The 144,179-nt window shown below is 40.7% G+C and overlaps 1 protein-coding gene, 1 long non-coding RNA gene and 2 pseudogenes across 3 annotated transcripts; 2 read left to right on the forward strand and 2 right to left on the reverse strand.

The window, feature by feature from the left end:
• Positions 1-35,657: 35,657 nt before the first annotated feature.
• ZC4H2 (zinc finger C4H2-type containing) lies at positions 35,658-101,888 on the reverse strand. 2 transcript variants are annotated; one of them, XM_025987644.2, is made up of 5 exons: positions 101,635-101,888; positions 41,208-41,379; positions 39,469-39,641; positions 38,484-38,646; positions 35,658-37,121 (listed from the first exon to the last, which is right to left on the reverse strand). In XM_025987644.2, exons 1-5 carry the CDS (start codon positions 101,775-101,777, stop codon positions 37,008-37,010), a joined length of 765 nt encoding a protein of 254 aa, XP_025843429.1. In that variant the 5' UTR covers positions 101,778-101,888; the 3' UTR covers positions 35,658-37,007. The 2 variants fall into 2 exon arrangements, with proteins under 2 accessions (XP_025843429.1, XP_025843430.1); XM_025987645.2 differs by lacking the exon at positions 38,484-38,646 and having other exon boundaries at positions 36,543-37,121; positions 101,635-101,841.
• Positions 63,319-63,853, forward strand: LOC112911214 (ubiquitin-conjugating enzyme E2 C-like; annotated as a pseudogene).
• A 55-nt stretch (positions 101,889-101,943) lies between the features above and the next one.
• LOC140596261 (uncharacterized) lies at positions 101,944-116,686 on the forward strand. Its single transcript, XR_011998293.1, has 2 exons — positions 101,944-102,092; positions 115,781-116,686. It is a non-coding gene; the product is annotated as an uncharacterized lncRNA (long non-coding RNA).
• A 436-nt stretch (positions 116,687-117,122) lies between these two features.
• Positions 117,123-119,837, reverse strand: LOC112911202 (cyclin-J-like; annotated as a pseudogene).
• Between the last annotated feature and the right edge of the window lie 24,342 nt (positions 119,838-144,179).

The following is a 144,179-nucleotide window of genomic DNA, read 5'->3' on the forward strand; positions in this document are numbered from 1 at the left end:
CCCACAAGGGATTTGGGCCCATTTCACACCACTGGGCTTTGAGGTCCGATGATTGTCCTGATTCTCCTGAGATTTCATCCTAGCATTCCTGTGACATAAGCAGAGAATTGGTGAGATGTGCCTTTAGCCTACATGATATCCCCCTAAGAACAAGTTGGTGTATTTTGGGTTTGGGGGTCTGGGAGGTGAACAAACAAATTAGTCTTATTGCTTTGTGACACAGAGAAAGCCCCACGGAGTGGAGCCTGCCTGCATGTTCCTGCGTCCTGCTCTGTGGCACAGGAACTATTCATTCTCCACATCACCTCCAGTTTCTATCCCCTCTAGTCTCCTTGGGAGAAGAGCCATGGGGGCCAGTTAGTCCTGCAGTCAGTGCTCCCTTGTTATGCTCACTTCACCCAGGAGGGCTGACACAGATTGTGTTCTCAATGAGACACCTATGTGCCTTGCTGCATGTCATTTTGGGGAGCATTTTTCAAATTGGAAATGCTAGTGTTCAGGCCTACTGTGGCATGTGCCAACCCTCCAAGCTTCAGGAGCACCCATCAGGCTCTGTTTGAGATTGTCAGTTTCTCCAAGGGGCTAGGGAAATGTCACCAAGGTGAGGAGTTTTTAGGGCTGAGATGTTACTGGCAAGGCTTGAGATCACAGGAGACATGGAGGATATTTCATGAGATAGGGCCTGGTAACTTGAAGGTTAGCTCATCCAATGGGACTGAGATCACGTGAGATTTAATGGAGATTTCCCAAGATTTGGTGTGAGATCACGCAATACTAGATGTAGATCTAACAAGATTTGGATAGAAGGGACTTGATGTGGAGGCGATTTCACCAGTCATGGACCAAGATCATGTGAAATTTCCTGGCAATCTCATGAGTTTTGGAAGGAAATCTCATGATATTGCCATAGAAATCACATGAGACCTGGATGGAAATCACTCGAGATTTGGTGGAGATCACTCCAGGTTTGAACACTATCACACTAGATCCCCTGAGGGCAGAGGATGGGGTGTTTCTGTGGGGGGTGGCTCTCACAGACTGTGGTCTTATGTCCCAAGCCTAGGAAGCCCTGGGGAGACTTCATGAGCGTTCGTCCAAGCCAGCTCTCTGGACACTTGACTATTGATCTATCCAATGTCCTCCTGGATTGCTTCTCCTGCGATGAGCATAAGAAGTGTGGGGAGGCCTCCTTCTGCATTTCAGGGCTTCCATGGAGCCCCATCACCACAATGGCTTAGTCAGGCTGAATGCTATGCCAAGTGACCCCAGGCCCAGGCTCCCCTAGAGAGCATCCTCAGAGAGATAGCACTTAGGACTCACAGGCACCAAGGCTAGGGGAGGGCCCAGCCCTGATGAGGTTACAAGAGTTTTTTCACTAGCTCTCTAGGGATTTTTTTCTAGATCTGGCTTGATTTGACCCACCTCTCAGGGACTTGGGCCCAGTTTCCTCTAGTGGGGTTTGGGGCCCAAGGATTGTTCAGATTTCCTAAGTTTTCATCAGAGCATTCCTGCGAGGTGGGCAGAGAATTGGCATAATGCCCCCCAATTGGACACAAGATCCTGCTGAAGAACAAGTTGGTGTCTTTTTGGGCTTTGGAGTCTGCAAGGCAAACACATCAGCCTTAATGTTTTGCAACACTGGGAAAACCCCCAGGGTGAGCACCTTCCTGTGTGCTCCTGTGTCCTCCAAGGCACTAGACCTGTTCTTTCTCCACCTGCCCTACCATTTCTTCCCTTCCAGTCTCCTTGGGAGAAGAGTTATAGGACCCATTGGTCCTGCAGTCATGCTCCCTTGTTAAGCTCACTTCACCCAGGAGGTGACACACAAGTGGTTTGGGATGAGATGCCTTGCCTGCCTTGCTTCATGTCATTTTGGGAAGCATGTATGAAAGCAGAAATGCTTTCAGTCATGCCCTATCATGGCATGTACCATTCATCCAAGCTTCAATAGCACCCATAAGACTCTGTTCGGTATTGCCAACTCCTCCTAGGGGCTTGGGAAGTGTCACGAGTGATGGGAGGATTTTTGGTCATGAGATCTCACTGGCAATGGCCGAGATTTCATGAGACCTGGAGGAGTTCTCATGAAATAGGGCTTGAGATCATGTGAGACTTGGAGGTAATGTCACACGATGTGGACTGTGATCACTTGAGATTTGTTAGAGATCTCCCAAAATTTGGTGTGGGATCATGAAAGACTTGCTGGAGATCCCATGAGATTTGTACTGTGATCATGAGATTTGGCGGATATCTCACGAGATTTGGTTGGAAAGCACATGAGACTTGGATAGAAATTATGCAAGATTTGGTAGCTGTCTTTTGAGATTTTGTCTGTGATCACGTGGGATTTGCTGGAGATCTCAAGAGTTTTGGACCAAGATCTTGTGGGACTGGAGGTAATCGCACAAGATGTGGACAGAGATCATGTGAGATTTGTTGGAAATCTCAACATGATTTGGATGGAAATCTAACAGTTCCCTCCAGTGGGTTTGAGGTCCAAGGATATTCCAGATGCTCCTGAGATTTCTTCTGAGCATTCCTGCCTTGTAGGCAGAGAATTGGCGACATGCACCCCCAAGAGGACACGAGATCCAGCTAATGATGGAGGTTGTGTCTCTTTGAGTTCCAGTGGCCTTTTAGGCCAACACACACAGCCTCAATGCATTGCTACAGCTGGAATTCCCCCAGGGTGATTCCCGCCTGTGTGCACCTTTGTCCTGTTCTGGAGCACAGGTCATCTATTCTTTTTTTCTTTTGTCCTCCCATTTCTATATCCTCTGGTTTTCTGGAGAGAAGAGCCACTAGACCCATTGGTTCTGTAGTCAGTGCTCCCATGTCACAAACTTCACCCAAGAGGCTGACCCACCAAGGAATTCATGGTGAGATCCCTTGTTACCATGCTTCAGGTCATTTTGGGGAACATTTGTGAAAGTGGAAATGCTGGTGGTTGTGGCCATTCCTGGCATGTGCCATCCCTCCAAATTTCAGGACTTCAAATCAGGCTCTACAAATCAAGATTATTAGCTCCTCCTGAGAGCCAATGACCAGGAGTGTGGGTCATTTAGGCCTGAGATCTTGCTTGCAAGGCCCATGATCCCGTGAGACATGGAGGAGATCTCAAGAGATGGGACCTGTGAGACTTGGAGGCAAGCTCAGGCAATGTAGACTGTCACACGAGTTTTTGTGGAAATCTCATGAGGTTTGGATGTAAATCACTGGACAATTGCTGGAGTTCTTCCCATATTTGATCCATATCATACAATACTCGCTATAGACCTCATGAGATTTGGACCAAGATCTTGCGAGAATTAGAGGTGATCTCATGAGATATGGACCAACATCACACAAGATTTGGTGGAAATATCACAAGATTTGGATGGAAAGCACGCAAGAGTTGGATGGAAATCACTTGAGATTTGGTGGAGCTCCTCTGAGATTTATACTGAAATCTTGCCAGATTTGCCCCAATATCAAGATAGATATGCTGATGGCAGAGGCTGGCTCATTCCTGTGGTAGGCAATGCCCAGTCAATCATCTTGTAATGTCCCAACGCCTAGGACATTCCCCAGGGAGATCTCATGAGTGTTCACCTGAGCCAGCTCCATGGCTTCTTGACTATTCCTCTACCTAATACCCTCCTGGGAGAATCGCCTTTCCCAAAATGAGCATGAGACATGGGCCACCTCTTCCCCTATTTCAGGGCTCCAATTGACTCCATCACTACCATGGCTTCTGTTGGCAGAGTGCCATGCAAGAGAACCATGGGGTCCCCCAAAAAGGAACGTCACAGTGCTAGCACTTAGACCTCACAGGCATCCAGGCTAGGGGAGGGCCCTTCCCTGCTGAGGTTCTATGAGCTTTTTCCATACCTAACCTCCCTAGAGATTTTTTTCTAGGTATAGCACTATTTGACCCCACATCACAGGGGACTTGTGCCCAGTTACCGCTAGTGGGCTTTGAGGTCACAGGATTGTCCAGATTGCCCTGAGATTTCACCTGAACATTCCTGCAAGGTAGGCAGAGTATTGGCAAGATGTGCCAAAAGAAGAGATCCGGCTAAGAATGGAGGTGGTGTTTGTTCAGGTTCGGAGGGCCTGTGTAAGCCACAGACAGCCTTAATGTCTTGTGACACTGGGAAAGCCCCCAGGGGATCACCTACCTGTGTGCTTCTTTGGCTTGCTCTGGGGCACAGGACCTGTACTTTCTCCACCTGTCCTCCTGTTTCTATTCCCTCTGCAGAGCAGAGACTTGCGGGCCATTGGTCCTGCAGTCAGTGCTCCCTTGTTAGACCCAATTCACCCAGGAGCCTGACACACAAGGGCTTTCAGGATGAGACCTTTTGTGTGCCTTGGCGCAAGTCATTTGGGGAGCATTTGTGAAAGCAGAAATGCTGTCAGTCATGGCCTATTGTGACATGTTTCATCTCTCCAAGATTGTCAGCTGTCAAGTTTGTCAGCTTCTCCCAGGGGCTGTGGAAGTGTCACCTGGTATGTGGGGATTTAGGCCCACATTCTTGCTGGCAAGGGCCAATTTCACATGAGACTTAGGAGGATACCTCACAGGATGAGGCCTAAGATCAAGTGAGGCTTGGAGGTAAGCTCATATGATATGCCTGATAACATGCAAGAGTTGGTGGAGATCACCCAAGATTTGGTCTGAGATTTGCTGGAGTTCTCACAAGATTTGGACCAATATCTAACAAGTCATGAAGGCGATCTCACAAGTTGTGGACTGAGATCACATGAGATTTGTTGGAAATCTCACAAGTTTTAGACTGAAATCACGTGGGACTCAGTGGAAATCTCATGACATGTGGATGGAAATCACAGGAAATCTATATGGAAATCACTCGAAATTTGGTGATCTCCCAAGATTTGTTTGGAGATCACACAAAATTTGCTGGAGATCTCACAAGATTTGGACCAAGATCTCGCAAATAGGCAATTTCACGTCACATGGACCAACATTATGCAATATTTTGTGGAAATATCACGAGATTTGGACAGTGATATCATGAAATTTGGAGGCGGCCTCATGAAACATGGTCTGTGATCACACGAGATTTGGTGGAATACTCAAGATTTGATTAGAAATCTCGCAAGACTTGGATGGAAATCACTTGAGATTTGGTGGAGATGTCTGGAGATTTGGACTGAGATCTTGCCAGATTTCCCCCAATATCACCGTAGATATGCTGAGGGCAGAGGCTGGCTCATTCCTGTGGTAGGCAATGCTCAGATCATCCTGTAATGTCCAAGGCCTAGGAAAGTCCCCAGGGAGATTTCATGAACATTCACCCAAGCCAGCTCCCTGGCTCCTTGATTATTCCTCTATCTAATGCCCTCCTGGGTGGATTGTCTCTCTGCAATAATCATAAGAGATGTGGGGTCCCACCTTCCCCATTTTAGGGCCTTGATTTGACCCCATCACCATGTCTTCTGTGGGCTGAGTACCATTCTAGGTGACACCATGCTCCCCCAAAGTGGAATGTCAGAGCGTTAGCACTTAGGCCTCACAGGCAACAAGTTTAGGGAAGGGCCCAGCTGGACTGTGGGACCATGAGCTTTCTTCCTATCTAAGTTTTCTCTAGGTGTGGCATTTTGACCTCACCTCTCAGGGGACTTGTGCCAATTTCCTGCCAGTGGGCTTTGAGGTCAGTGGATTGTCAAGATGCTCCTGAGATTTCTTCTGAGCATTCCTGTGAGGTAGGCAGAGAATTGGCGAGATGCACTCCAAGCAGACATGAGATCCCTTTATGCACTTGATCATGACTTTTTGGGTTTGGGGGATCTTCAAAGCGAACACATCAGCCTTAATGCTTTGCCATACTGGGAAAGCTCCCATGGGAGGAGGTTGCCTGTGCGCTCCTATGTTCTACTCTAGGGCACAGGCTTCACAGGCACCAAGGGTAGGAGATATCCCAGCCCTGCTAACGTCCCATGAGCTTTCTCCCTAGCTCCCTAGAGATTTTTTTTCTATTCTAGGTCTGCTGTGATTTGGCCCCGCCTCTCAGGGGACTAGGACCAAGTTATCACCAGTGGGATTTGAGGTCTGAGGATTGAACAGATTCTCCTGAGATTTGTTCTCAGGAGAGGATATGAGATCCAGCTAAAGATGGAGGTAGTGTCTCTTTGGGTTGCAGGGGCCCTCTGAAGTCAACACAGATAGCCTTAACACATTGGGACACTGGGAAGGCACTCACGGGGTAGCTTGCCTGTGTGCTCCTGTGTCCTGCTCTGGGTTACAGAGTACTTGTTCTTTCTCACCTGTCCTCCCGTTTCTAACACCTCTGATTTGCTGGGGAGAAGAGCCACTGGACGCATTGTTCCTCCATTCAGTGTTCCTTAGTCATGCCCACTTCACCTAGGAGGCTTACATACCAGAGCGTTTTGGGTGAGACCCCTTGTTTTCCATACTTCAGGTTGTTTTGGGTGGCTTTTATCAAAGTGGTAATGCTGGCAGTGGTAGCCACTCCAGCCATGTGACATCACTCCAAATTTCAGGGGTTCAAATCAGGCTCTGTGATGGATTGTTAGCTTCTTCTGAGAGCCAAGGAACTGTGAACAGGGATGCGGGGCATTCAGGCCTGAGATTTTGCTGGCAAGGCTTGACTTCCCGTGAGACTTGGAGATCTCAAGAGATGGAGCCTGAGATCATGCAAGACTTGGAGGTGAGCTCACGTGATGTGTACAAGGTTCACACAGGATTTGGTGATCACCTAAGATCTTTTTTTCTGAGATCATGAGAGTCTTGCTTGAGATCTCACCAGATGTGGACTGAGAACTTGCGAAATTTGGTGGAAATCTCATGAGATTTGGATGGATATCATATGAGACTTGGAGTCAGTCTCCCGAGATGTTGCTTGAAATCACACAAGATTTTGTGGAGCTCTCTCGATATTTGTAGCAAGACACAGAAGATTTGCCACAATAGCATGTGACATCTGTCGAAGGCAAAGGCTGGAATGTTTCACTGTTTGGCAACACTGTCTCAGAGTGTTGTGAAATGTATAAAGTCTAGGAAAGCCCCCAGAGAGATTTCCTATGTGTTAGGCTGAGCCAGATTCTGGGCTCTACCTAATGCCCGTCAGGGTGGATTCCCTCTCCTGCAATGATCATAAGGGTCGTGGGGGCCCTCCTTCCCCATTTCAGGTGTCTGATTGGACTCCAACACCACAATGGAATCTGTGGGCTGAGTGCCATGCCAGGTGGTTCCAAGTTCCCTCAACAGGAATGTTGGAATGCTAGCACTTGGGTCTCACCGGCATCAGGTCTAGGGGTGGTTTCTGCCCTGCTGAGGGCCCACGAGTTTTCTCCCCAGGTCTCTAGAGAGTATTTCTAGATCTGTCGTGATTTGGCTCCACCTCTCAGGGGACTTGGGCCCAGTTCTCACCAGTGGGATTTGAAGTTTGAAGATTGTCCAGATACTCCTGAGATTTTGTCTGAGCATTCCTGCAAGGTAGGTAGAAAATTGTTAAGAAGTGCCTCAAGGGGACACGAGATCCAGCTAGGAATGAGTTGGTGTCTTTTTGTGCTTTTGTGGGCTGAAAGGCAAACACAGACAGCCTTAATGATGACATTGGGAAGAACCCCTGGGGGGGGGAACTTGTAGGAGTGTTCCTATGTCCTGTTCTGGGGGACAGGGTCTGTCCTTTCTCCTTTTTTCCTCCTGCTTCTATCCCCTCCTATGTTCTGGAGAGAAGAGTCATGGGGGCTGTTGGTCCTGCAGTCATGCTACCTTGCTACACCCACTTCACCAAGGATGCTGACTCTCCAGGGTGCTTGAGATGAGACCCCTTGTGTGCCTTGCTGCATGCCATTTCAGGAGCATTTTTTAAAAATAAATTAATTTTTATTGGTGTTCAATTTACCAACATACAGAAAAACACCCAGTGCTCATCCCGTCAAGTGTCCCCCTCAGTGCCTGTCACCCATTCCCCCCCACCCTCTGACCTCCTCCCCTTCCACCACCCCTAGTTCGTTTCCCAGAGTTAGGAGTCTTTATGTTCTGTCTCCCTTCCTGATATTTCCCACACATTTCTTCTCCCTTCCCTTCTATTCCCTTTCACTATTATTTATATTCCCCAAATGAATGAGAACATACACTGTTTGTCTTCTCCGATTGACTTACTGCACTCAGCATAATACCCTCCAGTTCCATCCACGTCAAAGCAAATGGTGGGTATTTGTCGTTTCTAATGGCTGAGTAATATTCCATTGTATACATAAACCATAAACCACATCTTCTTTATCCATTCATCTTTCGATGGACACCGAGGCTCCTTCCACAGTTTGGCTATTGTGGACATTGCTGCTAGAAACATCGGGGTGCAGGTGTCCCGGCGTTTCATTGCATCTGAATCTTTGGGGTAAATCCCCAACAGTGCAATTGCTGGGTCATAGGGCAGGTCTATTTTTAACTCTTTGAGGAACCTCCACACAGTTTTCCAGAGTGGCTGCACCAGTTCACATTCCCACCAACAGTGTAAGAGGGTTCCCTTTTCTTCAGGAGCATTTTTGAAAGTGGAAATGCTGACAGTTGTGGCCAAACATGGCATGCGCCATCCCTCCAAGCTTCAGGAGCACAAATCAGGCTCTGCTAGGGACTGTCAGCTCCTCCCAAGAGCCGGGGAAATCTGATCATGGATGCTGGGCTTTTAGGCCCGAGGTCTTGCTTGTGAGGCTGGAAATTGTAAAAGATTTGGTGATCTAATGAGATGGGGCCTGAGATAACTCGAGAGTTGGAGGCATGCTCATGTGATGTGGACTGAGGTCACACGAGATTTGGTGGAGATCTCCCGATATTTTGGCTGAGATCACTTGAGACTTGCTGGAGATCTCACGAGATTTGGACTGAGATCTCACAAGGCTTGGAGGGGATCTCAGGAGACAGGGACCAAGATCACACAATATTTGGTGGAGATTTCCAATAATTTGGACTGAGATCACGTGAGATTTGCCCCAATATCACACAAGATTTTTTAGGGCAGAAGCCAGTGTGTTCCCCTGGGGATGGACTCTCATCAGACTGTTCTGAAAATGTCCAAAGCCTAGGAATGCCTCTGGGGATATTTTCTGTGTGTTTTGCAGAGCCAGATCCCTAGTTCCTTGACTATTCCTTTATGTAATGCCCTCCTGGTTGGATCACCTCTCCTGCAATGACCATAGGAGATGTGGGGCACCCTCCTTCCCCATCTCACAGCTCTGATTGGTCCGTAACACCACCATGGCCTCTGTAGGCTGAGTATCATGCCCAGTGACCCCAGGATCCCCCAAAGAGGAAGGTCAGAGTGTTTGCACTTAGTCCTCGGAGGTAACAAGCCTAGAGGAGGGCCCAACCCTGCTGAGGTCCCGTGAGCTTTCTCCCTAGCTCTCCAGAGATTTTTTCTAGAGTTGGTGTGATTTGGCTTCACCTCTCAGGGGACTTGGAGTTAGTTACCGCCAGTGGGCTTTGAGGTATGAATATTGTCTAGATTATCTTTAGTTTTGGTCCCAGAAATCTTGCAAGTTAGCCATATATTTGGTGAGATGGGTCCCAAGAGGACACGAGATCTGTGTTAGGATTGAGGTGTCATCTCTTTGTTTTTCAGGGGTATTGGGAGACAAACAGTCTTTAAGGGTGGAGAGACTCAGAAAACCACCAGGAAGATCCTACCTCAGTGCTCACATGTCATGGTCTGGGCCACAAGACCTCTTCTTTCTTCTTCTGCCATCCTGTCTCTATCACCTCCAGTTTCCTGGGAAGAGGAGCCCTGGGGACCACTGGTCCTGCTTTCAGTGCTCCTTTGTCCACCCACTTCCCCTAGGAGGGTGAATCCCCAGGGTGCTTGGGGTGAAACCCCTTGGGTCTTTCTGCATGGCACGTTGGGGAGCATTTCTGAAAGCTGAAATGCTGAAGGTTGTACCCAGTCATGGTATGTACCATCCCTACCTCCTTAAGGAGCCCAACATAGGCTCTGCCAGGGAGAGCCAGCTCCTGCCAAGGGCCTGGATCCATGGTCAGAGATGCACGGGGTTCAGTACCTCAGTACCCAGATTTCAATAGCTTGGCTTGAGTTCTCGTGAGACTTGTGCTTCTTACAAGATCTGGAGTGAGATCAGGCAAGACTTTGAGGATATCTCAAGATATTTGGTCTGAGATCTCAGATATTTGTAGCGAGATGGTAAGGCTTGGAGGAGAACTCATGAGACTTGGCGTAAGATTCTGGGAGATCTGGACTCTGATCATGGGAGTTTTGGAGGAGATCTCATGAGATTTGGGATGAAACCTGGTGAGATTTGGACTGATATCTTGTTAGCCCTGGAGGAAGTCTCACAGGGCTTGTGGCTGAGAAGTCAGGGGATTGGGACCAAGATCACCCCAGATTTGCCCCTTTGCTGATCTAGTGGGATTTGCTGATCCCTTTAGATCAGAAAAGGCAGGAACTGGCTTGTTCCTGCAGGTGGTGACCCTCACCCAGACTGTCCTGAAATGTCCAAAGCCTGGGAAAGCCCCAAGGCATGTTCCTGTGTTTCCCTAGGAGTCAGCTCCCAAGCCCCTTGCCTCTTCCTGTACCTAATGCCCTCCGTGGGTGGATTTCCTCCCATGTACTGACAGGAAGGGCCCAGGAGGCCTATTCCTGTTTCAGGGCTCCAATTGGGCCTCCACTTCAGAATGACATCTGTGGTTTCAGTGGCATGCCAGGTGTTCCTAGGCTTCCCAAACGGGAATGTTGGGGTGCTATCTCTTAGGCCTCGCATGTATCCAACATCAGGATGTCCCAGCCCAGCTGAGGTCCCCTGACATTTCACCACAGCTCTAGGGAGATTTCAATCTAGATCTGGTGAAGTTTGCTCCTACCTCTCAGGGGACTGGGGTCAAGTTCCCAGGGTGGGCTTTGCCCTAGTGAGATTTGTGCAGATCCTCAGGAGATTTGGTCCAAAATTCCTGTGAGGGAGCTATAGCATTTGCGAGACTTGCCCTGAGATTACAGTAGATCATGCTGAGGAAATAGGAGTCATATATTTATTTTTTTCTGGGGTGTTGTGAGACAAACAGAGCCACCCTTCATATGTTGACAGACTGGGAAAGCCCCCAGGGAGCTTACCTGGGTGCTGACATGTCCAGCTCTGGGACACATAACTTTTTCCTTCTCCTCCTGCCCTCCTGTTTCTGTCCTCTCCAGTTTCATGTGAATAAGAGTCCACAGGAAGCATTCATCCTGAATTCAGTGCTTCCTTGTTATGCCAACTTCACACAGGATACTTGTAACAGCAGGGATTGGCATGTAAGACAAAATGTCTTCCTGCAGGTTGTCAGGGAATCTTTCTGAATCTGGAAGTCTTGGAAGTTGAGCCCAATCATGAAATATGCCATATCCATCTACTTAAGGAGCACAAAGCTGGATCTGCTAGGAAATGCCAGCTCCTCCTCAGGGCCAAGCAGCTTTGGTCAGCAAGCTCAAGAGGTATGGCACTATATCTCACTGGCTGTGCCAGACATCTCTTGAAGTTGAGGTGAGAGTCACAAGATTTGGACTGAGATCACATGAGATTTACCCCCATATTACTCAAGATCTGGCAAAGACAGGAGATGACTTCTTCCTGCAGGTGCCAAGTCTCACAGAGAAGCTCCTAAACTGTCAAAAGCCTAGGAAAGTTCATTTTTTGCTTTTGTTTCCTTTGCCTTCATAGATGAATCTTGCAAGAAGTTGCTGTGGCCAAGTTCAAAAAGGATGTTGCCTGTGTTCTCCTCTAGGATTTGGATGGATTCTTATCTCACATTTAGATCTTTCATCCATTTTGTGTTTATCTTTCTGTGTGGTGTAAGCAAATGGTCTAGTTTGTTTCTTCTGCACGTGGCTGTCCATTTTTCCCAGCACCATTTATTGAAGAGACTGTACATTTTCCAGTGAATAGTCTTTCCTGCTTTGTTAAATATTAGTTGACGATAGAGTTGAGGGCCCTTTTCTGGGTTCTCTATTCTGTTCCATTGATATATGTGTCTGTTTTTCTGCCAGTACCACACTGTCTTAATGATCACAACTTTGTAGTACAACTTGAAATCCTGCATTCTGATGTCCCCAGCTCTGGTTTTCTTTTACAATATTCCGCTGGCTAATCCAGGTCTTTTCTGATTCCACACAAATCTTAAGATGGTTTTTGCCAACCATAAGACCTGATTTGTGACCCATTATGTGGTCTCTTCTGGAGAAGAGTTCCATGTGCACTTGAGAAGAATGTGTATTCAGTTGCGTTCAGCTGGAAAGTTCTTTAAAAAAATTTTTTTTAAATTTGTTTATGATAGTCACACACACACACACACACACACACACACACACACACACATAGAGAGGCAGAGACATAGGCAGAGGGAGAAGCAGGCTCCATGCACCGGGAGCCCGACATGGGATTTGATCCTGGGTCTCCAAGATCACGCCCTGGGCCAAAGGCCGGTGCTAAACCAGCCGGCGCCACCCAGGGATCCCTGGAAAGTTCTGTATATATCTGTGAAATCCATCTGGTGCAGTGTATCATTTAAAGCTCTTGTTTCATTGGAGATGTTGTGCTTAGAAGAGCTTTCATTTGCAGAAAGTGCCGTGTTGAAGTCTCCCCGTTTTAGTGTATTATTATCTAAGTATGTCTTAACTTTGGTTATTAATTGATTGATATAATTGGCAGCTCCCACATTAGGGGCATAAATATTCATGATTGTTAGGTCTTCTTGTTGGATAGACCCTTTAAGTATGATGATATAGTGTCCCTTTTCATCTTTTACCACAGTCATTGGGATAAACTTTACTTTTTCTGATATGAGGATTGCTACTCCAGCTTTCTTTTGAGGTCCATTTGAATAGCAAATTATTCTCCAACCTTTCATTTTCAGGCTGGAGGTTTCCTTATGTCTAAAATGAGTCTCTTATAGACAGAAAATAGATGGGTCTTGTTTTTTTATCCAGTCTGGAAACCTCTGTCTTTTGATGGTATCACTTAGCCCATTCACATTCAAAGTAACTATTGAAAGATATGAATTTAGTGTCATCATAATACCTATTCAGTCCCTGTTTTTGTAGATTATTTCTTTAGGCTTTCCCTTTCTTTTACAGAGTCCCCCTTAATATTTCTTGCTGAGCAGGTTTGGTGGTCACATAGTCTTTCAGTTTCTGCCTATCTTGGAAGCTCTTTATCTTTTCTTCTATTCTGAATGAGGGCCTTGCTGGACAAAGTATTGGCTGCATGTTCTTCTCATTTAGGACCCTGAATATATCCTGCCAGCCCTTTCTGGCCTGCCAGGTTTCTGTGGAGAGGTCTGCTGTTAATCTAGTATTTCTCCCCATACAAGTTGTCTCTCACTCCTTTAAGGATTTTCTATTTATCTTTGGAACTTTCAAGCTTCAATCTTAAATGTCAAGGCATTGAATGTTTTTTATTGATTTGGGGGGGCCGTAGCCCGGGTGGCTCAACGGTTTAGCGCTGTCTTCAGCCTGGTGCGTGATCCTGGAGACCTAGGATCGAGTCCCACATCAGGCTCCCTGCATGGAGCCTGCTTCTCCTTTAGCCTTTGTCTCTACCTCTCTCTCTCTCTCTCTCTCCCCCCCCCGTGTGTGTGTCTCTCATGAATAAATAAATAAAATCTTTCAAAAAAAGATTTTTTGGGGGAACCTCTTTATCTCTTGGATCTGAATGCCTGTTTCCCTCCCCACGTTAGGGAATTTCTCAACTATGATTTGTTTGAATATGCTTTCTGGCCCTCTTTGTCCCTGTCAGCATTTTCTGGAACTCCAATTTTATGTAGATTCTTCTTTCTGAGGCTATCATTTATTCCCCTTAACCTTCTTAGAATTAGTTATATGATACATTTTCTATGCTTCCACACATTTGAAAACTATTCTATCATTATGAAATAGATTTTAGTTGAAAGATGCTTTCTACACAGATTTTTTTTCTCATAGTTATGTTTTTGACACATTCCCTCTGTGTTCACACATACATTGGAAAATGCTTCAGTCTTCATTGTTAAAGTAGATATTAGTTGAATGACTGTTTCTATGCAGGTTTCATTCTTAGAGCTAAGTGTATGACATTATTTATGCTTCCACACATACATTAGAAACCTTCTATGTTCATCAAAAAGATGTTACTTGAAAGAAAGTTTCTTTTTATTTTAATTATTCATAATAGACACACAGAGAGAGGCAGAGACACAGGCAAAGGGAGAAGCAAACTTCATGTGGGGAGCCCAATGTGGGACTGGATCCCAGGACTCCAGGGCCACACCCTGAGCTGAAGGCAGACACTCAACCACTGAGCCAGCCAGGGATCCCAAAAGAGTTTTTATGCACACTGTTCTTTCTTAGAGTTCAGTATATTCTATATTATTTACACTTCATCACATACATTTTTTTGTATATTTTTTATTGGAGTTCGATTTGCCAACATATAGCATAGCACCCAGTGCTCATTCCGTCAAGTGCCCTCCTCAGTGTCTCTCACCCATTCACCCCATCCCTCTGCCCACCTCCCCTTCCACTACCTCTTGTTAGTTTAAGAAAACTTTTGAGTTAGGAGTCTCAAAACTTTTTTTTTTTTTTTTTTTTTTATTGGCCGGATGATCCAAAGGCCCTAGATGCTGCTCCCCACCTGAGCCCCCCCCCCCCAAGCGGAGCAGGGCTGGCCCATTGTCCTGCCACCACCTCCTGGAAGCACAAGGCCCCCATCACGTGGATGCCCAAGCACCCAGCGCCCACTAGGGGTGTTGGAGTTCAGGGGGACGTGCTTCCTTCGCGATGTCACCGTGCACGACCCTTTCCAAGTCCGGAGTGGCCGCCCCCCCCCACCCTGAGCTCTTGAGCCCTGCGGGGGGGTGGGGGGAGGCCTCTCGGTGCGGCCCCCACGGCGCCCGGGACCCGAGGATGGGGCGGTGCAGGGGGGCGCGATTCAGAAGCAGGCGGGGGGGGGGGGCGGGGGGCCCCGGGGCGCGGGGGGACGTGCGCTCTGCTGTGCCCGACCGCGGGGTGCGCGTCCGGCGGGCTGCGGGGCTGCGGGGCGGCGGGGCTGCGGGGCTGCGGGGCTGCGGGGCTGCGGGGCTGCGGGGCGGCTGCGGGGCTGCGGGGCTGCGGGGCTGCGGGGCGGCTGCGGGGCTGCGGGGCTGTGGGGCGGCTGCGGGGCTGCGGGGCTGCGGGGCGGCTGCGGGGCGGTTGCGATTCAAGTCGGGACTGCATAACTAAAGCAGTTGCAGTTTTATTTTTTTTACAGCTTTTTTCCCAAAAATGATTTGTAGTTGTGTGTGCAGCACTTTGCCCTGATATGTGTGCTCTACAATAAAAACCAAATCTAATATATTTTGAAAAAAAAAAAAATGGGAGAGGATATTTGCAAACGACATATCAGATAAAGGGCTAGTTTCCAAAATCTATAAAGAACTTATTAAACTCAACACCAAAGAAACAAACAATCCAATCATGAAATGGGCAAAAGACATGAAGAGAAATCTCACAGAGGAAGACATGGACATGGCCAACATGCACATGAGAAAATGCTCTGCATCACTTGCCATCAGGGAAATACAAATCAAAACCACAATGAGATACCACCTCACACCAGTGAGAATGGGGAAAATTAACAAGGCAGGAAACAACAAATGTTGGAGAGGATGCGGAGAAAAGGGAACCCTCTTACACTGTTGGTGGGAATATGAACTGGTGCAGCCACTCTGGAAAACTGTGTGGAGGTTCCTCAAAGAGTTAAAAATAGACCTGCCCTACGACCCAGCAATTGCACTGTTGGGGATTTACCCCAAAGATTCAGATGCAACGAAACGTCGGGACACCTGCACCCCGATGTTTCTATCAGCAATGGCCACAATAGCCAAACTGTGGAAGGAGCCTCGGTGTCCATCGAAAGATGAATGGATAAAGAAGATGTGGTTTATGTATACAATGGAATATTACTCAGCGATTAGAAACGACAAATACCCACCATTTGCTTCAACGTGGATGGAACTGGAGGGTATTATGCTGAGTGAAATAAGTCAATCGGAGAAGGACAAGCAGTGTATGTTCTCATTCATTTGGGGAATATAAATAATAGTGAAAGGGAATATAAAGGAAGGGAGAAGAAATGTTGGGAAATATCAGGAAGGGAGACAGAACATAAAGACTCCTAACTCGGGGAAAGGAACTAGGGGTGGTGGAAGGGGGGAGGAGGGCGGGTGTTGGAGGGGAATGGGTGACGGGCACTGAGGTGGACACTTGACGGGATGAGCACTGGGTGTTTTTCTGTATGTTGGTAAATTGAACACCAATAAAAATTAATTAAAAAAAAAAAAGAAAAAGTTTAAGAAAACTTTTGAGTTAGGAGTCTCTCATGTTCTGTCACCCTCTCTGATATTTCCCACTCATTTACTCTACTTTCCTCTATAATCCATCACATACATTTTGAAAATGCTTCTACATTTATGAAAGAAGGTATTAGATGAAAGATGCTTTCTACTTTTAATGTTTGGTAGAATTTGCCTGGTAAGCCAACATACCTTGGACTCTTATATTTTGGGGGAGGTTTTTGATCAATGATCCAGTTCCATTGCTGGTTAATGTTCATGTTTTCTATTTCTTCCTTTTTCTGTTTGGTAGTTTATACATTTCCAGGAATGCACAAATTTCTTCTAGATTGCCTAATTTGTTGGCATATGGTTGCTCATAATATTTCAAGGATACCTGTCCTACTGAAGCTATGCCAAAAAATAAAAATGGAAGAAAAACTTCTAAACTTCTTCTGTGAGGCCAAGATTACTTTGATCCCAAGATGAGAAAAACACCCCATGAAAAAATTAGAGATATGTATCCCTGATGAACATCAATGTCAACATACTCAGGTTAATATCCAACAAACATTAAAAAGGATTATTAGTCACCATCAGATGGGATTTATTCCTGGGAAGCAAGGGTGGTTCATCATTTGAAAATCAATCAACTTGATAGATCACATTAATAAAAGAAAGGACAAGAGCCATATGTTTCTCTCAATTAATGTAGAAAAAGCATTTGACAATATACGTATCTCTTTTTTGAAACTCTTCAAAGTGTAGTAATAGAGGAAATATACCTCAATATCACAAAAACCATCTATAAAAAACCCTCATTGAATATCCATCTACATGGTGAAAAACTTTCCCCCTAAAGTCAGGAACAGGATAGGGAGGGGTGCCCACTATCACCAATGTTGTTCAACATAGTACTAGAAGTCTTAGCCTCAGCAATCAGACAACAAAAATAAATGAAAGGCATTCAGATTGACAAAGAAGCCAAATTCTCACTCTTGACAGACTACATGATACTTTATGTGGAAAACCTAATAGACTCCACTCCAAAATTGCTAGAACTCATATAGAGACTTAGCAACATGGAAGGTTACAAAATCAATGCATAAAAATCAGTTTCATTTCTATACACCAATGAGAGACAAGAATGAGAAATTAGGGAATTTATCTATCCTATTTATAGTTGCACTAAACATCATAAGATAACTAGGACTAAGCCTATCTGAAGAGGTAAAGGATCTATATTCTAAAAACTACAGAACCCCTATGAAAGAAATTGAGGAAGACACAGAGATGTAAAAGCACTCCATACTCATATATTGGAAGTGTAAATATTGCGAAAGTGTCTATACTATCCAGAGCAGTCTACACATTCAGTGAAATCTCTGTAAAAATACCCTGGACATTTTTCACAGAACTGGAACAAATAACTCTAAAATTTGTATGAAACCACAAAAGATCCCAAAAGCCAGAAGAACTTTGAAAAGAAAACCAAAGCTGGGGGCATCATAATGCCAGACTTCAAGCTATTAAAAAAAGCTATAATCATTAAGACATTATTGTGCTGGAATAAAAACAAATAGATAAAAGGAACAGAAAGAGAACTCAGAAATGGACCCTCAAATTTATGGTCAACTAATCTTTGACAAAGCAGGAAAAACTATCCACTGGAAAAAGGAAGTCTCTTCAATAAATGGTGCTGGGAAAATTGGACAGCTACATGTAGAAGAATGAAACTAGATCACTTTCTTACACTGTACACAAGGTTAACTGAAAATGGATAAAAGAGCTAAATGTGAGACAAGAATCAATCAAACTCCTAGAGGAGAACACAGGCAGCAATTTGACCTTGGCCCCAGCAACTTCTTGCAAGCAAGTCACCAAAAGCAAAAATTGAGACTTTTTGAAGATAAAAATATTCTGCACAGCAAAAGAAACAGTTGACAAAACTAAAAGGCAACCTACAGAATAAGAGAAGATATTTGTAAGTGTCTTATCAGATATAGGCTTAGTATCTAAGATATATAAAGAATTTACCAAACTCAACATCCAAAAAGCAATTAATCCCTCAAAAAATGGGCAGAGGACATGAACAGACATTTCTCCAAAGAAGACATACAAATGTCCAACAGACAGATGAAAAAATGCTCCACATCACTTGGCATCAGAGAAATACAAATCAAAATCACAATGAGACACCACCTCACATCAGTCAAAATGGCTAAAACTAACAAGAGAAGAAACAACATATGTTGGCAAGGATGCAGAGGAAGGGGAACCCTCTTGTACTGTTGGTGGGAATGCAAGCAGGTACAGCTATTCTGGAAAAAGTTACGGAGTCTCCTCAAGAACTTAAAAATAGAGCTACCTGACAACCCATCAATTGCACTATTAGGTGTTTACACCTAAGATACAAATACAGTGATCTGAAGGGACCTGCACCTCAATGTTTTTAGCAGCAATGTCCAAAATAGCCAAAATATAGAAAGACCTGAGATGTCCATACTCAGATGAATGGGTAAAGAAGATGTGATATATATGTATGTGTGTGTATACACACACACAATGGAATATTACTCAGGCATCAGAAAGGATGAATACTTGACTTTACATCAACATGGCTGGAACTGGAGGGTATTGTACAGAGTAAAATAAGTCAGAGAAAGACAATTATCATATGGTTTCACTCATATGTGTAATATAAGAAAAAACACAGAGTATCATAGGAGAAGGGGAAGAAACCTGAATGGGAAGTCATCAGAGAGGGAGCAAAATCATGAGAGACTCTTAATTATAGGAAACAAACTGATGGTTCCTGGAGAAGAGGTATCCATCGATGGGATAATTGGTGATGGGCATTAAGGGCATGTGATGTATTGAGCACTGGATAATTTTTTAAGGATTTATTTATTTATTCATGAGACACACACACACACACAGACACACACACAGAGGGGTAGATATATAGGCAGAGGGAGAACCAGGCCTCCCACAGGGAGCCCAATGGGGCACTTGATCTCGGATTCCAGGATCATGCCCTGAGTCGAAGGCAGACGCTCAATTGCTAAGCCACCCAGGCATCCCAGCACTGGATATTATACTCACCTGATAAATTATTGAACACTAAACTTATTGATTAACATATGTTGGCAAATTGAATTTAATAGAAATTTTATATTATTTTATTTAAATTCAATTTGACAACATATAGTATAACACCCAGTGCTCATCCCATTAAGTTCCCTCCACAGTGCCCATTACTGAGCAATCCCATCATCACACCCACCATTATATATATATATATATATATATATGTATATATATGAATATATTTATATATAATGGAATATTACATATATAATTATATTTATATATATATATGTATATATATGAATATATTTATATATAATGGAATATTACATATATAATTATATTTATATATATATAAAATACCAATATCAATATATAATACCAATACCAATATATAAATGCAATGTATACCCCTCTTAGAACTGCTTTTGATTTTTATGGATTCTTATTTCACAGTTAGATCTTTCATCCATTTGAGCTTACCTTTGAGATATATATATATATATATATATATATATATATATATATCTCCCAACTCTTTATCCATTCAACTGTCAAAGGACATCATGGCTCCTTCCACAGTTTCGCTATTCTGGACATTGCTGTGATGAACATTGGGGCACAGGTGCCCAGCATTTCATTACATCAATATCTTTGGAGTAAATACCCAGTAGCACAATTGCTGGGTCGTAGGGTAGTTCTATTTTTAACTTTTTTTGGAACCTTCAACTGTTCTCCAGAGGGGCTGTAACAGTTTGCATTCCCATCAACACTGCAACGGGGATCTCCCTTTTCCACATTCTCTACAGCATTTGTTGTTTCCTGTCTTGTTAAATTTAGCCATTCTAACTGCTGTGTATTTCATTGTGGTTTTGATTTGTATTTCCCTGATAGCAATTGATGTGGAGCATTTTTTCATGTTTGTCCAAGTGTATGTCTTCTTTGGATAAATGTCTATTTAGGTCTTCTACCCATTTAATGACTGGATTGTTTGTTTCTTGGATGTTGAGTTTGATAAGTTCTTTATAGATCTTGGATACTAGCCCTTTATCTGATATGACCTTTGCAAATACTTTCCAATTCTGTAGGTTGTCTTTTAGTTTGGTTGACTGCTGCTTTTGCTGTGCAGAAGCCTTTTATCTTCATTAAGTCCCAATAGTTCATTTTTGCTTTTGTTTCCCTTGTCTTCATAGATGGATCTTGCAAGAAGTTGCTGTGGCCAAGTTCAAAAAGGGTTGCGGCCTGTGATCTCTTCTAGGAATTTGATGGATTCTTGTCTCACAATTAGATCTTTCATCCATTTTGAGTTTATCTTTCTGTGTGGGGTATGAGAATGGTCTAGGTTCATTCTTCTGCATGTGGTTGTCCAATTTTCCCAGCACCATTTATTGAAGAGACTGTCCTTTTTCCAGGAGATAGTCTTTCCTGCTTTGTCGAATATTAGTTGACCATAAAGTTGAGGGTCCACTTCTGGATTCTCTATTCTGTTCCATTGATCTATGTGTCTGTTTTTGTGCCAGCAACACACTGTCTTGATGATCACAGCTTTGTAGTACAACTTGAAATCCTGCAATGTGATGCCCCCAGCTCTGGTTATCTTTTTCAATATTCCCCAGGCTATTCAGGGTCTTTCTGATTCCACACAAATATTAAGATGATTTGTTCCAATTCTCTGAAGTAGGTCCATGGTATTTTGATAAGGATTACATTAAATGTGTAAATTTCCCTGTGTAGCATTGACATTTTCATGATATTAACTCTTCCAATCCATGAGCATGGAATATTTTTCCATCTCTTTGTGTATTCCTTAATTTCTTTCAGAAGTGTTCTGCAGTTTTTAGTGTATAGATCCTTTACCTCTTTGGTGAGGTTTATTCCTAGGTATCTTAGGCTCTTGGGTGCAATTGTAAATGGGATTGACTCCTTCATTTCCCTTTCTTCAGTCTCATTCTTAGTGTATAGAAATGCCACTGACTTCTGGGCTTTGATTTTGCATCCTGCCACACTGCCAAATTGCCGTATGAGTTCTAGCAATCTTGCGCTGAAGTCTTTGGGTTTTATATGTAGAGTATCATGTCATCTGTGAAGAGGGAGAGTTGGACTTCTTTGCCAGTTTGAATGCCTTTTATTTCTTTGTTGCCTGATTGCTGAGGCTAGGACTTCTAATACTATGTTGAATAGCAGTGGTCAGAATGGATCTCGCTGCCCTCTTCCTGATCTTAGGGGAAAGGCTCCCAGTGTTTTCCCATTGAGCATGATATTTGCTGTGGGCTTTTCGTAGATGGCTTTTAAGATGCTGAGGAATGTTCCCTCTATCCCTACACTCTGAAGAGTTTTGATCAGGAATGGATGCTGTATTTTGTCAAATGCTTTCTCTGCATCTATTAAGAGGATCATATGGTTCTTGTTTTTCCTCTTGGTGATATGATCTATCATGTTGATTGCTTTACGAGTGTTGAACCAGCCTTGCATCCGGGGATAAATCACACTTGGTCATGGTGAATAATCTTCTTAATGTATTGTTGGATCGTATTGGCTAGTTTCTAGCTGAGAATTTTTACATCCTTGTTCATCAGGGATATTGGTCTGTAATTCTCCTTTTGGTGGGGTCTTTGTCTGATTTTGGAATTAAGGTGATACTGGCCTCATAAAACAAATTTGGAAATATTCTATCCCTTTCTATCTTTCAGAACAACTTTATTAGAATAAATCTTGTTTCTTCTTTAAACGTTTGATAGAATTCCCCTGGGAAGCCATCTGGCCATGGACTTTTCTATCTTGGGAAGTTTTTGAGGACTGCTTCAATTTCCTCCCTGGTTATTGGTCTGTTCAGGTTTTCTATTTCTTCCTGTTCCAGTATCGGTAGTTTGTGGTTTTCCAGAAATGCATCCATTTCTTCTAAATTGCCTAATTTATTGCCGTATAGCTGCTCATGATAATGTTTTTAAACTCGTTTTTACTTCCTTGGTATTGGTTGTGGTCTCTCATTTTTCATTCATGATTTTATTAATTTGAGTCTTTTCTCTCTTCTTTTTAATAAGGCTGGCTAATGGTTTATCTATCTTATTTATTCTTTCAAAGAACCAACTCCAGATTTTGTTGATCCTCTATTTCTTTGAGTGCTGCTCAAGTCTTTACTGACTCTCTTCTTCTGCTTGGTTTATGTTTTATTTGCTGTTCTTTCTCCAGTTCTTTAAATGCAAGGTTAGCTTGTGTATTTGAGTTTTTTTTACAATTTTTTGAGAGATGCTTGTATTGGTATGTATTTCCCACTCAAGACTGATTTTGTTGTATCCCAAAGATTTGGAATGCTTGTATCACTTCATTTTGATTAGTTTCCAGGAATCTTTTTAATTTTTCTCTGTTTTCCTTGTTGACCCATTCATCTTTTAGCAGGATGGTCTTTAACCTCCACGTTTTTGGCTTCTTCCAAATTTCTTCTTGTGATTGAGTTCTAGTTTCAAAGCATTATGGTCTGAAAATATGCAGAGGACAATCCCAGTCTTTTGGTATTGGTTGAGACATGATTTGTGACCCAGTGTGTGGTCTATTCTGGAGAAAGTTCCATGTGCAATTGAGAAGAATGTGTATTCAGTTGTGTTCAGATGTAAATTTCTGTAAATATCTGTGAAATCCATCTGGTCCAGTGTATCATTTTATGCTCTTGTTCCTTTGGAGATGTTGTGCTTAGAAAATCTGTCATTTGCAGAAAGTGCCATGTTGAAATCTCCCTGTTTTGGTGTATTATAATCTAAGTATATCTTTACTTCATTTATTAATTGATATACTTGGCAGCTCCCACATTAGGGGCATAAATATTCATGATTCTTAGGTCCTCTTGTTGGATAGATCCTTTAAGTATGATATAGTCATCCCTTACTACAGTCATCCCTTACTACAGTCTTTGGGATAAACTTTAGTTTTTCTTATATGAGGATTGTTACCCCTGCTTTCTTTCTTTTGAGGAACATTTGAATGGTACTCCAACATTTCATTTTCAGGCTGGAGGTGTCCTTAGGTCTAAAATAAGTCTCTTGTAGAGAGCAAATAGATGGGTCTTGCTTTTTCATTCCATCTGTAACCCTGCATCTTCCTATGGGATCATTTAGCCCATTTCTGTTCAGAGTTACTATTGAAAGATATGAATTTAGTGTCATCATAAAACCTATTCAGTTTCTGTTATTGTGGATTATTTCTTTGGGCTTCCTCTTTCTTTTAGTGGGTCCCCCTTAATATTTATTGCAGAGTTGGTTTGGTGGTCATCTATTCTTTCAGTTTCTGTCTATCTTGGAAGCTCTTTATCTCTCCTTTTGTGGATGCGAGCCTTGCTAGATAAAGTATTCTTGGCTGCATGTTCTTCCCATTTAGGACCCTGAATATATCCTGCCAGCCCTTTCTGGCCTGCCAGGTCTCTGTGAAGAGGTCTGCTGTTAATCTGGTATTTATCCCCATATAAATTAGGGATCTCTTGTCTCTTGCTGCTTTAAGGATCTTCTCTTTATCTTTGGAATTTGCAAGTTTGACTATTAAATGTCGAGGTGTTGAACAGTTTTTATTGATTTTAGGGGGGGACCTCTCTGTCTTCTGGATCTGAATGCCTGTTTCCCTCCCCAAATGAGGGAAGTTCTCAGCTCTGATTTGTTCAAATATGCTTTCTAGCCCTCTGTCCCTCTTGGCACCCTCTGGAACCCCAATTATACATAGATTTTTCTTTCTGAGGCTGTCAATTATTTCCCTTAACTTTTCCTCATGGTCTTTTAATTGTTTTTCTCTTTTTTCCTCAGCTTCCTTCTTTGGCATCCACTTGTCTTCTACCCTTCTACTCACCCTTTCTTCTACCTCATTAACCCTCATCGTTAGGACCTCCAGTTTCGATTGCATCTCATTTAATTGATTCTTAATTTCGGCCTGAGTAGATCTAAATTCTGCAGTCATGAAATCTCTTGAATTCTTTATGCTTTTTTCCATAGTCACCAGGACCTTTATAATTGTGCTTCTGAATTGGCTTTCTGACATTGAATTTTAATCCAAATTCTGTAACTCTGTAGCAGAGAGTACTGTTTTTGATTCTTTCTTTTGTGATGAGTTCTTCTTTTAGTCATTTTGCTCAGTGCAGAGTGGCTGTACGAGTGTGATGTGTTAAGAATATCAACCACGACCTAAGCAAATTTCACCCTTGATGACTACTCCGAGGTCAAACTCCAGAACGAAGTAAAACAAAAGGACCTCTAAGGTGAAAAACAAATTTTAAAACAAAGTAGTACAAAATAAAAAGTCCTTGAATCATAAAGAAGAAGAGAACAAATGAAAAAAAAAAGAAGAAGTAAAAAAGGAGAAGTAAAGAAAACGGGGGGACTGGGAGATGGTGTTTGTGCAGAAGTTGTAGGGGAGGGAGAATGTAGTCTACCTGAGAGGGTTCTAGAGGTTGATGCTCTTGTTTCTGAGTATATTAAGTTCTGTATATTAGAAGATGCTCAGTCCAAATTTATATAAACCAGAAATATTTGTAGAGGGCCCCAACATTGACCACCAAAATATAAATGAGATAAAAGATGGAGGAATAGGAAGGAGGAATCTCACAGAATGAACCAGCATGGTATACTTCTTGGTTCTGGGTGCATACTGGTCATGTTTTAGAAGGTATTACCTTTCACCATTGTATAACAAAATGAGGCAGAGGAAATAAAAAACACAAAACAAAACAAAACAAACATATCTTGTATATCTCCCAAAATTAAGTTGAGTATGTTGAAGGGAATCTAGAAGTGGAAAATATATCTAGGACCTGTAATTGTAGAAATATGAAAGTCAATGGAAGAATCTTAAAACTGAAGAGGTGGTAAAAGATTGTAGTTAAGGTAGGTAAAGAAAAAAAGTAGAAATTTACAGTCTGATATAAAAACGAGTTGCGCTGGGAAAAGGGGGAAAAAAAGAAAAAAGGAGGATTATCCTCTGGTTGTATATACTGTAAATCCTTCAACTTCCCTGGAGCTTTAAAGTGATTCTCAGTCAGGAGCTTGCTTTTCTCCCGTTCTTCCAGATGGTCTTCTGGGGGAGGGGTCTGATGTGCTGTTTCTTAGGTGTGTGCACCTGGGGGAGCTGCCCCGTCCCCTGCCAGGTGCTCGGCTCCGTGGGAGCTATTTATCCTGTGGGGCCCTTGTTCCCTATGGGCCCCACTCTGTCCCAGGGACAGGGTGACACAAGGAGGAACAACAACACTGGCGGCAGCCAGCTCTCCACCTCTGGAGTCAGCTCCCGCGGTAACTACCGCAGCTCCCAGTCCACACTGGCCTAGGTACTCCGGGGGCGGGGCGCTGATCTGCACAGCTTGGGGCCTCTGCGGCAGGAGAGTCCTCGCTGTCCTGTGCCCTCCTCACTTCCGCCTGTCCCGGGGGGGAGTGCAGGATCCTGGGCTGTGTCCGCTTGGCACCGATCCGGGGCCTGTGCTGCTGGAATCGTGCTCCTGGTGCTGCCATGTGCAGCCCCCTCCATCTGGAGCTGCCACCTGAGCTTCTTCCGAAGACCTGCAGGGCAGTCTTCAGCCCTTTACTGACCTCAGCCCACAGTCTGTGGCGAGCTCTCCCCTGGAGAGCACTTCCTCTATTAGTGACTCCAGGAGACTGGATGCTTTACAGCCCCTCTTGCGATTCTGCCTGAGTTCCCTGCTAAGTGCCTTTCCGTCCGGGAAGAATCTGGTGTGGATTTTTAAAGTTCTTGCTTCTCCGGGACTGGGCTTTCCTGCCTGGGAGGCCTTTGCTCAGGGCCTTAGCCCGGCTCCTTGTGGGGCCCCTACTCCACTTGATTCTTTTTTTTTTTATGCCTTCCTAACTTGTTAGAAGCAAAAACCCTTCTCTCTGTAGCATTCCAGATGTTCTCTCTTAAAATCTCAGGTCGATTCAGTATGATTTGAAAAGTATCTAGGTAAGTTGGTGGGGACAGGTGACTTGGGGACCCTACTCCTCCGCCATCTTGTTTTTTTTTTTTTAAGATTTTATTTATTCATGGTAGACACACAGAGAAAGATAGAGAAGCAGGCTCCTTGTAGGGAGCCAGATGCAGGACTCAGTCCCAGGACTCCAGAATCATGCCCTGGGCCAAAGGCAGGTGCTAAACCACTGAGCCAACCAGGGATCCCAAATTTTTGGTTTCTTTTCATTGTATTTTTTTGTATTTTTTCTTTCTTTCTTACTTGGGATCTAGTTTCTTTTAACAAACAGATCAAAATACACCTAGAATCTAATTTGTTGTTTTGTTCTGTGTTACTTGTTTGATTTTTGAAATTTTTGTTTTCTTGTGATTTATTTTGTTTCTATTTTTCTGGTGTTGTTGTTCCTTTTCTCTCTCCTTTATCTATTCCTTTCTGAACATAATGATGATATCGAGAAACTCACCCCAAAAGAAAGAACAGGAGGTAGTACTCATTGCCAGGGATTTAATCAACATGGATAGAAGTAAGATGTCTGAATTAGAATTTTTAAAAATGATGAGAAAAATACTAGCTGGGCTTGGAAAAGTGTAGAAGACACTAGAGAATCCCATGCTGTGGAAATAAAAGAACTAAAATCAAATCCGGCCAAAATTAAAAATGCTATTACTGAAATGCAGTCACAAATGGAGGCTCTAATAGCAAGGATAAACAAGGCAGACAAGAGAGTCAGTGATATAGAAGACAATATAATGGAAAAAAAGGAATCTGAAAAGAAAACACAACTACTGGACCACAAGAGTTTGCAAACTTATACTGCCACTCTGGAAAACAGTATGGATGTTCCTCATATAGTTAAAAAAAGAGCTACACTATGACCCAGCAATTACACTACTAGGTATTTATCCAAAGGACACAAACATAGTAATTTGAAGGGGCACCTGCACCCCAACATTTATAGCAGAAATGTCCACAATAGCTAAGATATAAAAAAAGCCCATATCTATTGACAAATGAATGGATAAAGAAGATGGCAGATATATATTTTTTGTATATATATGAATGGATAAAAATGTCATATATATTTTTAACTTCATAAAAATGAAATCTTGTCAATTGTAAGGACATTCATTGAACTAGACAGTATTATGTTTTTTTTTTTTATAAATTTTTTTATTATTTTTTTTTATTATTTATGATAGTCACAGAGAGAGAGAGAGAGGCAGAGACACAGGCAGAGGGAGAAGCAGGCTCCATGCACAGGGAGCCCGATGTGGGATTCGATCCCGGGTCTCCAGGATCGCGCCCTGGGCCAAAGGCAGGCGCTAAACCGCTGCGCCACCCAGGGATCCCCTAGACAGTATTATGTTAAGTGAAATAAGTCAAAGAAAGACAAATACCATATGATTTCACTCATATGTGGAATTTAAGAAACAACAGATCAACATAGGGGCAAGGAAAGAAAAATAAAATAAGATAAAATTAGAGATATAGGCAAATCATAAGAGACTCAAGTATAGGGAAATACTCAGGGCTGCTAGAGGAGTGGTGGCTGGTGGGATGTGTTAAATGGGTGATAGGTATTAAGAAGGGCACTTATAATGAGCACTGGGTGCTATATGCAAGTGATGAATCACCAAATTCTACCCCTGAAACTAATACTGTGCTATATGTTAACTAACTTGAATTTAAGTCATGAAATAAAGGGAATATGGAAGGAAAACATAAAATTTCAAATTAAAAAAATCTCATCCCCTTGTGTCAAAAATGTAAAGAAGTCCCCAGACTGGGTTATTCCAAGACTGGAAGACCTGAGTTCTAGTTGTGGCCCTAGTTGTTCTTGCTTTGTGACTTTGGGGAAGTCAGTTCCCCTCTCTGGGTCTCATCAGTAAAATGTGCATAATAGTAATATATGCAATACTCACAGTACAAGGTATTAACATAAGCATCAAATGAGAATGTTGAAAAAGGTACTTTAACTGTAAATGATATACCAATGCAACTAACTTCCTTTACTCTCCTCCTCCTCACCTTTTTCTCTCTTGTCCATCCCTTTTGTTTTCTTCTTTCATTCTATTTTTATTCCTTCTCTTCCCTTTTTTATTCTCCTTTAAGCAGGCTTCAGAATTTCCTGCCAGCACTGCACTTAGGCAATAGGAACACAGCTTAGAGGAAGAGGGACCTGGGTCTGACTCCTGGCTCTGCCTTTTTCTTAGTTGTTAGGCAATTACTTTACCTCTTTAAGCCACAGTTTTATCATTTATAAAATAGGCACAAATAACACCTTCCTTAAAAGGTTGTTGGAAGATGTAGTAGATTGTCTGCAAATATGTCCAACAATCCCTCCCATCTCTGACATGCATGTAGTCCTTCCCATCAGGATATTCCCCACTTTGGGTGCCTGGGTGACTCAGTCCATTGAGCATCTGCCTTTGGCTTGGGTCATGATCCCAGGGTCCTGGGATCGAGCCCCTCATGGGGCTCCCTGCTCAGCCGGGAGCCTGCTACTCCCTCTCGCTCTGCCTGGTGCTCTCCCTGCTTATATTCTCTCTCTCTCTCTTTCTGTCCAATCAATCAATCAATCAATCAATCTTTAAGAAAAAGGATATACCCAAATTTTAGATCTGGGCTTGGGCTAGCTGTGTTACTTGTTTAGACCAATAGGGTACAGCAGCAGTGCTAGTATATCATTTCTGGTCTTATGCCTCAAAGGCTTTGTTTTTTTACCCTTTGGAAGCCTGCCACCATGTGAAAAATGTCTGACTACACTACTTAAAAGAAAGGTCAAATGGAGGACGAGAGGCCGTGGAGGATAAAATACTAACAAATGAGGTAGGAAGCACAGGAAGCCCATAGCTCAGCCACCCCAGCTGAAGTATCAGATATGAGTGCAGACATCTTGGATCCTCCAGACCTAGCCAAGGTGTCTGAGGTAACACTACATAGAATGTAAATAAGCAATTCTCAGCAAGTCTTGCACAAATTGCAGATCATGAGCAAAGAAATTGTTTTAAGCCACTAAGTTTTGAGGTGGTTTCACAATAGATAAATGAACCAAGAAAACTAAATGAGGTAGCACCCTACCCAGTGGGTAGAAGGTATAGGTGCTCAACACATGGTTGTTCCCTTCCCATTCAGAAGTGTCTCTAGGAGATGGCTGATCTAGTTAGTGGTGCTACAACTGACTTTTAGAACTGACAAACCTGATCTTCAGTGTGCAAGGATGCGGAGCAATAACAACTCTTCATATGCTTACAGGGACCTATGAGGCCTATACAGGTTAAGATATACCCCAAGTTACACAGCTGAGTGTGCTCCTTTTGCCCACAGTGAGCCTGGGCCACCTCAAAAGCAAGCTTGTAGATGAACAAAATCTGCGGTGAGGAAGTAATGTCAGGTAAGACAAATAGTATTTATTTTACCAGTCATTCAATCTACCTGAAGGAAATTAACACTTATTGAGTGCTTACCTAGCATTGATTACAATAGCCCGTAAGTGGGTACTGTTATTTCTCCCACTTTTTGGATGAGGACACTGAGGCACAGAGACATTTTTGTCATCTATTGGGTTACTGGGAAGCACTGGGACTATTTAATGTATAGGATGTTAATTAGGGACACCTTTGGATTAATACTTGTAGAAAGGAAGCATTAGAGGAGGCAGGGTTTAACAGAGGATGCTGTTAAACTACAATGCAGTCTTAATAGAAACCTCAGTCTACCCAATGGAGAGCTCTGAAACTAGGATAGTCTCTCAGTATTGTTCCCTATTGTATCTTTATAGGGAACCAGGCCTTTGTATTCCTGCATCAATTACTGGATTCTGAGTCCCTAGTATCTAGTTTAGAGTTATTTCAAACACTCCTATCATCAAAGTATTCCATAAAGGAGAAAGCCTTAAAGAAATAAAAGTGATCATAGAGAAAAAGAAAAAAATGGGCTCTAGAACTAAATCTGGATTGAAATATGAACGTATCTCTTACTGTTTAACTCTGGGCAAGTTATTTAAATTCTCTGAGCTTTGGTTTACCTTTTGGAAATTGGCAATAAAAATACTTAGCATGAGAAGATTAGAGGGAGGATGGCAGGAGAATAGGGGACCCATGTTTCATCTCATCCCTTGAATTCAGCTAGTTATTTAGAATCATTCTGAAACCTGTGAATTTAACCTGAGATCTAATAAAATAAGTGCTGCAATTCTACAAATAGAAAAGCAACCACTATTTGCAATGTAGGAGGTGCAGAGATATGAATCTGAGGGGACATATCAGAATATAAACCATGGGGTGGGGGAGCCTCCATAAGCCAGCTACCAGAAAGTGATACAGCAGTGCATTGCAAAATCAAAGCTTTTATAAGTCTGCTCTTGTGAGGGAAGTCCCTGCTTGAAAGCTGATCAGGTGGTGAAGTGGGGCAGAATCCTAGGTGGGATAGTGTTGTTTCAGGATTCCCAGAGTCACAGAAAGAATGACGGTGCCTGAGTGCAGCAGAGTTCCCAAACATTGGAGAGAGGAAGACCAGCTACAATTAATGAGTCCTGAAGTGGCCTCTCAACTAGGTGTTACCATATAGCTCTAACCACAGCACAGATGTGGTGACCACTCTCCAAGCAGGGGCCCAGGAAACAGCAAAAACTGCTACAAGACCCTGCTCTTTCCCCTGGGATGAGTGACTGCTCCCCAAGCAGGAGTCTAGTGAGCAACAGGGAGTTGTGAGATCCTCTCAAATCTCCCCTCCCGCAAGATTGGTATGGGTATGCACTGCAGGAATCTGTGGAATTTGGCACACACAAAAGGGATTGAATGCTTTTCTCTGAAGGTGCACTGAAGAGTGGGGGCAGAAATCTTTCAGCTCCAGGACTGGAGATCGAGGTGCCACCATTTTTACCTTTTTTTTTTTAACCATACTCTAAAGCAGCCCAAAAAAGCATTCAGGGAACAAAAGCCACATAGAGCAACCCTAAGTAGCTTACACTGAGTCAGGTCCCCTAACAATGGGGGATTCAACACAGCCCTGGCAAAGACACCTGAGAATCAGCGCAACAGACACCTCCCCTAGAAGAGCAGGAGGAATACTCAAAACTGAAAAACTCCTGTGCTAGGGGAGTTTTTCACAACAAAACTCGAGGTTATTTCCTCATGAATCTTTTGGTATACAGTTTTCTTTTTTTCCCTTTTCAACTAGGTTCTTATTTTAACAATTTTATTTTTAAGTCTTTTTTATTTTCATTTTTAAGTTAAATTATATGTATATGCTCTTCATATTTAGCTTTTCACTGCATTGAATTTTATTTTAATAAATATATAAGTTTTGCTCTCTTTATAAATTTGTGATTTAGGGTCTTCTAACAGACAAAAATACACTCAGGACCAAGAGAACCACCCTGTTTTGACTGGCTGCGAAATTATATTCTCTTTTTCCCTTTTTTCTTTTTCTTTACTTTTTTGGTTTCTGACATCTTCAGACTTGACTAATTTGTATTTTGCTAGGGTTGCGGTTGGTATTTTGATTTTGTTCTCTTGTTCATCCATTCTTCTCTGGACAAAATGATTAGAAGGAGGAATCCATAACAAAAAGACAAGAGGTAATACTGTGTGCCACAGACCTAACCCATATGGATATAAGTAAGATATCAGAGCTGGAATTTAGGGAAATGATTATAAAGCTATTAGCTGGGCTTAAAAAGCATAAAAGACACAAGAGAAACTCTTAGTACAGAAATAAAAATCTAATCAGACTGAAATTAAAAATGCTTTAACTGAGATGGAGCGTAAGATGGATACTCTAGGTAGAGAACTCCTCTCAAAATCGATAAAAATAGATCAAGACCCCAACATAGGGGCTTGTAAATTCCAGATATAAAGAGAAAATCCTGAAAGCAGTTAGAGACAAGAGGTTCTTAACCAACAAAGGTAGAAACATTAGGCTGGTAGGAGACCTCTCCACAGAAACCTGGCAGGCCAGAAAGGGTTGGCATGATATATTCAGGGTACTAAATGAGGAAAACATGCAGCCAAGAACACTTTATCCAGCAAGGCTGTTAATCAGAATGAAAAATACGAAAAAGACCTTCCAGAACAAACATAACTAAAAGAACTTGTAATCGTTACACCGGTCCTGCAAGAAATATTAAAGGGTATCCTGTAATGAAGACAGAGCACAAAAGTAACATAGAACAGAAAGAAATCTACAAAGACAATCTACAGAAACAGAGACTTACAGGAAATAAAATGGTACTTAATTCATATATTTTGATACTTATTCTGAATGTAAATGAGATAAATGCTTTAATCAAAAGACACAGAGTATTAGAATGAATAAAAAAGAGTAATATCCATCCAAATACTGTTTGCAAGAGACTCTATTTATTTGTATGTTTTTTTTGGACTTAGATTTGCCAACGTATAACACCCAGTGCTCACCCTGGGAAGTTCCACCCTCAGTGCTCGTAACACAGTCACCCCATTGCCCGGTCCACCTCCCCTTCCAAAACCCCCTGTTCATTTCCAGAGTTAGGAGTCTCTCATGGTGTGTCACCCTCTCTGATTATTCCCACTCATTTTCTCTCCTTTCCCCTATAATCCCTTTCACTCAATTTTATATTCCCTATAAGAGTGATACATATAATGATTGTCCTTCTCCAATTGATGTACTTCACCCAGCATAAAACCCTCCAGTTCCATACACGTTGAAGCAAATGGTGGGTACTCAATGTTTCTAGTGGCTGAGTAATATTCCATTGAATATATATACTACATTTTCTTTACCCATTCAGCTTTTGATGGACATTGAGGCTCCTTCCACAGTTTGGTAATTCTGGACATTGTTGCTATGAACATTGGAGTGCTGGTGTATAGTATTTTCAATGTATCTGTATCTTTGGGGTAAATGCCCAGTAGTGCCATTGCTGGGCCATAGCTCTATTTTTAACTATGTGAGGAACCTCCACCCACTTTTCCAGATTGGCTGTACCAGTTCACATTCCCACCAACAGTGCAAGAGGGCTCCCCTTTCTCAACATCCTCTCCAGCATTTGTTGTTTTCTGTCTTGTTAATTTTCACCATTCTCACTGGTGTGAGGTAGTATTCCATTGTGGTTTTGATTTGTATTTCCCTGATAGCCAGTGCTGTGGAGCATTGTCTCATGTGCTTGTTGGCCATGTCTATGTCTTCCTCTGTGAAATTTCTGTTCATGTCTTTTGCCCATTTCATGATTGGATTGTTTGATTCTTTGCTGTTGAGTTGAATAAGTTCTTTAGAGATCTTGGATACTAGCCCTTTATTTGATATGTCATATGCAAACATCTTTTCCCATTTTGTAGGTTGTCTTTTAGTTTTGTTGACTGTTTCTTTGGCTGTGTAGAAGTTTTTTATCTTGATGAAGTCCCAAAAGTTCATTTTTGCTTTTATTTTCCTTGCCTTCATACATGTATCTTGGAAGAAGTTGCTGTGGCCAAGTTCAAAAAGGGTGTTGCATTTGATCTCCTCTAGGATTTTGATGGAATCTTGTCTCCCATTTAGATCTTTCATCCTAAGATTTGCATGAAATCAGTAAAGGCCTCGAATAGCCAGAGGAATATTGAAGAAGAAAACCAAGCCCAGAGGCATTACAATGCCTGACTTCAGGCTGTATTATAAAGCCGTGATTTTCAAGACACATGGTGTTAGCACAAAAACATACACAAAGATCAATGGAACAGAAGGAGAACCCAGAAATGGACTTTAAACTCTATGGTCAACTAATCTTCGACATAGCAGGAAAGACTATCCAATGGTAAATGGACATTCAATATATGGTGTTGGGAAAATTGGACAGCCACATGCAGAAGAATGAAATTAGACCATTCTCTTACATCATATACAAAGATAAACTCAAAATGGAGGAAAGAAATAAATGTGAGAAAAATCCATCAAAATCCTATGGGAGAACACAGGCAGCAACCTCTTTGACCTTGGCCTCAGGAACTTCTGGCTAGACATGTCTCCAAGGGCAAGGGAAACAAAAGCAAAAATGAACTATTGGGACCTCATCAAGAGAAAAAGCTTTTGCACAGCAAAGGAAACAGTCAACAAAACTCAAAGTCTATCTAGCAATCTATAGAATGGGAGAAGATATTTACAAGTTTCTTATCAGATAAAAGGCTATTTTCCAAAATCTATAATGAACTTATCAAACTCAACACCCATAAAACCAAATAATCTAGGCAAGTAATAGGCAGGGGACATGAATAGATATTTCTTCAAAGATGATATACAAATGACTGACAGACATGAAAAAATGCTTCACATCACTTGTCATTAGGGATGTAGAAACCAAAACCACAATGAAATGCCATTTTACATTGGTGGGAATGGCTAAAGTTAACAAGACAGAAACAGCCTATGTGGGCAAGGATGTAGAGAAAGGGGAACCCTATTACACTATTGGTGGGAATACAAGCTGATACAGCCACTCTGGAAAACAGTATGGAGGTTCCTCAAGAAGTTAAAAAAGAGCTACCTGACAACTCAGCAATTGCAATCTTTTTATCCCAAAGATACAAATATAGTGATCTGAAGGGGCATCTGCACTTCAATGTTCATAAGCAGCAATGTCCACGATAGCCAAATTTTGGACAGAGCCAAGATGTCAGATCCACTGACAGATGAATGGGTAAAAAATATGTATATATACAAAATGGAATATTACTCAGCCTTTAGAAAAGATGAATACTTATCCTTTACATTGATTTGTATGAAACTGTAGGGTATTTTGCTGAGTGAAATAAGTCAGTCGGTGGAAGATAATTTTATTATTTAACTCCTATGTGGAATATAAGAAACAGTGCAGAGGATCATATGGGGAGAGAGGGAACACTGAAGGGGAAGTCATCATAGAGGGAGACAAACCATGAGAGAGTCTTAAATGCAGGAAAGAAACAGAGGGTTGCTAGAGGGGAAGTGTATGGGGGCTGGGGTAATTGGGTGATGAGTGTTAAGGAGGGCATGTGATACGATGAGCACTGGGTGTTATTTGCAACTAATGAATTACTGAACTCTACATCCCAAACTAATGATGTACTACTATATGTTGGGTAATTGAATTTAAATTAAAAAATACTTAGCTTGAAAGATTGTTTTGAAAATCAGATACAGTCATGTACATTAAGTGTATTACAGAGGCTTGACACCGAGTAAATATTTAATAAATGGAATTATAATAATAATAGGGTAAATCATTGTGCAGTGGTGTGTTTTCTCTCATCATTTGTAGGGTGGAGAAATAAAAGTGAAGAAGAGCTACCCAGAAGGGGAAACGGCACCACATTTTTTCTGTTACTTGATACTTATAGAAACTCCTCAGCATTCACTCAAATGAACAAATGTTTATTTAAAAGAATTTGTACACATATAACACTCTCACTTTCAAAAAGCAGAGTAACTTTTTATATTATGAATAAACAAACACTGGCAACTTAAAACTATGGTTAAGGAAGGTAGGAAAAATATCCCCTTTCCCCAGCCAGGGACTGAGACTTGGAGCTAAAGCCAACCTCCATCTCTGTCCTTTAAGTCTGAGAGTGACTTGACTAGAGATCTGATTTTGGTAGAGAGGAGAACTGTAGAGCTTGGGGAGCCTAGTACCTTTTCTTTTGTAAGGGAAGGCCACCAAAACAATCTATAGGAAAGGGAGTAGCCAGCAGCTGACTTGAGCTGAGGCTGCTTTACAAGAGAGCAGACCCAAGAGAGGGAGGGATAAATGGAGGGGAAATTCCACCCTCCTACCTATGTGAAATGGTTGGCACTCACTTGAATCTCAACTCATGCCTTTAACCCCTAAGATATATCATTGAGAAACTGCCAGAATAATGGTTTTGAATAAAAATGATTTTGAACATTTGGCAACAGAGATGTCAGCCTGGGGCCCCTCTCATTCTAAGGCAGCCTGTACAGTAGAGCCCGATAATTTAGGCAGCAAGTTACATAGGACTTGTGGATAGCTGCAGCTCACTGATTTCACTGTGAGGAAATTCTGTCATTGATTTGAAAAACAAGGGTTATGGGAAAGGCCTGCTGGTCTCAGGATCTCTAGACACACAAGCTATACCTGAGAACTTTACCCTATCTGGGAGACTGGCATGGGAGTGAACTCCATAATAGCAGCCAGGCTTCCCAAATGAATAATAAAAGGAGGTCTTGTCCAACTGACCTCTGGGCCTTCCTTAGATGACATGAGATGAGGAGGGGTTTGTGGGGAAGATATATACACCAAGTCTACTGGAAAGTTCAGCAAGAAGACTGTTGACCCTTCAGAGCCTAATGTAAAAGTACAAGGAGGGGGCACACTGGAGCCTTCACCTGAAACAAGGGCCTCCTCCAGCCCTCAGCCCTTAGGTCCCAGGCCTCAGACACAAGAGGCAGAGAATCACATCTTGGCCTCTGCCCTTCCCTCAGCATCAAATAAGGGCAGGAGTTGAAATGTGGGTGGGAGAAAAGGGATCATCAGACACACTATCATTAGCACCTGAACCATATCTCTTCTTAAATCAGAAACCCCAAGAGAAGAAAGAAGAGCAAAGGAGAGAGGTTGTGCTTCCATCACACTAAATAGGAAACTTGGTAGAGGTGGGGCAGGGTGGTTTCAAATCCAGAAATTAATCACTCTAGCCATGGAAGGAATTATGAGCAGCAGAGCTCTATGTGTTCTCCATCTCTTCATTCATCTTGCTTCCGTTTTGGCTTTTTGGGGTTCCGGGACCGACTCTTGGCCTTGCACAGAGGACATATAGGTGCATTCCGATGAATTTGCTGATGGCATGACAAGCAGGCCTGGTGGGAGGACACAGGACAAAGAAAGTTAGTGATCAGATTCTTCTAGCCTATGGTTCAGCCTTCTCATCCCCAAGGGTCAAGAAAGCAATTGTGATTTCCCAATAGGAAGATGTTATTATCACTTCTCAAAGAGTGTGACCCAAGTAGAGAGATCAGTGCTAGATGTAAGAATGTAAAGGCTATAAAGGGATGAGGGTCCAAGATGGTTATTGAGGAAAAATATCCAGAATTTGGAAATAAGGCAAAATGAGAATTATATATCATTTTAGCATTATATTGGAGTATGGTCCAACAGGCCCTATTAAGGATTATTTAATACTCTAGGACAGATAGCAGTTAACTTTCTCTATGAATATTTTAGACTTTTCAGGTCACGTGGTCTTAACCACACCTACTCAACTATACCTGTTCTTTATGAAAGAAGCTACAGACAATACATAAACAAACAGGCAGATGTGTGTGTGTCAGTAAAACTTTATTTACAAAAACTGAGAACCAATCAGACTTGGTCTGTGGGTTCTAGTTTGCTGACCCCTGCTCTAGGAGAATGTCCCTTTCTTGACTATTTACTATTGATCAGGGTCCAAACTGTGATTTATGCTAATGAACTACAAATGATTTTTTTCCCAGTAGAGATGCAGATTATTTCTGTTCCAAAGAAAAGATAATCATAAAAGTTACATTTATTTATTTTACTGGACATCAACCAGTTCTGTATTTAATTTTGCAAACTCATTTCAGCATTCTTTTCCTTTTCTTACTACATAATTAACTGTTTTTCAAATGCTTTTGGAACCACCTTTGTAATCCTGCTGACTCCCTCATTAAGAACAAATGTTCAGGGATCCCTGGGTGGCGCAGCGGTTTGGCGCCTGTCTTTGGCCCAGGGCGCGATCCTGGAGACCCGGGATCGAATCCCACATCGGGCTCCCGGTGCATGGAGCCTGCTTCTCTCTCTGCCTCTCTCTCTCTCTCTCTCTCTCTGTGACTATCATAAATAAAATAAAAAAATTAAAAAAAAAAAAGAAAAAAAAAAGGAAAGCCTTCCTTCAATTTAAAAAAAAAAAAAAAAAGAACAAATGTTCACTCTATATTTGCACAAGTCTTTCTAACTTAAAAAAAAATTATCCTTTGGTAGAGCCTGCCAACCTTCCTGCATTGTAGCCCCATTGGGAATGTGAAGCAGTGAAACCAGCTCGTCTGCTACAGCACATATATACTAACTTTTCCTCTGTGTCCCAAGCAAAGGCTGTTTTAGGAAGGCACCAAATATGTAACTACAAAGCCCGAGTCCTAGCCTTCCGTGGGGCTGCTTGAAGATACCTTGCTTCCTCCACAACCCCTACTTAGCTCACTTACCTTCATAGGTGGGGGCTGTTGCCTGAAGGTGGCTGTCTGCCGAGTGTCCTGCTTTCTAGCCACTTGGAGTTGTTGGGCAGCAGCAGCTGCAGCGGCCAGAGACTCAGGGATGGGGGGCTCCTGAGGCTCCGTCTGCCACTCCGCTTTCTGCTTCTCAAAGTAACTTTGGAAATGAAAGACATTAGTTAGATCATTCTGAAAGCAAGGAGAACCTTGCCCCTCTTAAAGACTCCATGTCACAGAACCAAAGGGGTTGGGCTGTGGCTCACTATAGAAAGTTCCTGTATCCTCCCCAGCACAAGGTTCTTCTCCTTCACTACCTGGCCCATTGTCTGCTGGGAAGGGTAATCCTCCTCTTTGCTGGCTCTGACAGATCCAGAAAATCAAGACTCCCAGGGCTAACAAAGTCCTTAAAGGGCACTGGCTTACTGTTGATCCCATTTACCCTTGCAATATTCTCATTAAGTGTCCCAGACCTTTGCTCACATACCTCTAGGAAGAAGCTCAACACTTCCACAGGCAGCCCGCTCTACTTTAAGAAGTGTGCCTCCTTCTACTAAACTGAACTCTCTCTGTAAGGTGAGTATCTAGGTCTCTAGATAAAGTTCCAGGCTAGCACCTGGAGACCATGAAAGCCCAGCCTTCAACATTTTCAAAGGTTTCTAGACACCCCTTCTAGACTTTGACTTGGGAAGTCACCTCTTAAGAGTCACACACACACACACACACACACACACACAGAGTCATAGACACAGTCTTGTGTTATCAAAATTGCACAAAGAATTTTAAAACCTTCCCAGTAATACTAGTCTAATCGTCCTTATTTTGGTACACAGAGACTTGTCCAAGGTCATACTGACAGGCCTGAAGCTAGGACTGAGAACCATGACTTTAGACCAGGTTTTATGTATGTATATGCGCCTCTACGTGTGTATGTGTGTGTGTGTTGTATGTGTGTTACAGGGACAGGGAGTAGGCATCTTACTCCAAGGAGAGCTTCTCTTCCTCTTCACATAGGTCAGGGAGCCTCTGTAGGCCTAGAGTCATGCGTAGGGCATCCACATGTTCCTTCAGTGGCTTATACTCATCATGTAGGCGCCGGGTAGACTCTAGCAGCTTGTTTAGGTCATTCTCAGACTGTTTGATGGTGTTTTCCATCTAGAACACACAGTGAGGTAGGTACAGAGAAAAGACACCAACAATGTCAACAATGCAACAATGCAAGGCTCTACAGCTAGATGGATAAAATAGCTCAGGGTCCGGAGCCAGACCAATCTATGGTCAAGTCCTTCATTCACCATGTATTCTATGTGACTCATCATGCCTGTTTTTTTCATCTTTATAATGGTGATACTAATAGTTCTTACTTCATATAATCTTATGAAGATTCAGTGATTTAATTTATATAAAGCTCTCAGTACAGGGGCTACCAAAGAGTAAAGGTTCAATAAATGGTAGTTATTACACAAATATAGCACCTTAAAGCTAGAATGGCCCTTAGAGCTGATTTAGTCCATCTCACCACCATTTTACAGATCAGAGAATTGAGACTCAGAAAGAAGAAGAAACTTCCTCAGAGAAATACTTCTTAGGGGCAAAACATAGACAAAGAATAAGGTCTTCTTCCCAAGCCAGTGGCTTTTATCTTAGATCAGTAGTTTTCAAAATGTGGTCACCAGATCAACAGCATTAGCATCACCTGGAAATTCATTAGGAATGCAAATTCTCAGGCACAACCCCAGGCATATAAAAATCAGAAATTCTAGGGTTGAGTTCAATAATCTATGTTCTAATAGCTTCTTCCAGGTGACTTTGATTCATGTTTAAATTTGAAATCCACTAACTTAGATTCTTAGCCTCTATGTGGCTAATATTTGTAATTTGCATTGGCTTTGTATCCTTTGTTAGTTGGCAACAGTCCATGAGACCCTGGAATCCTGTGATCTTGTGACATAGGAAATACCAAGTACCTACTGTCCAAATCACATTCATATTTCCTTTAAAATCCTAGGCTTGGCAATATCAGGAAATAAGTATTGCCATAGAAATGAGTTTCCTAAGAATAGAAACTTAACTCCTTCAAATGTAATTTTTAAAAACTGCTTCTCATTGTCATAGGCTCAAAGGATTGAAAAGGATCTCCTAAGTCAGCACCTCTAAATTTCCTCCTGGTGCATCAATTTTGCAGCCCAGAGGTGATCATTCAGACTGTGCTTGAATAACTCCAAAAAGTGGGAAACTTATCAACTTAGCAGACAGTTCATTCCCCATGTTCCAAGTATCTCAAAAAGAGACTCTAATGAGGGAGCTACACTTTAGTAAGGTGGCAGAGATTATTTGTTTAGCCTACTTGGAAGCTTTGGAGCCCGTTGAGCTAGGCCCCAGAAGCAGCTGTCTGCTCTGATTTACTCCAAGGCTAACTCTCAACTCCCAGACTCCCAGAATGACAGCACATAAGTGCTGAAAGAGACCTTAAAGGTGACTGAATCCCTGTAACAGTAAAGAGAGAAAATGAGACCTAAGAGAAAAAGGGACTTGTCCAGTGATATTCAGTGACGGAGCCAGAGCTAGATCTCAGAACTCCTGGATTCTTCCATTCTACCACAACCTGATGCTTACTCCCCTAAGTTGGCCACAGCCACATCTCAAGGAGAGGCCACAGTACTCATTACTGTCTATTCAACTAAGGGCCCAGAGGTAGGCTTCAGGCGGCAAGCCATGTACCACATTGATATCAGCATGGATCAGTCGGAGTTCCTCCACATGGGCCATCTTCTCCTGTAGCAGCAAGTCCATCTCCTGCTTATATTCCTTCAGGTGCCTCTCCTCTGATTCAAGAGCCTCAAACTCAGCCTTCAAACGTGCCTTGATCTTCTCCATCTGAAGGGTCTTGTTCCTGCAATTACCAAAAAGCAAGAAACAGATCAGCAGGAAAAGGGAGGAAAATGGGAATAGAATATAGATTTAGGGGATCCCTGGGTGGCGCAGCGGTTTGGCGCCTGCCTTTGGCCCGGGGCGTGATCCTGGAGACCCGGGATCGAATCCCACGTCGGGCTCCCGGTGCATGGAGCCTGCTTCTCCCTCTGCCTATGTCTCTGCTTCTCTCTCTCTCACTGTGTGCCTATCATAAATAAAAAAAAAAAAAAAAAAAAAAGAATATAGATTTAGCCCTGAGCCAGGGCTATTTTCCTAAGCTTTTCATTCTCCAGGCAGACCCAACTTGAAGCCATCCCCCAAAAGTTAGAAGATCCTTTATTTATTTTTTTATTATTGTTTCATGTTTTTTTAATAATAAATTTATTTTTTGTTGGTGTTCAATTTGCCAACATACAGAACAACACCCAAGTGCTCATCCCGTAAAGTGCCCCCCTCAGTGCCCGCCACCCAGTCACCCCCACCCCTGCCCTCCTCCCCTTCACCACCCTAGTTCGTTTCCCAGAGTTAGGAGTCTTCCATGTTCTGTCTCCCTTTCTGATATTTCCTACCCAATTCTTAGAAGATCCTTTATTCTAAGATTGAAGCTCAGTGGGTCTCAAAAGGGGATAATTGTATTCCTTTATGGAACATTTGCAAACATGGAGGTTTTTGCTGTTAGAATGATTCATGATAAAACCCTACAGGCATGTAGTGGCCATAGGCCAGAGACACTAAATAGCCTCTTAATGCACAGGAAAGTCCTACATCACAAAAAACTCCAACCCAAGATGCCAACCATGACCTTTGAGAAACTCCTACAGGAGCACCGTCCATTAAACTTTCTACAATGATGGAAATTTTCTATATCTATACTTTCTCATACAGTTGCCAAAACATACATGTAGCTACTGGGTACTTGAAATATGGCTAGTGCAGTTGAAGAACTGAATTTTGAATTTTATTTAATTTTAATTAATTTAATGTTATACTATCACACATGGTTAACAGGACTGCACAACTCTACAGAGTCCACTCTTCAGTTCCAGAAGAGGAAGTGGAATGTAAGAACTATAGCTCATTTCTTTTCCTAAAAAATAAAACTTGTATCTGGTTGTTAAATCCCAATTGTATACATTCTGGTTCAGTAATCGCACATCTGTGAATTTATTCTAAGGAAATAATTAAGGGAAACAAAACATTAGTACACAGGAATGTTCATTCTGGACTATGGGAAAGACTGCAATATTTGGAAACCATTAAAAGTAATCACTATGAAGACTTATGACATGGAAAATATTGAAGATATGATACTTAATGGAAAAGTGTATATACTTGGATTGCATTTTTCAAAATATACATGCACAAAATATACTGGCACAGTTTCAAGGACCTTTAAGACCATTTGAAGCATGCCTAAATAAAAAGGACACAAAAATTTGGAAGGAGGCCCCTCTAGGGCACATTGTTATCCTCCCAATGGCTCTCTACTTTCTGGTTTTCAGGTACTACCTAGCTGTTATCCATCACTCAGATGGATAACAGCTTTCTTCTGCATCAGTAGCTGGCTTTCACCCTTGCTCCAGGCCATTCCATGGGTGCTCTTGCTCTATACCCTAGACTCTGGCTTCTGGCTTTAGCCTGCTTCTGTCTTTAGTCTCTCTCTCATGGCTCCTGCCTTAAGAGGTGACTCTCAATGGCACAGACCCACAAACAGACTTGTGTTAGGTGGATAAGATAATGGGAGAAATTTTTCTTTATTCAAAAATTCTTTTCATGTTATTGTATTTTGTTACCTAGAAAGGGTAAAAACAAAAGATGAGTGTTATTATCCCATTTGTAAAATAGGAAATTGAGGTTCAGGGTAGCAACTTGCCCAAGATCACAGAACTAGTAAATGGGATATTGAGATTTGAACACAGGGCCCTCTAACACCACCCACTATGCCACACTGAGTGGGGTTGCCCTGACTAAAGAGCATAAACATAATAAGAGTTCTTGGTATACCTGTTCAACTGCCTTGAAGAGGGTGAAACTGACTTGTATTGGCCAATTAACTAACTATATAGAGCCCCTCCTATCTAGATTTCCATTTTCCTCCTCTATATTACATGTAGAGCAATCTGAATTTTGCCTATCCCTATCCCAATTTACAGATGAGAAAATTAAGATTTAGAGTGAGATATAGTATATCATCCTAAGGCAATCTGTGACAGTGCTCAGCCTACAATCCATTTCTGCAAGCAGAACCATATTATAAAAGGAACATGAGCTGTAGATTCAGACCTGGGTATAAATCTGGGTTCTACCATTCCCTAGCTATCTGGTTTTAGGCAATAATAATAACAGCTATATTTATAGTTTATATTTATTGAACACCTATTATGTACCAATTATATAGGATTTTAATATCAACTCTAACAAATATTTATGGGACATTTATCATGAGGTATGCACTATACCAGTTGCAAGGAATAGAACAAAAAACAGAATAGTCTGTGGACAGGAAAATTCATCTAATGACTAAAATGGACCCTGAACACATTGCTACACGAAAAACTATGTGATGAGTAGTAAAGATGAGATGCAGAATGCAATAGAAAGACACAATAAAGGGATATAACAGTCTAAGGGACATTGTAAAGTCAAAGGGACATTCACCAGAAGCTATCCTAATAATCTGTGGATGTGAAAATTGGAGCAAAACCTGGAAAATGAGTAGGAGGTAGCTGGAAAAGTGCACGTAGACACAGAGGAAAGCAGTCCAGGCAGAAAGAATAGCATGAGCAATTGCCTTGGCACAGAAAAGAAAATGGCACATTAGATGAAACAAACAAAGGTCAGTGTGGCTGGAGCATTTACTATATGAGGGAGGAGGCCTGAGATGAAATTAGAGAGGATGCCAGAATATGGTCTGGGGATTGAGATGAGGAGTTAGGACTTTTATCCTTAGGAGAAGGGGGAATCATTGTAGTATTTCAAGCATCAGGAGAGGGACATAATCTGATTATCTCACTTTACTTCTCTCAGTCTTGGGGAGATTTTTGCTTCTAACAAGGTATGAAAGTGAAAAAAAAATGTGGGGGAGGGGAACAACAACTAGCTGGGCAAAAGCAGTGAGGCAAAAGCCTCCAGGGCAGGAGAGCCCAACCCTGGAGAAGCTGGAACTTTAAAAATCTTCATTGGATTTTGCAGGACAGAAAAGTACTTAACAGAGTAATCTGACAGAATCACAGGAGGAGCAGTGAAGCTGCAAGATTCCTGGAGTCACTATAAAAGGAGGGGCAGGGAGGCGGGGCAAGATGGCAGAAGAGTAGGGTCCCCAAGTCACCTGTCCCCACCAAATTACCTAGATAACTTCCAAATCATCCTGAAAATCTACGAATTCGGCCTGAGATTTATTTATTTATTTATTTATTTTTAAAGAAAACATTTTTTTTTTTAAATTTTTATTTATTTACGATAGTCACACAGAGAGAGAAGGAGAGGCAGAGACATAGGCAGAGGGAGAAGCAGGCTCCATGCACTGGGAGCCCGATGTGGGATTCGATCCCGGGTCTCCAGGATCACGCCCTGGGCCAAAGGCAGGCGCTAAACCGCTGCGCCACCCAGGGATCCCTCGGCCTGAGATTTAAAGAGAGAACAGCTGGAATGCTACAGTGAGAAGAGTTCACGCTTCTATCAAGGTACGAAGACCAGGGATAAAGAAATAAAGAAACAAAAGGCATCCACGGGGGAGGGGCCCCGCGAGGAGCCGGGCTAAGGCCGGGACGAGTGTCCCCAAGGACAGGAGAGCTCCATCCCGGAGAAGCAGGAGCTGCACCAACCTTCCCGGGAGGAAAGGCGCCCGCAGGGAGTTAGAGTAGGACCCAGGAGGGCGGGGATGCCCTCGGGCTCCCTGGGACAGTAACAGACACCAGCGCCCCAGGGAGAGCTCGCCACACCCTGCAGCCGAGCTCCCGAAAGGGCTGCAGCTCTCACACGGCTGGACCCGGGAACAGCTCGGAGGCGCCTCCGGCAGAGGCTCCGCGCAGGAGGAGGCTGCGCGGCCCCAGGAGTAGCTCGGGGGCTGCTCCAGCAGAGGAAGAGGCTCCGCGCGGCGGGGGCTACCCCAGGAGCAGCCTGGAGGGGCTCAGGCGGCGGCTCCGTGGACAGGGGGCGGCACGGCCCCGGGAGCGCGAAATCAACAGCGCAGGCCTGGGAGCACAGGGCAACGGGGACACAGCCCAGGATCCAGCCTCCCACACGGAACAGGCAGAGGCCAGGAGGGCACAGGACAGCAAGGACGCTCCTACCCCAAGCTGAGCAGATCAGCGGCCCCGCCCTGGGAGCATCCAGGCCCCTGCAGACAGAGAACTCTGTAGTTATTGCGGGAGCTGAATCCAGGAATCCAGAGCTAGCTGCCGCCACTGTGGTTGTTCCTCCTGGGGCCTCACAGGGTAAACAACCCCCGCTGAGCCTCACAGTGGCCTCACGGGATAAGCAACTTAAACATCACTCACTGAGCCCTGCATCAGGCAGGGGGCTGAGCAGCTCCCGCAAGTGCTAACACCTGACAATCAGCACAACAGGCCTCTCCCCCAGAAGACCAGCTAGACAGGCGAAAAACAAATTATTGACCGAGCAGCACTGGAAAGTTCCAGGGGAAGTCAAGGAACTTACAGTACACAGAATCAGAGGATACTCCCCCTTGTTTTTTTTTTTTTTTCCTTTTTGATTTCTGTTTGCTTCCCCCCCTTTTTTCTTTTTTTCTCTTTTTCTTCTCTCTTTTTTTATTTTTTTCCACTTTTTTCTTTTTTCATTTCCTTTTCTCCTTTCTTTTCTCTCTTTTTCCCAATACATTTTCTTTTTGGCCACTCTGTACTGAGCAAAATGACTAGAAGGAAAACCTCACCTCAAAAGAAAGAATCAGAAACAGTCTTCCCTCCAGAGTTACAAAATTTGGATTACAATTCAATGTCAGAAAGCCAATTCAGAAGCACTATTATAAAGCTACTGGTGGCTCTCGAAAAAAGCATAAAGGACTCAAAAGACTGCAGAATTTAGATCTAATCAGGCAGAAATTAAAAATCAATTGAATGAGATGCAATCCAAACTAGAAGTCCTAACCATGAGGGTTAACGAGGTGGAAGAATGAGTGAGACACATAGAAGACAAGTTGATGGCAAAGAGGGAAACTGAGGACAAAAGAGACAAACAACTAAAAGACCATGAGGATACATTAAGGGAAATAATGACAGCCTAAGGAAGAAAAACCTACATTTAATTGGGGTTCCTGAGGGCACCGAAAGGGCCAGAGGGCCAGAATATGTATTTGAACAAATCATAGCTGAAAACTTTCCTAATCTGGGAAGAGAAACAGGCATTCAGATCCAGGAAACAGAGACATCCCCCCCCCCCCCAAAATCAATAAAAACCATTCAACACTTTGAATGGTTGCAAATTCCAAAGATAAAGAGAAGATCCTTAAAGCAGCAAGAGACAAGAAAACCCAAACTTATATGGGGAGAAGTATTAGGGTAACAGCAGACCTCTCCACAGAGACCTGGCAGGCCAGAAAGGGCTGGCAGGACATATTCAGGGTCCTAATGAGAAGAACATGCAACCAAGAATAGTTTTTCCAGCAAGGCTCTCATTCAAAATGGAAGGAGAGATAAAGAGCTTCCAAGACAGGCAGAAACTGAAAGAATGTGTGACCTCCAAACAAGCTCTGCAAGAAATTTTAAGGGGGACTCTAAAAATTCCCCTTTAAGAAGAAGTCCAATGGAACAATCCACAAAAACAGGGACTGAATAGGTATCATGATGACACTAAACTCATATCTTTCAATAGTAACTCTGAACGTGAATGGGCTTAATAACCCCACCAAAAGGGGCAGGGTGTCAGACTGGATAAAAAAGCAGGACCCATCTATTTGCTGTCTACAAGAGACTCATTTTAGACAAAAGGACACCTACAACCTGAAAATAAAAGGTTGGAGAACCATTTACCATTCAAATGGTCCTCAAAAGAAAGCAGGGGTAGCCATCCTTATATCAGATAAACTAAAATTTACTCCCAAGACTGTAGTGAGAGATGAAGAGGGACACTATATCATACTTAAAGGATCTATCCAACAAGAGGACTTAACAATCATCAATATATATGCCCCGAATGTGGGAGCTGCCAAATATATCAATCAATTAATAACCAAAATTAAGACATACTTAGATAATAATACACTTACACTTGGTGACTTCAATCTAGCGCTTTCTATACTCGATAGGTCTTCTAAGCACAACATCTCCAAAGAAATGAGAGCTTTAAATTAAACACTGGACCAGATGGATTTCACAGATATCTACAGAACTTTACATCCAAACTCAACTGAATACACATTCTTCTCAAGTGCACATGGAAGTTTTTCAAGAATAGACCACATACTGGGTCACAAATCGGGTCTGAACCGATACCAAAAGATTGGGATTGTGCCCTGCATATTCTCAGACCATAATGCCTTGAAATTAGAACTAAATCACAACAAGAAGTTTGGAAACACTTCAAACACGTGGAAGTTAAGGACCATCCTGCTAAAAGATAAAAGGGTCAACCAGGAAATTAAGGAAGAATTAAAAAGATTCATGGAAACTAATGAGAATGAAGATACAACCGTTCAAAATCTTTGGGATACAGCAAAAGCAGTCCTGAGGGGGAAATACATCGCAATACAAGCATCTATTCAAAAACTGGAAAGAACTCAAATATAAAAGCTAACCTTACACCTAAAGGAGCTAGAAAAAAAACAGCAAGTAGATCCTACACCAAGCAGAAGAAGAGAGTTAATAAAGATTCGAACAGACAACGAAATCGAGATCAGAAGAATTGTGGAACAGATCAAGAAAACCAGGAGTTGGTTCTTTGAACGAATTAATAAGATAGATAAACCATTAGCCAACCTTATTAAAAAGAAGAGAGAAGGCTCCAATTAATAAAATCATGAATGAGAAACGAGAGATCACTACCAACACCAAGGAAATACAAACGATTTTAAAAACATATTATGAACAGCTATACGCCAATAAATTAGGCAATCTAGAAGAAATGGTCGCATTTCTGGAAAGGCACAAATTACCAAAACTGGAACAGGAAGAAACATAAAACCTGAACAGGCCAATAAACAGGGAGGAAATTGAAGCAGTCATCAAAAACCTTGCAAGACACAAAAGTCCAGGGCCAGATGGCTTCCCAGGGGAATTCTATCAAACGTTTAAAGAAGAAAACATACCTATTCTACTAAAGCTGTTTGGAAAGATATAAAGAGACGGAGTACTTCCAAAATCGTTCTATGAGGCCAGCATCACCTTAATTCCAAAACCAGACAAAGACCCCACCAAAAAGGAGAAATATAGACCAAAATCCCTGATGAACATGCATGCAAAAATTCTCAACAAGATACTAGCCAATAGGATCCAACAGTACATTAAGAAAATTATTCACCATGACGAAGTAGGATTTATTCCTGGGACACAAAGCTGCTTGAACACTCGTAAAACAATCAATGTGACTCATCATATCAGCATGAGAAAAACGAAGAAGCATATGATCCTCTCAATAGATACAGAGAAAGCATTTGACAAAATACAGCATTCATTCCTGATCAAAACTCTTCAGAGTGTAGGCATAGAGGAAATATTCCTCAACATCTTAAAAGCCATCCACAAGAAGCCCACAGCAAATATCGTTCTCTTTTTTTTTTTTTTTTAATTTTTTATTTATTTATGATAGTCACAGAGAGAGAGAGAGAGGCAGAGACACAGGCGGAGGGAGAAGCAGGCTCCATGCACCGGGAGCCTGATGTGGGATTCGATCCCGGGTCTCCAGGATCGCGCCCTGGGCCAAAGGCAGGCGCCAAACCGCTGCGCCACCCAGGGATCCCGCAAATATCGTTCTCAATGGGGAAATGCTTGGAGTTTTCCCCTAAGATCAGGAACAAGACAGGGATGTCCACTCTCACCACTGCTATTCAACATAGTACTAGAAATCCTAGCCTCAGCAATCAGACAAAAGAAAGACATTAAAGGCATTCAAATTGGCAAAGAAGAAGTCATACTCTCCCTCTTCGCCAATGGCATGATACTCTACATAGAAAACCCAGAAGACTCTACCCCAAGATTGCTAGAACTCATACAGCAAATGGCAGTGTGGCAGGATACAAAATCAATGCCTAGAAGTCTGTGGCATTTCTATACACTAACAATGAGACTGAAGAAAGAGAAATTAAGGAGTCAATCCCATTTACAATTGCACCCAAAAGCATAAGATACCTAGGAATAAACCTAACCAAAGAGGTAAAGGATCTATACCCTAAAAACTATAGAACACTTGTGAAAGAAATTGAGGAAGACACAAAGAGATGGAAAAATATTCCATGCTCATGGATTGCAAGAATTAATATTGTGAAAATGTCAGTGTTACCCAGGGCAATTTACACTTTTAATGCAATCCCTATCAAAATACCATGGACTTTCTTCAGAGAGTTAGAACAAATTATTTTAAGATTTGTGTGATATTAAAAAAGACCCCGAATACCCAGGGGAATTTTATAAAAGAAAACCATACCTGGGGGCATCACAATGCCAGATTTCAGGTTGTACTACACAGCTGTGGTCAGCAAGACAGTGTGGTACTGGCACGAAAACAGACACATAGATCAATGGAACAGAATAGAGAACCCAGAAGTGGACCCTCAACTTTAGGGTCAACTAATATTCGACAAAGGAGGAAAGACTATCCACTGGAAGAAAGACAGTCTCTTCAATAAATGGTGCTGGGGAAATTGGACATCCACATGCAGAAGAATGAAACTAGACCACTCTATTTCACCATACACAAAGAGAAACTCAAAATGGATGAAAGATCTAAATGTGAGAAAAGATTCCGTCAAAATCCTAGAAGAGAACACAGGCAACACCCTTTTTGAACTCGGCCACAGTAACTTCTTGCAAGATACATCCGCGAAGGCAAAGGAAAGAAAAGCAAAAATGAACTATTGGGACTTCATCAAGATAAGAAGCTTTTGCACAGCAAAGGATAGAGTCAACAAAACTACAAGACAACCTACAGAATGGGAGAAGATATTTGCAAATGACCTATCAGATAAAGGGCTAGTTTCCAAGATCTATAAAGAACTTATTAAACTCAACAGCAAAGAAACAACCCAATCATGAAATGGGCAAAAGACATGAGCAGAAATCTCAGAGGAAGACATACACATGGCCAACAAGCACATGAGGAAATGCTCTGCATCACTTGCCATCAGGGAAATACAAATCAAAACCACAATGAGATCCCACCCCATGGCAATTAGAATGGGGAAAATTAACAAGGCAGGAAACCACAAATTTTGGAGGGGATGCGGAGAAAAGGGAACCCTCTTGCACTGTTGGTGGGAATGTGAAATGATCAGCCTCTCTGAAAAACTGTGTGGAGGTTCCTCAGAGTTAAAAATAGATCTGCCCTACGAGCCAACATTGCCCTGCTGGGGATTTACCCCAAAGGTACAGATGCAATGAAACGCTGGGACACCTGCACCCCGATGTTTCTAGCAGCAATGTCCACAATAGCCAAACTGTGGAAGGAGCCTCGGTGTCTATCGAAAGATGAATGGATAAAGATGATGTGGTTTATGTATACAATGGAATATTACTCAGCCATTAGAAATGACAAATACCCCCCATTTGCTTTTACATGGATGGAACTGGAGGGTATTATGCTGAGTGAAATAAGTCAATTGGAGAAGGACAGACATTTATATGGTCTCATTTATTTCGGGAATGTAAATAATAGTGAAAGGGAATAGAGGGGAAGGGAGAAGAAATGGGTAGGAAATATCAGAAAGGGAGACAGAACATGGAAGACTCCTAACTCTGGGAAACGAACTAGGGGTGGTGGAAGGGTAGGAGGGCGGAGGTGGTGGTGACTGGGTGGCAGGCACTGAGGGGGGGCACTTGATGGGATGATCACTGGGTGTTATTCTGTATGGTGTCAAATTGAACACCAATAAAAAATAAATTTGTTATTACAAAATAAAATAAAATAAAAGGAGGGGCACCCAGAGGAAATCTCACCCCAAACCACAGTCCAATATTGGTAAAGGGCTGGAGTGCCACAGCCCTCTGGGGCATTTGGGAGAAGTTAGTTGGTTAGGCGGGCCAGCTCCGGATGGAGGTAGCTGTGGCCCATTACCTTCAGGAGAGGCAGTCCCTGGGAGTGCAGGTGCAGCCTCACAGGGCCCTTGATCCCAGGATACCCAAGTGGATAAATCTGGTGGTCCTGCATTCCCCCTGGGACAGGAGGAAGCAAGGAGGGCACAGTAAAGCAAGAAATCTCCGGCCACTATGTGCCCCGCATATTTTGCAGTTCAGTGTACCTGTGCCTAACCCCAGGAGCATCCAGGCTAGTGCAGACTGGGAGACTGTGGTTAGTTATTTACGGGGAGCTCAATTCCAGAGGTGGAGATCTGGCGGCTGCATTTGTTGTTTTCCCTCTTTGTATCACCTCATGACTGGGAGAGGTGGGATCTCTAGGGAACAAAGGCCTCACAGATAAACAGCTCATATCGAGCCCAGGACCTGGAACGGGGTAGGGAATCTCTGACCAGGCAAAAACACCTGAGAATCAGCGCAGTAGACCCCTTCCCCATAAGAACTGCTGGAAGAACAAGGGAAGAGTAAGTTTATTGATAAAGCAGCACTGGAAAGCTCCAAGACTGAGGTAAAATACTATATAGAAGGGTCTGGGTAGCCCCAGTGGCCCGGCGGTTTAGCACTGCGTTCAGTCTGGGGTGTGATCCTGGAGACCTGGGATCGAGTCCCACATCAGGCTCCCTGCATGGAGTTGCTTCTTCCTCTGCCCATGTCTCTGCCTCTCTCTCTGTGTCTGTCATGAGTAAATAAAATCTTAAAAAAAAGAACTAAAGGGTCCTACTTTTTCTTTTTCCATTATGACTCGTTTTTATAACAGACTAAAAATTTCCAATATTTTTTCTCTTTTGCCACGTGAACTACAATATTTACCAGCTCTACATTTTTAAGTTTTCTCCTTTTTGACTTTCATATTTCTACAATTACATGTCTTAGATATATTTTTCACTTCTGGATTCCCTTCAACGTATTCAATTTAATTTGGGTAGATATACGAGTTATGAGTATTTTTGTGTGTGTGTGTATGCATTTTACCTTGTTTTGTTTTACAACGGTGGAAGTTAGTACCTTCTAAAACACGACCAACATTCACCTAGAACCAAGTGGAAGACTATGTTGGTTCATTCTGTGAGATTATATTCTCTCTTCCTTCCCATTCTGCCACCCTCTTTTATCTTGTTTATGTTTTTGTGGTCAAGGTTGGGGCTTCATATAAGTATTACTGTCTTATATAAATTTGGGATGGAGCATTTTCTAACATACAGAACAAAGTATGTTAGGATCACCCTCTAGGACCCCTCAAGTAGACTACATTCTCTCTCCACTACCACTTCCTCATCACCATGATTCTTCCCAATTTTGTCTTTTTCTTTTTCTTTGTTTTTGTTTTTTGGCTGTTGATTTTTACTACTTTGTTTTCAAATTTATTTTTCACTTTAGTGGTCCTTTTGTTTTATTTTCTCTGTTCCTATTTTCTTTACTTTCTGCTCTCTAACCTCTTCGGAATCCTCTAGGGTGTATTTTACTTAGGCTGTGGTTGATATTTTTGACACAGGCCACTCATAGTCATTCTAACCGGACAAAATGACTACAAGGAAGAATTCACCACAAAAGAAAGAAACAGAAACCGTGCTCTCTGCCACAGAATTACAGAATTTGGATTTCAATACAATGTCAGAAATTCAATTCAGAAGTACAATTATAAAGCTACTGGTGACTCTAGGAAAAACTGTAAAGGACTCTACAGAATTTGTTACTGCAGAGTTGAGGTCTAATCAGGCTGAAATTAAAAATAGATTAAATGAGATCCAACTCAAATGGGATGTTCTAACAGCTAGGGTTAATGAGGTGGAAAAGAGAGTGAGTTACATAGAAGACAAGTTGATGGTAAAGAAGGAAGCTGAGGAAAAAAGAGAAAAACAATTAAAAGCCCAGAGGAAAGGTTTAGGGAAATAAATCATATCGTGAGAAGGAAGAATATAGGTTTTATTGAGATTCCAGAAGAGGCTGAGAGAGAGAGAGTCAGACAGACAGACAGAGGACCACAAGGTATATTTCAACAAATCATATCTGAGAACTTCGCTAATCTGGGGAAGGAAGCAGGCAGGCATTCAGATATAAGATATAGAGAGGGACCCCCAAAAATCGATAAAAACCATTCAACACCTAGACATTTAAGAGTGAAACTTGCAAATTTCAGAGATAAAGAGAAAAGTCATAAAGCAGCTTGAAACAACAGCTTCTTAACTTATATGGGGAGAAATATCAGATTAACAGCAGACCTCTCCACAGAGATCTGGCAAGCGAGAAAGGGCTGGCATGATATATTCAGAGTACTAAATGAGAAGAACATGTAGCCAAGAATACTTTATGCAGCAGGGCTGTCATTCAGAATAGAAGGAGAGATAAAGAGCTTCCAAGGTAGGCAGAAACTAAAAGAATATGTGAACACCAAACTAGCTCTGCAAGAAATAATAAGGGGGACCCAGTAAAAAAAGTGGAAGCCCAAAGAAATAATCCACAAAAACAGGGACTGAATAGGTATTATGATGACACTAAATTCATATCTTTCAATAGTAACTCTGATCGTGAATGGGTTAAATGATCCCAGCAAAAGGTGCAGGGTTTCAGACTCAATAAAAAAGACTTCTCATCTATTTGCTGTCTACAAGAGACTCTTTTTAGACCTAAGGACACCTATAGGCTGAAAATGAAGATGTGGAGAACCATTTACCATTCAACTGGTCCTCAAGAAAAAGCTGGGGTAGCAATCCTCATTTCAGATGAATTAGTTTATACCAAAGACTAGTAAGAGATGAAGAGGGATAGTATATCATACTAAAAGGTCTATCCAACAAGAAGACCTAACACTTATGAATGTACATGCCCCTAATGTGGGAGCTGCCAAGTATGTCAATCAATTAATAATCAAATAAATACATACTTAGATAATAAGACACTAACAATAAGAGAATTCAACACGGCACTTTCTGCAAATGACAGATTTTCTAAGCACAACACCAAAAAAGAACAATGGCCTTAAATCATATACTGGAAAAAAAGATTTCACTAATATATACAGAACTTTCCATTTCAAATTCAAATGAATACACATTCGTCTCAACTGCACATGGAACTTTCTCCAGAATAGACTGCACACTGGGTCACAAGTCAGGTCTCAACCAATACCAAAAGATTGGGATTCTCCCCTGCATATTTTCAGACCATAATGCTTTGAAACTAGAACTCAATCACAAGAAGAAATTTGGAAGAATCTCAAACACATGGAGGTTAAAGAGCATCCTAGTAAAAGATGAATGGGTCAACCAGGAAATTAGAGAAGAATTAAAAAGATTAAGGGAAACTAATGAAGATACAACCATTCAAAAACTTTGGGAAAAGTCATCCTAAGAGGGAAATGCATTGCAAAACAAGCATCCCTCAAAAAATTGGAAAAAAATGCAAATACAAAAGCTAACCTCCCACCTAAAGGAACTGGAGAAAGAACAACAAATAAAACCGACACCAAGCAGAAGAAGAGAGATAATAAATATTAGAGCAGAATTCAATGAAATAGAGACCAGCAGAACTGTAGAACAGATCAACAAAACCAGGAGTTGCTTCTTTGAGAGAATTAATAAGATAGATAAACCCCTAGCCAGCCTAATTAATAAGTTTAAAGACTCAATAAAATCATGAATGAAAGAGAGAGATCACAGCCAATACCAAGGAAATACAAACGATTTTTAAAAAGCATTATGAGTAGCTATATGCCAATAAATTATGCAATCTAGAAGAAATGGACGAATTTCTGGAAAACCACAAACTACCAAAAATGGAACAGGAAGAAATAGAAAACCTGAACAGGCCAATAACCAGAGATGAACCTGAAGCAGTTATCAAAAACCTCCCAAGACACAAGAGTCCAGGGCCAGATGGATTCCCAAGGGGAATTCTATCAAATGTTTTTTTTTAAAATAATAAATTTATTTTTTATTGGTGTTCAATTTGCCAACATACAGAATAACACCCAGTGCTCATCCGGTCAAGTGTCCCCCTCAGTGCCCATCACCCATTCATCCCCACTCCCCGCCCTCCTCCCCTTCCACCACCCCTAGTTCGTTTCCCAGAGTTAGGAGTCTTTATGTTCTGTCTCCCCTAAAAAATGTTTAAAGAAAAAATAACACCTATTCTACTAAAGCTATTTCAAAGGATAGAAAGGGACAGAATACATAGAAACTCTTTTTATGAGGCCTCTATTACCTTGAATCCAAAACCAGGCAAAGACCCCACCAAAAAGGAGAATTATAGACCAATATCCCTGATGAACATAAATGGAAAAAATTCTCAGCAAGATACTACTCAATAGGATACAACAGTACTTTAAGAGGATTATTCACCATGTCTAAGTGGGATTTATCCTCAGGATGCAAGGTTGGTTCAACACTCATAAAATAATCAATGTGATAGATCACATCAACAAGTGAAATAACAAGAACCACATGATTCTCTCAATAGATGCAGAGAAAGCATTTGACAAAATATACCATGCATTCCTGATTAAAACTCTTCAAAGTGTAGGGATACAGGGAACATTCCTCAATATCTTAAAAGCCATTTATGAAAAGCCCACAGCAAATATCATTCTCAATGGGGAAACCCTGAGAACCTTTCCCCTAAGTTCAGGAACACAACAGGGATGACCACTCTCACCATTGTTATTCAACATAGTGCTAGAAGTCCTAGCCTCAACCATCAAAAAACCAAAAGATTGACTTATTTCACTCAGCATAATACCCTCCAGTTAATCCTAACTCGGGGAAACGAACTAGGGGTGGTGGAAGGGGGGAGGAGGGCGGGTGTTGGAGGGGAATGGGTGACGGGCACTGAGGTGGACACTTGACGGGATGAGCACTGGGTGTTTTTCTGTATGTTGGTAAATTGAACACCAATAAAAATTAATTAAAAAAAAACAAAAGAAATAAAAGGCATTCAAATTGGTAAAGAAGAAGTCAAACCCTCTCTCTTCACAGATGACATGATACTGTACATAGAAAACCCAAAAATCTCCACGCCAAGATTGTTAGAACTCATACAGCAATTCAGCACTGTAGCTGGATACAAAATCAATGCACAGAACTTAGTTGCATTTCTGTACAGTAACAATGAGATTGAAAAGACAAATTAAGGAATCAATATCATTTAAAATTGCACCCAATAGCATATGATACCTGGGAATAAACCTAACCAAAGTGTTAAAGGATATATTCCCTAAAACATACAGAACACTTCTGAAAGAAATTTAGGAATATAGAAAGAGATGGAAAAGTATTCCATGCTCATGGATTGGAACAATTAATATTGTGAAAATGTCTATGCTACTCTGGGCAACTTACACGTTCAATGCAATCCCTATCAAAATACCATGGACTTTCTTCAGAGAGTTGGAACAAATAATCGTTAAGATTTGTATGTAATCAGAAAAGACCTGAATAGCCAGAGTAACATTGAAAAAGAAAACCAATGCCAGGGGCATTAGAATGGCAGATTTCAAGCTCTATTACACAGCTGTGATCATCAATACAGTATGGTAGTAGCACAAAAACAGACACATAGATTAATGGAAAAGAATAGAGAACCCAGAATTGGGCACCAACTCTATGGTCAACTAATATTTGACAAAGCAGGAAAGAATACCTATTGGAAAAAGGACAGTCTCTTCAATAAACGGTATTGCAAAAATTGGACAGCCACGTGCAGAAGAAACAAACTAGACCATTCTCTTACACCATACCCAAAGGCAAACTCAAAATGGATGAAAGATCTAAATGTGAGACAAGAATACATCAAAATCTTAGAGGAGAACACAGGCAACACCCTTTTAAACTTGGCCACAGCAACGTCTTGCAAGATACATCTATGAAGACAAGGGAAATGAGAAAAATAAGCATTGGGACTTAAACAGGATAAAAAGCTTCTGTACAGTAAAAGAAATAGTCAACAAAAATAAAAGACAACCTACAGAATGGGAGAAAATATTTGCAAATGACATATCAGATAAAGGGCTAGTATCCAAGATCTATAAAGAACTTGCTAAACTCAACACCCAAGAAGCAAAAAATCCAATCATGAAATGGGCAGAAGACATGAACAGAAATTTCATCAAGGAAGACATACACATGGCCAATAAACACATAAGACAATGCTCTGCATCACTTGCTCTCAGTGAAATGCAAATCAAAACCACAATGAGATACCACCTCACACCAGTGAGAATGGCAAAGTTTAACAAGACGGGAAAACAAATGTTGGAAAGGATGTGGAGAAGGGGGAACCCTCTTGCACTGTTTGTGGGACTGGAAACTGATGCAGCCACTCTGGAAAATAGTGTGGAGGCTCCTCAAAGAGTTAAAAATAGAGCTACCCTTTGACTCAGCAATTGCACTACTGGATATTTATCCCAAACATATGGATGTAATGAAACACCAGGACACCTGCACCCCAATGTTCATAGCAGCAATGTCCACAATAGCCAAACTTTGGAAGGAGCCACGATGTCCTTTGACAGATGAATGGATAAAGAAGATGTAATATATGTATACATACACACACACACACACACACACGCACACACACACAATGGAATATTAATCAGCCTTCAGAAAGGACGAATACCTACCATTGCCTCAACGTGCATGAAACTGGAGGATAGTATGCTGAGTGAAGTAAAAGTCAGATGGATAAGAACAATCATCTTATGGTTTCAGTCCTATGGGGAATTGAAGAAACAGTTAAAGGGATTATAAGAGAAAGGAGGGGAACTGAGTGGGGAAAATTAGAGAGGGAGACAAACCATGAGAGGCTTCTACCTCTGGGAAAAGGGGTAAAACAAAGGGTTGTGGAAGGGGTGGTGGTCAGGGATTTGGGGTAACTTCATGATGGGCACTGAGGAGGGCAGTTGATGGGATGAGCACTGGGTGTTACACTATACATTGGCAAACTGAATTTCAATAAAAACAAATAAAAAAGTAACAAAATGGCTGGGTATGTCTTTGGATCATTTTTAATTGAATATTTTTTCCTAACAGTTGAGTTTTGAGAATCTATATATCCTGTCAGTTATGTTGTTTGCAAATATGTTCTCCCAGTCAGTATTTTGTCTTTCATCATTTTTTAAAAGATTTTATTATTGATTCATGAGAGACACAGAGAAAGGCAGAGATATAGGCAGAGGGAAAAGTAGGCTCCTCGCAGGGCCTGATGCAGGACTTGATCCTGGACCCAGGATCACGCCCTGAGCTGAAGGCAGATGCTCAACTGCTGAGCCACCCAGGTATCCCTGTCTTTCATCATCTTAATCATGTTTTTAGCAGAACATGTTTTTATTTTAGCATAAAAAAATTATGAAATTCAATCCATCAATTTTATCTTTTATGGATCGTGCCTTAGTGTCAGGTCTAAGACTTCACCAAGCTCTAGGTTCTGCAGGTTTTTCCGTATTATCTTTTAAAATTTTTATGGTTACATTTATATCTATAATCTACTCTGAGTTAAGTTTTATATAAAGTGTGAGGTTTAGGCTGTGATTATCTTTTTTTTTTCCTTACTTATGTATATACAATTGTTCCAGCACTACTTGTTGTAAAGACTGTCCTAATGTTGGATTACTTTTGCAACTCTGTCAAAAATCAGTTGGCCATACTTGTGTGGGTCTCACGTGATTTCTCACGGTTTTTTAATAAGATGTATTTATTTACTCATGAGAGTCTGAGAAAGAGAGAGGCAGAGACATAGGCAGAGGGAAAAGCCAATGCATGACTCAATTCTGGAGTCTGGGATCACGCCCTGAGCCAAAGGCTCAATCCTGTGCCACCTAGGCATCCCAATTTGTTCTTTTTTTAAAGATTTTATTTATTTACTCATCAGAGATGAGAGAGAGAGAGAGGCAAAGACACAGGCAGAGGGAGAAGCAGGCTCCATGCAAGGAGCCCGACATGGGACTTGATCCCAGGACCCCAAGATCACGCCCTGGGCCAAAGGCACAGGCGCTAAACCGCTGAGCCACCCAGGGATCCCCCCCCCCAATTTGTCTGTTCTTAATGTTGTTCCATTTATGTGTCTGTCCCTTAGCCAATACCACATAGCCTTGATAAGTTAATTAGATCCTGGACTTTTTGGGAGGTTTTGTTGTTTTCAATTTATCGGGATTTCTTACATGACAATTATGCTATCTGCAAACAAAGACAGTTTTATTTCTTCCTTTTCATTTATATGATTTTTACTTATTTTTTGACTAATTTTTCTGTCTAGAGCCTCCAGTGCTAATACTGACTAGCAGTGCTGAGAATGGGCATCCCTCCCTTGTCCCTGATCTTGAAAGGATAGCATTTATTCTTTCACAACAAAGTATGTTAGCTACCTGGAAAGTTTTTATGGGTGCACTTTATCATGTTGAGAAAATTCTCCCTTATTCCCAGTTTCCTAAGAGATCTCATAAATGTACTGAATTTTTCCAAATGCTTTATCTGTATCAATTGACATGATTATGTGATTTTTGTCTGTTAATATGACAAACAAAATTGACTTTTTTAGTAGCAAACCAGCCTTGCATCTCTGGAATAAATCCCACTTAATTATGGTGTATAATTCTTTTTATATATTGTTGAAATCTATTTGCTAATATTTTTATAAAGAGTTCTATGTTATATTCTTTCTTAACTTAAAAAAATTTTTTTATTGGAGTTCAATTTGCCAACATATAGCATAACACCCAGTGCTCATCCCGCCAAGTGTCCCCCTCAGTGCCCATCACCCAGTCACCCCAACCCCCTGCCCACTTCCCCATCCACTACCCCTTGTTCATTTCCCAGAGTTAGGTGTCTCTCATGTTTTGTCACCCTCACTGATATTTTCACTCATTTTCTCTCCTTTCCTTTTATTCCCTTTCACTAATTTTTATATTCCTCAAATGAATGAGACCATATAATGTCTGTCTTTTCCAGTTGCTATGTCTATATTCTTGAGTTTGATTTTATTAATGTCAGAGACCACACTCCATTTTACATTCTTTTAAATTGGTTGGGGATTATCTTATATCCCAAGATATGGCCTATTTGTCTCAGTATGTGTTTAATGGGCACTTGAATATATAACTTGTCTTTGGGTTAAGTGTTCTATAAATATTAAGGAAATCCTGTTGCTGATGGTGTTGTCAAGTTCTATACCTTTGCTGATTTTCTGTCTAATGATAGAGGAATGTTAAAGGCTCCAACTATAATTGGATTTATCCATCTTTGCCTTTGGTCCTATCAGATTTGCTTCACATATTTGGCATTTCTTTCATCTGGTGTATACCCTCTTAGGATTACTATGTCTTCTTGGTGGATTTACACCTTTGTCATTATGTTATGTATTTCTATGTACCTAGTAATTTTCTTTGCTCTGAAGTCTACTTTATCTGATATTAATATTTCCATTCCTATTTTTCTGATTAATGCTTTCATTATATATCTTCTTCCATTCATGGCACTTTTAACATACATATATCTATATATTTGAAGTGAGTTTTTTGTAGATAACATATAAATGGATCAAATTTTTAAAATTCTCTTGGCTAATCAGTTTTTAATTACTGTACTTAGGCCAATTATATTTAGTGTACTTATTGATAAGTTAGAGCTTAAATGTACCAATTCATTTTTGTTTACCATTTGATCTTTTATTCTGTTTTCTTTTAGCTGCTGTCCTGTGCTTAATTCATCATATCCCAGAATTATATTTTGTCTATACTGTTTTTAAGTGTATCTTTTTCTATAGTTTTTTAGTGGTTGCTCTAAGTATTACATTTCATAATTTTGTAGTCTATTGTGTCATCACTTTATTGGTATGATAGTAGAATCATTACCTACCTTTATGCCCCTTCACCTTCTACCATTTATAACTATCTGAAATATTTCTTCTACATGCATTGAAAACCATATTAGCACTACATTATTGCTTCCACCATCAGAAATAATTTAGAAAACTAAACAGGATAAGGAAAATGTACTGTATTTTATTATTATTTTTATTTATAAAAATATTATTATATTTTTCCTCTTTCTCGTATTTTTTCTCCTTCCTGTTATTTCATGTTTTCCTCTTTTATTTCCTATTTAAAAAGGAAATTCCTTTATTTTAGGGTAGATATGCTACTCACAAATTTTCTTACGTTTTCTTCATCTGAGAATATCTTAATTTTTTCCCTCATTCTTAATGGATATTTTTAATACATATAAAATTTAGGGTTTAGTTATAGACTGAATTGTCTCTCAAAAGTTCCCATGTTGAAGCCCTAATTCGCAGTGTGAATGCACTTAGTTTGTGGTCCTTTGGGGAAGAAATTAAAGTTAATGAGATCATAAATATGGTACCCTAATCCAATTGGATTGGTGTGCTCATAAGAAAGAGACACCAGAGATTGCTCTCTCTCTCTCTCTCTCTCTCTCTCTTTCTGAATGCACAGAGGAAAGGCCATGTGAAAATATAGCATCAAGGTGGCCAACTGCAAATCAGAAAGAGAGCCCTCACCAGAAAGCTAGTTTGCTGCATGTTGACCATAACTGCCTTTATAAGTGAGAAAATAAATGTCTGCTGTTTAAGCCATCCAGTCTATGATATTTTGTTGTAGAAGACTGAACAGCTTTTTGTACTGTAAAGTGGGGGTGTTACTTTAATAAATACCTAAAAATATGCAAGTGGCTTTGGAAATGGGTGCTGAGTAGAGGCTGGACATGTTTAGGGTATGTGCTTAAAAAGCCTATATTGCATTGAAAGAACTGCCGATAGAAATATGGTCATTAAAGGTGTTTCTGATGAGTTCTTATAGAGAAAAGAGGAACATGCTATTGGAAACTGGAGGAAAGGTAATCTATGTTATAAAGTGGCAAAGAATTTGGCTGAATTTTGTTCTAGTGTTTTACGAGGTAGTAAATGTGAGCAATGACATTGAATACTTAGCTGAAGAGATTTTTAAGAAAAATGTTGAAGGTGAGAATGGTTTCTCCTTGTTGTTTATAGTTAAATGCAAGAGGAGAGAAAGAAACAGAAAGAATCATTAAGCAAAAAGGAACCAGAACTTGAAGATTTAGAAAACTCTAATTCCATCTATATTGCAAAATATATATAACATAAACATGTTATGGAAAGAACATGAACGATGTGGCTGGAAACCACTCTGAGATTACTTATTATTTTAATCAGGTATCTCAGCAGACATCAGGAATACAAATGTGATTATACAAGCATAGACACTGTCAGTATGCACAAAGGAAAGCAGAAATATAAAGTTTTTCAAACTCTGGGATTTTGCAGGAAAGGACAATAGAATTATTTAGTTCAAACATGTTTTTTTCTTTCAAGTAAAGGCAAGAATGATGCTGAACATGATTCAGAGATCATTAGGGCTGCCACTCCCACCATAAGCCCACAACTAATAGACCCAGGGGGCAAGGCTGTTTTCTCCTCATTTTCAAAGAATGGGTTCCCCTACTTAGTTCCAATAGGCCAGGATACCTGACTAGTGCCTCAAGGAGAAAGGTGACTGCATAGAGCTGTCAGGATGTGGCTGCCACAAGGAGTTGTAGGGGTGATGCTGCTCAAATTACCTAGCCAAAGAAACTGATTCTTGAGCCTTAAAAATGTAATACAGACAGTTGCAGTTGTGCTCTCCGAGTTCCTGCCTCCCTCCCTGCACCGCCAGGATGGCCTCCCAGAACTGAGACCCAGCTGCCGCCAGTGTCACCACTACCTGGAAAGGAGCCAACTCCAGCGGGGGCACCGCCCAGGGCCCCATGGGCAAGAGGCTGCAGCAGGAGCTGATTACCCTCATGATGTCTGGTGATAAAGGAATTTCTGCCTTTCCTGAATCAGACAACCTTTTCAAATGGGTGGGGACCATCTACGGAGTAGCACAGTATATGAAGACCTGAGGTATAAGCTCTCCCTGGAGTTCCCCAGTAGCTACCCTTACAACGCACCCACAGTGAAGTTCCTCACACCCTGCTACCACCCCAACATGGACGCCCAGGGTAAAATCTGCTTGGACATCCTGAAGGACAAATGGTCTGCCCTTGTGACGTCAGGACCATCCTGCTGTTCATCCAGAGCTTGCTAGGAGAACCCAACATTGATAGTTGTTTGAACACACATGCTGCTGAGCTCCGGAAAAACTCCACAGCCTTTAAGAAGTAACTGCAAGAAACCTACTCAAAGCAGGTCACCAGCTAAGATCCCTGACTGCCCAGCCTCTTTCCTTGTGTTGTCTTTTTGTTTTCTCCCTACATGGTCTGTCCTCTTCATTTCTGTCTAGGACTCTGTATCTGAAGCTGTGGTATCATTTTTGTTTTGTTTCTGTTTTTTAAATTACTAATTTAAATTAAGTCTCTGTTTGAACCCTTGTGATGAATATATTAAATACATTGGGTTTAAAAAAAATGTAATGGAACTTAACATGCTAGGTTTAGCACTTCATTGGGAACTGCCAATCTAATCTTTCTGATTTCTCCTTTTAAAAAAGAGAATGTTTTTCCTATACCTGTTATACTACTATACTTGGGAAATATAACTTGTCTGCTTTCACAGATGGAGAGAAATTTTGACTCTGGATGAATCATACCACAAGTTTCACCCAAACCTACTTGAGATGATATTTAGATGAAACTTTGGGCTGGGCATATATGCTGCAATGGCTTAAGACATTTGGGGTTATGGGAAGGAATGAATGACTTTTGCACATGAGAAGGATGTGCCGGGGTGGGGGGGGGGCATAGAGTAGAAAGTACAGAATGCATTGTGTCCTTCTAAAATACATGTATTCAAACCCTAACCCCTAAAGTGACAATATTTGGAAAGAAGATTTTTAGGGAGGCACAAGTTAAATAAAGTCTTAACACTGGGACACAAATCCAATAGTATTGGTGGACTTATACATAGAGGCACGAAAATGTGAGCTCTTTCTATGCCCAAAAAAGAACAGAGGATAAACTTAAAATCAATTAAAGATCTAAATGTGAGATCTGAAACCATAAAACTAAAAGAAAACACAGGGAAAAAAAAAAAAAAGAAAACACAGGTAATAATCTCTTGGATATCAGCCTTTGCAACATATTTGTAGATATGTCTCCTCAGGCAAGGAAAACAAAAGCAAAAATAATCTATTGGGACAATACCAAAATAAAAAGCAAAAGAAACCATCAATGAAATGAAAAAGCAAACTACTAAGTGAAAGAAGATATTTGAAAATTATATGTCTGATAAAAGATTAATATTCAAAAGATATAAAGAGCATATGAAACTCAAGATATATATTAAAAGCAAATAGTCTGATTAAAAATGGCAGAGAATCTGAATAGACATTTTTACAAAGACATATCATTGTAAAGCCCACATATGAAAAGAAGCTCAATAACAATAATCATCAGGGAAATGCAAATCAAAACCAAAATGACATACTACCTTATACCTGTTACAATGGCTAGAATAAAAAAGACAAGAGATAAGCGTTGGTGAGAATGTAGAGAAAAAGGAACCCATCATGCACTGTTGTTGGTAATATAAATTGGTACACCTACTGTGAAAAAGTTTGTAGTTTCCTGAAAAAAATTAATTGAAATATCATAGGATCCAATAATTCCACTACTGGGTATTTACACAAAGAACAAAATCACTAATTCAAAAAGATATATGCACCCCCTGTATTTATTGAGTTTTATTTACAATAGAAATGGCAGCAATGCAAATGTCTACCAATAGATGGATGCATAAAGAAAATGTGGTATATAAATATATAATGGAACATTGCTTGTCATAAAAAGAATGAGATCTTGCCATTTGTGACAACATGGATGAACCTAGAAGGCATTCAGCTAAGTGGAATAATTCAGTCAGAGACAAATTCCATATGATTCTACTCATATGTGGGATCAAAAAATAAAACAAATAAAAAACCAGAAATGGATTATTAAAAATAGAGAACTGGTGGGTACCACTGAAATGTGGAGGAGGGAAGCTGATGAAATAGATAAAAAGTATTAAAAAGTACAAAATCTACTTATAAAATAAATAAGTTGTGATGAAAAATACAGCACAACAAATATAGTCAATAATATTGTAATAATATAGTAGGTGACAGATGGTGACAACACTTACAGTGGTGAACAATTAACAATGTACAAAATGGTTGGATTACTCTGTTATATACCTGAGGCTAATATAACATTATATGTCCATTATTCTTCAATAATAAATTTAAAAAGCAACATTGACATACTGTCATAAAGATGGACAAATGGAACTATGAAGTAAAAAAGAAAGTCCAGAAATAAACCTACAAACATAAGAACAACTGGTTTCTGAGAAAGGTGTAGAAACAATGCTATGGAGAACATGTCCTTTTCAACAACTGGTCCTGATACAACTGTATATTCACATGCAAAATATAAACAAATAAATAATTTTGACATAATCTGAATCATATACAGCAATTAAGTGAAAATGAATCATAGGCTTATGTGTAAAACCTAAGAAATAAACTTTCTGGAGGAAAACTCAGAAGAAAATATTTGTGACATAAACATAGAAGAAAATTTTTGTGAATTTCTCTTAGGCAAAGATTTCTTTTACAGAAATGCAATCCATAAAAGAAAGTATTAATGATTTAGACTTCTTCATCACTATTGAGAAGTTCTGCAATTCAAAAGACAGTTAAGAGAATGTAAAGACAAATCACAGATTGGGAAACCATCTTTGTGATGCCTGTATCTAAAGGTTTTGTATCCAGAATACATAAAAAATCCACAGTAAGTTAACAAACAATTGAAAAATGGGCCAAAGATCTGAATAGGTATTTCAGCAAAGATATATTGGTGGCAAATAACCCATGAAGAAGATGCTCAAAAGAATTACTCATTAGGAAAATGCAAGTTAACTACAGTAAACTACAAAGAATTACTACTTTACACACCACTTTGATGGCAATAATGTCCTTTTATACACACTTGATTACCAAGTGTCACGGATATAGAGCAAGTGAAATCTTCATACACTACTTCTGGTGATGGAAAGTGCCACAATACTTTGGAAAACAGTTTCCAATATCATAAAAAATTATATGTATGCTTATCATATGATGCAGAAATTCCTGGTTAGGAATCTAACCAGGAGAAATTAAAATCTATTTCCATGTAAATAATCAACAAAATTAAAAGGCAACCTATTGAATGGGAGAAGATATTTACAAATGATGTATCTAATAAGGGACAGTATCCAAGATATATAAAGAACTTATAAATCTCAATACCCAGAGGGGGGAGGGGCAAGATGGCGGCGGAGTAGGGTCTCCAGGTCACCTGTCCTCAACAAATTACCTAGAAAACCATCCAATCATCCTGAAAATCTATGAATTCGGCCTGAGATTTAAAGAGAGACCAGCTGGAACGCTACAGAGAGAAGAGTTCGCGCTTCTATCAAGGTAGGAAGACGGGGAAGAAGAAATAAAGGAACAAAAGGCCTCCGAGGGGGAGGGGCCCCGCGAGGAGCCGGGCTGAGGCCGGGGCGAGTGTCCCCAGGACAGGAGAGCCCCGTCCCGGAGGAGCAGGAGCTGCACCGACCTTCCCCGCGGAAAGGGGCTCCCGGGGAATTGGAGCAGGATCCCCAGAAAGGCGGGGATGCCCTCGGGCTCCCGGGGACAGTAACAGAGGAACTGCGCCCCGGAGAGTGCGCCGAGCTCCCTAAGGGCTGCAGCGCTCGGCGGGACCCGGAGCAGCTCGGAGGGGCTCGGGCGGCGGCTCCGCGGAGGGGGCTGCGCGGCTCCGGGAACAGCTCAGAGGCGGCGGCTCGGGCGGAGGAAGAAGCTCCGCGGAGGGGGCGGCGCGGCTCCGGGAACAGCTCGGAGGGGCTCGGGCCGCGGCTCCGCGGAGGGGGCTGCGGGGCGGGAGCGCGAATCCAACAGCGCAGCCCCGGAGCACAGGGCGCCGGGACACAGCCCAGGATCCGGCCTCCCCCCGGGACAGGCAGAGGCCGGGAGGGCCCAGGACAGCAAGGACGCTCCTGCCTGGAACTGAGCAGATCAGCGGCCCCGCCCGGGAGCTCCCAGGCCCTGCAGACGGAGAGCCCGGAGCTACTGCGGGAGCTGACCCCAGGGTCCCAGAGCTGCCCCCGCCACTGTGGCTTCCTACCGGGGCCTCACGGGGTAAACACCCCCCCACTGAGCCCTGCACCAGGCAGGGGCAGAGCAGCTCCCCCAAGTGCTAACACCTGAGAATCAGCACAGCAGGCCCCTCCCCCAGAAGACCAGCGAGACGGACCAGTTCCAAGGGAAGTCAAGGGACTTAAAGTACACAGAATCGGAAGATACTCCCCGTGGTTTTTGCTTTTGGTTTTTTTTGTTTTTGTTTTTGTTTTTTTTTGTGTTTTTTGTTTGTTTGTTTGTTTTGTTTTGTGCTTTTTTTTTCTTTCTTTCTTCTTGATTTCTGATTGCTTACCCCGCCCCACCCCCCCCTTTTTTTTTCTTTTATCTCCTTTCTTTCTTTTTCTTTCTTTTTCTTCTCTTTTCCCCCCTTTTTTTTCTTCTTTCTCTTTTTTCTTTTTCTCTTTTTTTTCCTTCTCTCTCTTTTTCTCCTTTTCCCAATACAACTTGTTTTTGGCCACTCTGCACTGAGCAAAATGACTAGAAGGAAAACCTCACCTCAAAAAAAAGAATCAGAAACTGCCCACTCTCCCACAGAGTTACAAAATATGGATTACAATTCAATGTCAGAAAGCCAATTCAGAAACACTATTTTACAGCTACTGGTGGCTCTAGAAAAAACCATAAAGGACTCAAGAGACTTCATGACTGCAGAATTTAGATCCAACCAGGCAGAAATTAAAAATCAATTAAATGAGATGCAATCCAAGCTAGAAGTCCTAACGACGAGGGTTAACGAGGTGGAAGAACGAGTGAGTGACATAGAAGACAAGTTGATGGCAAAGAGGGAAACTGAGGAAAAAAGAGACAAGCAATTAAAAGACCATGAGGATAGATTAAGGGAAATAAATGACAGCCTGAGGAAGAAAAACCTACGTTTAATTGGGGTTCCTGAGGGCGCCGAAAGGGACAGAGGGCCAGAATATGTATTTGAACAAATCATAGCTGAAAACTTTCCGAATCTGGGAAGGGAAACAGGCATTCAGATCCAGGAAATAGAGAGATCCCCCCCTAAAATCAACAAAAACCGTTCAACACCTCGACATTTAATAGTGAAGCTTGCAAATTCCAAAGATAAGGAGAAAATCCTTAAAGCAGCAAGAGAAAAAAAGTCCCTGACTTTTATGGGGAGGAATATTAGGGTAACAGCAGACCTCTCCACAGAGACCTGGCAGGCCAGAAAGGGCTGGCAGGATATATTCAGGGTCCTAAATGAAAAGAACATGCAACCAAGAATACTTTATCCAGCAAGGCTTTCATTCAAAATGGAAGGAGAGATAAAGAGCTTCCAAGACAGGCAGCAACTGAAAGAATATGTAACCTCCAAACCAGCTCTGCAAGAAATTTTAAGGGGGACTCTTAAAATTCCCCTTTAAGAAGAAGTTCAGGGGAACAATCCACAAAAACAAGGACTGAATAGATATGATGACACTAAACTCATATCTATCAATAGTAACTCTGAACGTGAACGGGCTTAATGACCCCATCAAAAGGCGCAGGGTTTCAGACTGGATAAAAAAGCAGGACCCATCTATTTGCTGTCTACAAGACACTCATTTTAGACAGAAGGACACCTACAACCTGAAAATAAGAGGTTGGAGAACCATTTACCATTCAAATGGTCCTCAAAAGAAAGCAGGGGTAGCCATCCTTATATCAGATAAATTAAAATTTACCCCAAAGACTATAGTGAGAGATGAAGAGGGACACTATCTCATACTCAAAGGATCTATCCAACAAGAGGACTTAACAATCCTCAATATATATGCCCCGAATGTGGGAGCTGCCAAATATTTAAACCAATTAATAACCAAACTGAAGAAATACCTTGATAATAATACACTTATACTTGGTGACTTCAATCTAGCTCTTTCTACCCTGGATAGGTCTTCTAAGCACAACATATCCAAAGAAACGAGAGCTTTAAATGATACACTGGACCAGATGGATTTCACAGATATCTACAGAACTTTACATCCAAACTCAACTGAATACACATTCTTCTCAAGTGCACATGGAACTTTCTCCAGAATAGACCACATACTGGGTCACAAATCGGGTCTGAACCGATACCAAAAGATCGGGATAGTCCCCTGTATATTCTCAGACCATAATGCCTTGAAATTAGAACTTAATCACAACAAGAAGTATGGAAGGACCACAAACACGTGGAGGTTAAGGACCATCCTGCTAAAAGATGAAAAGGTCAACCAGGAAATTAAGGAAGAATTAAAAAGATTCATGGAAACTAATGAGAATGAAGATACAACCGTTCAAAATCTTTGGGATGCAGCAAAAGCAGTCCTGAGGGGGAAATACATCGCAATACAAGCATCCATTCAAAAACTGGAAAGATCTCAAATTCAAAAGCTCACCTTACACATAAAGGAACTAGAGAAAAAGCAACAAATAGACCCCACCCCCAGCAGAAGAAGACAGTTAATTAAAATTCGAGCAGAACTCAATGATATCGAGACCAAAAGAACTGTGGAACAGATCAACAGAACCAGGAGTTGGTTCTTTGAAAGAATTAATAAGATAGGTAAACCATTAGCCAACCTTATTAAAAAGAAGAGAGAGAAGACTCAAATTAATAAAATCATGAATGAGAAAGGAGAGATCACTACCAACACCAAGGAAATACAAACGATTTTAAAAACATATTATGAACAGCTGTACGCCAATAAATTAGGAAATCTAGAAGAAATGGACGCATTCCTGGAAAGCCACAAACTACCAAAACTGGAGCAGGAAGAAATAGAAAACCTGAACAGGCCAATAACCAGGGAGGAAATTGAAGCAGTCATCAAAAACCTCCCGAGACACAAGAGTCCAGGGCCAGATGGCTTCCCAGGGGAATTCTATCAAACGTTTAAAGAAGAAATCATACCTATTCTACTAAAGCTGTTTGGAAAGATAGAAAGACATGGAGTACTTCCAAATTCGTTCTACGAGGCCAGCATCACCTTAATTCCGAAACCAGACAAAGACCCCACCAAAAAGGAGAATTACAGACCAATATCCCTGATGAACATGGATGCAAAAATTCTCAACAAGATACTAGCCAATAGGATCCAACAACACATTAAGAAAATTATTCACCATGACCAAGTAGGATTTATCCCTGGGACACAAGGCTGGTTCAACACTCGTAAAACCATCAATGTGATTCATCATATCAGCAAGAGAAAAACCAAGAACCATATGATACTCTCATTAGATGCAGAGAAAGCATTTGACAAAATACAGCATCCATTCCTGATCAAAACCCTTCAGAGTGTTGGGATAGAGGGAACTTTCCTCGACATCTTAAAAGCCATCTACGAAAAGCCCACAGCAAATATCATTCTCAATGGGGAAGCACTGGGAGCCTTTCCCCTAAGATCAGGAACAAGACAGGGATGTCCACTCTCACCACTGCTGTTCAACATAGTTCTGGAAGTCCTCGCCTCAGCAATCAGACAACAAAAAGACATTAAAGGCATTCAAATTGGCAAAGAAGAAGTCAAACTCTCCCTCTTCGCCGATGACATGATACTCTACATAGAAAACCCAAAAGCCTCCACCCCAAGATTGCTAGAACTCATACAGAAATTTGGTAGCGTGGCAGGATACAAAATCAATGCCCAGAAATCAATGGCATTTCTATACACTAACAATGAGACTGAAGAAAGAGAAATTAAGGAGTCAATCCCATTTACAATTGCACCCAAAAGCATAAGATACCTAGGAATAAACCTAACCAAAGAGGTAAAAGATCTATACCCTAAAAACTATAGAACACTTCTGAAAGAAATTGAGGAAGACACAAAGAGATGGAAAAATATTCCATGCTCATGGATTGGCAGAATTAATATTGTAAAAATGTCAATGTTACCCAGGGCAATTTATACGTTTAATGCAATCCCTATCAAAATACCATGGACTTTCTTCAGAGAGTTAGAACAAATTATTTTAAGATTTGTGTGGAATCAGAAAAGACCCCGAATAGCCAGGGGAATTTTAAAAAAGAAAACCATAGCTGGGGGCATCACAATGCCAGATTTCAGGTTGTACTACAAAGCTGTGGTCATCAAGACAGTGTGGTACTGGCACAAAAACAGACACCTAGATCAATGGAACAGAATAGAGAACCCAGAAGTGGACCCTGAAATGTACGGTCATCTAATATTCGATAAAGGAGGAAAGACTATCCATTGGAAGAAAGACAGTCTCTTCAATAAATGGTGCTGGGAAAATTGGACATCCACATGCAGAAGAATGAAACTGGACCACTCTCTTTCACCATACACAAAGATAAACTCAAAATGGATGAGAGATCTAAATGTGAGACAAGATTCCATCAAAATCCTAGAGGAGAACACAGGCAACACCCTTTTTGAACTTGGCCAAAGTAATTTCTTACAAGATACATCCACAAAGGCAAAAGAAACAAAAGCAAAAATGAACTATTGGGACTTCATCAAGATAAGAAGCTTTTGCACAGCAAAGGATACAGTCAACAAAACTAAAAGACAACCTACAGAATGGGAGAAGATATTTGCAAATGACATATCAGATAAAGGGCTAGTTTCCAAAATCTATAAAGAACTTATTAAACTCAACAGCAAAGAAACAAACAATCCAATCATGAAATGGGCAAAAGACATGAAGAGAAATCTCACAGAGGAAGACATGGACATGGCCAACAAGCACGTGAGAAAATGCTCTGCATCACTTGCCATCAGGGAAATACAAATCAAAACCACAATGAGATACCACCTCACACCAGTGAGAATGGGGAAAATTAACAAGGCAGGAAACAACAAATGTTGGAGAGGATGCGGAGAAAAGGGAACCCTCTTTCACTGTTGGTGGGAATGTGAACTGGTGCAGCCACTCTGGAAAACTGTGTGGAGGTTCCTCAAAGAGTTAAAAATAGACCTGCCCTACGACCCAGCAATTGCACTGTTGGGGATTTACCCCAAAGATTCAGATGCAATGAAACGTCGGGACACCTGCACCCCGATGTTTCTATCAGCAATGGCCACAATAGCCAAACTGTGGAAGGAGCCTCGGTGTCCATCGAAAGATGAATGGATAAAGAAGATGTGGTTTATGTATACAATGGAATATTACTCAGCCATTAGAAACGACAAATACCCACCATTTGCTTCAACGTGGATGGAACTGGAGGGTATTATGCTGAGTGAAATAAGTCAATCGGAGAAGGACAAACAGTGTATGTTCTCATTCATTTGGGGAATATGAATAATAGTGAAAGGGAATATAAAGGAAGGGAGAAGAAATGTTGGGAAATATCAGGAAGGGAGACAGAACATAAAGACTCCTAACTCGGGGAAACGAACTAGGGGTGGTGGAGGGGGAGGAGGGCGGGTGTTGGAGGGGAATGGGTGACGGGCACTGAGGTGGACACTTGACGGGATGAGCACTGGGTGTTTTTTTGTATGTTGGTAAATTGAACACCAATAAAAATTAATTAAATAAAATAAAATAAAATAAAATAACTATGAATTAAAAAAAATAAAAATAAAAATAAAAACAGGATTTATCTCTAAAAAAAAAAAAAAAATCTCAATACCCAAAACGACTGAACAAACCAATTAAAAAGTGGACAGAAGACATGAATAGATATTTTTTACAAAGATATTTTTTCTAATGTCCTAGAAGACAATGAATGGCCAAAGACACATTAAAAGATGCACAATATCACCCATCATCAGGAAAATAAAAATCAAAACTACAATAAGATATCACCTCACACCTGTGATGATGGCTAAAGCCATCAACACAAGAAAGAATAGGTGTTGGTGAGAATGTGGAGAATGGGGAACCCCTTTGCACTGTTGCTGGGAATACAAACTGGTGGAGCCACTCTGAAAAATTGTATGTAGGTTCCCCAAAAAGTGAAAAATGGAACTATGCCATGATCCAGCAATTGCACTAGTAGGTATTTACCCAAAGAATAGAATAATACTAATTCAAAGGAATAATGCACCCTAGTGTTTATAGAAGCATTATCTACCATGGCCAAATTGTAGAAAGAGCCCAAAAGTTCATTGACTGATGAATGGATAAAGAATTATAATACATATATAATTAATATAATATATAATTACATAAAATTTATAATAGAATATTACCCAGCCATCAAAAAGAATTAAATCTTGCCATCTGCAATGAAATGGATGGAGCTAGAGTGTATTATGCTAACAAAATAAGTCAGAGAAAGACAAATACCATGATTTCACTCATATGTGAGTGAAACAAACAAAACAAAAACAGGCAAAGGGGAAAAAAGAGAGAGAGAGAGGCAAATCAAGAAACAGAATCTGTGGAGCTAGGAGAGAGAAAAGAGAAAAGCACACAGGGGACACACAAGGAAAACACTTCTCCAAAGCTACTGACTGGGAAAATAAGAGGGGCTGATTTCTGTGAGTTTTTTCAACCAGCAGAGCTCAAAGACTTGAGTTTTAGAGGTCGGTATTGTGGCTGGTATACAGCACTGAGGACATTGCAGTGCTCCCGTAGAGAAGGCAGTCAGGTTGTAGCCCGGGGGGCAGACAGCACCATCTGAAGATCTCCTGAGACACACTGGGAGAGATGGTTTCCCCTTCTTGGAGTACATCTGAGAGAGGTGGCATTGCCTCTCTGGGGACAAAGGAGCTGGTGAGAGATATTACCCTCCCCTGCCACTCATCATAGGCATAGAGCCACCTGATGAGGGTGGCTAACCCAGACACTACCCATTTAGCAAAGCTGCTTGCTTTGTTCCAAATTCCACATGCCTGACGTCTGGTGCAACTGCCCTTCTGGGTCAAATCTGCATCAATCCCAGCACAGTGAAATATCCCCCCACCCCACACAGAAAATTTGTGTGGGCCCCTGTCATTCCAGGTCTCTAAAGTTTTAGAGTTCTGAAACTCAACTGGCCTGTATGGAATAACCCCAAAGTGCACTGCACTTCTCCAGACAGGCAAGTGACCTGGACACAGACAGTGTGTAAGCAGTGATCTGAAAAACACCTAGGATGCAGGAGGGAAATATATTCATTTTTCTAGGAAAGCTTCCCTGACAGTAACAAACATGAATTCCCCTCTCTGAAGACAAGGGAGCTGGCTGGCACCATTTCCCTCCCTTGTCCCTTAGCATAATCTAACTTCAATAAATAGCACAGGGCCAAAATTGTTTATATCAAACCCTGCTTCCCCTGTACTTTGCTGGTACTGCTTTTCTCAAGCAAGTGTGTCTGAGAACCACTGCACTGGGCTCCTCCCCCATAAGACCAGGACAAACCCCAGCATACACCACATCTATTGACCATAAAGTTCTGCAAAGCTTCAGCACTGCTGGAAATAGCATCGCGTCTTTTATAACAAGCAGACCATCTAAATTAAAACTCACCACACTCTGGCCAAGGTCCAAACACGCCCCACTGAAGGTTAATAAAAAACTCTACAGAGGACTGACCTGAGGGATAGAGCAGCCATAACACAAAAGCAGAGTACACACGCCATACAAAAGAGACAATTCCTGAAGCACCAGGCTCAGGACATTATATATGACCTCTTCTTCATAAAGACATTACTCTCAGGAGCAGGGAAATACAACAGGCTTTCCTAGCACAAAGAGGATGATCAAGACTTAGACAAAATGCCACATGGAGAAATTCATCCTAAAAGAAGGAACAAGAAAATATCATTGTTAGGGATCTAAATAAACAGATATAGGTAATATTCCTGATTCAGAATTTAAAGTAATGACTAAGGGGGGGAGCAAGACGGTGGAGGAATAGGTGCCTCACTCACCTGACTCCATCAACTTACTTAGATTACTTTCAAATCATCCTGAAAACCTACAAATTCAACCTGAGATTTAGAGAGAACAGCTGGAACACTACAGTGAGAAGGGTTTTCAGATCTAACAAGGTAGGAAGGCTGAAAAAAAAAATAAATAAGAATAAAGGGGGTAGGGGCTCCATGAGGAGCTGGCTAAGGATCGGTGGGGAAAGCCCAGTCCCGGAGAAGCAGGAACTTTATTTTTTTTAATTTTTTAAAATAAATTAATTTTTTTATTGGTGTTCAATTTACCAACATACAGAATAACACCCAGTGCTCATCCTGTCAAGTGCCCCCCTCAGTGCCCGTCACCCATTCACCCCCACCCCCCGCCCTCCTCCCCTTCCACCACCCCTAGTTCGTTTCCCAGAGTTAGGAGTCTTTTTCTTCTCCCTTCCCTTATATTCCCTTTCACTGTTATTTATATTCCCCAAATGAATGAGAAGATACACTGTTTGTCCTTCTCCAATTGACTTACTTCACTCAGCATAATACCCTCCAGTTCCATCCACGTTGAAGCAAATGGTGGGTATTTGTTGTTTGTAATGGCTGAGTAATATTCCATTGTATACATAAACCACATCTTCTTTATCCATTCATCTTTCAATGGACACCGAGGCTCCTTCCACAGTTTGGCTATTGTGGACATTGCTGCTAGAAACATCGGGGTGCAGGTGTCCTGGCGTTTCATTGCATCTGAATCTTTGGGGTAAATCCCCAACAGTGCAATTGCTGGGTCATAGGGCAGGTCTATTTTTAACTCTTTGAGGAACCTCCACACAGTTTTCCAGAGTGGCTGCACCAGTTCACATTCCCACCAACAGTGTAAGAGGGTTCCCTTTTCTCCGCATCCTCTCCAACATTTGTGGTTTCAGAAGCAGGAACTTTAAAAAATCTGTACCGGATTCCTCTGGGATGAAAAGGTGCTTAGCAGGGAAATCAAGCAGAATAGCAGGAGGGGTAGTGGAGCTTCTAGTCTCCTGGAGTCACTAATAGAGGAAGTGCGCCCCAGGGGGAAAGTGCACCACGCTATGGGCCGATCTTGGTAAAGAGCTGGAGCGCACACCCAGCGGGGCATCTGAGAGAAGCCGGTCCAGCAGGCGGGGGATCTGGGTGGAGGAGGCTGCGCCCTGCTGCCTTTGGGACCTGTGGCCTTGGGAGCATGATTCCAACAGCATAGGCCCTGGATCCCAGGGCACTGGGTGGACAAAGCCAGGGATCCTGCACTCCCCTCTGGACAGGCGGTGGTGGGGTAGGCACAGGACAGCAGGGACTATCCAGCCGCCAGGTGCCCCCAAGCTGTGCAGATCAGTGCACCCAACCCAGGAGCACCCAGGTCAGTGCATAGTGGGAGACTGCGGTAGTTACTAGGGGAACTGACTCCTGAGCTAGAGAGCTGGCCTTTGCCAGTGTTGTTGTTCCTCTGTTTCACCCTGTGCCTGGGAGGTGCGGGGCCCAAGGAAACAGAGGCCTCACAAGATAAACAACTCCCACTGAGCCCAGCACCAAGTGGGGGACGGGGCAGCTACCCCAGGTTCACACACCTGAGAATCAGCACAGCAGGCCCCTCCCACAGAAGACCAGTTGAAAGAACAGGGAAAGAGTAAGTTATTGACCAAGCAGCACTGGAAAAGCTCCAGGAATCATCTAGGCTGAAATTTACTTAGGTCGTAGTTGATGTTCTTGACACAGCCCGCTCATACAGCCACTAGGCACTGAGCAAAATGACTAGAAAGAAGAACTCACCACAAAAGAAAGACTCAGAAACAGTATTCTCTCCCACAGAGTTACAGAATTTGGATTATAATTCTATGTCAGAAAGAATTATAAAGCGTCTGGTGGCTATGGAAAAAACAATAAAGGATTCAAGAGAATTCATGACTGCAGATTTTAGATCTAATCAGGCCAAAAATAAAATCAATTAAATGAGATGCAATCCAAACTGGAGGTCCTAATGACAAGGGTTAATGGGGTAGAAGAAAGAGTGAGTGACATAGAAGACAAGTTGGTGGCAAGGAAGGAAGCTGAGGAAAAAAGAGAAAACCAATTAAAAGGTCATGAGAAAAGGTTAAGGGAAATAAATGACAGCCTCTGAAGGAAAAAATCTAAGTATAATTGGGGTTCCAGAGGGTGCCGAGAGGGACAGAGGAGAAGAAAGCACATTTGATCAAGTCATAACTGAGAACTTCCCTAATATGGGAGGGACACAGGCATTCAGATCCAGGAGATAGAGAGGACCCTCCCTAAAATAAATAAAAACGGTTCAACACATCAACATTTAATAGTGAAACTCGGTAATTCCAAAGAGAAAGAGAAAATCCTTAAAGCAGCAAGAGACAAGAGATCCCTAAATTATATGGGAAAATATATTAGATTAACAGCAGACCTCTCCACCGAAACCTGGCAGGCCAGAAAGGGCTGGCAGGATATATTCAGGGTCCTAAATGAGAAGAACCTGCAGCCAAGAATACTTTATCCATCAAGGCTCTCATTCAGAATAGAAGGAGACATAAAGAGCTTCCAAGATAGGCAGAAACTAAAGGAATATGTGATCACCAAGCCAGCTCTACAAGAAATAGTAAGGGGGACTCTGTAAAAGAAAGAGGAAGCCCAAAGAAATAATCCACAAAAACAGGGATTGAATAGGTATTATGATGACACTAAATTCATATCTTTCAAAGTTAACTCTGAACGTGAATGGGCTAAATGATCCAAAAAAGACGCAGGGTTTCAGACTGGATAAAAAGGCAAGACCCATCTATTTGCTGACTACAAACACATTTTATTTTGTTTTTTTTTTTAAGAGACTCATTTTAGACCTAAGGATACCTCCAGCCTGAATATGAAAGGAAGGAGAAACATTCAATGGTCCTCAAAAGAAAGCAGGAGTAGCAATCCTTATATCAGATAAATTAAAGTTCATCCCAAAGACTGTAGTAAGAGATGAAGAGGTACATTTTATCGTACTTAAAGGATATATCCAACAAGAGGACCTAGAAATCATGAATATTTATGCCCCTAATGTCGGGGCTGCCAAGTATATCAATCAATTAATAACCAAAGTAAAGACATACTTAGATAATAATACACCAAAACTGGGAGACTTCAACACGGCACGTTCTGCAAATGACATATTTTCTAAACACAACATCTACAAAGGAACAAGAGCATTAAATGATACACTGTACCAGATGGATTTCACAGAAATTTAGAGAAATTTACATCCGAACGGAACCGAATACACATTCTTCTAAATTGCACATGGAAATTTCTAGACTAGAACAGATACTGGGTCACAAATCAGGTCTCAACCGATGCCAAATGTTTGGGATCCTCCCCTGCATATTTTCAGAACATAATACTTTGAATCTTGAACTCAATCACAAGAAGAAATTTGGAAGACACTCAAACATGTGGAGGTTAAAAAGCATCCTACTAAAGGATGGATTGGTCAATCAGGAAATTAGAGAAAAATTAGAGATTCATGGAAACTAATGAATGAAGATACACCTGTTCAAAATCTTTGGGATTCAGCAAATGCAGTCCTAAGAAGAAAATACATCGCAATACAAGCATCCCTCAAAAAATTGGAAAAAACTCAAAAAAGCTGACCTCACATCTAAAGAAACTGGAGAATGAATAGCTAATAAAACCTACACCAAGCAGAAGAGAGTTAATAAAGATCCAAGGAGAACTCAATGAAATAGAGTCCAGAAGAACTGTATAACAGATCAACAAAAGCAGGAGCTGGTTCTTTAAAAGAATGAGTAACATAGATAAACCATTAGCCAGCCTTATTAAAAACAAAAGAGAAAAGACTCAAATTAATAAAATCATGAATGAGAAAGGAGAGATCACAACCAAGGAAATAAAAATGATGTTAAAAATGTACTATGAGCCACTATACACCAATAAATTAGGCAATCTAGAAGAAATGGATGCATTTCTGGAAAACTACAAACTATCAAATCTGGAACGTGGCGAAAAAGAAAACCTGAACAGGCCAATAACAAGGGAGGAAAGTGAAGAAGTCATTAAAAACCTTCCAACACACAAAAGTCCAGGGCAGTATGGCTTCCCAGGGGAATTCTATCGAACGTTTAAAGAACAAACAATATCTATTCTACTAAAGCTGTTCCAAAAGATAGAAAGGGATGGAAAACTTCCGAACTCATATTATGAGGCCAGTTTCATTTTATTTTATTTATTTTGTTTTAATTTGTTTTATTTTATTTTTATACTTTTATTTAAGATTTTATTTATTGGGATCCCTGGGTGGCGCAGCGGTTTGGCGCCTGCCTTTGGCCCGGGGCGCGATCCTGGAGACCCGGGATCGAATCCCACGTCGGGCTCCCGGTGCATGGAGCCTGCTTCTCCCTCTACCTATGTCTCTGCTTCTCTCTCTCTCACTGTGTGCCTATCATAAATAAATAAAATTAAAAAAAAAAAGATTTTATTTATTTATTCATGAGAGACACAGAGAGAGAGAGAGAGAGAGAGAGAGAGAGGCAGAGACACAGAGACACAGGCAGAGGGAGAAGCAGGCTCCATGCAGGGAGCCCGATGTGGGACTCGATCCCAGGTCTCCAGGATCATGCCCTGGGCTGAATGCAGTGTTAAACCACTGAGCCATGAGGGCTGCACGCAAGCATAATTTTAATTCCAAAACCAGGCAAAGACCCCACCTAAAAGGAGAATTATAGACCAATATCTCTGATGAACACAGATACAAAAATTCTCAACAACATACTAGCCAATAGGATCCAACAATAGGGGATCCCTGGGTGGCTAGTGGTTTAGCGCCTGCCTTTGGCCCAAGGCGTGATCCTGTAGTCCCTGGATCGAGTCCCGCGTCGGGCTCCCGGCATGGAGCCTGCTTCTCCCTCCTCCTGTGTCTCTGCCTCTCGATCTCTCTCTCTCTCTATGTCTATCATAAATAAATAAATAAATCTTTAAAAAAAAAGGATCCAACAATACATTAAGAGGATTATTCACTATGACCAAGTGGGATTCATCCCCGGGATGTAAGGCCGGTTCAACACTCGTAAAACAATCAATGTGACTCATCATATCAACAAGGGAAAAACAAGAACCATATGATCCTCTCAATAGATGCAGAGAAAGCATTTGACAAAAGACAGCATTGATTCCTGATCAAAACTTTTTAGTGTGGGGCAGCCCCGGTGGCCCAGTGGTTTAGCACCTGCCTTTGGCCCAGGGCCTGATCCTGGAGACCTGGGATGGAGTCCCATGTCAGGCTCCCTGCATGGAGCCTGCTTCTCTCTCTACCTGTGTCTCTGCCTCTCTCTCTCTCTCTCTCTGTCTCTCATGAATGGGTAAATAAAATCTTTGAAGAAAAAGAAAAAATAAACTCTTTAGTGTGCAGGGATAGAGGAAACATTCCTCAGCATCTTAAAAGCCACTTACAAAAAGCCCACAGCAAATATCATTCTCAATGAGGAAACGCTGGGAGCCTTTCCCCTAAGATCAGGAACAAGACAGGGATGTCCACTCTCACCACTGCTAGTCAACATAGTACTAGAAGTCCTAGCCTCAGCAATCATGCAACAAAAGGAAAAAAAGGCATTCAAATTGGCAAAGAAGAAGTCAAACTCTCCCTCTTCGCAGATGACAGGATACTCTACATAGAAAACCCAAAAGACTCCACGCCAAGATTGCTAGAACTTATACAGAAATTTGGCAGTGTGGCAGGATACCAAATCAATGCCCAGAAATCAGTGGCATTTCTAGACACTAACAATGAGACTGAAGAAAGAGAAATTAAGGAGCCAATCCCATTTACAATTGCCCCCAAAAGCATAAGATACCTAAGAATAAACCTAACCAAAGAGGTAAAGGATCTATACCCTAAAAACTACAGAACACTTCTTTTTTTAAAGATTTTATTTATTTATTCATGAGAGATACACACACACACACACAGAGAGAGAGAGAGAGAGAGAGAGAGAGAGAGAGAGAAAGGCAGAGACAGGTAATGATGGAGGCTCCATGCAGGGGGCCTGACGTGGGACTTGATCCTGGGTCTCCAGAATCAGGCCCTGGGCTGAAGGCGGCACTAAACCACTGAGCCACCCAGGCTGCCCCTACAGAACACTTCTGAAAGAAATTGAGGAAGACACAAAGAGATGGAAAAATATTCCATGCTCATGGATTAGAAGAATTAACATTGTAAAAATGTCAATGCTATCCAGTGCTACTTACACATTTAATGCAATCCCTATCAAAATACCATGGACTTTCTTCAGAGAGTTGGAACAAATCATCTTAGGATTTGTGTGGAATCAGAAAAGATTCCAAATAGCCAGGGGAATATGGAAAAAAACCAGAGCTGGGACATCACAATGCCAGATTTCAAGTTGTACTACAAAGCTGTGATCATCAAGACAGTGTGGTATTGGCACAAAAACAGACATGTAGGTCAATGGAACACAATAGAGAACCCAGACATGGGCCCTCAATTCTATGGCCAACTAATATTCAACAAAGCAGGAAAGACTATCCATTGGAAAAAGGACAGTCTCTTCAATAAATGGTGTTGGAAAAATTGGACAGCCACATGCAGAAGAATGAACCTAGACCATTCTCTTACACCATACACAAAGATAAACTAAAAATGGATGAAAGATCTAAATGTGAGACTAGAATCCATCGAAATCCTAGAGGAGAACACAGGCAACACTCGTTTTGAACTTGGCCACAGAAACATCTTGCAAGATACATACATGAAGGCAAGGGAAACAAAAGCAAAAATGAATTATTGGGACTTCATCAAGATAAAAAGCTTCTGCACAGCAAAAGCAACAGTCAACAAAACTAAAAGACAACCTACAGAATGGGAGAAGATACTTGCAAATGACGTATCAGATGAAGGGCTAGTTTCGAAGACCTATGAAGAACTTTTTAAACTCAACAGCAAAGAAACAAACAATCCAATCATGAAACGGACCATAGGCATGAACAAAAATTTCACCAAAGAAGAAATAGACATGGCCAACAAGCACAAGAGAAAATGGTCCACATTACTTGCCATCAGAGAAATACAAATCAAAACCACAATGAAATACCACCTCACACCAGTGAGAAGGGTGAAAATTAACAAGACAGGAAACAACAAATGTTGGGGAGATGTGGATAAAGGGGAGCCCTCTTGCACTGTTGGTGGAAATGTGAACTGGTACAGCTATTCTGGAAAACTGTGTGGAGGTTCCTCAAAGAGTTAAAAATAGAGCTACCCTACTACCCAGCAATTGCACTGCTGGGGATTTACCACAAAGATACAGATGCAGTGAAATGGCTGGACACCTTCACCCTGATGTTTATAGCAGCAATGTTCACAATAGCCAAACTGGAAGGAGACTCCGTGTCCATCAAATGATGAATCAATAAAGATGTGGTCTAAATATACAATGGAATATTACTCAGCCATTATAAATGACAAATACCCACCATTTGATTCAATGTGGATAGAAATGGAGGGTATTATGCTGAGTAAAGTAAGTCAAGCGGAGAAGGACAAACATTATATGGTCTCATTCATTTGGGGAATATAAAAAATAATGAATGGGACTATAGGGGAAAGGAGAGAAAATGAGTGGGAAATATCAGAGAGGGTGACAGAACATGAGAGACTCCTATCTCTGGGAAACGAACAAGGGGTAGTAGAAGGGGAGGTGTGCGGGGGCATGGGGTGACTATGTTGGGCACTGAGGGGGGTATTGACAGGATGAGCACTGGGTATTATAGTATATGTTGGCAAATCGAACTCCAATAAAAAATATACACAAAAATATTTAAAAATAAAATAGAAAAGTAAAATGAATATTACATAAAATGAAAAATAAATAAATAAAAATGTATTAAAAATAAAATAAAGCAATAATTAAAAGGATAGTAGCCAAGCTTCAGGAAAGCATAGAAGAGGGATCCCTGGGTGGCTCAGTGGTTTAGCACCTGCCTTCGGCTCAGGTTGTGATCCTGGAGACCTGGGATTGGGTCCCGCATGAGGCTCCCTGCATGGAGCCTGCTTCTCCCTCTGCCTGTGTCTCTGCCTCTCTCTCTCTCTCTGTGTCTCTCATGAATAAATAAATAAAATCTTAAAAAAAATAATGCATAGATGACATCACAGAGTTTGAAAACCACTGAGATAAAGGTGCAAAAAATGAATCGGGCTGAAATGAAAATTTAATAACCAAGATTCAAAACTAATTGGATGTAATGAACTCAAGGATGGAAGAAGCAGAACAAATAAGTGATACAGAAAATAGATTTATGGTAAATAATGAAGCTAATTAAGAGAGGGAAAGAAAAATCTTGGATCAGGAAGGTAAACTTAGAGAACTCCATAACTCCATGAAACCTAATAGCGTTCATATCATAGGACTCCCAGTAAAAAAGAGAGAGAAAAGGGGGCAGAATGTTTATTTGAGGAAATTATAGCTGAACATTTCCCTAATTTAGAGAATGAACTGACTTCCAAATCTGCGAAGCACACAGAACTCTCACCAAAATCAAGAAAAGCAGACCAACGCCAAGATATATTGTAGTTAAATTTGGAAAATATCGAGATAAAAAGAAAAACTAAAAGCAGCGCAACTAACTTTATACCTAAAGGAGCTAGAAAAAGAAAAACAAATGAAACCTAAAGCAATCAGAGGAAGAAATAGAAAACTTGAACAAATAACCAGCGAAGAATTTGAATCACTGATCAATATCTCGCCACAAAGTTCAGGGCCATGTGACTTGCCAGGTGAATTCTACCAGCAGATTTTTTAAAAAGATTTTATTTATGTATTTGTTTGTATTAAAAATATTTAAAACTATTATTAAAAATTAAAATACTACACTATTTGTTTGTTTAAGAGAGAGAGCATATGAAAGAGACCATGAGTAGTGGGGAGGGGTAGAGGGAAAGGGAAAAGCAGACTCCCCTCTAAGCAGGGACACTAATATGTGGCTTGACCCTAGGACACAGATCATGGTCTGAGCTGACGGCAGATGCTTAACTGACTCAGCCATTCAGGCATCCCTTCTATGAAACATGTAAAGAAGAATTAATATCTATTCTTCTGAAACTGTTCCAAAAATAGAAAGGGAAGGAAAGCTTCCAAACTCATTCTATGATGCCAGTATCACTTTGATTCCAAAATGAGACAAAGATCCCTCTAAAAAGTAATATTACAGACCAATATTCCCAATGAACATGGATACAAAAATTCTCAACAAACTACTAGCAAATCAAATACAACAGTACATTAAAAGAATTATTCACCAGGACCAAGTAAGATCTATTCATGGGCTGCAGGGATGGTTCAATATTTGCAAATCAATAGTGATAGATCACTTTAATAAAAGAAAGGATAAGAACCGTATCAATACTCTCAATAGTTGTAGAAAAAAACATTTGACAAAGTACAGCATCCATTCTTGATAAAATACCCTCAACAAAGTAGAGTTAGGGGAAACATATCTCAACATCATAAAGGTCATATATGAATGACCCATAGCTAATATCATCCTGAAAACTGAGAGTTTTTCCCCTATGGTCAGGACAAGAAAAGGATGTTCACTATCACCACTCTAGTTTATCCTAGCCTCAGCAATCAGACAACAAAAAGAAAAGGCATTCAAATCTGCAAGGAAGAGATCAAAATTTCACTATTCACAGATGACATGATACTCTATGTAGAAAACCTGAAAGACACCAAAAAATTGTTAGAGCTGATACATGAATTAAGTAAAGTTGCAGAATACAAAATCAATGTACAGAATCTGTTGCATTTCTATACATCAATAATGAAGCAATAGAAAGAAAAATCAAGGAATCAATCCCATTTACAATTGCACCCAAAACCATAAGATACCTAGGAATACATCTAACCAAGGAGGTAAAAAGACTTGTACTCTGAAAACTATAAAAGACTTATGAAAGAAATAGAAGATGACACAAATGGAAAAATATTCCATGGTCATAGACTGGAAGAACAAATATTGTTAAAATGTCTGTTTTAGCAATCTACAAATTCAATGTAATCCCTATTGAATACCATATTCAATAGGTATTGAATAAAATACCATTGCATTTTTAGAGCTAGAAAAAATAATCCTAAAACTGCAAAAGACTGCAAATTGCCAAAGCAATCTCGAAAAAAAAAAAAAGCAAGCTGGAGGCATCACAATTTCAGACTTCAAGCTATATTACAAAGGTGCGGCCATCAAGACAGTATCTTACTGGTACAAAAACAGACACATAGATCAATGGAACAGAACGAACAGCCCAGAAACAGACCCATAACTATATGGTTCAACAAAGCAGGAAAGAATACCCAATAGAAATAAGACAGTCTCTTCAACAAATGGTGTTGGGAAAACTAGATAGCAACAGGCAAAAGAATGAAACTGGATTTCTTTCTTTCTTTCTTTCTTTCTTTCTTTCTTTCTTTCTTCTTTCTTCTTTCTTCTCTCTCTCTCTCTCTTTGAAACTGGACCACTTTCTTACACAGTACACAAAAATAAATTCAAAATGGTTGAAAGACATAAATGTGAGATAGGAAACTAATCAAAATCCTAGAGAACACAGGTAGCAACCTCTTGGACATTGGCTGTCACAACTTCTTACTAGACACATCTGATGCAAGGGAAACAATAAAATTAACTACTGGGACTTCATCATGATAAAAAGCTGCTGCCCAGTGAAGGAAACAATCAACAAAACTAAAAGGCAACTTTTGGAATGGAGAAGATACTTGCAAATTACATATCTGTTAAAGGGATAGTATTTAAAATCCACAAAAAATACCAAACTGGGGATCCCTGGGTGTCTCAACAGTTTAGCACCTGCCTTCGGCCCAGGGTATGATCCTGGAGTCCTGGGATCAAGTCCCACATCAGGCTTCCTGCATGGAGCCTGCTTCTCCCTCTGCCTGTGTCTCTGCCTCTCTCTCTCTCTCTCTCATGAATAAATAAATAAAATATTTTTTAAAAACTTATCAAACTAAACACCCAAGAAACAAATAATACAGTTAAGAAATAGGCAAAAGATATGAAGAGACATTTTTCAAAAGAAAACATAAGGATGGCCAACAACACATAAAAAGATGCTCAACACATCACTCATTATCAGGGAAATACAAATAAAAACTACAATGACATTATCACCTCACACATGTAAGAATGACTAAAATTAACAGCAGAAAAAAACCCACAGGTGTTGGTAAGGATGTGGAGAAATGGTTCTCTTGTATTTTTGGTGAAAATGCAAAGTGGTACAGCCACTCTGAAAAACAGAATGGAGTTTCCTCAAAAAGTGAAAAATGGACCTACCCTACAACCCAGCAACTGCAATACTAGGTATTTACCCAAATAATACAAAATACTAATTCAAAAGAATACTTGCACCTTGATGTTTATAGCAGCATTATCTATATTAGCCAAATTATAGAAACAGGTCAAGTGTCCATTGACTAATGAATGGATAAAGAAGTTACGATATACATAGACAATGGAATATTGCTCATGCATAATAATCAAATCTTGCTATTTGCAATGACATGGATAGAGCTAGAGTGTTTTGCTAAGTGAAATAAGCCAGTCAGTGAAAGACAAAAGCTGATGACTTTACTCATATGTAGAATTTAAGAAACAGAACAAATGAGGAATGAGGGGGAAAAAGAGAGGCAAACCAAGAAGCTGACTCTTAACCATAGAGGACAAAATGATGGTTACCAGAGAAGAGGTAAGTGAGGGATGGGTATGGGATAAATAGGTGAAGGGATTAATGAGTGCATTTGTGTTAAGCACTGGGTATTGTATGGAAGTGTTGAATCACTATATGTACACCTAAAACTAGTGTTATATTGTATGTTAGTAAACTGAAATTTAAATAAAAACTTAAAAATAAAATGTAATTCCTTGCAATGACTTATATGCCTATGTTTAGAGGAACATTATTCACGGAAGCTGAAAGGTAGACATAACCCAAATGTTTACTAATTGGTCAGCAAATGAACAAAATGTGGTATTCTCATACAATGAAAAACTATTTGCCATTAAAAAGGAAAGAAACAATGGCATATGCTACAATGTGTACAAGCCTCAAAATCAATATGCTAAGTTGTATGTAAAGGCAAATCTATAAAGACAGAAAGTACATTACTGGTTGTCTGGAGCTGTGGTTGGGAATGGAGATCAACTTAAAACTGGGCCTAAGGGCTCTTTATTGGATGATGGAAATGTTCTAAAATTGTATTGAGGTGATAGTTGTACAACTCTGTAAATTTACTAAAAGCCATTGAATTGCACACCTAAAATGGATGTTTTCTATAGTATGAAAATCACAACTCAATAGATATTACACATATATCCTCCAATGACTTCTTACCATACTTAGATTCACAAAACCATCTGAACCCAAATTTTAAGCTGTTCCTACTCCTCCGTTCCTGTTTCTCCAGGAAAATAAATGACATGTCAAAGGCTTGTGTAGAGGCAAGAGATTTTTAATGGAGTTAGTCAACTGAGGTACCCAGGAGGACTAGGGAGGGGGTTAATGATGAAACAAAAAATGCAGACATGTTACCCTGGTGGTCAATTGCCTTTACTCTGTTCTTAGGATTAGTATCTATTGTTCTACCATCTATGCTCTGTCAAGTAACTGGGTAGTTTGGCTAAGATTAAATTTAGGGAAAATGTCCTTCCTTTCCCAAATCTACAGAGTAGACATCATGCTAACTTCCTTCTCTTCACATTTTTTCTATCAATCAAGTGGACAGAGAAAGTTTATTAAGCAAGTACCATTTACTCCAACAGTGTGCTGGATCCTGTGGGTTACTGATGAGTAGACCTCTTCCTTCAAATAAAATAACTGTGATCCAATACAGAAAATAGAACACATTTTAACTGTTATGGCTGAAGTGGAACTGGGACCTCCAGAGTCCTTATTCTCCAAATCCAACTCTGTCTGACTCTATGAGAGTGGCCATTGATATACCTCTGTGGAACTCCCAGGGCTTCTCAGAACATTATTTCAAAGCCACCAATCAAATTTATCCTCTTCATTTCAGAGATGAAGAAACAAATGCCCAGGTAGGGCAAAGAACTAGCCCAAGAGCATGCAGCTATGGTCCTTTGGGTCCTCTAAATGTACAGACTTACACATGAAGCAATTTTAAATATAGATAATTATACACACAAGAGCTTTCTAGAGAATGGCACAATGTTATACTTCTCTCTATAAACTCCCCATCATCTATCACACTGCTTTGGCCATAAGCAGGGCTCAGCAATTACATTTGGAGTGACAAAATGAAAGCAAATAGGTAGTTAAGTTTAGGGTATTGACTGAAATTTCAGTAGCCTCAGAGAAAAGAAGACATTATCATGGGTGGGAAGGGTTGATTCATTTAGGCATCATTTATTGAGTCTATAAGTACCAGGAACTGAGAAGAAATTGGGTGTTCAGAAGAGTTCTGTTTAATAATAGCAGGTGTGTGTGTGTGTGTGTGTGTGTGTGTGTATTATGTTCCAGCAACTGTGCTAGGCATCTTATATGTCATCTACTTTAATCCTTATCATGACCATATGAATGGGATGTTTAGCTTCATTTTTACAGATGAAAAATCTGAGGTTGAGATCACAAAGCCAAAAAGTAGAGACTCTATTGTAGTGAGCCTAATCAACTTTGCCATCATACCAAGGACTTTTCTCATATGATAGATCTCAAGCAGTGGAAAACAAGCCAACAGAGGTGAATTCTTGTCCCAGGGCAGTCACCAATTTTCAGGATGGAATAAGGCACATCATGGAACTTCCTGGAACCTTGGAAATTCTACCTGAGAAGTAAAACTCAGTATAACCTTGCACACAGGTCTTGGATGACTCCATGAAATAGAATCTGTGGTATATTTGGCCTTACAAGAGAGGAAAACATCCAAATCATTAAAGATGTGATTTTATGTGGAAAGTTTTATAAGGAAATCCTCCCAAGAGGCTAAAGTGCACATGCTGTGGCCAGAGAATCACAGGAAAATCACATCATACTTACTTAAGGTTCCCCACAATCACTGGGGCCATAGTTTTATTTAACTGTTGAACCAGGATATCTGACCTCCCTAGGTCACAGTCTATCCATACAGAATCCTGAGTCAAAACAAAAATATTCAGCTGGCTGACTTCTTTCCAATGGATTTTTACTGGCTAACATGGAGTAGGACGTATAGGGAGGAGAGGTTCTAGGGCAATAGAACATCCATTCATGGGCCGAACTTGGCAGGCTCATCCATCATCCAGCTCCAGAGGTGACTTAGCCCCAATATTCACACAACAAACAGGACAGGGCAGCTGGGATCTATAGGACTTGAGGATGCGCTGATCAAGTGAAGCCACTGGGTAGTGCAGATGTATGGAAACCTGCACAAATTTGTTGATGAGCTAAGTAAATGGTGAGAAGTGGACAGATCCAGAATATATTATATAGGTATAACCCACCAGGTCAAACTAACTAATGCAGTGGTTTTTCAAGTGTGATCTCAGGACCACAAGTAACACTATTGCCTGAAACTTGATAGAAATGCATATGCTCAGGCTCCACCCCTGATATACTGAATCAGAGATTCTGGAGATGGGACCCAAAAATCTGTTTCAATGGTGGATTGAAAGTACCAGGTGGATTTTATTCATGAGAGAGAGACAGAGACACAGAGACACAGGTAGAGGGAGAAGCAGGCTCCATGGAGGGAGTCCAATGCAGGACTTGATCCTGGGACTCCAGGACCATGCCCTGGGCTGAAGACAGATGTTAAACCACTGAGCCAACCAGGGCTCCCTGTGGTTCCTTCTTTTTTTTTTTTTTTAAAAAAAACGATTTTTATTTATTTATTCATGAGAAAGAGAGAGAGACAGACACAGGCAGAGGGAGAAGCAGGCTCCGTGCAGGGAGCCCGGTGTGGGACTTGATCCTGGGTCCCTAGGATCAGGCCCTGGGGGCAGAAGATGGCGCTAAACCGCTGAACCACCCGGGATGCCCCCTGTGGTTCCTTCTTTGTAGAAATGTCTGCACAAGTCCTTTGCCCATCTTGAACTGGTTTGTCTTTTTGTTGAGTTCTTTATACATTTTGGTTATTACTATTTTTTTCATTTTGGTTATTAATCCCTCAGATATATGATGTGTAAATATTTTCTCTCATTCTATATTAACTCCTGAAAATGTCCTTTGTATAAAAATTCTGAATTTTGATCAAGTCCACTTTGTTTATTGTTGCATGTGCTTTCATTATCCTAAGAATACATTTCCAGGGGGATCCCTGGGTTAAAAAAAAAAAAAAACATCCACCTGGAAAGCCAGGTGGATTCTGATGCATAACCAGTGTACTACTGTTTGATAATCACTGTGCTAATGTCTCAGATGTAGGGGGTCAGAGAGAGGGAGGAATGAAGAATGATTCCAGATTTTGAGTTCAGGAGACAATTACTATTGATGGGGCAGACTAGGAGTGGAGAATGTTGGGGTGGGAGTGGAACTGAAAGTTCTGTTGGAGCTTGAGATGCCAGTGACACATCCAGTAGGTATGGGTAAGTGGGAAGTTGGATATGTGAGTCTGGAACTCAGGGGAGAGATCAGAGCTATTCACCTTGATTCTAAGATCCTTGAGAACAAGTCTAATTTATCTTAATGGTCCCCAGAATATCCCAGTCCAGTGTATGGCTCAGAACAGGTGGTTGGTAAATGTTACTGAATTAAGAAAGGGGAGCCAGTTTTTCCTGCCTTCTCTAGTCTAGTTAGAACAGTCCCTAAGTACCAAGTGTCTTTCCATCTAATATTTATTTGCTCATCTGGGAAAACAGAACAGGTACTGTCAGAAAATCAGGTTAGAACAGTTCAGTTTGAAGACTTTCTTACAGCTCACTACCAAATGTCAACTCCTTCCCATTCTCTTTCCTGTGATCAGCATTATTTGGCTTACTCATTCCTAAGTCCCAGAGGTACTGAATCTCCTGTAACTGGCTGTTGAGTGAGTACGGGGCTGTGTCAGTTTTCAAGCCAGGTGACAGAGGAGCCTGCTGAAGCTGCCACAGCAATGAGTGAATAAAGGGAGGAAGGGAAGGAAATATATGCCAATTCAAAACTTGATCATAAGGCATAAGTCTTACTGTGGGAACCCAAAAAGGTAGTGATCCATTTGGACTGGGGAAATTGAAAGGTTTTGAACAACAGGTGGGGTTTGTTCTGGGTCTTCTTTGAAGAACGAGTAGGACTTATGGCCTAGAATGAGGAAAAGGCATTCAATAAGGGATTGACATTGGCAAAGGCCTAGGGGTGTAAAAGTGTATGATAGAACAGGGAACTTTCATGTAAATAAAGGATAGGTTGAATAAAAAGTAGTAGCAGATAAGATTGGAAAGGTAGGTGTGGGCCAGACTTGTGGGACAGAGGTGCATGAATGCAACAACTATAGGCAAATATCTGTTCATTAGAAATACAGTAAGAAATGGCCTACAGCAAGAAATGATTTTTACGTTGTGACCCAATACACACAAACACAGATAAAAACTTGAAACAAAAGTTTCTGAAAAGAATATTTACCATTTCTTATGCAATGTAGGCTGGTATTTCCTATCTTATTTTGATATTTAAATGTTTTACAGATGCTACTGGCAACTGATTAATTTATTTCATGAAGCATGTGGTTTGTAACCTGTGTTTTGAAAAATACTGCTATAGGGACACTTGGGTGGCTCAGTGATTGAGCCTCTGCCTTTGGCTCAGGGTGTGATCCTGGAGTTCTGGGATCGAGTCCCACATCGGTCGGGGTCCCTGCATGGAGCCTGATTCTCCTCCCTCTGCCTATGTCTCTGCCTCTCTATCTCTCTCTGTGTCTCTCATGAATAAATAAATAAAACCTGTTTTTTAAAAAAGGAAAAATACTGCTATAGGCTGTGGGAAGTTGGTAAATATGTTTGAGGGATAACATAACACCAGTGCTTTAGGAAGACAGTTCTTATAGCAATGTGGATGGCATTGAAGACAGGGAAGGAGAAAAAAGACAAGAAAACAATTTCATAGGTAGAGTTATAAATATGCAGACAAGTCATGATGAAAACATAAAACGGGGCAGTTAGTGTGGAAGTGGAGAGTGGGGTAGGAATTTGAATTATAATGGTAAACATAGAAATAGTAGGATTTGCTAAGTATCAGAGATGAGTTGTAAAAAAAGAAAGGGTAAGCAACACTGAAATATAGGTTTCAATTTGAGGTAACTATTCAGAAAATAATGGCATTAAACAAGAACCTGGACTGGTGTAGAGACAAAGTCATAAGAGCTGGCCAACTTAAGCAGCATTTGTGGAACAACCAGGTGGACAAGCCCAGTACAGTGTGGGATGTATTGGGCTAAAACTTGGAAGGAAGCTGGGGGGACAGAGATTGGGGATTTGAAGGTAATACCTGAAGCCATGGAAGTATAGTTGGTCACACAGAAGAATTTGTAAAGAAGGAAAGAGAGGACCCAGAGCAGAAACACTTGAGGGAAACTACTTCACATCACAAAACAGACATGCCTCTGAGATACTGTGTGTTCTGTTCCAGCTCACTTTAATACAGTGAATATTGCAATAGAGAGCCAAATATTTTTTGTTTCCCAGTGCATATAAAAGCTATGTTTACACTGTACTGTAGTCTATTATGTGATAGCATTATGTCTAAAAAAGATATACATAAATTTAAAAATACTTTGTTAGAAAACCTGTTAACCATTACGTGACCTTTAAGTGAGTCCTAATCTTTTTGCTAGTAGAGGGTGTTCCCTTGATCTTGATGCTTACTGACCTATCAGGGTGATGATTGGCAAAGGATGGGGTTGCTGTGGCAATTTCTTAAAATAAGACAATGAAGTTTGCCATATCAATTGACTCTTCCTTTTGTGAATGATGTTTCTGTGGCATGTGATGATGCTTGATACCATTTTACCCACAGTTCTTTCAAAATTGGAGTCATCTTTGACTCTCAAATGCTGCTGCTGCCTTATCAACCAATATTTATGTACTATTCTAAATTTTGTTGTCATTTCGACAATCTTCACAGCATCTACACCTGGTGTCTATCTCAAGAAACCACTTTCTTTGCTCATCCATGAGAAGAAACTCTTCATCTCTTAAAAGTTTTATAATGAGATTGTAGCAATCCAGTCACATCTTCAGGTTCTACAACGAATTCCAGGTCTCTTGCTATTTTTACTACATCTATAAATACTTCTTTCACTAAAGTCTTGAACTCTTCCAAGTCACCCATGAGGGTACAATTAATTTCTTCCAAACTCCTGTCCATGTTGATATTTTGACTACTTTCCATGAACCATGAGTGTTCTTTTTTTTTAAGATCTTTAAAATTTATTTAATCATGAGAGACAGAGAAAGGGGCAGAGACATAGGCAGAGGGAGATGCAGACTCCCTACAGGGAGCCTGGTGTGGGACTCAATACAAGGACCTCAGGATCACAACTTGAGCTGAAGGCAGACACTCAACCACTAAGCCACCCAGGCGCCTCAAACCATGAGTATTTTTAATGATATCTAGAATAGGGAACATTTTCCAGAAGGTTTTCAATTTACTTTACCCAGATTCATCTAGGAATCATCATCTATGGCAGCTATGGCCTTACAAAGTGTATTATTTTTTTTAATTGAAGTTTGATTTGCCAACATATAGTATAACACCCAGTGCTCATCCCATCAAGTGCCCTCCTCAGTGCCCTTCACCCAGTTACTCCATCCCCCCACCTGCCTCCCCTTACACTACCCTCTGTTCCTTTCCCAGAGTTAGGAGTCTCTCATGTTTTGTCACCCCAATTTTTCCCACTCATTTTCCTTCCTTTCCCTTATAATCCCTTTCACCATTTCTTATATTCCCCATATGAGTGCAACCATATGATGATTGTCCTTCTCCGATTTTGTTTGCATAAAATGTATTTCTTAAAGGATGAAATTACTCCTTGATCCATAGGCTTCATAATGAATGCTGTGTTAGCAGGTATGGAAACATTAATTTTGTTGTTCATTTCCAGCAGAGCTCTTGGGTGACCGGATGCATTGTCAGTGAGTAGCAGTATTTTGAAAGGAATCATTTTGTTTTCAATAGTAGGACTCAACAGTAGGATTAAAATATTCAGTAAACCATGTTGTAAACAGATGTGCTCTTATCGAGGCTTTATTGTTCTGTTTATGGGCCACAGACAAAATAGATTTAGGGTAATTCTTAAGGGCACTGGGATTTTCAGAATGGTAAATGGTCACCAGCTTAAAGTCAACTTTAAGTCACCAGCTGTATTAGCCCCTAACAAGTGTCAGCCTGTCCTTTGAAGCTTTGAAACTTCTCTCTAGCTATGAAAGTCCTAGATGGCATCTACTTCCAATACAAAGCTACTTAATCTACATTGAAAATCTGTTGTTTAGTGTAGTCACCTTCATTTATTATCTTAGCTACATTTCTGGATAACTTGCTGCAGCTTTGTTAGTGCTTGCTGCTTCATCTTATACTTCTGCTTTATGGAGAAAGCTTCTTTTCCTTAAACCTCATGAACCAGCCTCTGCTAACTTCACACTTTTCTTCTACAGCTTCCTCACCTCTCTCAGCCTTGACAGAAATGAAAAGTGTTAGGGCCTTGCTGTGGATTAGGCTTTGGCTTAAGGAAATGCTGTGGCTTGTTTTATCTTCTATCCAGATCACTAAAACTATCTCTGTATCAGCAATAAGGCTATTTTGCTTTCTTATTCACTGGAGCAGCACTTTCAACTTCCTTCAAGAACTTTTCCTCTGCACTCACAACTAAGTTAACTGTTTGGCACAAGAAGCCTAGCTTTTGGCCTATCTCAGCCTTTGACTTGATTTCCTCAGTAAGCTTAATAATTTAATTTCTAGCTTTTGATTTAAAGTGAGAGATGTGTTTCTCTCACATGAACACTTAGGGATCATCATAGGCTCAATAGTCAATATTGATGTGTCTCATGGGATAGGAAGGTTAAGGAGTTAGAGATAGAAAAACTGCTGGTCAGTAGAGCAGTCAGAACAGACACTGTTTATTGATTAAGTCTACCATCTTATATGGGTGCAGTTCACGGCACTTTGAAACAATTGCAATAGTACATCAAAGATCACTGGCCACTGATCACCATAAAAATATAACAATGAAAAAGTTTGAATTATTACAAGAATTACCAAAATATGATATGGAGACATGAAATGAGCAAATGCTATAGGAAAAGTGGCACCCAAAATCTTGCTTGATGACACAAGGGTTGACAAAAACTTTTAATTTGTTTTAAAAAAATGCACTATCTGCAAAACACAATAAAATGAAGTATACCTGTGTATACTTCCAAAATGTGTTTTCCTTTCTTAATTGGGGAAAACTCATTGTGTATAGATACGGGTGCACCAGGACATGAGTGGATGTAATGTATGTGTATGAATGGAATGTGCATGTTAAGGAGATATTAGTATGCATTTGGGGAGCTGGTGAAGCACTCTGGTTCATTTAGTGGTGGCTGCACTCCTTTCCTCTGCCTCATGGCTTCTTTTCTTCCCTCTTTTCCATCTCCCTTCTTTTGTTCTATTCTCCTCTTCCCCTTTCTACATATCTGCAGCACCACTTGAAAGCCTAATGAATGGATTGGCAAAATAGACCAGTGTCAGATTTGGGGGCTGTGGTCTTAAACACACTATTGGGAGTGTGGGTGGGATTGGGAGGAAAGGCAGGGCTGGACAGATGGTCAGAGTCAGGACTGGGGAAATGGTCTGTGGTTGGAGGATCTATTCCTGAAACATTTCCCATTTCAAATCCTGCCATTGGTATGCATGACCACTGAATATGAATGTGTTTCTTTCTGGGTCTGGAGGTCCATCTAGCTTCCTGCTTATCTTAATTAGGCCTTCTGATGATGTTGCCGTCATCACTACTACTTCAGCTCAGAAGCAACATTTTATTATTTTTTTTAACAGAAATAGGCTGCTCTGCTCATCTCAGATAAGAGCAGTTGAAGAACTGTGCATAATAGTTAATGAGATTATCAGCATTTTTTTTAAAGATTTTATTTATTCATGAGAGAGAGAGAGAGAGAGAGAGAGGGAGGCAGAGACATAGGCAGAGGGAGAAGAAGGCTCCATGCAGGAAGCCCAGTGTAAGACTCAATCCTGGGACTCTGGGATCCCGTCCTGAGCCAAAGGCAGACAGACGTTCAACCGCTGAGCCACCGAGGTGTCTCAGATTATCAGTATTTGCTTAAATGTGTATGTCATGTGAGGAGGAGGATATATTCTTCCTTTCTAGCTATATATCCATAGATAGATAACCTAACCTTTCTGAGCCTTGGTATCCTTACTGTAAAATGGGGATAATAATTCCTACCACAGATTTCCACTGAGAAGGTTAAATATAAATGAGCCAAGAACTCTGAAATTAGGTGATGGACAAATAAATGTTAGCTCCTTTCTCCAGTTCCTTCTACCCCTTTCTTTGCTCCCTCCTTCTCTCACCCACCCATACACGGTTACCTGTCCCATGTGTGAACATCAAGTTGTATTTGTAGTAATTTCCCCACTTTAAATTTGTAAACCAAGTGATGTAACCTTTGTATATTACTTTAAAATTGTCTAAAAAAAATAAAATTGTCTAAAGCAAGCTAATTTAAATGACTTTGGGGGCATATGCATTTAGAATTGTTATGTCCTCTTGGTGGCTTAACCCTTTCTCATTATGTAATATCCATCTCTATTCTTGGAATGTTTTTTCATCTGAAATCTGTTTTATCTAACATTACCATAGCTGCTCCTGGTTTCTTTTAAAGTTTCCATTGCATCTTTTCCCCTCCTTTTACTTTCAGCTTACCTATATCATTGTATTTGAAGTGTATTTCTTTATAGACAGTATATGGTTGGATATTTTTTATTTTAAATCCACTCTTGGGGGCGCCTGGGTGGCTCAGTCAGTTAAGCATTTGCCTTCAGCTCAGGTCATGATCCCAGGGTCCTGGGATCAAGCTCCTTGCTCAGGGGTAGTTTGCTTTTCCCTCTCCCTCTGCCTGCTGCTCCCCCTGCTTGTACACTTGCTCACTCTCTCACACACTCTCTCTCTATCAAATAAATAAATAAATAAAATTTTAAAAAATCCATTCTTTTACATTGGTGTATTTAGACCATTTAGATGCACACAATTACTGATATATTAAGGCTCAGCCTGCCATTTTACTTTGTTACCTGTTTGTTCTGTCTGGTTTTATTTTGTTGTTGTTGTTTTGCCTTGTTTTCCTGTGGGTGACTTGAACATTTCTTAAAATTCCATTTTTATTTATCTATAATGTTTTTGAGTGCATCTCTTTGTACAGCTTTTTTAGTGTTTCTTCTCATTATTACATTATGTATACATAATTTATCAGTCATCTGATGTCATCATTGTGTCAGTTCAAGTGAAATATACAAACCTCACCTTTTACATCACTTTACGCTGCCTTATTTGTGACATGAATGTATTAAATGTTTCCTCTACTTACACTGAGAACTGCATGAGACAGTGTGATAAATTTTGAACCAATAATCAAATGTAATTCAGATGACTCAAGAGGTAAAGACTTCTCTTGTAATTACTCATGTTTTTGCTCACTGTATTCTTCCTTGCAAGAGTCCTTTTATTGTTTATTTTGTGTTCAAAGGACTTACTTTAATCATTCTTATAAGGTAGACTTCCTATTGATAAATTCCCTGATTCAATTCATTTTAGAATATCTTGGTTAATCCTTTTATTCATGCAGGATATTATCACTGGATATAGGATTTTGGATTTCATTCAAGATTCTCTTCTGTCAGGACTTGGAAAATGTGCCACTTTCTGCTAGGGCCTCTTCAGTGTCTGACAAAATGTCTGTTGTCTTCTAAAATTTTTCCCCTGAAGGTATAGGTAAAGTGTTGTTTCTCTCTGATTGCTTTCTAGATCTTTTCCTTGCCCTTTGTTTTCAGAAGGCTGATTAATGATGTGTCTTGGTGTGAATTTCTTCACATTTATCTTGATGGTGTTTATTTAGCTTGCTGAATCTGGAAGTTCATGTCCTTTGCTTAGTTTGTGAAGTTTTAGCCACTGTTTCTTCAAGTACTTTCCTAGTCCTGACATAAAGTGGACATAAATGTTAGATCATTTGTTATAGTCCCACAGGTCTGGACACTCTGGTTAACTCTTTTTTCTTATTTTTGGAATCTAATTTCCCTTTGGTTGGATTATGAAATTTCTAATGTTTGATGTTTAAGTTGTCTGGTATTTTTTTCCCTCTATCTTCTCCATCCTGCTGTAGAGCCCATCCATTTAGTTTTTTTTTTTTTTAATTTTTTTTAATTTTTATTTATTTATGATAGTCACACACACACACACACACACACAGAGGGAGAGAGAGACAGAGAGAGACAGAGACATAGGCAGAGGGAGAAGCAGGCTCCATGCACCAGGAGCCCGACGTGGGATTCGATCCCGGGTCTCCAGGATCACGCCCTGGGCCAAAGGCAGGCGCCAAACCACTGCGCCACCCAGGGATCCCTCATTTAGTTTTTATAACGTTTTTTGGCTTTGTGTTTTTTCAGTTCACAAATTTCTATTTGGTTCTCCTTTATGTTTTATATATCCTTGCTGAGACTTCTATTTATATGCTGAGATATTTTATTTTATCGTTTAAGTGTGTTGCAATCACTTAGTGAATCATTTTTATGAAAGCTGCTTTAAAATCTTTGTAAGATAATTCTACCATCTGTGTCATCTTAATGTTGACAAGGGTTTACTTTCTCTTGTCATTTAAATTTATAATCTTGGTATGGCAAGTAATTTTTCTAAAAATTAAATTTGGACAATGGATCTCTTTTTAAACCTTTGGTTTTGCAGACCTGATGTATTCTTTTTGCAGGAAGTGAGTAGTATAAATCCAGGTTCTCCACCTGGTCTCTAGTTGACCTTCACGTTTACAAAGGGCTCTTTGTTACTGCTGATTGCTGATGGGAGTTCAGCCCTCTCTGTAGGCCTCTGATGTACCCCTCCGCTAGTAGTAGGAATGCCTGGTTTATATAGGTGAGGGTAGAGGCTCCCTATGAAGTCTCCATTGGGAGGGTACTTCCCTTTCTCCCAACTGTCCTTTCTTTTGGAGTTGGACAGAGGTTTCTTTAAAGTCCAGTAAGAGGGACACCTGGGTGGCTCAGCAGTTGAGCATCTGCCTTTGGCTCAGGGGGTGATCCCGGGGTCCTGGGATAAAGGTCTACAACGGGCTTCTTGCATGGAGCCTGCTTCTCTCTCTGCCTATGTTTCTGCTTCTCTGTGTGTGTGTGTGTGTCTCTCATGAATAAATAAAATAAATAAAATCTTAAAAAGAAAATAAAGTCTAGTAAGAAAAAGATCTAGGCTCTTCACTTGTAGGCCTAAGCTTCTTATTAGCTACATTGTTACTATGATAGCTGGCTTTCTGACACACCAAAGTATCTCACTCTTTTTGCAAAAGAATATTGCAACATAATCCCCCTCTCCAGCCTTTTGTAGACCCTCCATGGGATACAGTGGGAAAACCAGAGACTCTGCACACAAATTGGGTTCCTGTCAAAATCTGACATTTATTTTCAAGTTATCAGGCTCTGGAAAAGTTACTTAAATGTTCTGAGCTTCCATTTTCCCAGTTGTAAAAGAGGTGTAGGAAGCTCTCAGGGCTCTTGCTGAAATAAGCAATAGTGGGTCAATGAACTTGGCTCACCAGATGCTTAATAATTAATAGTCACTTCCCTTTACACTCCTGCAGAAGGAGAGATGCAAACCTCCAAAGGACAAAAAAAAGCTCAAGTGCTTCCCTATACATGTGTGAGTCTCACCCAAGACATTCACTCCAAGGGTTAAATCTCTTGGTCTAACGTCTTATTTCCTAAATAGACACAGTTGACATCCATATGCTTTTCCCCGAGTTCTGTGAAAATGCTAAAGGGAGACTGTCCAACCCAGGCCATCCTCAGAATGGGTGAAAACTGGAGCCAGCGAGGGGGGATGGTTCTGGAAAAGCAGAGTGGGTGAAGGAAAGCCAGGTGTCAGCCCAGTTAGTCCACTTGCTTGGCGATAGTGTGTTCTGAGCAAGGACAACATCATCACCTTGCCAAAGCTGCTCCTGGAAGGAAGAGGTCAGGAAGCCGGCAAATTCCCCTTTGCTGGCCTGTCCTTCACCTCTGGCACCTTAGAGCTGCAGCTGAGCTCCCACCATCTGGCGCAGCCACTGCCTCCCCAGTCCCCACTGCTCCCATTCCCCTTTCAGAGCACCGGGTAGGAGAGGAAGACGGTGGTAAATGTGTGAATGCAAAAAGTACATACGTGCAAGTGCTTTCCATCCTACCAATCCCAGACTGCCATATACTTCCGCACCCCCAGCAATTAGTCCCTGGAGGCCACCACCTGCCCCAATGCGCTGGACTTTGCTCTCAAAAGTCCGGCCTGAGCTCTAGGTCCTGAAGTTATCAGGAGACTGAAAAAAATCTCGCCTCTGAAAGAACAAGGAGCCACATAAACCTTGGAGCAAACAAACACTAATAATAATAATAATAATAATAATAAATCCAAGAATGCTGTCCAACTCCCACCCCAAGATGAAAAAAGCTGTCTTGGAACCAACATCACCACCACCCGCCAAGGTCCACGCCCCAGCCCATCCCCACCCCCGGCACCGTCCTCCCCAACCTCCCGGTGTCTCCATCTGGTTTTCTCTCTGAAATCTGGCGACAGGTCTCTCTTGGTCAATCTGCTGGCCTCAGTTCCAACACTTTGCAGCCTCCCCTCCCATCGTCGAATTCCGTGAATGGGTTCCTTTCCCGCCCCTCTCCACAAGTAGCTTAACAATAGATACTTTCCATTGGTAACTCAGCTCTTTCCCGCAGCGGGGGATTTTGGGGGCTTCGAGGGGGTCTAAGGGGCGCTGCAATGTTCACTTACCTGATCTCTTTAATGCTTTCCAATTTGCACATGATTTCTTGCTCATCTGCCATGCTCTTCACTCCCAATTTCACGTCCCGAGAAATGTACAAATACAAACCCAGGCATACAATAGACACAACGTAACCACCGCCTCCGGGCATTGGGCTCTGAGCCTGTGCGGCAGGGATTCGGAGCAGGCCTGGGAGCTGTAGTCCGCAGCTCCAGGACCAGCCATGCAGCCCAGGGACCAAAGGGACTACAACTCCCAGAAGGCCATGCGAGACACGCCTGTTTCTCTTCCTGCAGTTACAGTTTTAATCAATTTGTCACAGATAATTGTGTCAAAGGTTGTGAGGTATTCGTCTGGCCCGTGCTGAAAAAAATGGGAAAAAATGCCTTCTGAGGAAGGCAACCGGAGAGATAAGAGGTGTACTCACACCCTTCCCGGGACCCTTACGCCTACCCACTCCCAAAAGGTAACCAGGACTCGCTAATTAGTGGACATGTTCGGGCTGGAGGGAAACCCTGCGGAAGAACTCTCTTTTGAGATGTTAAGTGTTTTGGCAGCTGCCTGGGAATTAGTGGCTTTGGTATTTAGATGTAGATGAGGGGGGTGTGGTTAGAGAAGAGGCGGAGGACTTAGGAGGGAGCAGCTGCTAAAAGCTGGGGACATGGGGGAGTGACCTAGTTCTTTCCAGCCTAAAAACAGTTAACAGAGTTCAGATTTTGCCAGTCATTGAAGGAGGTACCAGGGAGGGGGTCACTGAGTGAGGCAAAATAAATAAAAAGAATCCTTGGCTTTGAGGAGCATAAGAGACTGTAATTAATGGTGACCCATTAATTACAGTGATTACAGTGCTGTGTTCTAACATAAATACAGGAATAGATAAGCTGTAACCTCAGCAGAGAAGATGTACATAGGTCTCAAAAGGCGACTTGTCAGACCATTGCTGAGGATGGACATTCCAGGAAAAGGCACAACACATATTGAAAGGAAAAGACAAGTGGGCCATAGTGTCTGAGGTATAAAGTTCATATATGGCATGTGGAGGTGGGAAAGAGAAGTAGGAAAAGTATGTAGAAAAGGTAGGTTGGAGCCAGAATGTGAAAGACCTTGAATGTCACAATAAAGAATTTGGACTTAATCATATAGCCTTTAAAGGCTTATTGTGAGTACTCAATGAAAACATCCCCAGCAGTGCAGAATACAGAGCTTGATATTTTTTAGGTGCTAGAGAAAAGTTAGTACAATATAAATATCACGACATTCTGGATGTCCACACTGATTTTTTTTAACATTTTATTTATTTATTCATGAGAGACACAGAGAGAGAGAGGGGGGGGGGGCGGGCACAGGGAGCAGCAGGCTCCATGGAGGGAGCCTGATGTGGGACTTAATCCCAGGTCTCCAGGATCATGCCCTGGGCTGAAGGCAGGTGCTTAAACTGCTGAGCCACCCAGGTGCCCTGTACACACTGATTTTAAGAGTTCTCCAGGGAAAAAACTGAAGTCATTCTCTTCATTGGATCCCAAACATACCTTTCACAACTGGGAAATTATCTGTGGTGTCTACTCTAATACTTTTTTAAAAAAATTTTTATTGGAGTTCAATTTGCCAACATATAGCATAACACCCAGTGCTAATCCCACCAAGTGCCCCCCTCAGTGCCCATCACCACAACCCCCCCAACCACCCCCTCTTCCACTACCCCTTGTTCATTTCCCAGAGTTAGGTGACTCTCATGTTTTGTCACCCTCACTGATGTTTTCACTGATTTTCTCCCCTTTTCCCTTTATTCCCTTTCGCTAATTTTATATTCCCCAAATGAATGAGACCATATGATGTTTGTCCTTTTCCGATTGACTTATTTCATTCAGCATAATACCCTCCAGATCAATCCACATCGAAGCAAATGGTGGGTATTTGTCATTTCTAAAGGCTGAGTAATATTCCACTGTATACATATAACACATCTTCTTTATCCATTCATCTTTCGTTGGACACTGAGGCTCCTTCCACAGTTTGGCTATTCTGGACATTGCTGCTATAAACATCGGGTTGCAGGTGTCCCGGCGTTTCACTGCATCTGTATCTCAGGGGTAAATTCCTAGCAGTGCAATTGCTGGGTCATAGGGCAGATCTATTTTTAACTCTTTGAGGAACCTCCACACAGTTTTCCAGAGTGGCTGCACCAGTTCACATTCCCAAAAACAGTGCAAGAGGATTCCCCTTTCTCCACATCACCCCAACATTTGATGTTTTCATTCTTCTTAATTTTCCACATTCTTGCTGGTGTGAGGTGGTATCTCATTGTGGTTTTATTTATATTTCCCTGACGGCCAGTGATGCAGAGCATTTTCTCATGTGCTTGTTGGCCATGTCTATGTCTTCCTCTGTGAAATTTCTGTTCATGTCTTTTGCCCATTTCATGATTGGATTGTTTGTTTCTTTGCTGTTGAGTTTAATAACTTCTTTATAGATCTTGGATACTAGCCCTTTATCTGATAGGTCATTTGCAAATATCTTCTCCCATTCTGTAAGTTGTCTTTGAGTTTTGACAACAGTTGACTGTTTCTTTGGCTGTGCAGAAGCTTCTTATCTTGATGAAGTTCCAATAATTCATTTTTGCTTTTGTTTCCCTTACCTTCATGGATGTATCTTGCAAGAAGTTGCTGTGGCCAAGTTCAAAAAGGGTGTTTCCTGTGTCATCCTCTAGGATTTTGATGTAATCTTGTCTCACATTTAGATATTTCATCCATTTTGAGTTTCTGTTTGTTTATGGTGTAAGAGAATGGTCTAGTTTCATTCTTCTGCAGGTGGCTGTCCAATTATCCCAGCACCATTTATTGAAGAGACTGTCTGTTTTCCAGTGCATAATCTTTCCTCCTTTGTCGAATATTAGTTGACCATAGACTTGAGGGTCCACTTCTGGATTCTCTATTCTGTTCCATTGATCTCTGTTTCTGTTTTTGTGCCAGTACCACACTGTCTTGATGACCACAACTTTGTAATACAACCTGAAATCTGGCATTGTAATGTCCCCAGCTATGGTTTTCTTTTTTAATATTCCCCTGGCTATTCGGGGTATTTTCTGATTCCACACAAATCTTAAAATGATTTTTTCCAACTCTCTGAAGAACGTCCATGGTATTTTGATAGGGATTGCATTAAATATGTAAATCGACCTGGGTAACATTGATATTTTTACAATATTAATTCTTCCAATCCATGAACATGGAATATTTTTCCATTTCTTTGTGTCTTCCTCAATTTCTTTCAGAAGTGTTTTGTAGTTTTTAGGGTATAGATCCTTTACCTCTTTGGTTAGGTTTATTCCTGGGTATCTTATGCTTTTGGGTGCAATTGTCAATGGGATTGACTCCTTAATTTCTCTTTCTTCAGTCTCATTGTTAATGTATAGAAATGCCACTGATTTCTGGGCATTGATTTTGTATCCAGCCACACTGCCGAATTGCTGTATGAGTTCTAGCGATCTTGGGGTAGAGTCTTTGAGGTTTTCGATGTAGAGTATCATGTCATCTGCGAAGCGGTAGAGTTTGACTTCTTCTTTGCCAATTTGAATGCCTTTTATTTCTTATTGTTGGCTAATTGCTGAGGCTAGGACTTCTAGTACTATCTTAAATAGCAGTGGTGAGAGGGGACATCCTTGTCTTGCTCTTGAACTTAGGGGAAAGGCTCCCAGCATTTCCCCATTGAAAATGATATCTGCTGTGTGCTTTTATACATGGTTTTTAAGATGCTGAGGAATGTTTCCTCTATCCCTACACTCTGAAGGGTTTTTTTCAGGAATGGATGCTGTATTTTGTCAAATGCTTTCTCTGCATCTATGGAGAGGATCCTATGGTTCTTGTTTTTTCTCTTGCTGATATGGTCAATCACACTGACTGCTTTATGAGTGTTGAACCAGCCTTACATCCCAGGGATATATCCCACATGGTCATGGTGAATAATCTTCTTGATGTGTTGTTGGATCCTATTGGCTACTAACTTGTTGAGAATTTTTGCATCTGTGTTCATCAGGGATATTGGTCTATAAATCTCCTTTTTGGTGGAATCTTTCTCTGGTTTTGGAATTAAGGTGATGCTGGCCTCATAGAACGAGTTTGGAAGTACTCCATCTCTTTCTATCTCTCTGAAAAGCTTTAGTAGAATAGGTATGGTTTCTTCTTTAAACGTTTGATAGAATTCCCCCTGGAAACTATCTAGCCCTGGACTCTTGTGTCTTGGGAGGTTTTTGATGACTGCTTCAGTTTCCCCCCTGGTTATCAGCCTGTTCAGGTTTTTTATTTCTTCTTGTTCCAGTTTGGTAGTTTGTGGTTTTCCAGAAATGCGTCCTTTTTTTCTAGATTGTCCAATTTATTGGCGTATAGTTGCTCATAATAAGTTTTTAAAATCGTTTGCATTTCCTTGGTATTGGTGGTGATCTCTCCTTTCTCATTCGTGATTTTATTAATTGGAGTCTTCTCTCGCTTCTTTTTAATAAGGCTAGCTAATGGTTTATCTATCTTATTAATTCTTTCAAAGAACCAACTCCTGGTTTTGTTGATCTGTTCCCGGTTCTTCTGGTCTCTGTTTCATTGAGTTCTGCTCGAATCTTTGTTAATTATCATGTTCTACTGGGTGTAGGATCTAATTGCGGTTTTTTCTCCAACTCCTTTAGGTGCAAGGTTAGCTTTTTTATTGAGTTGTTTCAAATTTTTGGATGGATGCTTGTATTGTGATGTATTTCCCCCTCAGGACTGCTTTTGCTGTATCCCAAAGATTTTGAATGGTTATATCTTCATTCCCATTAGTTTCCATGAATCTTTTTAATTCTTCTCTAATTTCTTGGTTGACCCTTTCATCTTTGAGCAGGATGGCCCTTAACCTCCACATGTTTGAAATCCTTCCAAACTTCTTCTTGTGATTTAGTTGTAGTTTCAAAGCATTATGGTCTGAAAATATGCAGGGGATGATCCCAATCTTTTGGTATCTGTTAAGACCTGATTTATGACCCAGTATGTGGTCTCTTCTAGAGACAGTTCCATGTGCACTTGAGAAGAATGTGTATTCAGTTGCGTTTAGATGTAAATTTCTGTAAATATCTGTGAAATCCATCTAGTCCAGTGTATAATTTAAAACTCTTGTTTCTTTGGAGATGTTGTGCTTAGAAGATCTGTCGAGTATAGAAAGAGCTAGATTGAAGTCACCAGTTATAAGTATATTATTATCTAAGTATGTCTTAACTTTGGTTATTAATTGATTGATATACTTGGCAGCTCCCCCATTCGGGGCATAAATATTCATGATTGTTAGTTCCTCTGGTTGGATTGATCCTTTAAGTATGATATAGTGTCCCTCTTCATCTCTTACTGCAGTCTTTGGGATAAACTTTAATTTATCTGATATAAGGATGGCCACCCCTGCTTTCTTTTGAGGAACGTTTAAATGGTAAATGGTTCTCCAACCTTATTTTCGGGCTGTAGGTGTCCTCTTGTCTAAAATGATTCTCTTGTAGACAACAAATAGATGGGTCTTGCTTTTTTAATCCAGTCTGAAACCCTATGCCTTTGGATGGGGTCATTAAGCCCATTCACATTCAGAGTTACTATTGAACGATATGAATTTAATGTCATCATGATACCTATTCACTCCCTGTTTTTGTGGATTGTTTCCTTGGACTTCCTCTTTCTTTTACAGAGTTCCCCTTATATTTCTTGCAGACCTGACTTGGTGGTCATATATTCTTTCAGTTTCTGCCTATCTTGGAAGCTCTTTATCTCTCCTTTTATTCTGAATGAGAGCCTTGGTGGATAAAGTGGCCACATGGCCACTTGTTCTTGGCCGCATGTTCTTCTCATTTAGGACACTGAATATATCTTGCCAGCCCTTTCTGGCCTGACAGGTCTCTGTGGAGAGGTCTGCTGTTAACCTAATACTTCTCTCCATAAAGGTTAGGGATCTGTTTGTTGTCTCTTCCTGCTTTAAGGATCTTCTCTATCTTTGGAATTTGCAAGTTTCACTATTAAATGTCGAGGTGTTGAGCAGTTTTTATTGATTTTAGGGGGGGATCTTTCTATCTCCTGGGTCTGAATGCCTGTTTCCCTTCTCAAGTTAGGGAAGTCTCAGCTATGATTTCTTCAAATACAGTTTCTGGTCCTCTGTCTATTTCTGCACCCTCTGGAACCCCAATTAAACGTAGATTTTTTTCCTTCTGACACTGTCATTTATTTCCCTTAACCTCTCCTCATGATCTTTTAACTGTTCTTCTCTTTTTTCCTCAGTTTTCTTCCTTGCCATCAACTTGTCTTCTATATCACTCACTTGTTCTTCTATCTTGTTATCCCTCATTGTTAGGACCTCCAGTTTGGGTTGCATCTCATTTAACTGATGTTTAAGTTCGGGCTGAGTAGATCTAAATTTTGGAGTCATAAAGTCTCTTGAATCCTTTATGCTTTTTTTCTAGAGCCACCAGTATCTTTATCATTGTGCTTCTAAATTGGCTTTCTGACATTGAATTATAATCCAAATTTTGTAACTGTGGGAGAGAGAACTGTTTCTTTTTTCTTTCTTTCTTTCTTTCTTTCTTTCTTTCTTTCTTTCTTTCTTTCTTTTTTGGTTTGCAGTCTGTACTTGAGTAGTGTTTATTTAGTGGACTTTGGTAAAGCCCTTTATACATATCATTAATCTCTTCACAGTACAGTTTTAATGATGGTCCAGTAATCTAAAAAAAATGACCTACTTTAAAGACTAACCAATAAATTAAACAAAATAAAACCCACACAACTCCCCCACCCTCATCCCCCAAGACTAGCAGTCATGAGTTGTATTTATCTTGAACCTAATGTTTTAAAAATAGCTCTGATTCTCCAATCATCGCATCCCACCCCACCCTGTGTATGCAGCAATAGTAACCAATTAATTATTTTATTCTACTGCCCCCAAATTAATCCAGTGTTCTTTAGATTTTTTAAATACAGACTGGGAAAGTGTTACAAGCTTTTTAAAAAGCCATATTCTTCTATATCAAGAATAACATTTAAACCAATCAATAAAAGCATTTGACAAGACATTAAATTACCATCGGCACCGGTTGTTTCAAGTTGGGATCTCTATTCCAATATCTTACATTCATAACATTATTGAGGTATTTAAAATACTGAAAATTGGACTCCAGGTGCTGGGTTCTGAATGTGAATGTGAAAGATATATTCTCTTTTGAACCCACTTTCCCCCAAATAATTCAAACGTTCTTGAGGTAAGAACTACCAAAATCCAATTAGCAGCCTTCTGTAAAGAGGAAAAGCGATGATACTTTCAGAAAACAATTTTTAAGCTTGAAAACTGCCATGAGTGAGTGTTCTTACCTGAGTGGGTTTTTTTTTTAATCTACCAGACTCATAAATCCACATCATGCCCTATTTACTCTAATTATAAAGATTACCATTATTTTAAGGCAAGGACATTCTCTAGGAATTCATGCTAGCAGAAGGCACCCACCCACATTTATCCACTGGAGCCATCTGGATCAGTCCACTACTGCAATGAGTCCCTTTCCTTCCTAACAAAAGCCATTGGCGTGATTATGGAGACTACTGCTGCATATCCACAACATCATTACAATAAGTTTGTCTTCAAATGCATATTGTGGCAGACACATACCTGCCATGCAGTTTCCCTTCTACTTCTATTCAAGTGCTATCTTAAAAAAAAAAACACAACAAAAAGACACACCTTAATAATTTTTAAATCAGAAAGCTTCCCTCCACCAAATCTCTTCTCCCACAGATAAGAACACAACCTGTAGTTTCAGTTATTACATGCTTGCTTTCTTTCTACTTTTTATTCCCTCTGAACTCTTCCCCCCAAATTGCCCTTACTGTAATGACTTATTTTTTATAATAAATTTATTTTTTATTGGTGTTCAATTTGCCAACATACAGAATAACACCCAAGCTCATCCCGTCAAGTGCCCCCCTCAGTGCCCGTCACCCATTCACCCCCACCCCCCGCCCTCCTTCCCTTCCACCACCCCTAGTTTGTTTCCTAGAGTTAGGAGTCTTTATGTTCTGTCTCCCTTTCTGATATTTCCCACACACTTCTCCCTTCACTTATATTCCCTTTCACTATTAGTTATATTCCCCAAATGAATGAGAACATATAATGTTTGTCCTTCTCCGATTGACATACTTCACTCAGCATAATACCCTCCAGTTCCATCCACGTTGAAGCAAATGGTGGGTATTTGTCATTTCTAATGGCTGAGTAATATTCCATTGTATACATAAACCACATCTTCTTTATCCATTCATCTTTTGATGGACACCGAGGCTCCTTCCACAGTTTGGCTATTGTGGACATTGCTGCTATAAACATTGGGGTGCAGGTGTCCCAGCGTTTCATTGCATCTGTATCTTTGGGGTAAATCCCCAACAGTCTAATTGCTGGGTTGTAGGGCAGGTCTACTTTTAACTCTTTGAGGAACCTCCACACAGTTTTCCAGAGTGGCTGCACCATCTCAGATTCCCACCAAAAGTGAAAGAGGGTTCCCTTTTCTCCGCATCCGCTCCAACATTTGTTGTTTCCTGCCTTGTTAATTTTCCCCATTCTCACTGGTGTGTGAGGTGGTATCTCATTGTGGTTTTGATTTGTATTTCCCTGATGGACAGTGATGCAGAGCATTTTCTCATGTGTGTGTTGGCCATGTCTATGTCTTCCTTGTGAGATTTCTGTTCATGTCTTTTGCCCGTTTCATGATTGGATTGTTTGTTTCTTTGGTGTTGAGTTTAATAAGTTCTTTACAGATCTTGGAAACTAGCCCTTTATCTGATACGTCATTTGCAAAAATCATCTCCCATTTTGTAGGTTGTCTTTTAGTTTTTTGACTGTATCCTTTGCTGTGCAAAAGCTTCTTATCTTGATGAAGTCCCAATAGTTCGTTTTTGCTTTTGTTTCTTTTGCCTTCGTGGATGTATCTTGCAAGAAGTTACTGTGGCCGAGTTCAAAAAGGGTGTTGCCTGTGTTCTCCTCTAGGATTTTGATGGAATCGTGTCTCACATTTAGATCTTTCATCCATTTTGAATTTATCTTTGTGTATGGTGAAAGAGAGTGGTCTAGTTTCGTTCTTCTGCATGTGGATGTCCAATTTTCCCAGCACCATTTATTGAAGAGACTGTCTTTCTTCCAGTGGATAGTCTTTCCTCCTTTGTTGAGTATTAGTTGACCATAGACTTGAGGGTCCACTTCTGGATTCTCTATTCTGTTCCATTGATCTGTGTGTCTGTTTTTGTGCCAGTACCACACTGTGTTGATGACCACAGCTTTGTAGTACAACCTGAAATCTGGCATTGTAATGTCCCCAGCTATGGTTTTCTTTTTTAAAATTCCCCTGACTATTTGGGGTCTTTTCTGATTCCACACAAATCTTAAAATAATTTGTTCTAACTCTCTGAAGAAAGTCCATGGTATTTTGATAGGATTGCATTAAACATGTAAATTGCCCTGGGTAACATTGACATTTTCACAATGTTAATTCTTCCAGTCCATGAGCATGGAATATTTTTCCATCTCTTTGCGTCTTCCTCAATTTCTTTCAGAAGTGTTCTATAGTTTTTAAGGTGTAGATCCTTTACCTCTTTGGTTAGGTTTATTCCTAGGTATCTTATGCTTTTGGGTGCAATTGTACATGGGACTGACTCCTTAGTTTCTCTTTCTTCAGTCTCATTGTTAGTGTATAGAAATGCCACTGACTTCTGGGCATGGATTTTGTATCCTGCGACACTGCCAAATTGCTGTATGAGCTCTACAATCTTGGAGTGGAGGATTTTGGGTTTTCTAGGTAGAGTATCATGTCATCGGCGAAGAGGGAAAGTTTGACTTCTTCTTTGCCAATTCGAATGCCTTTAATGTCTTTTTGTTGCCTGATTGCTGAGGCTAGGACTTCCAGTACTCTGTTGAATAGCAGTGGTGAGAGTGGACATCCCTGTCTTGTTCTTGATCTTAGGGGGAAGGCTCCTAGTGCTTCCCCATTGAGAATTATATTTGCTGTGGGCTTTTCGTAGATGACTTTTAAGATGTTGAGGAACGCTCCCTCTATCCCTACACTCTGAAGAGTTTTGATCAGGAATGGGTGCTGTATTTTGTCAAATGCTTTCTCTGCACCTAATGAGAGGATCATATGGTTCTTGGTTTTTCTCTTGCTGATATGAGTCCCGGGAATAAATCCTACTTGTTCATGATGAATAATTTTCTTAATGTTCTGTTGGATCCTATTGGCTAGTATCTTGTTGAGAATTTTTGCATCCATTCTTCAGGGATATTGGTCTGTAATTCTCCTTCTTGGTGGGGTCTTTGGTTTTGGAATTAAGGTGATGCTGGCCTCATAGAGTGAATTTAGAAGTACTCCATCTCTTTCTATCTTTCCAAACAGCTTTAGTAGAATAGGTATGGTTTCTTCTTTAAACGTTTCATAGAATTCCCCTGGGAAACCATCTGTCCCTAGACTTTTGTGTCTTGGGACGTTTTTGATGACTGCTTCAATTTCCTCCCTGGTTATTGGACTGTTCAGATTTTCTATTTCTTCCTGTTCCAGTTTTGATAATTTGTGCCTTTCCAGAAATGCGACCATTTCTTATAGATAGCCTAATTTTTGCGTATAGCTGTTCATAATATGTTTTTAAAATCGTTTGTATTTCCTTGGTGTTGGTAGTGATCTCTCCTTTCTCATTCATGATTTCATTAATTTGAGTCTTCTCTCTCTTCTTTTTAATAAGGCTCGCAAATTGTTTATTTATCTTATTAATTCTTTCAAAGAACCAACTCCTGGCTTTGTTGATCTATTCCACAGTTCTTCTGGTCTCGATTTCATTGAGTTCTGCTCGAATCTTTATTAACTGTTTATTCTGCTGGGTGTAGGATCTATTTGCTGTTTTTTCTCTTAGGTGTAAGTTTTTTCTCTTTAGGTGTAAGTTTCGCTTTTATATTTGAGTTCTTTCCAGTTTTTGAGTGGATGCTTGTATTGCGAAGTATTTCCCCCTCAGGACTGCTTTTGCTGCATCCCAAAGATTTTGAATGGTTGTATCTTCATTCTCATTAGTTTCCATGAATCTTTTTAATTCTTCCTTAATTTCCTGGTTGACCCTTTCATCTTTTAGCAGGATGGTCCTTAACCTCCACGTGTTTGAAGTCCTTCCAAACTTCTTGTTGTGTTTTAGTTCTAATTTCAAGGCATTATGGTCTGAGAATATGCAGGGGCTGATCCCAATCTTTTGGTATCAGTTAAGACCCGATTTGTGACCCAGTATGTGGTCTATTCTGGAGAAAGTTCCATGTGCACTTGAGAAGAATGTATATTCAGTTGAGTTTGGATGTAAAGTTCTGTACATATCTTTGAAATACATCTGGTCCAGTGTATCATTTAATGCTCTTGTTTCTTTGGAGATGTTGTGCTTAGAAGACCTATCGAGTGTAGAAAGCACTAGATTGAAGTCACCAAGTATAAGTGTACTATTATTTAAGTATGTCTTAACTTTGGTTATTAATTGATTGATATATTTGGCAGCTACCACATATATATATTGAGGATTGTTACGTCCTCTTGTTGGATAGATCCTTTAAGTATGATATTGTGTCCCTCTTCATCTCTCACTACATTCTTCAGGGTAAATTTTAGTTTATCTGATATAAGGATGGCTACCCCTGCTTTCTTTTGAGGACCATTTGAATGGTACATGGTTCTCCAACCTTTTATTTTCAGGCCATAGGTGTCCTTATGTCTAAAATGAGTCTCTTGTAGACAGCAAATAGATGGGTCCTGGTTTTTTTATCCAGTCTGACACCCTGTGCCTTTTGATGGGGTCATTAAGCCCGTTCACATTCAGAAAGATATGAGTTTAGTGCTATCATGCATGATGTCTAATCAGTACTTGTTTTTGTGGATTGTTCCATTGTACTTCTTCTTAAAGCGGAATTTTAAGAGTCCCCCTTAAAATTACTTGCAGAGCTCGTTTGGAGTTCACATATTCTTTCAGTTCCTGCCTGTCTTGGAAGCTCTTTTTCCCTCCTTCCATTCTGAATGAGAGCCTTGCTGGATAAAGTATTCTTGGTTGCATTTTTTTCTCATTTAGTACCCTGAATATATCCTGCCAGCCCTTTCTGGCCTGCCAGGTCTCTGTGGAGAGGTCTGCTGTTACCCTAATACTTCTCCCCATAAAAGTCAGGGATTTCTTCTCTCTTGGTGCTTTAAGGATCTTCTGTTTATCTTTGGGATTTGCAAGCTTAACTATTAAATGTCTGGGTGTTGAACGGGTTTTATTGATTTTAGCGGGGGATCTCTCTGTTTCCTGGATCTGAATGCCTGTTTCCGTTCCTAGATTAGGAAAGTTTTCAGCTATGATTTGTTCTTTTTTTTTTTCATTATTTTTTTATTTTTTTATTTATTTATGATAGTCACAGAGAGAGAGAGAGAGAGGGGCAGAGAAATAGGCAGAGGGAGAAGCAGGCTCCATGCACTGGGAGCCCGACATGGGATTCGATCCCGGGTCTCCAAGATCGTGCCCTGAGCCAAAGGCAGGTGCTAAACCACTGCGCCACCCAGGGATCCCAGCTATGATTTGTTCAAATACATATTCTGGACCTCTGTCCCTTTTGGTGCCCTCGGGAAGCCCAATTAAACGTAGGTTTTTCTTCCTCAGGCTGTCATTTATTTCCCTTAATATATCCTCATAGTCTTTTAATTGTTTGTCTCTTTTGTCCTCAGTTTCCCTCTTTGCCATCAACTTGTCTTCTATGTCACTGACTCGTTCTTCCACCTCGTTAATCCTCGTCGTTAGTACTTCTAGTTTGGATTGCATCTCATTCAATTGATTTTTAATTTCTTCCTGATTAGATCTAAATTCTGCAGTCATGTAGTCTCTTGAGTCCTTTAGGCTTTTTTCTTGAGCCACCAGTAGCTTTATCATTGTGCTTCTGAATTGGCTTTCTGACATTGAATTGTAATCCAGATTTTGTATCTCTGTGGGAGAGTGGACTGTTTCTCATTCTTTCCTTTGAGGTAAGGTTTTCCTTCTAGTCATTTTGTTCAGTGCAGAGTGGCCAAAATCAAGTTGTATTGGGAAAAGGAGAAAAAGAGTGGAGAGAAAGGAAAGAAAAGAGAAAAAGAAAAAAAAAGGCAGAAAAAAAGAAAAAAAGAGAAGTAAAAGGTAAAGAAAAAGAAAGAAAGGAAAAAAAGGGTGGGGGAAGCAAACAGAAATCAAAAAGCAAAAAAAAAAAAAAAAACAAAGAAAGAAAAGAAAGGAAAACACAGGGGAGTATCTTCTGATTCTGTATAGTTTATGTCCCTTGACTTTGCCTGGAACTTGTCCGTCTAGCTGGTCTTCTGGGGGAGGGGCCTGTTGTGCTGATTTTCAGGTGTTAGCACTTGGGGATGTTGCTCAGCCCCCTGCCTTGGTGAAGGGCTCAGTGGGGGTTTTTTACCCCGTGAGGCCTTAGCAGGAGGAACCACAGTGGCGGTGGCCTGGTCTGGAGCCCTGGATTCAGTTCCCGCAGTAACTACGGAGCTCTCTGTCTGCAGGGCCTGGATGCTCCCAGGGCGGGGCCGCTGATCTGCTCAGCTTGGGGCAGGAGAGTCCTTGCTGTCCTGGGCCTTCCTGGCCTCTGCCTGTCCCTGGGGGAGGTCGGATCCTGGGCTGTGTCCCCTGCGCCCTGTTCTCCCGGGCCTGTGCTGTTGGATTTGCGCTCCCAGGGCTGCGCAGCCCCCTCCGCGGAGCCGCCGCCCGAGCCCCTCCGAGCTGCTCCCAGGTCCAGCCGAGCCTGGGCTGCAGCCCTTTAGGGAGCTCAGCGCACTCCCCTGCACGCACCGCAGGTGTCTGTTAGTGTTCCAGAGAGCTTGAGGGCATCCCCGCCCTCCTGGGGTCCTGCTCTAACTCCCTGCAGGTGCCTTTCCACCGGGGAAGATTGGTGAAGCTCCTGCTTCTCTGGGAGGGAGCTTTCCTGTCCTGGGGGCACTCACCCCGGCCTCAGCCCGGCTCCTTGCGGGGCCTCTCCCCCTTGGATGCCTTTTGATTCTTTATTTCTCCCCCCCCCCCCCCCCCCCGTCTTCCTACCTTGATAGAAGCGCGAAGTCTTCTACTGTAGCATTTCAGCTGTTCTCTCTTTAAATCTCAGGTCGAATTCGTAGATTTTCAGGATGATTTGAAGGTTATCTATGTAATTCGGTCGGGACAGGTGATTTGGAGACCCTGCTCTTCCGCCATCTTGCTGAATTCCCTGTAATGACTTCTTATTGCGTCTTTCACTCATTACCCACACAGTGAAATGTCCCACGGCAGTTCTGGGGCCAATATATGCAAGTGGACTTTGCCTGATACACAGACTGGCTGGATTGCAAGGCTGCTTACAGAACTTGTCCTCCATGGAACAAAGTGCTGCTCTAGAACAACCTGAGAACTACCCTGGCCACATTCCACTTCAAGATAAACCCACCGGACTTTATTCTAGTACTGACATTTTACAGTTATGCCTTCCTTGAAAAAACTTTGAGTGTAATATCAAATCTGAGTAGAAATCATTGATTTCACTGTGAAATGCAAAACCTATGTATGGATTATGAGTGATAGGAACCACTTCATTCATTCTAAGGTACAATTATGTTCTCAGTTGAAAACACATCCTAGCAGGTGTATTTTAATCTATGTTATACATGTAGTTCATACTATAACATTCCCAAAGCATGTTGCATTACAGTTAAATGTTTCCAAGTGGTACAAATTCCCTGAGTTAAATGTGTTTTAATCCTAAAGATTTGAGGTTGATCACTTAGGGTGAAAAAAACAATGAAAATTTATGACCATTTGAAGAGATCTACTCCACCCTTAATTTTAGGACATAAATACAGATACCTACATACTGTGATAGGAAGTTATAATTCATCTAAAAATTTTTTTTACTGCACAGATTGGTATAGCATAGCAATTCATGAGTTTAAAATTAGTCAACAATTCATTTGTAGATCAAAAATGTAACTCAAAACTGCAGAATTAAAAAGAAATAAAAGACCTCTTCAAAAATTAATACTGTAACTTTCCTTCGTAAAAAGACGATTTGGCAAGTCCACAGATAAACATTAGTTTCTGATGTATAAGCAAACATTAGGCCCAGAGCCCATCACAGGTCAAATCTCAAAATGGCGATTTAGAGTCTGTCCAAATTTTCTATTGTATTGAATATTTTTGAAATATTTGGACCATCAGCCAGGGCTTAAAATTTTTGTCACACAGGGATGTGTTTTAACAGGATTTGATATACATACTGTTAAAGTGTTTGCAGTGTTTGTTCAGTCCTCCCAGGTATTCATGGTGCACTGAAAGGGAAATTCTGTCTTCCTGATGCTGGTTTCTGAAGAGTTCTGATGCAATCTGAATCCCTTTCCTTTTTGAAGAGAAGTTTACAAAAAGCTTTCCCCAGAGCTTCAAGTCACAGAACAGTCTGGGTCAGGAATTATCTTCACATAAAATCACCTTTCAAAGCATGGAGTAATGCAAGGGTAATGTTCATTTATCTGATAACTCTGGTTATAAGAAACATTCAGACAGGGCTTCACTTCTACTAGTATTGCCAGTGACATCCCAACACCAGTCTGCACATGCCCGAGGCCCTGAACACTGGTTTGGAAGCCAGAAGGACACGTCTGTAGTGTGTAAGATGAGGTGTGTGTGGTAGATCCAATCTGCTGGCAGTTCGGCTGTTCTGCTACAGGATGGCGGTACTGCATCGAGGTGTGGTGGATCTGATGGAGATAGTGGGGCTGCTGAAAGTGAACCGGCCGTGAGGGCTGGGAGGCTGACTGCAGCACACTCAGCTGCGCTGGCTGGGACCCTGCCTGTCCTCTCTGTTTGTTGGCCTCTTTCACATCGTTATCATGTGCGATCAATAGCCCTTCAATGCACTGCACTAAAAAAATCCCAGGAGTAAGCAGTAAGATGATGCAGTCTTGTGGGCCACTTTGGAGAAAGAGGAAATATAATCCTTGAAGAAGCCACACATGCAGCAGCTACTAAAGAAGGTGCATAATTTAGAAAGGCATAATCTTGCCAAGATACTTCCAGGAAATAATCTGCATACTTGGCCATGTAGAGTTTCGTTTTTTCCAAGCAAATCATCGGCCAGCCATCATGAAGATCTGTTTCATGTACTGCTTCAGATAGATAATACTCCATGAAATGAGCAGCTGTTGGAAGGCAGAGGTTCCACTGAAAGGTTTCTAATAATAACAGTTCCATATGTAGCAATTATTGCTTTGTTAATACTAGATTCATATTAGTCATACAACCCAGGCTGTTGAGCTCTTCCAGCTTAGGCACGCTATCTTCTTTTTCTTCAGATTTACTTTCTTTTTTTTAAATTTTTATTTATTTATGATAGTCACACACACACACAGAGAGAGAGAGAGAGAGAGGCAGAGACATAGGCAGAGGGAGAAGCAGGCTCCATGCACTGGGAGCCCGACGTGGGATTCGATCCCGGGTCTCCAGGATCACGCCCTGGGCCAAAGGCAGGCGCTAAACCGCTGTGCCACCCAGGGATCCTCAGATTTACTTTCTAAAAGCAGACAGGAAAGTACAACTAAATGCAGCTGCTGGATAGAGATGTCCTATCGATCCATAAATAAGTCCAGCAAATAGCAAGATGTCAGGCAGAAGGGCAGAGGGTGAAGTGATTGCTCACAATGGCAATCAGGTCAGCCAAATACCTTCTGAGACTTAGTTGAGGGGACTGGCCTTTGTAGGAAGGCAACTTCAGCTCCTTGTATCGAAGCGCTTGATGAATGTCGGCGGCCAGCTGTCCCCACCACCTCCAGCTCCATGGGACTGGGCGGCACGCCTGGCTGGACGCGGCAACTTCAGTCCAGAACCGCAGCCCTCACAGCCCCAGCCCCGCCGGTGTGCGGGGGAAGCCCGCCCAGCTCATGATGCGGACAGTCGGCCACGAAGTGCCAGCCTCAGCTTGGGCCCAGCGCCAGGGCACTGGCGCCGCCGGTTGTGAAAGGACCGGCAGGCGGCTCCACGTACAAAGCCAGCGCCGAGAGTACTGTTTCTGATTCTTTCTTTTGTGGGGAGTTTTTCCTTCTAGTCATTTTGCTCAGTGCAGAGTGGCCAAAAACAAGTTGTACTGGAAAAAGCAGAAAAAAAGAGGAAAAAAAGGGGGGGGACAAACAGAAAACAAAAAACAAGGGGGAATATCCTCTGATTCTATATACTGTAAATCCCTCGACTTCCCCCTGGAACTTTCCAGCACTGCTTGGTCAATAACTTGCTTTTCCCCTGTCTTTCCAGCTGGTCTTCTAAGGGAGGGGCCTGCTGTGCTGATTCTCAGGTGTGTGCACCTGGGGGAGCTGCCCAGCCCCCTTGCCAGGTGCACAGTTCAGTGGGAGCTGTTTGAGGCCCCTGCTTAGTCCCAGGTACAAGGTGACACCAGGAGAACAACAGTGGCAGCGGCCAGCTCTCCTGCTCTGGAGTCAGCTCTTGCAGTAACTACGCAGCTCCCAGTCTGCAGGGGCCTGGATGCCCCGGATGCCGATCTGCAGAGCTTGGGGCCACCCGGCAGCAAGAGCATCCTTGCTGTCCTGGGCCCTCCTGGCCTCTGCCTGTCCTGGGGGGAGTGCAGGATCTTGGGCTGTGTCCCCAAGCACCCTTGACTCCGGGGCCTGCACTGCTGAAATCGTGCTCCCGGAGCCGCTACCTGAACCACTGCCTGAGCTGCTCCCGGGGCCCTGCCAGGCATGCACTCCAGCCCTTAGGGAGCTGGACCCGTGGTGTGTGGCATGCTCTCCCCCAGGGCACAGTTCCTCTGTTAGTGCCCCTGGGAGCCTGAGGGCATCCCTCCCCCTCCTGGGATCCTGCCCGAGTTCCCTGGAGTGCCTTTCTGTGCGGGAAGATTGGTAACATTTCTGCTTCTCTGGGACTGGGCTTTTCTGTCCTGGGGGCACTCTCCAAGAGGCCTTAGCCTGGCTCCTCGCAGGGGCCCTCCCCCTTGGATGCTTTTTTATTTCTTTATTTTTTTCTGTCTTCCTACCTTGATAGAAGCGCGAACTCTTCTCACTGTAGCATTCCAGCTGTTCTCTCTTTAAATCTCAGGACAAATTTGTAGGTTTTCAGGATGATTTGAAACTTATCTAGGTAAGTTGGTGAGGACAGGGGACTTGGGGACCCTACTCTTCCGCCATCTTGCCCCCTAATACTTTTTTGATGGTCTTGAAGATGTCTGTCATATAGGGCCACTAGCAAGGATTTGAAGACTATTCATTTAGTTGGCCACAAAGACTGTGGATCTGAGCTACCCTACCATAAAATCTAGAGGCAAGAATTTGCCCCAGACCCATCTTATAAGAGGAGGGTGAAGGGAACAAGTCTGTGTAACTTCCTGGCTTGTATCAGCTAATGTGCTGATAGCTACATGTGCAGGCCCTCATTTCATCTTCACAATTACTATGAAGGCGGTAAGTAGATTAACCCCCTTTTATAGGGAAGAAAACTGACTCATATAGGGAAAGTGGCTTGGCCCAAGACAACATGGTAAGGTACAAAGCTAGAGCCTAGGCTCAGGTTGGACCAAGTTAATTGTAGATTAAGGAAGGGATTATGTTTGAAAAATATGGAGATAAAAGCAAAATGGGGTCCTAGATGTATGTATCTATATCAAACATAAATTGAATATGAGTTAACTGTGGTTTGAAGAGAAATGGAAGGTATGTATGGTGATGTGTGGGAAGCAATTCAGGAATTTCCTTAGAGGTTTTAAAACTAATGTTTCTTCGTTCACTATCCATTTACTCTTAGAATCTTTTTTTTTAATGATAGTCACAGAGAGAGAGAGAGAGAGGCAGAGATACAGGCAGAGGGAGAAGCAGGCTCCATGCACCGGGAGCCCGACGTGGGATTCGATCCCGGGTCTCCAGGATCGCGCCCTGGGCCAAAGGCAGGCGCTAAACCGCTGCGCCACCCAGGGATCCCTTACTCTTAGAATCTTAACCTCACTCTCTGTTCACATATCTGGTAAGGGTCTAGATGTGGCTTTGCATCTGTTTAAATTAAATGTGTTAATAGCTTTACAGTATAATTTTGAAAGTAATTTTGCAGATATCTTGTCTCTCAAGCCTCAGTAAAGCCCCATTTCGCAGATGAAGAAAAAAGCCAAGAGAGGCAAAGGACTTGTCCAAAGTCACCCACCCTGACACAGAAACTAGACTCCTAACTCAGGGCCTTTTGCTCTTCCTAAAGCCCCACACTGCCTGTATCAAGCTGCTGCAGTCCCCATGGAATCCAAATGTCTCTGTTACTTCAGCCAGATGGTATACTCCAACATGGGGAGCCTACAGAGGGCCAAGTATGTCCTATGCTTCCAATCCATTGACATTACAAGGAGATGACAGTTAATCTAGGAGGAAGGATCTTGGAAGCACCTAGAGCTTGGAAGGTTTGTGCTATTTGTAACAATCAAGGTGTCCAATTAAGGAAAGGGTTCATAAGCCTCTTAATTTCTATGAGTTTATCTTGGCTTCTTGATCTCTTTAATAACAGATATTTCATCTGCTCTTACTTTGTAAGAAACCAGACTAGCAAGGAAGGGAAGGAAAAATGTTGAAGATAAGAAAGGGGAATAGAAAGAAATTATAGCCTTCTGCCACTTCTCCTGAAGTAGTACTTTAAACAATACCTTCAAGCCAAGTTGGTAGCCTTCCTATAGTAAATGTTCAATAACTCTCAATTCATTAGAAGTCTGTAATGGATGAGAGAATATTTAGGTGCTGTGCTAGCAGTAAATTCTGATGCATTATTTTATTAGAATAACTGATTTGAGGTGGTGGAAAAGGAAACTTAGTTCCATCAGGATCAGCATTGTCCTTATTGGTAAGAAAGAGGTAAGGAGGGCAAGGAATGTTGAGGTGAATACCATTAAAATGCAAGGAATTGGGCAGCCCAGGTAGCTCAGCAGTTTAGTGCTGCCTTTGGCCCAGTGTGTGATCCTGGAGATCCGGGATCGAATCCCACGTCAGGGTCCCTGCGTGAAGCCTGCTTCTCCCTCTGCCTGTGTCTCTGCCTCTCTCTCTCTGTCTCATGAATAAATAAATAAAATATTTTTAAAAATGCAAGGAATTAGCAAAGGAGAAGTCAGCCAGTTACTTGTTGACATGATACTTTCATAGAATAGATTAAGATTTGAGTAGAGGCCAAAATGTTTGAATTCATATATCTTTTCCTGTGCTTCAATACTGAACTGAACCAAGAGAGGAGACAGAGATGCAACAACTTTAAAACTGAATTGTCTTTCAAAAAGTGCTGCAAAGTACTTACTAAATTTCTCAAACCATGTTTCTTAATTAGCATTCCTAAAAGAAAAATGAACCAATGTTTTTGGGTCATTCAGCTAAAAAATATTGATTATGTACATATTACATCAGGCATTATGCTATGCAGCAGAGATCCCATAGTAAATACAACAGACATAGGCCCTGTCCTCAGCAAGCTTGCAGTTTTTTTGGAGAGAGACCAGTTATATTACAAAAATCACACACAAATATATAGCTATACCCAGCAATTAGGGATTGGAAGAAGTCTGGGTTCTGTGAGTATACATAAGAGGAGAACAAACAGTCCTGGGCAGAGGGCAGGGTTATAGTCAGAGTATAGCTTCCCAAAGGAAGCTAGACAGGAAAAGAGGGAAGCAGTAGGAGTCATCAAAGATTCATTCATGCAGTCAGCCTTCAAATATTTCCTGGGCACCTACTACATGCTAGTCACTCTCCTAGATACTAGTGCTTTACATATAATTCAGGTAACTCAAAGAAGCATTACTGTTATTATCCCAATTTAATAGAAAAGGAGGCTAAGGCATAGGGAAGTTAGGTAGCTTTCCCAGAGTCACTCAGCTAATAAGTGGCAGAACTGAGATTTGAATTTGGACAGTCTAGCTCTGGAAGCCATGCCCCTAACCACTATGTTTTACTGCTTTCCTAAGTTTCCTGTCCTCATGATGTTTACATTCTAGTGGGAGGAACAAGACAATAATCACAGAAAAGGAAAAAATAAATATGATAATTTTAGGTGAAGATAAAGCCAATAAACAAATTAGAAGAAGGTAATGGAATTACAGTAGTGTCAGAAGGGAGAATATTTTAAGTAGGATGCCCAGGGAAGGGTTATCTTCAGAGATGACACTGAAAAGGAATTCCTAAAAAGGAATCAGCCATGCAATGATCTGGAGGAGAAAGAGTATTCCAGGCAGAGGGAAGAGCCAGTGTAATGGTTCTGAGGAAGAAACATGCTTGACCTATGACAGAAAGTAGGCAGGACTCTGGCTGATTTAGGGGAACAGTAGTAGATTGAGGAGATAGACACAATATCTTATAAACCCTACTGAGAAGTTTGGATTTTACTTTAATTAAAATGGCATCCATTGAGGGTTTTAAGTAGTAGAGTAGCATGATCTAGTTTTTATTTTTATTTCTATTTTTATTTTTTAAGATTTTATTTATTTATTTGAGAGAGAAAGAACATGAGCATAAATAGGGGGAGGGACAGAGGAACAAGCAGACCTCCCACTAAGTGTGGAGCCCAATGCAGGGCTCCATTTCAAGGACCCTGAGATCATGACCTGTGCCAAACTCAAACACTTAGCTGACTGAGCCACCTAGCCACCCTATGATCTACTTTTTAAAGATCACTTTGACTGCTGTGAGAATAATACATTTTACCGGGTCAAGAGTGGAAGCAGGAAAACCATCAAAGGGCTATTGCAGTTATCCAGGAAATAGATTATGGTGGCTTGGATTGGGGTCATAACAGTAGATATGAAGAAAAACAGACTGATTAGAAACATACTATTGGGGCGGCCCGGATGGCTCAGCAGTTTAGCTCTGCCTTCAGCCCGGGGCCTGATCCTGGAGACCCAGGATTGAGTCCCACATCAGACTCCCTGCATGGAGCCTGCTTCTTCTGCCTGTATCTTTGCCTCTCTCTCTCTCCTTGTGTGTGTGTGTCTCTCATGAATAAATAAATAAAATCTTTAAAAAATATACATATTATTGGATGTAGAACTGGTATGATTCGCTCATAGATCGGATAAAGAATTATGGAGGGAAAGATAGGGCATCTAAAATGACTTCTGAATTTTTAAGCTGGATAATAAGGCAGTGCCATTCATTGATACAGGGAAGAATAGAAGAGAACCATAGGTTGTTAGAGTTAGAAGGGTCCACATATGGTATATGGGAAAACTGAAGATCAGAAGTTGTAAATGACTTGTCTAGGATCAACCGGTAAATTGGGAACAGGGATAGGTAATCTCATTTTCACAATGTTTCAGATATGTTTATGTTCTCTATCTCTTCAATTAATCTGGCCTAATAATTCTTATAATGTGTGTGTAGGAAGTAATTGAAGACTTACTCAGGATTCCCTTAGGAGATGGGAATTGTGGGTGATTATAGCATATAATTTACATCTGCCTACATGGATTATGCCCAGTATTTTCAGACAATGTTTCATCTCAGATTCTTGCTATTTGTGATGGCTTGTGTCACTGAACTTTCTTGCTCCTCTGCCCTTTCTCACCTACCCAATGTCACTGACTTAAATCCCCCAAATGAAAGTGCAGGGTGGGGTGCCTGGGTAGCTCAGTTGGTTAAGCATCTGCCTTAGCTCAGGTCTGGATCCCAGGGTCCTGGGATGGATCTCTGCATCTGCTTTTCCCTCTGCTTCTTCTCCCTGCCCCTTTCCCCATTCATGCTCTCTCTGTGTCTAAAATAAAAAAATAAAATCTTTTTTTAAAGTGCAAGGTATAAAAAAATGCAAGGTATAAAGAAATGCTGTCACAATAGGGAAGCTCCACTCCAAGTCTATAAACCCTAGTATGAAAAACCCTATTATAAAAGTAGTCTAGTGTACCTCTCCTAACTTTTCTTAGTACACATTCATCAGCTTCCTCCAGAACTCAAGGAAAAAAATACACTGACTGCTGAGTCCATGACCTTTGATTCAAATTCCAGCTTTCACACTGCCTCCCTGTGTCTTGAGAAAGTCCCTTCCCCTACTAGGTCTCAGTCTTCCCATCTCTAAAATGAAAGGATGGAACCCTCTAATGTACTCTGGAATGTAAAAGAAAATAACTAACAGAGTATATATATGTTTAAAAGCCCCATTTTCTAAACCTAACAAGATGTGAACCTAGGGTCCTCTCTCGTTTTCTTGTGTTATCTATCCCCCCAACTTCCAGTAGATATGAGTCATTTAAGCCATCTGCCCTTGCTCTTTCCTCTTTATGCTGTTTTAAAGGATGCAGTCATTCTCTCATTTCCTTAAACTTTTTCCTTATGTGCTTGTTCCCACAGCACTTGTATTCTGACTAGAACAGGTGAGAAATCATGTGAACAACTGCTTTGTTGTATTTATTTCTTAAATGTATGCAAGTTTTCTAAATCTGTATGGATCACCTTCCATGAAGAGGCAAGCTAAGGAGAGCTCTGTTGAGGGACTGGCTGCACCACTAACCAGCCAAGGCTCTCTGCATCTCAGTTTCTTCATTTGTAAAATAACATCACATCAGATGAAGAACTCCATGGCCTGCTTTATTAGTGACATTCTGAGATACTATTTTATAACACATATACTTTTAAAAATTCATCAACGTACTGGGAACATTTGCCACTGTTCCTCTCCTTGTTAATTTCTCACTTACTCAGAATCATGCAAAGGAGAGAAGGAGGCAGGAGATCTGGCTACTCTGCCCAGCTTTACCATTAACTCTCTGTGTTACCTGTGCAGGTCGTTTCCTTCTCTTCTTCCATTCTAACATGTTTAACACGAAGGGGTTAGACTAGCTGGTCTGGTATTCTAGTTTAGTCACTTTGGGATTCTATGATGCTGTAATTGAGTATCTTTGAGGATGTCTGGGTAGACAAAAGAGTTGGATAACTATATTGGTAACTTTTCTGATTCCTTGGATATTGCCCCCCCAAACACATAACCTGGTAATGGTCAGGATTTTCCAAGATGTGTGTTCACCTGTGTGTGAATGTTTGTTGTTCTACTAAATGCTTTCATCTACACTAACTCTTTTGAAGACTAAATATTTAATTAATATAGTTTGCTTTCTTTAAATTTTGGTAAGAGAACAACTTGGATGATTGGAGAATTGGAGAATGATTTGGATGATTTGGGTTTCATGGAAGGGAAAGATATTCAGGAAGGAACAGAAGAATTTAACAAACATTTTTTCTTTATTTTAAAGTTTATTTAATTTAAATTCAATTAATTAGCATATAGTATATCATTAGTTTCAGAGGTAGGAGTTCAGATATTCATCATTGCATATAACACCCAATGCTCATTACATCACGTGCCCTCCTTAATGCCTATCACCCAGTTACCCCATCCCTCACCCACCTCCCCACCAGCAACCTTCAGTTTGTTTCCTATAGTTAAGAGTCTGTTATGGTTTGTGTCCCTCTCTGATTTTTTCTTATTTTGTTTTTCTCTCCCTTCCCCTATTTCCATCCATGTCATTATAAATGGTAAGAGTTCATTTTTGATGACTAAGTAATATTCCATTGTGTGTGTGTGTTTATCACATTTTCTTTATCCATTCATCTGTTGATGGACATCTTGGCTCTTTCCATAGTTTGTCTATTATGGACATTGCTGCTCTAAACATTGGAGTACAGATGACCCTTCAGATCACTATGTTTGTATCCTTTGGGTAAATAACTAGTAGTGCAATTGCTGGGTGGTAAGGTAGCTCTATTTTTAACTTTTTGAGGAAACTCCATACTGTACAAACATTTTTTTAAAATTTTTATTTATGATAGTCACAGAGAGAGAGAGAGAGAGAGAGGCAGAGACACAGGCGGAGGGAGAAGCAGGCTCCATGCACCGGGAGCCTGATGTGGGATTTGATCCCGGGTCTCCAGGATCGCGCCCTGGGCCAAAGGCAGGCGCCAAACCGCTGCGCCACCTAGGGATCCCCCAAACATTTTTTTCTTGATCCAACATTTCACTTCAACAAATGTTTATTGAATAAGCTCTCTATTTTGGTTGTTATTCTAGGGGCTGGAAGTCCAGAGAAATAAGAATGTTTCATACTTTTAGGAAGTTTACAGCCTAATTTGAGATGGGCTAGTAAATAAACAATAGCAGTACATTGTGAGTTGTGTTCTAATGGAGAAGTTGATAGCATGCTCTGGGATCACATAGAAAGTACTAAGGAACTCCAAATGGGAGAATCAGGAGGGTTTTCCCAGACAGGCATTATCAGAGCTGGATCTGTTGCAGGTACCATCAGAGAGCTTGAATCAATTTCCTGTGGTAGGCAAAGACATGCATGTCCCTCGAACCCATGCATGCCCCTCTAAGCCAACACATCTTAAATAAAGACTGACTCAAAATTTCTCATCCTCTTGACCCTGTTACTTCCTTGGTTTATTTAATGCTACAAAGGCTAGTGAATATTAGCTCTGAAAAGGCTTCTCAGAGTCAGCTATATCAATGGTTTTCAAATTGGGTTTGAAAAAGCCCTAAAATTTCAGAGTAAAGGGGAACCACCCCATTTCTGATTCAACTAGAGCTCAGCTAGTTTTGGTTTCATATTTGGAATTTTCATAAAAGAGATTTTTCAACATAGTGCTCTGTTGCTTAAAAACTACTGGATTTTAAAGAAAAACAGTAATTTAGTCTTACTTGTCCTTATTTTAAAGATAGAGAAACTGAGGATCAGAGTAAGCAGGACCTGGCCAAAGACCAAAGGAATGCAACAAGAAAACAAGTGCTATTGAAATAAACATGCTTATCTTTTATTTGTCAAAAACAGCTTTGCCAAAGTGTCTGTATAGACTATAAATCATCCAGTCCCAAGCTAGTAGCCTTGCCTAGGATCACCTGGGTGGCTCATTTAGTTAAGCCTTTGGCTCAGGTCATGTTCTCAGGGTCCTGAGTCCCATTGGCCTCCCTTCTTGCAGGGAGTGTGCTTCTCCCTCTCCTTATGCCCCCCCAACTTGTGCTCCCTGTCTCAGGTACTCTGTTTCTCAAATAAATAAATAAAATCTTTTTAAAAATTTTAAAAAAGAAGTCCAGCCTAGTCTGGCTTTGTTAGCAGTGGAGAGCCAGGTAAGGCTTAAGGAGATCAGAATCTGGGCCAAGAATTCTCCCCATTCCTCTGTTACCATGTATTCATATTGGTGTTAGATGAATGTTTGGGGTTGGGGAAGACTTAGGCCCCACATAAAAAGCTGAAAAGCTGTACTAGGTATATTCACTGACAAGCCACAGACCAGAGAGTTAGTTGGAGTGTGATATGAATTAAAAGGAGTATCCCCACAGGTAGGAGATGCAGAGCAAGAAAGCTCTAAGGGAGTAACACATTTGGAAGCTCTCAGTGGGCAGCTGCCTCCAAAAGAGTGTGTCCATAAGAGACAAGGGCTCCAGCCACCAGACTTCAGTTAGTTTCGATATGAAAGCAATGGAGGAAGGTAGATACATTGTCCATTAAGATAAAAGTAGGTCTCTGTTGTAGAGGGATTGGTGACCTGAGCAACAAACTAAGGCATAGGGAACAAGATGAGAGCCTAATCACTAGCACTGGTACAAAATGTTGATACTTTCCAAATGTTGATACTTTTCCAAAATGATACATAAGTTTAATGCAATTGATAACAAAATATAGAAAAAGTTGGGAGCAGCTTGAGGCAAGATAATTCTAAAATTGATATGAAAAGGCAAAGGAACTGGAATAGCTAAAAACAATTTTGAAAGAGAAGACTAAAGTGAAAGAAATCACTGTAACCTATTTCAATACTTATTAAGTAGCTATGGTGTTTTATACTGTGTGGTATTGGTGGAGGTATAAACATAGAAATCAATGGAATAGAAGAACCTAGAAACAGACCCGCACAAATATACTCAACTGATTTTTGTCAAAAGTACAAAAACATTTCAGTGGTAGAAGGGTGGATCTTTCAATAAATGATGCTGGACTAAGTGACTTTCTGTTGGCTAATAAATAATCATCATCATCATCATCATCATCATCATCATCATCATTATCTTGACCTAAACCCCACATCTTATGCAAAAATTAACTCAAAATTGATGATGGACTAAATGTAAAATGTTAAACTATAAAAACTTCAGGAATGTTAAACAGGAGAAAATCCTTAGAATCTAGGGCTAAGCAAATACTTATATTTATATCCAAAGCATAAATCATTCAAGGAGAAATTGATAAATTGTACTTTATCAGGATTTAAAACTTCTGTTGAGAGAAGATGAAAAGGGTGACGGGCACTGAGAGGGGCACTTGACGGGATGAGCACTGGGTGTTATTCTATATGTTGGCAAATTGAACACCAATAAAAAATAAATTTATTAAGAAAAAGAAAATACATGAAAACCACATATTCAACATAGGACTAGCATCTAGAATATAAAAAGAATCTTCAAACTTCAACAGTAAAATACAGCCAATCTGATTAGAAAATGGGCAAAACATATGAGGAGGTATTTCACAGAAGAAGATATACAGATGGCAATTAAGTACATGAAAAGATGTTCAACATCTTTTAGCCATTGGGAATCATCATTAGCCATTTGGGAATTACAAATTAAGACCCTGATGAGATATTGCTACATACTGATCATAAGGCTAAATTTTTTTTTTAAATGGTGATAACACCAAATGATAGCAAGGATTCAGAGAAACTGGATCACTCATATATTACTGGTAAGCATGTAAAATGGTATGGGCACTCTGGAAAACAGTTTGGAAGTTTCTTTTTTTTAAAAAAAGGAACATGTAACTATCATACAACATGGTAATTGCACTCTTGGGCATTTATCTTAGAAAAAAAAGTGAGAACTTCTGTTTACACCCAATCCATAAATGTATAGTCAATTTAATAGCCAAAAACTGGAAATAAGCCAGCTGTTGTTTCAACATATGAATGTTTAAACAAGCTGTGCTACATTCATACCATGGAATACTACTCAGCAATAAAAACATAATTATGCTGAGTGATAAAAAGGTCAATTTCCAAAGGTTACATACTACATGATTCCATTATTGAAATGATAAAATTATAGAAATAGAGAACAAATTAATGGTTTCCAGGGTTAAGAGAGGGGATGGTAGTAAGAGGAAAATGGATATAGCTATAAAAGGGCAATGTGAGGATTCTTGCAGTGGTGAAAATGTTTTGTATCTTGACTGTATCATTGTCAGTATCTTCTCTGTCATATTATACCATAGTTTTTCAAGAGCTACCATTGGAGAAAACACAGTAAAGAGTGTGCAGGATCTATCCATATTATTTTTTTGCGACTGCATATGAATCTACAATTATCTTGAAATAAAAAAATAAAAAAATATTGTTTATCTTGATTACTGTGTTTGTTGGATCCTCTTAAAATTCTTCCCAAGGCAAATAATCTCACCTTAGTCCTAGCCTTTCTCCTCTTCTATATCTCAGGGCCTAGCATAGACCAGGCCCTCAGTGGATTTACACTGTACAGTTGGGAAGTGGATAACTCCCTTCAAATAGGTTATTCCCAGTAATGCTACCTTCACAGGGAAAAAGAGAATTCCTTGACTCCTTCTGTCCATATTTATTTATATTCTTTTGTCATAAAGATGAATTTTCAACATTGTTGAGGTAATCTGGATTCAGTTTATGAGCCCAAATATATCCTTTGATCTACCTTTTCCAGAGGTGTTATAGGGCAAATACTTCCGTGTAAAGGAGTCTAGAGCAGGTGTTGAAAGCCTTAGCATCTAATGCAAAATCAGAAACTCACTGACTTTAGGACATTTGACAAGTCACTTTACCTGTTGGAGCCTCAATTTCCTCATCTGCCAAATGGGAATAATAATGCCTTCCTGTCAAAAAAGCTTTGTATCCTGGAAAATACAGTGTATCTGAAAAACATGTAAAAATACATTTTATACCTCCTCATCTCCATGAAGTAAATAGATACAAGAGGGAAAGTGTGGGAAGAAGGGAAGTAAGACCCCATTTGGGAGTGGCAGTGTTATATTAGTATAGTTCTTTCCATTGGACCTTGAAGATTATCCAGTACTGGTTAATGACAGGATTTCTCAGTGGTGAAGAGTCTCAGATTTATTTCCATTTGTGAAGGCTTTTGGGAATATTAAAAATGAAAAGTTGATAATTCCTCAATAAGTCAAAGTTACCATGTAACCCACCAATTCCACACCAAGGCATATACCCAACAAAAATGAAAAAATAAAAGGAATGAAATGAAAACCTATGCTTATGTCCTCACAAAAACTTGCATATGAATATAGCAGCATTATTCATAAAGCCCCAAAAGGTAGAAATAAGTCCATAAAAGAATCCATAAAAGAATGAGATACTGATCACCTGCTATCCATAAAAGAATGAGATACTGATCACCTGCTAAAACATGGATGAACCTTGAAAACATGATAAGTGAAAGAAGCCAGATGGAAAAGGCCACATGCTGTATGATTCCATTTATATGTAATATTCAGAATAGGCAAATCCATAGACAGAAAGTAGACTAGTGGCTGCCAGGGGATCAGAGGGATGAGGAATACAGAGTGACTTCTTTTTTTTTTATTTTTTTTTTAATTTTTATTTACTTATGATAGTCACAGAGAGAGAGAGAGGCAGAGACACAGGCAGAGGGAGAAGCAGGCTCCATGCACCGGGAGCCCGATGTGGGATTCGATCCCGGGTCTCCAGGATCGTGCCCCGGGCCAAAGGCAGGCGCCAAACCGCAGCGCCACCCAGGGATCCCCAGAGTGACTTCTTAATGGGTATAGGTTTTATTTTGGTGGTTATGAAAATGTTCTAGAGTTAGACAGTGGAAATGGTTGCACAACGTTATGAATGTAATAAAAGCCACTGAATTGTACATTTAAAAAGTGTACATTTTAAAAAGCGTGAAATGTATGCTATGGGCTATATCTTTAAAAAAATGTCAGATCATGTCTTTTATCAGTGATAGTATTTAGATTCATATGGAGATAATACCAAAAGTCTCAATACCTTACAAGAATGTGACTTTCAGGCCAAATGGGTCTTCTCATCCCTCATACCTTCTGATCCCACCCTTTGATAGGCTGTGATTGAGAATCCCTCAGTGTATGCCATCCACATGTCTGTTAGAATTATAGCTGAATCCACTAACGCCACTATCCAGGTTCAGATCTGCCTGTGTCTGAGCACTTGGCAATACATATAATTCTGCCTACTGCTTTGTGGGGTTTAGAGTTTACTCACATTTTCAAATTTGGGTGTTCCTTCACAATAGCTGAACTCCCAAGCCTTCTTTCTCTCAGGCATACCTATGATTCAGTGGTTTCAGGGACCAGATCTAGTCATGCCAGTGATATCATTCCCTAACTCTCCAACTTGCTTGCTCTGCCCCACTTGTGGGGCAAGTTTCTAAGTTTCTGCTAAGTTTCTGCTACTTTCCCATTTTGGTATTGATGGTTACTGTAGTTGATACTGCCAAGTTTCACTCCTTCTATTCCTCCCACAGATACAAAGCACTACCATGGCTCGTCATTCTTCACCCTGCTTTTATTGCTTGCCAGTGCCTTTACTTGGGACAGATCTGACCCCTACCCTTCCTGGCCACTGATTATGTCTTGAACCCCAGGTGCTACCTCCTGAGTATTGTACAAGAGTCTGGATACATGGCTGCCTGACTCACCCACCACAAGGCTGAATTTAGAGCTGCCACTTCAGGAATTGGGCCTTGGTCCTAGACCACTTAGCTGTGCAGTCCTTAGCCAATCTCTGCAAATGCGGCTATTCCATCCCCCCCCCTCCCCCGGCCAGATAGGATTACTAGATTTAACAAATAAAGTCCAAGGCACCCAGTCAAATTTAAATTTCAGGTAAGCAATACTTCTTTGCTATGTCCCATGTGCTATCTCAAACATACTAGTTTTTTTTGTGTGGTTTATCTGAGATTAAAATTTCGCTCGGCATCTTGTATTTTATTTGGCAGCTTTGTCACCAGGAGAGTTGGCATTAGTTTAGATATCCCATTCCTTTAAGCTCCTTATCTTCATGTTATCTCTGCTTCCTTTGCTCCCTTTTTGTGTTGCCTAATTGATTTACTTAATTCTTAATCACAGGCTTCCTGGTTATTGTTAAGGGTTTTCTTTTTCCCCACTCTCCTAGGGCTCCTCCCCCCTCTATTTTAAACCTGCCTATTCTTTATTCCAAAGTAATAATAAAAGTTATTTGAGTGCTTAAGTGTCAAGCACTGTGCCGGGTACTTTTATTTCTTCCTCAAAGCAGTTATTTCAATGCCCGCTTTACAGATGAGGAATTTCAGGTGCAAATACATGAAATAAATTTGCCAGAAGCCACTTACTAAATGGCAAAGCCAGGATCCTAGTCATAATTATTTTCTTAATTCTAAGATAATTATTTACCATTAAAAGGGGTCCATATCAGAATTTTAAAAATTTTGTTTTCATTTTAAAAGTTGACTCGTTTTTTCTTTGTTAGTTATAGAGACACAACTTCACTTTTTGCATGATGACTCATCACCGAATAATAAATAACATTTTTTGAGTACTTATATTCTAGGTACTATGGTAACTCTTTACATGTATAAATAAATTTATCTTAAGAGAACTTTATGAATTAGGCATTACTGTTATATTCATGTTAAAGCTGCAGAAACAGAGTCAGAGAGAGGTAGTTAATATAACTAGCCCAAGATCGCGTAGTTAATAAGTGACATGCCTAGGATCAAGCTTAGGCAAACTGGCTGAAGAGCTCATGTAATTAACACTATGTAATAATCCATATGAATAAGTTAATTAAAACTTTATTAGATCTGTGTTGTTTAAATCAGGGTGTTCTTAGGGATTCAAAACACATTTTTCATTATACTAGTCAATATCCAGAAACTTTGCACTCTTTTGTATTGCTGAGTTGTTACAGTAACCTTCATTTATTTCAACTTGTGGACTTTATAGTTGAAAGGCAGGTTCAGGAACACAATTATGAATTATTAGCTATGGTACATTTTTTGTGCTGTTCTTGGCTTTTTTTCCACTGAAGCAATGATATATAGTGTTAAAACAATAGGATTTCAACAGATACATTCCCATTTTTAAGATGGGTAGGTCGTAAGTAAAAATATTGGATTTTTAATTGTATTCTCTTCTTTATATCTTACCTCCTTCCACAAAAAGAATTTCATGCAGTTTACAGAGATACACACGTTGTAAAAATAAATAAAGTGAAAAGGAAACAAGAACAAATGGGAAATAAATGCATTAAATAAGATAAAAGCAGAGGTAAAGACTGAAAAAGAAATTCTTGCATAATTGCTAGTGATAGCCACAATGGGTCTCTGAGTTTCTTAGCAGCCAAGGTCAAAATGAAATCACAGAATCAGTCATGCTTCCCTTAGGATTAGCTGTAGAAAATAAAGCAGATTAGTTTCTCAGGATTCCCTTTTCCTTAAAAAATGGATTCTAGGTGACAACAGGAAAATGACAGAGTAGGCAGCTCCATTCCCATCCCATTACCAAAACAATGAAAAACAAGAAAAATATTGTTAGAACCAACTTTCTTAGAATTCTGGAAAACAGTTAAAGGTTCACAGCAATCGAGAAAATTTTAATCCAGAAGTTCTGGTGGAAAATTATTGTAGGAAAGCTTGTGATGTTTCTATTTGTCATTGTCCCACCCTCTCCTCAGATTGGCAATGGTCCTGAAGATGGTAGTTGCATTTGCAGAGTGAGACTCTGGTATCTGGTTCCAGAAGCACAAAAGACCTCATTTGCAGATTATTATATAGGTCTGTTCTAACCTATCTATGGGTTACCCAAAAGACTGATGCAAATCATTCATGTCTGTTTTGCCTAACTTGGAATTTACTGAGGCCAGAAAACTGGTGGGTGTTGCTTGAAAACATTGTAAGTCAAGGCAGGCAAACCACACATTACCAGGGGAAAAGACTACTGTTGAGATATGCAATAGACCTCCTGCGGCCTGGAAGAAAAAAAACTGGAGAGTTTCTTTGGGAAATTAGGGCATTCAAAGGTACCTGTGTATGGTCACCTGAATGATGCAGTTAAGCAATCTGACCTGGTTTTGGCTCAGATCTTGAACTCAGAGTCCTGAGATTGAGCCCTGTGTAGGGCTCTGTGCTCAATGTGGAGTCTGCTTAGGACTCTCTCTCCTTCTATGAAATAAATAAGTAAATCTTTTTTTTAAGTACCTGTGTGTATGAAGGAATTTAGAAAATATGCATACAGGGCAAGATACATGCTCACAAAAGACCTGTGAAGACCTTAAACTTCAACTTTGGTTTGGCATTTGGGCTTGATGATTAAAGGTGAGGTACATGCTAATTGTCAGAGGAAGGGCACATCTCACAGCTGATCTGCAAAGACAGGAAGAGATGGGTTTTCATTTGTTTGTCTGGTAAGGTCCTGACATTTACAGAAATATGTTCACATAAGAGGGACACCAGCTAAGAAACAAAAACTTCAAAAGCTACACACAAGAAGAATATAGTCTCTGAAAATTAAGTAAGGTCACTAGACAGACTATTACAGCTTTTAGAAACCCACAACAGTAAATCCTGGGAAAGAATGATAATCATATTTCCAGAGTAACTACATTATAATATTCAAATGTAATTTGAAAAGGCATGTAAAGAAACACATGAGAAAAGCCCTCTTCATAAAAAATAAATCAACAGAAATCATCTTTGAGCATTCTGGGACACTGAACTAACTAAACAAAGACATTAAAACAATTGTCTTAAATATGCCAAAATAACTCAAGGGAACAATGGATAAGGAACTAAAGGACATTGGTAAGAAAAATAATATATGAATAATATGAGAATATAATATAGAGATAGAAATTATAAAAGATATCAACTGACCAGAGACTTTTGCAGGGCCTCAGTTCTGTTAGAGGTGGTAACAGGTCTCATTTCACAAGCAGACGAGAGTACACTTTATTAAAACTCACTATATTCAGGTCAGGGACCAAACCCTGCCTAGAACAGGCAAGGGGAGCCTCTGCTGATGACTGGCCTGAAGGATAGAGCTGCCAAAATGCAACAGCAGAGTCCATGCAGCAAACACCAGAGACATTCCCTGAAGCACTGGGCCTGGAGCACTTACATGATCTCTTCTTCCTCAGGGATTATTTTTAGAAGCATGAGACACAGTTGGTTTTACTAACACAGAGAAGAAGGCAGAGACTTAGAAAAAATGCCAAGACACAGGAATTTACCTTAAAGAAAGAAAAACATAGGGCCACAGCCAGAGATTTAAGCTAAACAGATATAAGTAACATGCCTGATGGGGAATTTAAAGCAATAGTCATGGGGTGCCTGAAGGCTCAGTCAGTTAAGTATCTGCCTTCAGCTCAAGTCATGATCTCAGGGTCCTGGGATTGAGCCCTGAATCAGGCTTCCTGCTCATCAGGGAGTCTACTTCTCCCTCTTTCTTTGCCCCTCCCCCCTGCTTATGAACTCCTCTCTCTCTCTCTCTCTCAAGTACATAAATAAAATCTTAAAAAAATAAAGCAACAGTCATAAGGATATTCACTGCACTTAAAATAGAACACATCAGTGAGATCCTTACCACAGATATAAAGGAGTTAAGAAAAAACCAGAGATGAAGAATGCAATAAATGAGATTGGAAACAACCATGATGCAATGAACAGCAGAAGGAAAGAAGCAGAGGAATGATTTAGTGAAACAGAAGACAAAGTAATGGAAAGCAGTAAAGCTGAACCAAAGTGAGAAGAATTATGCAACATAAGAATAGACTTAGGAACTCAGGGATTCTAAAAATGTAATAACTTTCCTATTATAGGAGTCCAAGAAGAAGATAGAGAAAAGGCAGGAAAGTTATTTCAAGAAATAACAACTGAGGAGCACTTGAGTGCTTAAGTGAGTGATTAAGCATCTGCCTTTGTCTCAGGTCATGATCCTGGGATCCTGGGATTGAGTCCTGCATCAGATTCCTTGTAGGGACCTGCTTCGCCTCTGCCTATGTCTCTGCCTTGCTCTCTGTGTCTCTCATGAATAAATGAATAAAATCTTAAAAAAATAAATAATAGCTGAAAACTTCCCTAATCTGGGGAAGACAACAGACATCCACATCAAGGAGGCACAGAAAACTCCCCTGAAAGTCAAGAAAATCAGGCCAACACCATGACATATTGTAATTAAGTTTGCAAAGTATGGCAATAGAGAAAAAGTCTTAAGCAATATAAAAGGAGTCCTTAGCTTACAAGAAAAGATCCATAAGACTGGCTGGAGATTTTGCAACAGAAACTTGGCAAGCCAGAAGAGAGTGGCATGATACAGTGAAATTGCTGAATGGGAAAATATTCAGCAGGAATACCCTATTCAGCAAGGCTATTATTCAGAATAGAAGTACAGATGAAGAGCTTCCCAGAAAAACAAAGACTAAAGGAGTTCATGATCATTAAACCAGCCTTTCAAGAAATATTAAAGAGGACTCTGAACGTAAAACAGAGACCAAAAGTGACAAAGACAAGAAAGGATAAGAGAAAAATCTCCAGAAATAATGAAAAGACAAGTAAGAAAATGGCAATAAATATATACCTATATCAATAATGACTTTGAATGTAAATGTACTAAATGCTACAATCAAAAGACATAGTGTCAGCATGGATAAAATCTCAAGGCCCATCTACTTGCTGCATACAAGAGATTCATTTTAGAAATAAAGACACATGCAGATTGTAAGGGAGGAGATGGAGAAACATTTATTACACAATTGGATGTCAAAAGAAAGGTGGAGTAGCAATACTTATATCAGACAAACTAGACTTTAAAACAAAGCCTGTGGGATGCCTTGGTGGCTCAACAGTTGAGTGTCTGCCTCTGGCTCTGGGCATGATCCCAGGGTCCCGGGATCGAGTCCCACATCGGGCTCCCTGCATGGAGCCTGCTTGTCCCTCTGCCTATGTCTCTGCCTCTCTCTCTGTGTGTCTCTCATGAATAAATAAATAAAATCTTAAATAAAATGAAATAAAACAAAGACTGTAACAAGAAATGAAGAAGAGCACTATATCGCAATAAAGGGGACAATCAAACAGGAAGATATAACAATTGTAAATATTTATGCTCTCCACTTGGGAGCACCTAAATATATTTAAAAAATAATAATGAAACATAAAGAAGCTCATTGATAATAATACAATAATACTAGGGGACTTTAACACATAGGTTACATCAGCAGGCTGATCACATTAAAAAATCAATACAGAAACAATTGCTTTGAAGGATATACTGGACCAGACAAACTTACAGATATATTCAGAACATTTCATCATAAAACAGCAGAATACACATTCTTATCAAGTGAACATGGGACATTCTCCAGAATATTTTACATATTAGGTCAGAAAACAGACCTCAAAAAATATAAAATGACTGAAAGCATACCATGTATGTTTTCTGACCAAAATGATATGAAACTAGAAGTCAACCACAAGAAAGTATTTGGAAAGACCACAAATACATGGAAGTAAAACAACATGCTATTGAACAATGAATGGGTCAACTGGGAAATCAAAGAAGAAATTTAAAAATATATGGAAACAAATGAAAAAGAAAACACAATCATTCAAAACTTTTGGGATGCAGCAAAAGCAGTCCTATAAGGGAAGTATATAGCCATACAGGCAAAAATCAAGAAGCATGAAAAATCTCAAGTAAACAATAAAGAAAAAAATAGCAACTGGAGCCTAAAGCCAAAAGAAGGAAGTAAATAAAAAAGAGTACAGCAGAATAGCAAAGGAAATAATCAACAAAACTAAAAGGTAGTCCATAGAATGGGAAAAGATATTTTCAAATGACATATCTGATAAAGAGTATCCAAAATTGATAAAGAACATACCAAACTCAATACTCAAAAAAACAAATAATCCAATTAAGAAATGGGCAGAAAACATGAATAGACACTTTTCAAAAGAAGACGTCCAGATGGCTAACAGAGATCATCAGGGAACATTCATCATCAGGGAAATACAAATCAAAACCACCACGAGATTCCATTTCATACCTGTTAGAATGGCTAAAATTAACACAAGAAACAACGTGTTGGTGACAACGCAGAGAAAGGGTGCTCTTGCGCTGTCGGTGGGAATGCAAACTGGTGTAGCCACTCTGGAGAACAGTCCAGATGTTTTTCAAAAATATAATAAAACTGAAAAAAATATAATAAAACTGATAGAGGCACCTGGGTGGCTCAGTAGGGTTGAGCATCTCCCTTTGGCTCAGGTTGTGATCCTGGGATCCAGGATGGAGTTCCACATCAGGCTCCCCATAGTAGGTAGAAGCCACTGCTCCTACCTCTGCCTATGTCTCTGCCTCTCTCTGTGTGTCTCTCATGAATAAATACATAAAATCTTAAAAAAATAAACAACTGATAAAGCCTTAGCCAGACTTACAAAAAATACAAGTGAGAGGACCCAGATAAATAAAATCTCAAATGAGAGAGAATAAATAGCAACCAACACCACAAATAAGCAAACAATTGTAAAAGAATATTATGAAAAACTATATGCCAACAAATTGGAGAAATGGAAGATATGGATAAATTCTGAGAAACAAATGATCAAAACTGAAACAGGAAGAAATAGAAAACCTGAACAGAACAATAACCATTAAAGTAATTGAATTAGTAACCAAAGAACTCCAAAAAAAAAAAAAAAAAAAAAAAAAAAACAAAAGTTCAGGGCCAGATGGCTTCACAGATAACTTCTATCAAAAATTTTTTAAAAAGTTAATACCTAGTCTTCTAAAATGATTCCAAAAATTAGAAATGGAAGGAAAACTTCCAAACTCATTCTATGAGGCCAGCATTACCCTGATATCAAAACCAGATAAAGACTTCACTGAAAAAGAGAACTATAGGCCAATATCTCTGATGAACATGAATGAAAAAATTCTCAATAAAATATTAACAAACGAATCCAACAATATATTAAAAGAAACATTCATCATGATCAAGTAGTATTTATTCCTGTGCTTCAAGGATGTTTCAATTTGTGCAAATCAATCAACATGTTACATCACATTAGTAAAGGATATGAACCATATGGCCCTCTCAGTAGTTGCAGAAAAAAGCATTTGACAAAAAAAACAACATCCATTTATGATAAGAACCATCAACAAAGTAGGGTTAAAGGAAACATACAAAAAAAATACAAAAAGAAAAACAAAACAAAAAAAAAATAAAGGAAACATACCTCAACATCATAAAGGTTGAAATACGCACAGCTAATATCATCCTCCATGGGGAAAAAGAGATCTTTTCCTCTAAGGTCAGCAACAAGATAGAGATGTCTACTCTCACCACGATTATTTAACATAGTACTCCATGTCCTAGCCACAGAAATTAGACAAAAACAAAAAATAAAAGTCATCCAAATCAGCAAAGAAGAAGTAAAGCTTTCACTATTTGTAGATGATATGGTACTCTATATAAAAAAACCTCAAAGTCTCCAACAAAAAATTTCTATAAGTGATACACAAATTCAGTAACATCACAGGATAATAAATAAACCTATAAAATGTGTTGCATTTCTCTATACTAATAATGAAGCAGCAGAAAGGTAAAAGAATCCATCCCATTTACAACTTCACCAAAACCCCTAAGTACCAGGAATAAACCTAACCAAAGAGGTGAAAGACCTGTACTCTGAAAACTATAAAACACCGGTGAAAGACATTGAAAATGATACATGGAATTGGAAAGACATTCTGTGCTCATCAATTGGAAAAACAAACAGTTTTACAATGTGTATACTAACCAAAGCAATTTACACTTTTAATGCAACCCCTGTCAAAATACCACCAGAAATTTTTACAGAGTTAGAACAAACAATCCTAAGATTTCTAACACAGGACATAGAAGACACTGAATAGCAAAAGTAACCTGGTAAAAGAAAAGAAAAGCTGGAGACATCACAATTACAGACTTCAGGTTATATTATGAATCCTTAATCATCAAGAAAGTATAGCACTAGCACAAAAACAGACTTATAGATCAATGGAACAGAATAGAAAACTCAGAAGTGAGCCTACCAGTAGATTGCCATTTAATCTTCAACAAAGCAGGAAAGAATATCCAATGGGAAAAAGAGAGTCTCTTTAACAAATGGTGTTGGGAAAATTGGACAGCAACATGCAAAAGAATGAAATTGGACCATTTTCTTACACTAAACACAAAAATAATTTCAAAATGAATTAAAAACTTAATCTGAGACCCAAAACCATAAAAATCCTAGTGGAGTACACAGGTAGTAACCTCCTTAACACAAGCCATATCAACCTCTTTCTATCTATGTCTCCTGAGTCAAGAGAAACAAAAGAAAAATAAACTGTTGGGACTTCACGAACATTAAAAGTTTCTGTATAGCAAAGGAAACAATCAGCAAAACTAAGGCAGCCTACGGAATGGCGGAAGATATTTGCAAATGACATATCTGATAAAGGATTAGTGTCTGAAATATAAAAAGAACTTAGAAAACTCAACACCCAGGCGCACCTGGGTGGCTCAGTTGATTGAGCATCTGACTCTTGGTTTTGGCTCAGGTCATGGTCTTGTGGTCATGAAATCAAGCCTTGAATTGGGCTCCACATTCAGCATGGAGTTTGATTCAATTCTCTCTCCATCTCTCTCTCCTTCTTTCTCTGCCTCTCTCTTCACTCATGCCTGTGCCCTCTCTCTCTCTCTAGAATAAATAAATAAAACCTTAAAAAAACCCTCAACACCCAAAAAATCCAATTAAAAAATGCACAGGGGACATTAACAGATATTTTTTTCCAAAGACCTACAGATGGCCAACAAATACATGAAAAGATGTTTAACATCACTCATCATCAGGGAGATACAAATCAGAATTACAATGAGATTACCTGATACCTGTGATGATAGCTAAAATCATCAACACAAGAAAGAATAGGAAAAAAAAAAAAAGAAAAAAAAAAAGAAAGAATAGGTGTTGGTGAGGATGTGGAGAATGGGGAACCCTCTTGCACTGTTGTTGGGAATGCAAATTGGTGGAGCCACTCTGAAAAGTTGTATGGAGATACCTCAAAAAGGAAAAAATGAAACTATGCTATGATCCAGCAATTACACTACTAGGTATTTACATACAGAACACAAAAATACTAATTCAAAGGGATACATGCACCCTGATATTTATAGCAGTGTTATCTACAATAGCCAAATTATGGAAAGAGCCCAAATGTCCATTGACTGATGAATGGATAAAGAAAATTTAGAAGTTTAAATACATATATACATATATACATATATTGTGTATATATTTACACATATACACATATATACAATTATATATATAATGGCATATTACTCACCAATAAAAATGAATGAGGTTTTGCCATTTACAACAATGTGGATGGAACTGCAATATATTGTAGAGAGCAAAATAATTCGGTCAGAAAAAGACAAATATATGATTTCACTCATAAGAGGAATAAAGAAAGAAAACAAAAGAGTAAGGTAGAGAAAAGAGAGAGGCAAAATGAGAAAAATACTCTCAACCAAAGAAATAAAACTTATGGTTACTGGGGGGCGATGGATGGAGAGATGGGTTAAATAGGTGATAGGGTTTTAGGAGTGCACCTGTGATGGACACCAGGTGTTGTATATAAGTGTTGAATCAATAAATTGTACACATGAAACTAGTATTACACTGCATATAATCTAATCAGAATTTAAATAAAAACTTGGGGGAGCTAAGACAGTGGAGTAGTTGGAGGACCCTAATGTTGTCTCCTCTTTCAAACACAGCTAGATAAATATCCCATCATTCTGAACACCCAAGAAATTCATCTGACAGAACAAACTGCACAACTAGAGAAAGAGAAGAGGCCACATCCTGGAAGGTAAGAGGTGTGGATACATGATTTGATGGAGAAAAGGATTGCAAGCACTGCAGTGGGGGTGGAGCCATGATGATGGAGAGGGGAGAGAGAGAGAGAGAGAGAGAGAGAGAGAGAGAGAGAGATGAGTGCACAGGGAAAACACAAGGAAAACACTTCCCCAAAGCCATTGACTAGGAAAAATAAAGGGGCTGATTATCATAATTTTTTCCAACCAGCAGAGCTCAAAGATTAGTGTTTTAGAGGTGTGAGTTGTGGCAGGTGTGGAACACAGTAGGCACTGCAATGGTCCTGTGGAGGACAGCAGATGGCCCAGTAGCAGGTTGCATGATTTGAGGATCCTCTAGGATGCACCGAGTGAGACAGCTCCCCCTTCTTTTCTTTTAAATTTTTTAAAAAACATTTTATTTGAGAGAGAGAGAGAGAGAGAGAGAGAGAGCACAAGGAGGCAGATAGAGAAGTAGACTCCCCACTGAGCAGGAAACCCAATGTAGGGCTTGAATCCAGGACCCTGGGATTATAACCTGAGCTGAGGGCAGACACTTAATTGAATGAGCCACCCAGGTGCCCCAACAGCTCCCCCTTCTTGGAGTGCATCTGGGAGAGATGGTTTTCCTTTTCCAGGGACAAAGCGCTGATGGGCACCATTATGCTCCCCTGCTCCTCATCATAAATGCAGGACACCTGTTGAGGGTGGCTAACCTGGACACTGGCTTTTCTTATGCCTTATTCCAAAATCCAAGCTCTTGCACATTAGTGCAACTGCCCTTCTGGACAAACTGGCACCAGCCCCAGTGTGGCAAGAACCTGTTGTAGAGGACAAGTGCAGATCCAAGCCATGCCAAGTCCCTAAAGTTTGAAGTTTTAAAACTCAGCCAACCTGCCTGGGATAAAACACAGGTTCACAGCACTTCTGGGTGGGCAGATAGTTTGGACACAGACAGGATGAAATCAGGGAACTGTGGGATGCCTGGGACACACGAGGTGAGATTGTTCACTCTTTTGTTTGATTTCTGGGCAGTGGCAAGCACAAACTAACCTCTCTGGGAATGAGGGAGAGGGCTGGGTCCACTTCCTTCCCCTGCCCCTTAGCATAAACTAACTTCAATAAGCAGCACAGCACCAACATTGATGGCTAAAATCATTTACATCAATTCCCTCCCCCCTGTGCTCTGCAGATATAGCTTTCCTAGGGCAACAGTGCCTGAGAACTGGACCAGTGGTCTCCTCCCCCAGACTACAAAGCATAGCACAAACCCTCCCACAGGCACCACATCTACAGACCATAGATTGCTGCAAAGCTTCACCTCTACTGGAAATAGCATCAGATCTCTTTTAATAAGAAGACCAGAGCACACCTAAATTGAAATTCACCACACTCTGGCCAAGGTCCAAACACTCCCCACTATAGGCAAGGAGAAACACTGCAGAGGATTGACCTAAAGAATAAAGCATACACAACATTGCAGCACAGTGCACATAGCACACACCAGAAACACTTCCTAAAGCACCAGGCCCTGGACATTATATGACCTCTTCTTCATAAAGCCATTATTCTCAGGATCAGGAAACATAACAAGATTTC

The sequence above is a fragment of the Vulpes vulpes genome, chromosome X, assembly GCF_048418805.1.
Source record: "Vulpes vulpes isolate BD-2025 chromosome X, VulVul3, whole genome shotgun sequence".
Classification (NCBI taxonomy): domain Eukaryota; kingdom Metazoa; phylum Chordata; class Mammalia; order Carnivora; family Canidae; genus Vulpes; species Vulpes vulpes.

Coding starts and splice junctions, on each gene's coding strand:
- ZC4H2 (XM_025987644.2), bottom strand. CDS start 101,777: ATGCCCGGAGGCGGTGGTTACGTTGTGTCTATTGTATGCCTGGGTTTG. Junction 39,642..41,207: donor TCCATGCTGATATCAATGTG/GTACATGGCTTG, acceptor TGTGTGTTCTAG/ATGGAAAACACCATCAAACA. Junction 37,122..38,483: donor AACAGCCCCCACCTATGAAG/GTAAGTGAGCTA, acceptor TCCTCCCACCAG/GCCTGCTTGTCATGCCATCA.